Raw genomic sequence first — 144,179 nt, forward strand, 5'->3', positions numbered from 1 at the left:
ACTGTCAAAGCATATGTCAAGCCCTTGGTCCTTTCTGGAAAGAGATGGTGGAGTGCTAGGCAGAAATTAGTGTACAATATTGGATTCAGTTATTTCTGAGCACCTAACTGTGCATGATTCCTGGGAAGAATCAAGCCAAATCAAGTTTTTGTGCACAGAACAGGCAATATTTTTAAAGTGCTTTGCAAGGATATAGAAAGATATATTGCTCACCAAAATCCCTCTTTAAAATCAGATTATGGAGATTATTTTTACAATTTTAAAGAAATTATTGAATAGCAACAAGCAAAATCCACAGAAGAAAACTTCAAAAATAAGTATTAAGATAGAGGTAGGAGAATATATTAAGAATGAAGTTTAGTAAGTAATAAAAGCTTCAAAACAACTTCGGATTACTAACTTTTATTTTTTCTAACAAAATCCTTTTAGGGTAAAAAAGTAATGTTTAGAAAAGATTGCTTTAGTATATGAATATACTTTTTGCTTCAAGTATAATAGATATAATAGAATGGAATACAATAGACCTTTAGAATAAAAAAGAACCTTATAGTTCTTTTATTCCATCTCCATTTGAAAACTTCAGCATATTTTGTGTTTTGCTATTTTAACAAATTAAACCACTATTTAAAGTCAATTGTAGATAAGAAATCTGAGATCAGAAGGTTAAGGTAACAGAGCTAGGAATTGATAATTAAAGAATTTGGATTTGTTTTTAGAAATATGGAATGAGGGAATTTAGGGTTAGTCAATTGCTAAAATGGTTAATCTACACATAAAGTTGTTACCTCCTTATATGTATCCTAATATGTACCTCCTTGATTATCATATTCATATATATGAATATATATATACACACACACATGTTTATATATGTGGGTATATATCAAGAGAAGATTATATACATACGTGTATATGTTGTTGTTCAGTCATTTCAGTTATGTCCAATTCTTTGTGGCCCCATTTAGCATTTTCTTGGCAATGATATCATAATGGTTAGCCATTTCCTTCTCTGACTCTTTTTATAGTTGAGAAAGTTGAGTCAAACAGGGTTAAGTGGCTTGCCTAGGGTCACACAGCTAGTAAGTCTATGAGGCCATATTTGAACTCAGAAAGATCAGTCTTCCTAACTCCAGCCTAGGCACTCTATCTATTGCTCTACCTAATTTGCCATTGGGATGCTCCTCACCACCCAATAAAGCATGTCCCCTCAAAAGACAATATCACAATAAGAGAAAATGCCAATCAAGCCATTGGAACTACAGAGACTGGGGTTGGATATATAAATTGTAGAGTCATTTATACTATAAAAATGACAGTTGAAACCATGACAGTGGGTGAGATTGCAGAAGTAAAAAATGAAGAGAAAGAATAGGAAAGGACATCAAGAACTTTAGGCCATTCAAACTTAGCTGGCAGGATTAGGAGGATAAAATAATGAAAATCAAGAAGGTGGATGGTTAGAGATACAGGAGAGAAAATCATTATGGAAAACAAGAATATCTAGGAGGAGAGATACTCATAAGTGTCATAAGCTACCAAAAAAAATTAAAAAGCCAGGAAGTGTGAGGACTGAAAGGAAAAAAAAAATCAGTGAATTTAGTGGATTGCAAGATAACAAATTTAGAGTTGAAAGGATCTTAGGTGTAATCAAGGGATTAAGATTAGTGGGCAAAATATGGAAAAGTAATCAGGGGCATAAGGAAATGGCCATAAAATATAAAAGTGGTAATATTATTTAAGGGTCCCAAAATAATGGCAATTGTCTCCCTAACCACAACTTTATTTTATTTATTTATTTGTTTGTTTTGGTGAGGCAATTGGGGTTAAGTCACTTGCCCAGGGCCACACAGCTAGTAAGTGTCAAGTGTCTGAGGCCGGATTTGAACTCAGGTCCTCCTCAATCCAGGGCTGGTGCTTTATCCACTGCACCACCTAGCTACCCCCCTAATCAAAATTTTAAAAATTGTGTCCAAGGTAGGGGGGAAAAAGGAAAGAAAGCTAGGTGGCCCAGTGGATAGAGCACTGATCCTGGAGTTAGGAAGACCTGATTTTAAATCCAGCTTCAGACACTCCCTGGCTGTGTGACCCTGGGCAAGTTGCTTAACCCTGTTTTTACTTTAGTTTCCTTATCTATAAAGTGAGCTGGAAAAGGAAATGGCAAAGCCCTCCAGAATCTTTGCCAAGAAAATTCCAAAAATGGGGTCATCAAAAGTCACACATGAGTGAAATAACACAACAATAGAGGGGAAAAGATTAACATCACAATCATCTAAGGCATCAAGGAAGATAAAAACACTTTGAAAATCTTTGATCAAGGTTCTATACTGTTAACATGCCATAGGATCTACTGAATATGTTGTATTATATAAATTTACTGTTCCGTGGAAACTGAGCTACTGTTCCCAGAAATAGGTTTCAAAAGGTAATCATTCAGTTGTTCAATTGATTTAGAAAAATACTCCAAGTGCAAATGTTTACTTACTCAGTGTATCAATGTCCTTGATAAAGCTAAGTGTAGTTGTTGCAGATAATACAAATAGAGTATCCCTTTTCATCTTATTTAAGCTGTTCCATTGTGAATGGAAAGATAAATGGATTTTCCATGCTCTGAAAGATAATGGCAAAGGCTGCCTGAATGCATAAGCAGTTCGAAAGGACACTTATAGGTGTAACCATTGATGGGGCAGCTGTTCGAACAGAAGGACATTAATATAGTAACCATTCCAAGATAAAAAGAGAACAAATTCATTAACCTAATGAATATATTTGAGAAGGGAAAATGCTAGACAGTAGTAGTAGTGGAACAAGGCACCACATATTTAAAAGAAATATAATTATTGAGTGGTTTTATGTCTGTGAAACATTAAAAAAAAATTTTTACACTTATGCAAAGGCAATGAAAACATCCTAGTGGATAGAAGAAGGATGTGGTACATTACACACAAGGATTTAAAAAGGAGGCATAGTATAAAGTATATCATAAAAGAAACATCTTAATCAAAAGATTAGCTGATCACATGGTGAGAGTAACAGATAACAGATGAATAGCCTATATGCTTTATTGGTATGCTTAGGATGTTAAGAGAAAGAAAAGAAAGCCCCAGCTCAGAGACTGAATCTCCTGTAGTAAATTTATAGAAGAATTGTAATAAATCAGCAGAATGGAAAAGCAAAGAATATTTATTATTGTTGTTGTTTTTGTTATTATTAAGAATTACTACTACTACCACTACCACCACCACTACTACTACTACATTGGTGAAAACAATGTCTGCATTGATGAAATGACAAATGATGTTTTGGGTTATTAGAAAGTGGTAATATCGTGGTAGCAAGGAATTGGAAGTTGAGGGGGTGCCCATCAATTGCGGAATGGCTGGACAAGTTGTGGTATATGAATACAATGGAATACTATTGTGCTGTACGAAATGATGAGCAGGAAGAGTTCAGAGAAACCTGGAGGGTCTTACGTAAGCTGATGATGAGTGAGATGAGCAGAACCAGAAGAGCATTGTACACAGTATCATCAACATTGAGTGTTGACCTACTGTGATGGACTAGATTCTTCTCACCAATGCAATGGTACAGAAGAGTTCCAGGTAACTCATGATAGAAGAGGATCTCCAAATCCAAGAAAAAAAAAGAAAGAAAGAACTGTGGAGTATAGATGCTGATTGAACCATATTATTTCTTTTGTTTTGGGTGCTGTTGTTTTTTTTTTTCTTTCTATTTTGAGGTTTTGCATCACTGCTCTGATTCTTTCTCTTGTAACAGGATTAATGCAGAATAGGATTAATGTTATTATGTGTATATATATGTGTGTGTGTGTGTATATATATATCTATATGTATATGTATAGAGATATATAGATATAACCTATATCAGATTACCTGCTGTCTAGGGGAGGGGGGGAGGGAGGGGTGGGAGGGACAAAAATCTGAAATTGTAAAGCATGTATAAACAAAAGTTGAGAACTATCTTTACATGTAATGGAAAAAATAAAATACCTCATACATTAAAAAAAAAAAGTTAAAAAAAAAAGTGGTAATATTCCCGTTGTTTTGTAACCCACCTGGACAAGCTCAGAAGTGTTTGAGGGAAGGTTGCCTGAACCAGCAGTCTGGCAAAAGATGGTGAAAGTTGAAAAAAAGGGCCCTTGGAGAGGGACAGTTTGGAGCTAGTACACATTATTGCTTATGTTTGAACACAAGCAAAAATGGGTATATAGGCAAGATATGGATATGGTTCTAATGGTTGTAGCTTGTCAGTAGTAATATTAATGACTACTAAGTGTTCTTCCTTAAAGATATATATTTAAACCCCAGAAGTAATATGTACTAGCAGAGTAATTAGGCTATACTCCCTAACTCCATAACTAGAAGACTGCTTTTCCTTCATTAGTGTGGTGTTAAATATATGAACACTAAATTTGAAGGAACAACAGATTTTACTTAGTACCTTGACTTCATGAGACCCAGTTTCCTTGCAGGTAGAACTGAGAGAATTAGAATAGGTGCTTTCTAAGGTCATTGAATTTTAGAAGTGGAAAGGTTCTCAATGGCCAACTAATTCAGCATATAATGAAAAGGAGTCTAGTTGTGTTTAGGGTTTTCTTGAAGGGCTTCAAGTAAGAAAAAATTGCCACCGCACAAAGCAATCTAGTCTATTTTTTTTTTGATAATTCTCATTGTTAGGAAGTTTTTTTTTTCTTGACATAAAACCTAAATTTACCTCTTTGCTATTTCAATTCATTGCTCCTAGTTCTGTGGTGACCTTGGGCTCTATTCTGTTTACCACACAGAAACTCATCAAAAATGTATATACAGTTATCACGTTCCCTTGAGTTTTCTTTCCTCCAACAAATTACCTCCCAGTTTCTTCAACCTGTACTTATTTGACATGAACTTAAGACCCTTTACCATATTGGTTGCCTTCATTGGGACACTGTCCAGCTTATAAATACCTTTCCTCAAGTGGCTCAGTGGATAGAGTTCTGGGCCTGGAATGAGGAAGACAATTCAAATGTGGCCTCAAGAAACTAGCTGTATGATCCTGGGCAAGATACTTAAACTCTGTCTGCTTATTTCCTCAACTCTAAAAAAGGAGTAATGATAGAATCTATCATCTAGGGTTGTTGTGAAGATTAAATATCATATTTGTAAAGTAATTATCACATTATATAACATAGTGTAGGCTCCTAATAAATAATTGTTCCCTTCATTTATCTCCTTCTTAACATTCTGATAAGCCAGTTCCTTTCTGCCTCTAAATTTTATGGTGCTAAGAAATAGTATTGAAATCTAAAATTATCTTGGTAAGCCATTTTATTTTTATGCATTATTAAATAGTTGTAATTCAATCTATCATTTTATAATGCGTATTAAATACATTTTTTCAGATAATTGTCCAAATATCCAATAACTTTTTATCACTTAAGAATGAAAACTAGCTACATAAATTATATTAAAGTTGTATTTCATGGTGTACAGAGAAAGCATTCTAAAAACTGAACTATTACTGTAACATTTTGGTCCAAAGCAAATATTCATAAATTAAATTCACACCTTAGGGAATGGCTTAGAATACCTCTTATAAGTGTTTGACATAGCTTAACAAACTATTATAAAACTTGGTGGTTTTTTATAATAAGTTCCTGTTCCAAAAAGAGGAAAATGCCTTCATCAAATAGAATGTCTTGAAACATAAAAGGCTCTGTTTGTCATATAATGGGCTCAGAGAAACAAGACTTAAACTGAGTGATTGGCAGAATGATTAATGAATTTGCATCCTGCCTTGGGGCATGATATAGAGAAAAGTATATCTAGCTTACTATATATGTAGCCAAGGAAATCTATTGATTTTATTTGTCAGAACTAGGTTCTGGGAAATTGAAAGTATCTGTATCTTTTAGGGGCCCAGGGGTCTACTGCAGCCAGCTTGAATACATATCTTCCTTGAGGCACTAACTTGCAAGTAACTGCCTCAAGATAGAGCAGATATATTATAGGCAAAACAGAAATGCATTTCCTGAAATCTATAAAGGAAAATTCAGGATTAAAACATGAATCCTTGTTTGACAGTCATAGACCTGGAATTTTTTCTTCTAAACAATTTTGGAAGACTGGAAGAATAGCAAAACTAGATCTTTAGGGTTGGTTTCTGTTCAAATTTTTTAAATTGTTAAAACAAAAAAGAAATACAATGATTATTGCCTTGTGTCATTACTTCACATTCAATTCTGAAAAAATAGAAATCCTCCCTACTTCAAAATGGAATGCATTTTTGTAAAAAAAAGAATGTTTAAGCAATAATATTCAGTAAATTGACCATATCTTTTAAAATAGGAAACATTATACACTAATTGCCCCCTTGCTTAGCTGGGAGGAAGGACATGTTGATTTTTCCCCTTTTTTCTGAGATTACATTTTTTTCTCAATAGTATAGAGTTTATTTGATTTTCTTTTAAATTATATTTTCATTACAATACCATAATTATTTTGCGTGCTAATCTTTTGGTTCTGTTTATTTTACTTTCTCTTCTACAATAACTATTCCATGTTTCTCAAAGTTCTTATATGTGTCATTTTTTACTGCACAAAAATGTTTTAATACATTTATTTAACACCTTTTTTGAGTCATTTTTGAATCAATGGCTCGCCCATTTTTTTCCAGTTCCTTGCTACTAAAAAAAGTTAGTATGAATGTTGATATGTATATTAGTACATTTAAAAAATGTACTAATCTGGAAATCTGGTAGGTACTAGGGATAAAAAGACAATATCTTCTCCAATAGTTCTTGTCAAACTGATTTTTTTCTACAAGATTTTTATGTTTTAAAACTAGTAGAAAACCAGATTGTTGAGTTCAATTTTGTCTGATTCATTTTTACCTTGTCTGTTCCATTGATCTACCTATTGTATTTTTAAATTGTGTTGAATAATTTCAATGATTATATTACTTTGTAGCATAATTTGAAGTAAATTTTTCATTATTTCTCCCAAGATCCAATATTTTGGTTCCTTCTATCATTCTTTCCTAGGATTATAGAGCAGTTCATTGACAATTTGAGATATCACTAAAGTTGTAGAATAATATCACTGATATCACAATGTTTATTACATTTGTGTGACCTAGTCAAGAGTACAGGATGGTTCTCCCATTAAATTAGTTGTTCTTTTTTTTGTAAGAAGTTCATGCTTTGTAATTTTATCTGTATAGGTATTGAATACGGCGTGGTAGATTAAGTCCCAAGTATTTTAAGAATTTTGTTATTATATTGAATGGGACTTCTGTTTCTAATATTTGCTTTTTGAACTTATTAGTGCTGTTTAGAATTGTTATTGATTTTCTGGATTTATAGTATATCATGTTACTTACTAGAGTTACTAATTGTTTTAGTTTCTTCATGGATTCTCCAGGAATTTCTTTATAAACTATTGTATCATGAGTGCATACTCCTGCAGCAGCTAGGTGGTGTAGTGGATAAGGCACTGGGCCTAGAGTCAAGAAGACTTGAGTTTTAATCTGGCCTTTGACTACTTTCTAGTTATGTGACTCTCTATACTGAACCTCAGTTTCTTTTTTTATAAAATGGGGATAACGTAAACACCTACCTAACAGGGTTGTTGTGAGATAAATTAATAAATGTAAAGAGATTAGCCCAGAGTCCTTTTATGTCAAGGCTTTGCTTTTTTTTTTTTAACTATAAATGAGGATTTTCCTTTGTCAAAGGTTTCACATGTATCTAGTGATAAGCTATGATTTTGGAGGTTTTTTGTTTTTAATATAATGTTTTATTATGTCAGTTACTTTTCTAATGTTGAAGCATCCCTGCTGCAAATCCAACTTGATCATAATGAATAATTTTCTATATTCTCCCATTAACTTTTAATTGCTACCTATAAGTATGGAAAGGAATTCAATATGTTTTTTGTTTTTTTCTTGTGTACATTAATATATATGCTGTTGGTGTCATGGTTGTTTGTCTTTAGTTCTCAAAGAGGACCATGACATCAGGAGGTGATGTTATAACTTGCAATGAACTGGATTTAAGTGAGGAAGGGCTGTCCAAAATCACCAGCCTCACTCTTTCTTCCAGAGCCATCCAGTTTCAGTGGCAAGATATACATCGAGATGACAGGAAATGGCCACAGATATTTGAGGGAATCAGGATTAAGTGACTTGTCCAGGGTCACACATTAAGTGTATGAGGCTGGATTTGACTTCAAGCCCTCCTGATTACAAGGCCAGAGCTCTATCCACCATTCCATCTAGCTGCCCCTCACTTAAATCTAATACACTGAAAGTCATGAATTACCCTGATGTCATGATCCTCTTCAAGAATGAAAGACACAAACCACCACCACCACCACCACCATAACAACAACAAAATGCATGAATATGATTAAATTAAGAAATCCCTAAGAACATTTAAAATAGAACCTATAAAATTGAGAACTTCTGAATTTTTTTTAGGAAAACTTCTCTAAGGGGATAATATTTTTATATTATGTTTAAAACTATATGGCACTGGGGGCAGAGCCAAGATGGAGGAGAGAAGCCAGGAAGTTGCCTGAGCTTCCCATGTTTCCCTCAAAAACATTAAATCAGACCTCTAAATAGATTCTAGAACTACAGAACCTACAAAAAGACAGAGAGACACAATCTTCCTACCTGAGATAATTTAGAAGATTTCAGGAAAGGTCTGTCTCACCTAGGGAAACAGGGAGGGCAACTCAGCCCAACTCGATACAGCAGGCAGCTCGATACCGTGGACAGTTGGACACAGCTGAGATTAGCATAGCTGAGAATAGCAAGAAGCTTGCAACAGTGACTCCTGTGCCCCAGGAGCAGACTTCAAATTTATAAGTTTAAATAGAGCCTACAATATGCATAAGAAACAAAAAAGGACCCTTAACATTGACAGCTTCTATGGTGAAAGGGAAGACCAAAACTCAAACTCAAATGAGTTCATCAAAATGCCTGTAAGTGAAGACTCAAATGAGAAGATAATCTTGTCTCAACACCAAAAAGCCCTCTTTGAAGAGCTCAAAAAGGCTTTTAAAAATCAAATGAAAGAGGTAGAAGAAAAAATGGAAAAAGAAATGAGAGTAATGAGAGTAATGAGAGTGACTCTGGGAAAAGAAGCACAAAAATTGACTAAAGAAAACAATTCCTTAAAAAATACAATTGGCCAAATGGGAGAAAAAATTGGCCAAATGGAAAAGGAGATGCAAACGCTTACTGAGGAAAATGCCTTAAAAATTAAAATTGGGCAGATGAAAGTTAAACAAAACTATATACAGCTTGAAGGGGGTATGTAAATGCAAATATGTTAAGATATTTTTCCTTCTACTGATGGTATGCTACAGTGCTTACTTTTCTAGGTGAATTAGCAAGTAATTGGAATTATATTCAGAAAACTGTGCTTCTGTCCTTGGTTTGTAATAGCAATGAGAATTAAATGGTTCAAGTGCATTTTAATTAGCCTTTTAAGTCTTCTGTAGTACAGACTTCTAGGAATGGTATGGGTTTTATTTACTATTAATTAACTATAACATTCATAAAGCACCTATTGTGTGTTGACCACTGTTCCAGATGCTTGGAGAAATATAATTGAGGGATAAGAAACATAAAAACAACTTAAATAACACTTTATACCTGTCATTTAAAAAACTACATTATCTTCTTGGAGATTTTCATAGAATTTATAGAAGGAAGGAACATATCATATCTTATTTTACAGTAAACTACATCCCAGGGATGTTGTTGTTTAGTTTTTAGATAGATAGATAGATACATACATACATACATACATACATGCATACACACATATACAGTCTCACACATGTATACATATATACATGTGTACATATATTGTATACACACAGATATATGTATATGACTGTATATGTACATATATGTGTATGTGTGCATATGTATATATAAATATATGTGTGTGTATTTTTTGTAGGGTGTTATTTTATTCAGTATTTTTGTGCCCCTTTATCAATCTGTTAATTGTCTTTTTGTAATATTCTTCCCTTGATCTCATGTATTTATCCAAGGTTTCCATCTACCATTCTGATTTTGAAAATCATTTTTTAGTTCTTCTAGGAATTCTTGTTGGGCTTGCGTCCCATTTGTGTTTTGATCTTCCCCATTACCATAATAGGTTTATGGCCAGTTTTTTTTGTTGTTGTTGTTATTGTTGTTTGCTCATTTTTTTCATCCCAGCGAGCCTCCACCCCTGTGTTATAGATCTCTATTTCTTACCTTCTAAATCATCTTGGGCTAGAAGAGTTTGTTACCCTGCTTGTTTGCTCTGCTGCTCCAACATTTGATTTGAGGTACTATTTTAAAATTGTTTGGAAGCAAATTTTAGGAGAGCTTGGTTACAGTGCTAATGCCATTCCCCAATCTTGAGTATGCCCCCAAGAAGTCCTATGTGAAACTATTACTGGGTATATTGAGAAAATTTAAAGATTTCCATAGATGCATTCATGAAAGTTCTAATGTTCTTCTGCTAGATTTCCTTAAAATTAAGTAGGTTTTGTTGTTGTTGTTTGTTGTTGTTGTTGGTTTAGGAGACATTTCAAATATTTGGCTGTCATTAAAAATAAAGAACACTAAAAAATATTAAGACATTTCACTGAGAAGAAATGAAATATTAGCCTATTTGGATTACCTTAAATAATGGCATCCTCAGGAATGGAGACTTTCTCATAAATGTTCAAATCCAATCAGAATTTTAGACTTTCTCTTTCTCTCTCTTCCTTTCTTTCTCTTTCTCTCTTTTCCTTCCTTCCTTCCTTCCTTCCCTCCTTCCTTCCTTCCCTTCTTCCTTCGTCTGCCTCCCTGCCTCTCTCCTCGCTTGCTTGACTGTCTGCCTTCCTTCCTGAATTTTCTTTCCTGTGATTTCCCTGTAATGGGGGATTTATTTGGAATCTCCTTCAACCTTGCAGATCAACAACTTATAAGGTTAGAAAGTCTTCCACATCACTGAGAGTTGAAGTGATTTGCCAATGAACCCACAGCCATACTATTACTACTACTGCTGCTGCTGCTGCTACCACTACCACTACCACTACTACTACCACTACCACCACTACCACCACTACCACCACTACTACCACTACTACCACTACTATGACAACTACTACTACTACCACCACCACCATCACCACTATTACTAGTACTACTAATACTACTGTATATCCTGGCACATCTTAAACTCAATGTATCCAAACCTTAACTTATTAACTTTCTCCCCAAAATCTCCCCTCTTTTAGACTTCTTTATTTTTGTTGAAGGCACCATTATATTTCCAATTTCCTAGGTTTTTAACTGGCATTATCCTCAATACCTTATTCCCCTTCACCTATTATATCTAATCAGTTGCCAAATCTTGCCATTTCACCTGCATTATATCTCTTACATGTATCACTTTTTCTCTACTCACTCAGCTACCACATTAATTCAGCTAGGTCCTAATAACCTCACACTCTAGATAATTGCAGCAGTCTCCTATTTCCCCTGATTCAATTCTTTCACCACTTCAATCCATCTAAACACTATTGCCTAAGTAATCTTCCTTAAACACAGATATATGTGACCTCTTCTCCTTCCTCAATCAACTTCAGTACTTTCTTATTGCCTCTAGAATAACATAAAAACTCAGATTAACATATTTGTTGACTTGACTTTCTTCAGCTTTCAAAACACTTCACAACCTGGTTGCAAACTATTTTTCTAGCCTCTAGCCTTTTCTACCACCCCACCTCTTCTACACTCTGAAATCCAGCAAAACTGACCTTTTTTCTATTTCCCAATCATGGTACTCCATCTCCCATCTCTGTACTTTTTTGCACTTTCTCACATCCTTAAAACATTCTCACCTTATAACGTTCCTTTCTTTTAAGATGTATCTCAGAGATTTCATCTGCACGAAATCTTTCCTGATTCCTCAACAGCTTGAGCCTTGCCTCCCAAATTACCATGTATATAATTAATTTGCATATATTTGAATGTTTAATTTTGTATTTAAGCTATTTACATTTTACATGCACTGAGTATCTCTTCTATTAGAATGTGAGATGCTTGTGAGGAGAGATCATTTTAGTCTTTGTACTTTTATCTCCGGTGTCTACTAGTGTGTACCTAATAAGACAGTTGGCCCAGAGGTTATAGAGTACTGGAACTATTATCAAAGAGACCTGAACTCAAATCCAACCTCATTCACTTAATACCTGTGTGAGCCAGGGAAAGTCACCTAACCTCTGTTTGCCTTATTATTTCAACTGAAAAAAGGGGATAGTAATATTACTTACCTCCCAGGCTTCTTTTGTTTTGTTTTTGTTTGTTTGTTTGTTTGTTTTGGGGGGCAACAGAGGTTAAGGGGATTAAAACTAAATAAGATAGGAAAATAGAGTTAGAGCTAAAATTATGCGGGATTTAAAAATATTAAATGTGTTTTTGTTTTATCCTAGAGGCAATATCAAACCAATGGGTATTCTTGAGCAGAGGAGTGGCATGGTCAAAACTTCTATTTCAGGAAAATAATTTTGATTTTGATCTGAAAGATGTGTGCAGGATACCTTGCATAGGGGAGAGACTTGAGTTAGGAAAACTCATAAGGGAGCTACTCCAATAGTCCAGATGACAATTGATGAAGTCCTGTTGTCTAATAAATAGGTTTACCATATACAATACAATAATGCCCAAATTCTGGTATCATTCACATTAGCTATTTGTTTAACTTTCAGGACATCACTGATCTATTCATTTAATTAGAATATATTCCATATATTAAGTAAAACATTATTACTTAACTTCTCTGACTTCTATGGGTTTCATTCTTCATACATCAGTATTTTTAGAGGAAGTTTCCCGTTCTTTCAGATCTGCAAATTTTCCTACTCTTATAGTATTCAATGCAACAAATATTCATTGCTTAGAAAGAGTCATATAGACTGGGATAGGGATTCAATGTGCATTATTGAAGGGAATACAAGCAATGTGAACCTAGATCAATTGAACTTTTGGCATATGTTTCAGGCACTGAGCTAGATACTAGCAATACAAAACAGCAATGATATAGGTCATGCCCTCAAAGAGCTTACATTATTTTGGAAGAAATGTTTATGCTTATCATGAGCACTGAAAGATAATATAATCCTGTTTCTCAAGATGTGATTTATTGTTTGGGGATTAATGATGAAACCAATTCTACCATATTATTTTTGGAGGGGAGAAGTGGTTCATTTATCTTTCAAATCATAACAGAATGTCTCATTAAAAGAGCTATTGTCTTTACAATTTTAATACAAACAAATATTTACAATTCTGTTAAATAGAATTTAAGCAAAAATTTCATATTTTTAAGCAAATATTAGTTCATACTATATGTTTTCCTTTTCCCTATTAAAATATATTTATGAAATATGTTCTTATAAGTGGTTTTTATTTTAAGGAAAAATATATTAATCCAAAATGAAGATTATATCCTTGATATTAACACTTTGTGACACAGGTCCAAACCTGTGTTTTTTTAGTAAAAAGACAAATACAGATCACCCACCCATCTTTAATTTTAAATGTTAGAGATTTACTTGGGGAATTGAAGGGTTAAATGAATTGTTCACGTCTTCTTTGATGAAAGGGAAGACAAAAACAAACTCAGAGGAGTTTGTCAAAATGTCTACAAGTAAAGACTCAAATGGGAAGAGGATACTATCTCAAGACCAAAAAGCCTTCTTTGAAGAGCTCAGAAAGGCTTTTAAAAACCAAATGAGAGAGGTAGAACAAAAAATGGAAAAAAGAAATGAGAGTTATGCTCCCAAAAGAAGCACAAAAATTGGCTGAGGAAAACAACTCCTTAAAAAATACAATTGGCCAAATAAGAGGAAAAAAATGATCAAATGGGAGAAAAAAAATTGGTCAAATGGAAAAGGAAGGGCAAAAGGTTACTGTGGAAAATAAGCCCTTAAAAATTAAAATTGATTAGATGGGTGCAGTAGATAGAGCACCAGCCCTGGAGTCAGGAGTACCTGAGTTCAAATCCGGCCTCAGACCTTAACACTTACTAGGTGTGTTACCCTGGGCAAGTCACTTAACCCCAATTGCCTCACTAAAAAAAAAAAAAAAAGATTTTGATTAGATGGAACCTGATAACTCCATGAGGCACCAAGAATCTGCTGAGCAGAATCAAAAGCCTGGAAAAAAAAGAAGAAAATATGAAATACCTCACTGGAAAAACAACTGACCTGTAAAATAGATCTAGGAGAGATAATCTGAAAATTATTGGACTACCTGAAAGTCATGATCAAGAAAAGAGTCTAGACACCATATTCCAGAAAATTATCAAGGAGAACTGCCCTAAAATTGTAGAATCAGAGGATAAAATCATCATTGAAAGAATTCACAGATCACCTCCTGAAAGAGATCCCAAAAGGAACACTTCAAGGAATATTGTAGCCAAACTCCAGAATTATCAGGTGAAAGCAAAAATACTCCAAGCAGCCAGAAAGAAACCATAGAAATATCATGGAGCCACAGGACCTAGCAGCTTCAACATTAAAGGACAGCAGGGCTTGGAATATGCTATTCCAGGAAGGCAAAGGAGCTTGGATTACAACCCATGATCAACTACCCAGAAAAACTGATCATTCTCTTTCAGAGGAAAAGGTGGACATTCAATGAATTAGGGGACTTCCAAAGCTTCCTGAGAAAAAGACAAGAACTGAACAGAAAATTTGATGTCCAAATACAAGACTATAGAGAAATATAAAGAGGTAAACAAGGGGCGGGGAAGGGGGTGGGGGGAGTCGTTCAATGATGTTAAACTGCTTCCTTCCCTATGAGGGGGGTTGATAATTATAACTGTTGAGATCTGTATCTCTGTTAAGGTATTGTTATTAAATCAAATTTGAAGTGATAATATCAAGAAACTTTAGGGGCAGAATAAAAGAAAACTGGGGGGGAGAGGAAGGGGGAGGTGGAATGGGGTCAATTACATAATAGGAAGAGACACAAAAAGAACCCATTACAATAGAGGGAAAGAAGGGAGGGGTGGGCATTGTTGCAACCTTACTCTCAACAGATTTGGTTCAGGGAGGAAATAAAATACACTCCCATTTATATAAAGAAACTGATCTAACTCTTTAGGGAAACAAAAGAAGAAGGGGAAAGGGGATGGTATTGATATAAGGGAGGGCACAAGTGGGGGGAATAGGGGCAAGAAAAAGAAGGGCAATTGATAAAAGGGAGGGCACATCAAAGGAGGCAATTTATGAAATTCTGTGCCACACTTTGATGGAAGCTGACACATGATATAATGAAAACATCCAAAATGTGTGTGTATGTGTGTTTTATCAATAAGAAGCAATACAAAATGAGAAAAAAAATACAGATGATATATTAAGAATTTGGACTTAATTCAGTAAGAAGTGGGAGATCATTACAGGATTTGGGGATGAGAAATACTCATGGTTTATGGTGACTAAAGTCTCATTCATGTGTTTGGCTGTATGATCCAAAATAACTGAATGATGATTTTCTTTTTCAGCTACACCCTTTTTCTTTATTTCTATCGGATGTGGGGGGGGGTGTGTGGGGGGGGAGAGGAACATGATTTTGACTCCATTTGAAGAATGCTTTCATTTTAGAGTTGCCCGCTAGTGAAAGGGGCATCCTTAGAAAATAATGCATAATTCTCAGATCTATGAAGAGGAAAATGATTTATGTCCAAACAAGAGATAGAGAATATTATGAAATGCAAGATGGAAGACTTTGATTACATTAAATTAAAAAGTCTTTGTACAAACAGCAGCAATGCATCCAAAATTATAAGGAAGGCAGAAAATTGGGAAACAATTTTTACAGCCAGCATTTCTGATAAAGGCCTCATTTCTAAAATATAATGGGAACTAAATTAAATTTATAAGAAACCATGTCATTCCCCAATTCATAAATAGTCAAAGGATATGAACAGGCAGTTTTCTGATGAAGAAGTCAAAGCTATCTATTGCCATATGAAAAAATACTCTAAATCACTATTGATCAGAGAAATGGAAATAAAAACAACTTTGAGGTACCACATCACACCTATCAGATTGGATAATATGACAGATAAGGTAAATAATAAATGTTGAAGAAGCTGTGGAAAAATTGGAACCCTAATGTATTGCTGGTTGAGCTGTTAAGTGATCCAAGCATTCTGGAGAGCAACTAGGAACTATGCCCAAAGGGCTATGGGGACTGTTTATACCCTTTGACCCAGTGGTACCACTGCTAGGTCTGTATCCCAAAGAGTTCATAGAAAAGGGAAAGGGACCTACATGTACAAAATTATTTATAGCAGCTGCCTTTGTGGTGGCAAAGAATTGGAAATTGAGGGAATGCCCATCAATTGGGCAATGGCTAAACAAGTTGTGGTATATGAACGTAATGGAATACTATCGTACTCTAAGGAATGATGAGCAGGAGGAGTTCAGAGAAACTTGGCAGGACTTATATGAAATGATGCTGACTGAGAGGAGCAGAACCAGGAGAATATTGTACACAGAAACAGCAACATTGTATGATGAACAATGGGGATAGACTTGGCTCTTCTCAGCAGTTCAAAGATCCAAAACAGTTTCAAAGAACTCATGATAGAAAATGCTCTCAACATTCAGAAAAAGAACTGTCAATTATGAATACAGATTGAACCATACTTTTTCTACTTTTGGACTGTTTTTTTTCCTTCTTGTTTGAGGTTTTTCCCTTGTGCTATGATTCTTCTTTCACAAGATAACTAATGTAGAAATATGTTTGATGTGATTGTACATATACAACCTATATCTGACTGCTTTCTGTCTTGGGGAGGTGGGAGGGAAAGGAGGCAGGAAGAAAAAAAATTAGGATTAAAAATGCAGTGGAAACAAATTTTGAAAACTAACCTTATATGTAATATGTAACTGAAAAATAATAAAATAAAATTTTAAAAAGACACCTTTTAAGGAAAAAATTTGAATCAGCACCATCAAAAACTGAAGTTTCCTAGTCTTTATACATGTGTATATATATATATATATATATATATATATATATATATATATATATATATATATATATATATATATATATACACATACACACACACACATATATATATATACACACACACACATATATATATGCATACATGCACATATATTTAAATCATATATAGTCAATTGACCAATATGAATTGTTTTTTGTCTTTCACTCTCTAAGAGGATAATGATATCACAGTGATTCCATGACTTGCACTGAATTGGATTTAAATGAGAGAGGGCTGTGCAATGTCATCAACTTCACTTCCTCCAGAACCATCTGGATCCAATGGCAAGGCATATATCAGGATGACTGGAGATGGCTCTGGATAATTAAGACAATTGGGGTTAAGTGACTTGCCCAGCGTCACACAGCTAGTAAGTATCTGAAGTGAGATTTAAATTCATGTCCTCCCAACTTCAGGGCCAGTGACCTATCCACTGTGCCACCTAGATGCCCTCAATTTGAATTAAGTATGTAAGTATCAGGTATTGTGCTAAGTCCTAGGAAACATAGGAAAAAAAATTATAATCCCTGCTCTCAAGGAGCTTACATTCTAAGAGAGGAGACCACATGTAAATAAATAAATCCTTTAATATATTCAAAACAGATGAAAAATATCAATGGAAAATACACTAGTAAGCTTAAAAAAGGGGAAATGCCTCTCAAAGGTTTCCTTTTCTGTTTTCACCTTAATTTAAGGAATGCTCTCAATGTCTTCTTCAAAGTGCCATTTTCTCAGATACATGTTCTCTCACTGAGAATTTCCTTTCTCTTACTGAGAATATTAAATACCAATGGAGAAAAAGGAAAGGGGACATCTACTTCTCTTCCTCTTTCCTTCCTTCATACTGTTTTTCATCTAGAGATCCTTTCCACTTCATATACCACAATCCTTTGCAAATTTTCTGAAAATAGTTACGGGTATATGTGTATATGTGCACTTGCTATTACAGTGAATATAGGGGCTCTATTGAAATATCAAATATTTTAAGATTCTTAGGAAATATTTCCATATTATAGATGAATCTTCTCTGAAACATCCCTTGAATTTAGATTTAGAATTCCAGAAATATTGAAGAAGAAAAAAAGAGTACATCCAAGGATATATTTTTAAAATTGATTTGTGAAAAGCAATGGAAATGATTCAAAGAACAGCTCCAACAAAGCCTAGAATTTAGTAAGAATATATGAATGAAATCAACAGGTAAGAAAAAGTATTATACATATCCTTAGAGTCTATAGATACTGAATTTTACTATAATCCTATTCAATCTGACTTCTCTCCATTCACTCCCACAACTGCCAATATGAATTCCCAAATTTCTGCCAGATGTCTATGTTTGCATTGCTGTTGATCTGATGTATGTATCTAGGGGGTGGTAATGAGTAAAGGTGAAGTAGGAATGAATTCAGTGGTATCCCATTATGTTGATTAAATATGACAATTTGTACACTATCTTTTCATTGTTTGGTCACTATTTCTGTGCTATTTCCCCCCATATGTTGTTAAGGTGACTGCTTTTGTAATTATCTATTTTTTAGCAGGAGATCATTTAGAATTCTGATATTAAGTGATGATATAAGTGATGACTAGCTATCAGATGAAAAGAAGCATCATAATTTTTCCTCTAAATTGAGAGCTGAGAGTACTCTTACTTAATAAGCAGAAAATACATATCCTTACTTGCATTGTCTTTACTATTGTCATAACGATACTTAATTATCAAAACCCATGCCACAGATCTATGAATGGATAGTGTGGCAAAATCAAAAGTACACAGGGTATGAAATTAGAAAAACTGTTTCCAATGATCTCAGCTGTGCCACTCACTGACTGAACAACCTTCAGTAAGTCAATGAAGCTTTCTGGCAATTTTTTTTTCATTTGTAAAATAAAGAAGTTAGATCTCTAGGATTCTTTCCAATGTTAAAATCCTCTGACTTTATTAAGGTAACTATCAGAAGTTCTTCCCCATTCTGAGAATTTGTATGACATATAACTTTGATGGATATTTAAAAGGAGAAGAGCACTTTGCTTTTACATCCACATTTTATTTCTTGAAGGTCTTAGAACAATCTTTAATATGTGGTATCTAGTTTCTAGTTTCACTGCATTCGGTTGCAGACATTTAACCTTCTCCTTATTGTAACTGGGTGCCCCTGGGGGAAAATAAGCAGTTTTCATGAAGGATAAATTTCCCCCTCCGGTTTGCAGCTTTTAATTCTTATTTATAGTCTTTGATTTATCATCTAAAAGTGTATTATCCTACCATATAACCCAAACTGTCAATATGGAAATAAAAAATTACTAAAAGTATTTACTGGGATTTTTGTTAAATGCTTTGTTGCATTTGATAGAAATAAAAAAAAACCTCCTCTAAATAACAAGTTCATAATTTTATGTAAAATCCTCTTCTTTAATTGTTATTGGTATATTGAAATCTGTTTGTGTTCATTAATGATTAAATTCACAATAAAAAATTATTTTAAAGGTATATGACCTTCAGATAGTTTGCCATATTTCTCCATCATCTCGCTTCTGTACTCTTGGATCATTCAAAAAATAATTTTTGTCAGCCTTTAAGATGCAATATTGGGCACATTGTCATATTGTTTATCCCTGATGCAAATCTGAAGAGAGTTTCAGCATTTGATTCAGAACTATTTCTATCAATCTATTTGTTGAAACTAATTTTTAATTAAAATTTTTTTAATAGTCAACTTATTTTAAAAGAACAAACTTATATTTTGATAATATTTTTTTACCATACAAAACTGAAAAGTATATTGTCTATAGACACTGACTCTGAAAAGAGTGAAGAGTTTTTAAAGACATTTAATATTGAGTAAATATTATTTGTCTTGTCTCTGGCTCATACTACTGACCATAGAAGTTGAGTGAGACATTTAATATCTGTATCTTCATGTAAGTCTCCAATACGAGTTGTAGAGTAGTACTGATTATAATTGGCAGAGTGTTTCAGTGACAGTTTCTTAAACCAATAAAATCATAGATCTGGGCTTAGAAATAAAAATACATTTCCAACCTTACAGGACTATTCTCTTTGTTGTTGTTCAGTCATATTTGACTCTTGTTTGCGGGACAATGGGGGTTAAGTGACTTGCCCAGGGTGACACAGCTAGTAAGTGTCAAGTGTCTAAGGCTGGATTTGAACTCAGATACTTCTGAATCCAGGGCCAGTGCTTTATCCACTGCACCACCTAGCCGCCCCCTATATTTGACTCTTTATGATGCCATTTGGGGTTTTCTTGGCAAAGATTCTGGAGTGGTTTGACATTTCCTTCTCCAGCTCATTTTACAGATAAAGAAACTGAGGTAAACAGGATTAAGTGATTTTCCCAGGGTCACAGATTTAGTGAATGTCTAAGGCTGGATTTCAACTCAGAAAGGTGAGTCTTCCAGCCCAGTACTCTACCCACTTCACCACCTAGCTGACTCTACAGGACTATGTCAAAACACAAATTGAATAAGAGTTTGACAGTACTTTGGAAACTATCACTGTTAAAACACTGTATAAGTACTTCAACAGAGGTGTGATCTTAAAGACAAGGTCTCCCCCTTATGCATATGTAGCCAAACCCTTCCATACTTTCTCATTTTTTCCTATTACTTCATGTGTGAGATATTAGTATTATAATAAGTGATAATAATATCAATTTATTATTATTATAATCCCTTCAAATGTAGCTAATATTACATATCATGGGGGGACAGGGGCCATGACAAGGTAAAGTGATGCCAGGCCTGGGATCTTAGGGACTTAATATTCCCTAAGACTGGTACAGTAACCATGAAGTCATATAAGGAACCCATGGGTCTTGGAAAATCAAGTTCTGGAGTCACCACTGGTTAGAATGTACCCAAATAAATGTGATTCAACTGATCTCAAGAATAAAAAATAGATGGGACTGGGATGAATAAAACTAAATGTGTGGTTGCCTTAAATTAGAAGCTTTAAACACTAGTCTTTGGGCATTAAGCATTTATTAAAGCATAGTAAAGAGAGAACATGTGGAGTTCAGAATGTTTAAGAAGATGTCTATCTACCCTAGGTTTCAGCCTGGCCTCCTTTTTCTCCTTTACTTCTGCCACCACAAGTTTCCAGAAATGGAAAAAAGACAGAGCCAGGGATCCAGACTTACTTCCTATTTCTTGTTTACCCTCCCTGAAAGAGGCCAACTTTCAAGCTGTGAGGGCCAAATTTAATATATGGAGAGTTAATTGAGTGGCTCACCATAGTATTGGGGTCCCAGAAATAATTAGGGACCTCTAGTTCCAAAGCTCCCTCCCCTCCAAAACTGCCTTTTTAGATATTTCTCCCAGGCCAATAAGAAAGGAGTCTTACAGCCTCTTTTCCACAAACGGATCAGATTTTATTATTTGGGAATAAAATAAACAGCAAAGGTGAAATTAATAAAAATAAAAGATAAGGGAATGGGGAAAAAGGAAATATGGATAATTCTCCTAGCTCTAACCTAAGTCTATACAATCCCCAACTTGCTTCTAATTCAGCTTATTCAAAAAAAAGCAGGGCTTTTATGTTAACTCACCACCTGGGACATCTGCTTCTGCTTCTCTCACCACTGGAGAGAAACTCTGGAAGAGATTGAGACTCTCCTCAGTGAGCATTTAATCTTCCTCCCCCAAAAGGGGAGGTCCTTCAAAACTGCCTGTGGAGAGTGGTTTCTCCTTACATCAGTAGCATATGTCACTTCAGGGCAGGCCAGGTGTGGGCCCTCCCAATGAGTCAGCCAAATTCCAATAATCTTACCACAAAGCTGATTGTTTAGATTGGTTCACTGGACTTTAGGGTAGTCTCATTGTTGAGTTCAAAGTCCTTAACTTCTGAGAACAATACCCCATTTAGGGCTCACCAGGTGTGGTTTTGATTTAATTAACTTTAAGTAGGATCTCAGTCAGTCTCTCAGTGAATCTCACTTAATTCGACCAATTCTGAATCAGTCTCCAGGTGGGGCCTTTGGGTGTTGACTAAAAGACCATTATATCTTACAGGACATAACAGGTCTACATTCAACTAAAATATAATTATGGTAATTAGCTTGGCATAGAAGATAGCAGAGTGAGTGTTATTCCGAAATGTTCCAGTGCCATGGGAAAGCAAGATACAATGGACAAATTCAGAAAGACCAAAATCCTACCTGCTGAAAATGCTTGAGTGCAGATGGCATTGACCACTAAAGTTGACAAACCACAAAGATATAAATGCTTTCATTATGTATTCAAATTATAGCACAATGACAAAAAAAGTCAAAATAGATCTTACCAGTGATGAACAAGACTTTCTTACTGCTATTTAACAATGGCAACTTAGCCTCAGCTTGCATTATAGTGTATTGTTGACCAATGAAGGGAAACTATGAGATGTAATTCATCTCTAAATTTGGATTAGATGAAGTAAGAGTTGAAATAAAGAATATGTTAAAATCTGAAGAGGGAAGAGTTAAAGAATATGTGGTCACAGAAAATATTCACTTAATGTAAACTACAGAAATCATACCTAAACATTATAATGGTGATAGGAATAGAATATTTTTGAGCTTTATGTCATTAATTGAACAAATTAATTATACCAAAACAGAGTAATTTTTTTAAATTGAATTTTCTATAAAACTATCATGAACTAATACATACTCTTACAATATTTAACAAAAAAACACATTTCAATAAAGTTTAAAAAAACCACAACAGTACATACAGCAGCCCTTGCCATGGTAACAAGCAAAGAATACAGAGCCATCAGGGAAGCAACAACATCATGATAGGCAGATGCATCTTGAAAGAACTATTAAGGAACTGCAGCAAAACAAAAGAAGATTACAACCACAACAAGCTATTACAGTAGCAAACTGGAATTCAATATCACCTCATTGAAAGCCACAAAAAAGGAACATACAGAATGGAATAAGGAGAACTTCTACAAAATTCAGAAATTTTAAATGATCTCAATTAACAATTTAAAGCAAAATTCAAAAGGTTATGGAAATACAAGTAAAAGTGGCATGAAGAACAAAGTAAACCATTAAATGTCCATCAAAAATGTTATTGAAGAGATGTGAGAAACAAAGAAATAAAGGAAGAGAACCCCTGATTATTGAGGATGTAGAAATTTCCTACTTGTCTATATAGTTTCACAGAATCCAATTCAACAACTATAAAAGGGACATAAAAAAATCAACAAAAATTTTAATTTTAAGCACTATAATTACGAGAAAATTAGATCAAAACAATTTATTAAAATTCTAGCTCCTCTGCGAAGCTATAGAGCAGTTGGCCCAGATGAGATCCTTGAGTATTGGCTAGCGTTTACCAATCATGTATTACCTGAAAGTCACCTTACAAGTTTTTAGATGCAAATTTGATAAATACTACATTTATTAAGTGCCTACTATGTGCTAAGCATTCTATCAAATGCTGAAATACAAAGAAAGGCAAAAACAGTTCCCACAATGAAGGAGCTCATAATCTAAATGGGGAAACGACATTTAACAACTGTGTTTAAACAAGATAGATGAAGGGTAATTTAGCGCTATCCAATAGAGGGAAGACACTAGCATTAAGGGAAAGGCTATTTGAAGAAAGTAGGATTTCAGCAGAGCCCTGAAGAAATCCAAAGAAGCCAGAGGGTGGTTATAACATGATGAAGTGAGTTCTCAGTCAGTGAAAATGCCAAGAGTGGGGAAATAGAATAGAGCAGCAAAGAAAAAAAATGCTCCAAGAAGAGAGCACTTGCTCATGTGTAAGGTGTAAATATAATAGAATGGTGATAAGAAGTAGGTTTATAAAGGGCTTTTAAAGCTAAACAAAAGATGTTGTATTTGATCCTAAATGTAAAAAGAAAGCAATAGACTTTATTAAATAAGTGAGGTGACATGGTCAGACGTGCATTTTAGGAAGATCAGTTTGACGGCTGAGTAGAGGATGGATGAGAGCAAAGCTTCTTAAGCTGTGGGTCCCAACCCCATATGAAGTCATATAACTAAATGTCTGGATGATTAAAAAATTGGCAGCAAATGTTTGATTTGTATACCTACTTTATATACCTATGTATCCACGGTCATATAAACATTGTTCAGATGAAAAGAGGTCATGAGTGGAAAAAGTTTAAGATTCCATGGACTGAAGTAAGGAGAGATGAAGCAAAACTCTCCACATATATATCATCAAAAGATGAGAAAAACAGGTACCATCCAAATCTAAGTCACTTAAGTATTTATGTACTTTCACATTTTCTACCACTCCTAAAAGAATCAGTAGATGAAATGAGAAAGGAAAAAAAAAGTGTGCCAACAAATTCCAGAGATGCAAAAAACTTACTGATATTTTAATTTTTGAAGAAGCTACTCCAAAGTGACATAATTATATATGACACATGATTATCACAAAGCCAAAAGTCGAAAAGTCAGTTCCACACTCATGACTTAATCATTTAACTTAATCATTTACTGCATATATACAAAATAGAACCACATCTTCACTGGAATATTTGATGTCCACATGGGAAAATGTACTTTTTTATAACCTGCTACCAACAACATTAATATCAAGAACAAGTGTTATAAAAAGTGGCATTTTCCAGGGAGAGAGGTTAAGTCCATTATGGCTCTGTTCAAATGTTCAAACTCCAATATTGGCATCTCCAAAAAGGGTGACTAGGAAGATAAGAAAACATTATACGTGTGCGCGCACACACACACACACACACACACACATATATATATATATATATATTGAGTGAATATACATATATATTCAATCAATTGATTTTTTTGTTAATTTTTTTCCCCTCTGGCTTTTGCTCTTGTTGCAAAATAGTAGAACACCAAAAATCTCAGTTAAAGGGGAAAGATGATTTTTCCCATGACAAGATCTCAAAAATATACATCATCTTATTTGATTGTCACAATGTCCATAGGATGTACATACAACATTATGGCACTGTTTCTTCAAACTAGGCCAAGATAGATTTAAGTTCTCATTTTTTACAGTCACACATTTATTTTTCTATAAAGTACCATGGAGGGAACCTTTAAAGGAGAAACTAAGAAGTTCTCCTTCTGTCATTTGATAACATATTCTGTTGGCTGAATTTATTATACATTGAAAAAAAAGCATCCAGTTTATTTTCTTAAAACCCAACACAGCTTTGGAGGCCATCTGCAGTTGGTAACAAATTTATAAAGTTTAGTAACTGAAATTGGTGGCAAACTGAGCCACTGACAGACGTGTTTTCCCAAATAGATAATCTGAGCATCCTGCCGCCAATTTATTTAGCATAAAATCTCATCTGACTTTAAGGAGAAGGAGATTGTATATTTCTGGAGGCAAAATCCTTTTCCATCACACATAAGTATAACATTTCAGAAGAACTTAAAAATACACAAATTAATTCATTCTCATTTCTCTAGAAGACTTCTACACTCTTTTGAAATGCTAAAATGACTCATTTTTGTTGTTGAAATCTGGCAGTCCTGATGAATTAATCCCTGAGGAAATTCTGGTCACTATTGGCCACAGAAGAAATAAAGCAAAATATCAGTTTAACATAATATTCACCTTAATTTCCATAAATCTACTACATTTGTCAAGGGAGGATGCTGACATAAGAATGATTTCAAATCAGTTGAGTAGATATAAATTAGGTGCCTACAATATGCAAGGAATAAGATTAACAGTGACAGAAGAAATGCTCCGAAGATAAAGCAATGAATTAAACAACTTGTCAGACAGCCCCAAAATGTGAGTGAAACAGTTCAGGAATATTTAATGTTTCAACAAAATCCATTAATAGGGTAGGTGATGAACTTTTCAAGAAGATTTTAGCAATAATATGTTAAAACAGGAATACTAAACAAATATTTTGCTAATTGATTTTAATAATGTCAACAAAAAAGTTAAATAATACTAAATGAATTAATATTAGCATTATTGGAGAAGCTAGGGACAAAATGTTCAAAGAAACCATTATTTTGACTAAAATATATCCAAGAGGAAATGATATGCTTCATGGAGGAAAATAGTCACAATTTCCTCAAAATTTTGGTGGTTATTCAGTCTTTCTGAATCTGCATGCATTGATGAGCACAAACAGCAGCTAGCAAAATGATTCCTATTTTATTTATTTCAGATGTGTATTTTAATGGTTGTGTTCTAAGTGACAATGCTTTATGGGTACAAAAAAAAGTTTTGACTCCTAATTTCCTTTTTTTTTTTTGAACTGGTTAGTGTCACTGGTGTATCTAGGTTTAGATGTCCAGAACTAGTACTTTTTGTGGAATTTGAAATTCTTTTATTTTGGAATCTTTGCTTCTTTGGGGTAATTTGCAAGCTACTCCCTTAAGTTCTTTATAATTATCACTTTAATGATGGATTTTATTTGTATGCATTTTAATAGAATAGGTCCATCTTTCTAACTCTTCAAGTGCCATTGCATTTTAGTAATCTTGATGTTGAGATACTGGCAACTAGCTATAATTGCTCTTCTCCAATCACCTCCACTCCTTTTAATCTCTATTCCATCCATACATACAAATTCTGTCATATCTCCCATAAATCTCCCACAGAAGGTACCTTTAATGTGCTAGAGTTTTTCCCCTTGATATGTAATTGCATTGATGCCAAAGAAGCATTTACTGTTAAGTGGTAATTTCTCACTTTTAATAGAGAGGCAGCTTGTTTGTTTGTTTGTTGTTGTTGTTTCTTTGTTTTTTGTTTTTTAATGATCATACGTTGCTCTGATGATGTTTTTTACAATACCTACCCCACAAAAATTCCTGCCCCCACTGACAATATTCTTCATTGTCCTTTAAGTAATCTTTATTTTCAATTTGTCAGGATTTATATAGTGTTCTAGGATTCACCAATATACAGCATGACTGGGACAATATTATTCTTTTAAACGGCTTTTGTTTTAGGGACAAGATTGGGGGTTATTGAATTGCAATTACTATGTAGAAAAACAATTTAGTATTGAAGTCACACAAATTCTTAAACAATTTGAGGTTACCTTAATTTGAAGATGAATTTTGACTGGATAAATGACATTGCAAGCCATATTCAAAGCTTTGGTCATTTATTTAGCAAATGATTTGGATTTATCTTTAAGGAAGGAAAGTTAAGAATACTTTTATTTGGATGCATCTGGTTTGATTCATTAAAATTTAATTCAGTAATAAGTTACAAATTTGATCAAGAAATAAAATGCATATGTTCCCTGACCTAAGAAAACCTAGGACATATAAATTAATACTCTCAAACTGATAAATTAGTGGTTGATTTTTCATAATAAAATGTGATTCTTAACTTTAAACACTTATCCACAAAATTTTTCCTTTAAATTTCCAGCTTCTCTAAGAACAATGTAAACCCTGTTTCTGTCATAAAGTTCTTGAAAGGCTTAAATAAGTCAAAAAAGTACTGTGTAAATAGTAAAGCTCTATAAAGTATGATGTTTATTTATATTTAGTTCTAGACCAATGATTTCATCAGTGTTGCTTGATCCCCAATGTGGAAATTCCCATGGATTAATGAAGATTTGAAATTCTTCACAGCTTCTTTTCTTACATAGTCACCTGTGTTACTGGGCAACTTCAACTAGTAACTTGTCTGGGGTTACATGGCTAATCATGTGATAGAGGCAGGTCATCATTCTAATTCTGATGTCACAACACTACCTGTCATCATTATCGTTATAAAAATTGATATGTACATATTAATTTTTAGGGGATATATTTAATGAATAGGTGAGTCATGTGAATAATAGATATAAAGTCATCTCAGCACTTCAAAGAGCTCCAAATTGAAATTGGCTGCACAGTTAGAAGGACACTTTGCTCCTTTCAGATCCACTTTAGCCATAAATGCTAATGGTAATGATATGCTGATAGACAATACCTGAAGGATGATAAGAGTTGTGACCTACATAGAAGAACAGTAACTAACTAAAATACCCAAATACAGACAGGATATACCAATAAATGGAGCCATATGGAATATATTTTTTAAAAATTGATAATTTTGACATTCTCTTGAAATTTCATTATGACAACATGACATCGTCATTATAGGGTTGGTCTTGGTGTCAGGAATTAATCAAATGATCACCAAGAATTTCCCAAGGACCTATAATAATCTAGACATAAACCTGAGCACTTCAGATAAAGAAAGGCAAAAACGCAAAAACAGTCCCTATCTTGAAGGAGCACATATATTAATAGGAGAGACAACATGTGTATATTTGTGTGCATGTGCATGTGTATTTATATATGTATGTGTGTATGTATATATAAAGATAAACCTATGTGTGTATATACAGAAATATATGTGTATATACATATATACATATACATGCACATGCATATACATATATACATACACACGTGTGTGTATTTAAGTAGGAAAGTGTGATGACAGTAATAATCTAACCTCTACCATGTCCATTTTATGTGGATTGGTTTAGTTTTATTTTTCCCATTAAAAGATATTCCTTGGGGCAGCTAGGTGGCACAGTGGATAGAGCACCGGCCCTGGAATCAGGAGGACCTGAGTTCAAATCTGGCCTCAGACACTTCTTAACACTTACTAGCTGTGTGACCCTGGGCAAGTCACTTAACCCCAATTGCCTCAAGGAAAAGAAAAAAAGACATTCCTTGACTGTGTCTTGAACAACAAACTAGAGCTTGATATTTGGGAACCATAAACATGAAAATTATAATTATGCCTATAGGAGCTGATGAAATCATAAAGTGTGATAGTATAAAAGAAAAAAAAAAGAGAGGCTAGGACACCCTGGGGGACACATATTTAGAGGGGTTTACAAGGATAATGTTTCAACCAAAGAGATTGAGGAGTAATTAGGAGGAGAAATTAGAGAAAGCATTATTATGAAAATCCAAAGAAGAAAGTGTAGCCAGGAAAAAAATGATCAACAGGTGCTCCAGAGAGATCCAGAATGATGAGAAATAAGAAATCTTTTGATTTGGTAATTAAGAGATTGTTTGAGGAGAGCAGTTTAAATTGAATAATCAGGCCAGATTGCATAGGGTTTAAAAGAGGAGGCAGTGAGGTAAGATGGTGGATAGAATAACACATTTGAAGTCAGGAAGTCCTGATTTCAAATCCTGTCTCAGATACTTATTAACTGTGTGACCCTGGAAAAGTCATTTGATATCTGCCTGCTTCAGTTTCTTCATCTTCTATATACAAACAAGTTACATATAAAACAAACAGGCAATAACAGAGGGAAGTCACTAGAATTAAGAAGCTGTAACCATTTAGACAGGGCAGCTAGGTGGCACAGTAAATAGAGTTATCAGGCCTAGAGTCAGAAAAACTCATCTTTGTGAATTTAAATCTGGCCTCAGATATTTAATAGCTGTATGACCCTGGGCAAGTCATTTAACCCTGTTTGCCTCAGTTTCCTCATCTGTAAAATGAGCTGGAGAAGGAAATGGCAAACTACTCCAGTATCTTTACCAAGAAATCCTCAAATAAGGTCATAAAGAGTCAGACATGGCTGAAAAACAACTGAACAAATCCAATTAGACAGCTACTCTATAGCCTGGGTTGCCTATTTTTTCCTAGTATATATGAAAGTTTTGAATTAAAGTTTAATTTTGACTTTTTGTTGTATGATTTGGTTGAATAAGTTACCTGTAGTCCAGGAAGTATTATTGTCAGAACTCTATGATATTGTCAACTAAAGGAAAAGGATGCTTTAAAAATGATTCTTAAAGAGAATCAACTATGAAATTACTTTAATAAATTTGGTGCTATATGATTTGTAGTTGTTTTCAATTCATTTCAGAAATTTATAGGAGAATCCTTTACCTAGAATGCATTGGAATTGTTATGGGCCCAAGATACTTCAGAAGTTTTCTGGGGTAAATCAAAGAACCTTCTCCTTGAGAAACTAAACCAAAGGACAGACACACCTAAAGAGATAAGTGGTACTTGATCTGGACTGAATTTGCTCCAGGACCACCACCCTTCATTCCATTCTCCCCCACCCCTTGGGGAGATAAGATTAGGTGTGACTGATGCCTTTGTGGCATGAGGGGGAGAAAGATGGCTTGAGAGATCCAGAGCCACCCCTCACTCAACTTCCCCCAATCACCACCAGTGGAGAATGGTCCTCCCTTAATAAGGGAACTTTCCATAGTCAGATGATCCCCTCATCAGACCACCATTGGATTTCTATAAAAGTATCTGCCTGTCTCCTACTCAAGCAGGTATCTCAGAGAACCATGTCTCTGTGCCATGCCTTCTCCCCATGAGAAGTCCATTTCTTCTCTCTTGGTTTCCTTTCCCTAGCACCTAAATAAATTATTATTTTACTCTAATTGGATTTATGGGCAAGGGGCTGATATGGTGGGAAATGGGGTATGGGTTAGATCAGGGGTTGGGGTTCTTAGGAATTCCTCTTTAAAGAATTACACCCTCTTGCACACAAAAGTAGTTAGAATAAGGTGGTAGTTTATTTAGGAGCAAGGGAAGGGAAGGGTGGGGGGGAGGGAAACCATGAAAGAAATCCTTGGACTTTTCATGGGGACATTGGCATAAAGCACATGGCTCAGAGGTACCAAATCTCCTCGAACAGGAGACTGGAAGGTACTTTTATAGAGGACTGATGGGGGTGACCATCTGCCTGTGGAAAGTTCCTTTAGTGAGGGTGGACCATCCCCCACTGGTGGTAGCTGGGGGAATTGGGTGAGGGGTGGCTATGGATCCCTCTTCAGAACACAAAGGCCGCAGCCACACCCAAATTTATCTCCCCAGGGTAAGGGAGACCAGAATGAAGGGTAGGAATCCGAAGCTAGCTCAGTCTGATTTGGTTCAGTTTATCTCTCTAGGCTTTATCTGTCCTCTGGTTTAGTTTCTCAAGGAGAAGGTTCCTTGATGTGCCCCAGAGAACTTCTGGTGTGCTCTGCACCCCATAACAAGGCTGTATTTCTTTAAAGAGGAATTGCTAAAAACTCCCACCTTAAACCCCCATCATTTCCCCCATAACTGGATCAAGCTCTGTGTTTTGTTTTGTTTGTTTGTTTGTTTGTTTTAATTATTGCCTACCCTGTAGTTTAGGGCATCCTTTAGAAGAGGTCTTCTATAATGCTTATTAACTGACAATTAAGTGACAATATTTTCATATCACCAAAATATTTTATCCTGCCATTCTTTTCATCATCAATGTTGTACACACTCAAGTATTTTTCATTTGCCTACTTTGTGCTATGTGCTGTCAGACACTGGTTACATAAAGACAAAAAGTAACACCTTTGTCATAATGAAGCATACATTCTTATCATCAAAAATGTCCATGTACACAGGTAGGTAAATAAAAAAATATATATAAAAACAAGAATAATTTTGAAGGTGGGGTCAGGGGAAGCATTAACTAAGGGAGTCTAGAAAGGGGGTTTTCAGATGATACTGTATATCTACAATGATGAAATAACATTTTAGACAAATTAAAATTTTGTTTCCTCAAATGTCAAGTGACGTGGTTATCAGCAGGTTATAATACAATGTTAGAAACAAATATTTGTGCAAGACAGATTGTGTAAAATATGTTATTAAAGATATAGATGACTTGGTAAAAGGGAAAATAAGCATTTATTAAGCATCTATATGCACAAAGCACTATGTTAAGCTACACCCTTTCCAAATACTATCTCATTTCATCCTCATAACAAGTCTGGGAGGTAGGTGCTATAATTTTTCAGTTTACAGTTTACAGTTTACAGTTTACAGTTGAAGATACCGAGGCAGAAAGAGGTTAAATGATTTTCCCAGAGTCACAGCTAATAAGTCTCTGAGGTGGGGTTTGAACAGGGGCTGTGCTTAGTGTCAGGAATATAAATAGAAGTAGAAGGGAAGATAGACTCTATTCCCCATTTATATTCTAATTCTCCTAAAAAGTGAAATTATGAGAGGAAAAAGTCAACTGGAAAATGAGATCTCATAAAGAAGGGTATTTCTGATGGGAGAAGTCATGGGGTAGTAGCAAAATAGAGTTGTCCAGAGCCTTAACTAGGGTAAAGTGACTGGGACTTTGCTCCAGGGCACCTAAATTTAGATATCTACCAGATGCTACTCTTCTAATAGTTTCTTATCCTAAGTAAGTTCCTTCATGGCTCAACTAAGTCCTACCTGATCACTCTATACCCATTCTACAATGTCCTCTCCAAAATATTTTGCCATAGTGGTTGAGTGTCTCTGGACCCTAGGTCTGGTGTCCTAAAGTTTCATTCTCTCTCCTGGAGATAGCTATCCTAAAAAGTTGATTCAAATTTATATGTCATTCTGTTTTCCCCAAAGTATGAATTATTGTCCTAGCCCTGAGTGGTACAATTAGCAGTTATCACTCAACTGTTTCACCTCAGATGAATTTAAACAAAAGGCATAAGGTACAATCTGGAAGGTAAATCAGAATATGAAGAGAAATTAAATAGTCAAAACTGTAAATAGAAAAATGTCAGGATATAAGAGACAATCAAACAAATTCCTGTAGATCAGACAGCAAAGAAGGAGCTATTCTATATATCTTTTATGTTCTTAACCTGGAAATTAATGAAACAATCAATATAGAAGAAAATAGGGTCTTTAATTGGGGCAGAGGAACTATAGCTTGTGGTGGTATCATGGTATCCTGGTATCTCAAAGCAAGATGCTAGCAATATCTAAAGTTGGGAACCAAGGACAGGGTTCATATGGGGTAACAGAACAAAGGAAACTAAAAGACTGCTCTTGAGTCACTTAGAGAAACTATTTACCTCTCAACAGAAACTACTTAATGTAAATGGATCCTTTTACATAATAACATAAAGTCCACAGAGTAAGGTAGAGAATCATTGGGAGGGGATAGTTTGCTTGGGGGAAGGTCCATAAATCAATCAAGAGTCTGGAATTGACAAAGATGTTTTAGGGCCAGGCAATTCATTTGCCTGGGAAGGGGAATGGGTGGGGATCAGTCACTTTTCAGTAAATTTGTGGTTCTCAATGTTAGTGATGAAAACAAAGTTTTTGCCATGAAGGACTTTTCTAATACACGCATAAAGGATTAGAGGACATTTTAGAAAATAAAAGAATCTCAGAGCTACTGCAAGTTAGATATTTCTCAACAATCTACCTCTGATGCTGTAATGAGGTTTCTAGTATTTCTGTTGTTTTCAGTAATGATGAATTAGGCCTGGATGAATACCAGGCCTATTTAGATATTGAACAGAAGACTACATAAATCTAAGAGGTTTACAAAACTTTTCCATTTGTATTCTTGTTAGGAGATTTATGATGCTAGATAATTGCTTTCTTTTGGTTGAGGGATCTGTTTATGCATATTATTCCACTTCAGTCCCATTCAAAACAGAAATATGTGAGTGATTGTAAGACTGAAAATAAACTATATTTTGTAAGATCTTTAAAATACAAGGTCTGCCTCCTTTTGATTTAAATATTGGGGGGAAATTCTGGATCATATTCCATTTAAAAGGAATAATTTTTTATAGATACACAATAAGGATAATTCATACCAAATGTACAGCTGGGATCCTGTTGGACACATTTAAGACATTCAAAAGTAAAAGCATGATTAAGTAAGTCATGGGATATAAATGCAATAAAATGTCATAACATAATTTAGATCAATTAGTATAAGGAATACAAAGAAATATGGAAAGACCTTTATAAAATAATGCTAAGAAAAAAAGCAGGATAATGGACTATATGTTAATGAAGACTAGAGAATGAGACTGAATGGACAAAGACTCCTAATGGGAGCTAAGAGGAATGGGCTGAAAAATAATTGTGATACATAATGTTCTGAAATGATCAAATAAAACAATAGTTACTAAGCAAGTTTTTCAGGTTTTAATGGTATTAAGTGTTATATCTTATATATAACAGTTTTTTTAAAATTATATTCCCTAAAGCAAGAAGTCATATTTCTTTGCCCATCAGGTGGTGGGTTTTTTTTAAGTCTGAGGCCATATGTTTTCTTGATTTAGGATGTTCCAAGCACAGTGTTGTATAGTTTGATGAAAAAAATGAGGATGGCGATGATGAAGATGAAGATGATAATGATGGTAATGTTCATCCTTTATGATTAGAGAAAGTCTCAGTTTGTGTCTCCATAACATAAAACAGCAAGTTGAGAAGTGGAAAAATCCAATGAATTGGTCAAAGTGTATATTGTCTTCATACCCACACTGAGGCTATTGTGTGATTTTAGCCTTGACCAATCTGCCTTTTCCCTTTTCCATTGAGACTAGTTGATTCCAAGCCCATTAAGGCAGCTGCACTCATTTGACTTCATTTTCTTTCATAACAGCTTCCATTCTTACTATCAAATGGAATTGGGACTTTTGCTGATTGACAAATGCAGCTGCTGTTGTTGATTTCTAATTTAGTGACCCAAGCTGCCCATGGAGGATCTCAGACTGCTGTGTTTAATTTCAGACCAACTAGATCAATCTCTGAAAGTCTAGCTGAATCCAGTTTTAGATATTGTAAGTCTGAATTCTCAGGAAGATGGGAAGTGAGGGCCACATACCCAGGTAGAAATTGCAAATGGGAGTTTAAAACTCAAAGGAAGGATCAGGTTATGATAAATATTTAGATTTGGGAGTCATTTTCATAGGAGTCAAGGGTATCAAGGATGAGGGAATGGCCAACAGTGATATATTGCAGACAGCTCAAATGGAAGTACAGCAGGAAAAAAAAAGTTCTTTATACTTGGTACTTTATTAGTTACTGCTGAGCTTATACTCTTTTCAGTAGACTATGGAAATAGAAGGAAGATTGAAGACATTGAAGAGTAAATGAATGGTGATACAATGAAGACAAGAATAAGTATATACTGCTACCTCTGGAAGTTTGGCATTGAGATAGAGAGGAGGTGTGGTAACAGTTCTGGGATTGTGTTGTCATTGAAATTATTTTGAACCCTAGAGAACACTTGATTGTGTTTGAAGTCAAAAAACAAGAATCCAGTAGAAAATCAAGGAAGTAAAAGCAGAGGGAAAGGATACACATACATATGCAAACACACATACATATAACTATGCATATACATATCTATTTTCTTTTTTACTTATACATGATTATAGAAATTGTAAGGATAATTTGTATCAAATGTAAAATTGTGTCAGTGAAAAATAATTGTGATACATAATGTTCTGAAATGATCAAATAAAACAATAGTTACTAAGCAAGTTTTTCAGGTTTTAATGGTATTAAGTGTTATATCTTATATATAACAGTTTTTTTTAAATTATATTCCCTAAAGCAAGAAGTCATATTTCTTTGCCCATCAGGCAACATTCAAGTAAAGGAACCATTAAATAATGCATGGTACATTAATGCCATAGAATCCTGTGATGCTTTGTGTGGGTGTGCATATGTGTGTGTACCCTTCTTGGTTGAATTCCTTGTTGTAGTAAAGGAGCTTGCATAGCTCAACGAAACAATGATCTATGATGCATACAGTGTTACCAAGATATAAAGGTCTTAGTAGAGGGTCCTGACAAAAGATAATCCACTGGAGAAGGAAATGGCAAAATACTCCAGTACCTTTGCAAAGAAAACCTAATAGACAGCATTAAAATTTTAAAAGAGATGACACCAGAAGATGAGCTCCTCAGGTCAGAAGGTGCCCAACAAGCTACTTGGGAAGAGCAGAGGACAAGAAGAAGAAGGTCCAGAACTAATGAAGTGGGTGAGACAAAGCCAAAAGGAAACTCAGCTGCAGGGAAGAGAGGAAAAGGAAATGCCATAATGATTGATATTGCATAGGGACCAGGGATGTAACGTCTATAAGCAAAGATAAGCTGGATGTGGTCAAATATGAGATGGAAAGATAAAAAATCAACATCTGCGGTGTCAGGGGACTCAAATGGAAGGAAATGGGTAAATTTAATTCAGGTAATCTCTACATATACTACTGTAGACAAGACGCCTTTAGAAGAAATGGAGCAACACTCACAATAGTCAATAAAAGAGTGAGAAAAGCTTAGTAAGGGAGTATAACCTCAAAAAGGATAGAATTAGAGCTATTCAAACCCAAGGTAAAATATTCAAAAGAAATAAAAAGATAATTGGAATAACAGGCAAATCTGGCCTTGGAGTACAAAATAAAGCAGGGCAGAGACTAAGTGTTTTGTCAAGATAACTCACTGGTCATAGCAAACACTATTTTAAAAATAATCCCTCAGTGACTCTACACATGGACATCAATAGATAGTCAATATTAAAATCAGATTGATTATGTACTTTGCAGACAAATGTTGAGAAGTTTGATAGTTAAAACAAAACCTGGAGTTGGCTGTTGCTCAAATCATGAGATTCCTATCGTAAAATTCAGAATTATTGAAGAAAGTAGGAAGACCCATTAGACCATATAGAAGTATTAATAGATTTAAGAGATTAGATCTAGGGGCACCTAGGCGGCACAGTGGATAAAGCACTGGCCCTGGAATCAGGAGGACCTGAGTTCAAATCCGGCCTCAGACACTTAAAACTCACTAGCTGTGTGACCCTAGGCCAGTCACTTAACCCCAATTGCCTTACCAAAAAAAATAAATAAATAAAACAAAACAAAAACAAACAAAAAAAGTGATTAGATCTAGGAAATAATGCCTGAAGAACTATATACAGAGGTTCCCAGTATTGTACAGGAGGCAGCAACAAAAACATTTCAAAGAAAAAAAAAAGGAGCAAGAAAGCAAAGTGGCTGTCTGATGAGACCTTGCAAATAGCCAAAGAAAGAAGAAACAGAAACAAAAAGGAGAAAGGGGAATGTGTACTCAATGGAATGCAAAATTCCAGAGAATATAAAGGAGATCTAAGGTTTTCTTAAATGAGAAATGCAAAGAAATAGAAGAAAACATTAGAATGGGAAAGGCAAGTGTTCTTTAAAAAATAGAGATATCAGTAGAGTATTTCATGAAAAAATGGATAGGGAAAAAAGCCCAAAATGGCAGGAACTTAACAAAACTAGAAGTTATTAAGAAGAGGCGACAAGAATACACAGAACTATGCAAGAAAGATCTTAAACACACTGATAACCATGATGTTATAGCTGCTGTTCTAGAGCCTTACATCCTAGAGAATGAAATTAAGTGAGCCTTTGGAAGCATTGATAACTATAAGGCTAATGGAGGTGACAGTATTCCTGCTAAGCTATTTAAAATTCTTAAAATTTTAAAAGAGATGACACCAGAAGATGAGCTCCTCAGGTCAGAAGGTGCCCAACAAGCTACTTGGGAAGAGCAGAGGACAAGAAGAAGTAGGTCCAGAACTTAAAGTGCTGCACTTAATATGCCAGCAAGTTTGAAAAACTCGACAGTGGTCACTAGATTGGAAAAGATCAATTTACATCTCAAACCTAAAGAAGGGCAATGCCAAAGCATGTTCAAATTACCAAACAATTATAGTAATTTCACATGCCAACAAAGTCATGATTAAGATTCAGCAAGCTAGGGTTCAGCTTTATGTGAATAGAGAATTACTGGAAGCACAGGCTGGTTTTTAACAAGGAAGAAAAACTAGAGAGCAACATTCACTGGATTATAAAGAAAGAAAGAGAATTCCAGAGAAAACATCTACTTCTGCTTCACTGACTAGACTAAAGCCTTTTACTATGTAAATCTCAACAAAATGTGGCAAATCTTCAAAGAGAAGAGGATACTAGATCATCTTTCTTTTCTCCCGAGGAACTCGTATGTGGTTCAAGATGCACCAGAACCAAATATCAAACAACTCATTGATTTAAGATTGGAAAATGAGTATAACAAGACTGTATCATGTCACCTTATTTATTTAATTTATATGCAAAGTATATGATATAAAATGCCAGGCTGTATGAATCACAACCCAAAATTAAGGTTGTTAGGAGAAATATCAACACACTCAGTTATGAAGATGATACCACTTTGATGGCAGAAAGTGAAGAATAATTAAGAAGCCTCTGGATGAAGGTGAAAGAGCAGAAAGTAAAAACTGTCTTGAAACTTAACATTAAAAAAAAAGCTAAGATCATGGCAACTGGTCTCATCACTTCCTGGCAAATAAAAGGAAAAGAAATGGAAGCATTGTCAGATTTTTTATTTTGGGGCTCAAAGATCATTGCAGATGGTGACTACAGCCATTAGATTAAAATCTCCTTGGGCAGAAAGCTATAGCAAATCTGGACAACATACTAAAAAGCAGATAAATCACCTTGACAACAAAGTCCATATAGTCAAAGCTATGGTTTTTCCAGTAGCAATGTATGGCAGTGAGAATTGGACTCCAGGGAAAGCTGAGCACTGCGGAATTGATACTTTTGAATTGTGGTGCCAGAGAACAAATTTAAAAGTCTCCTGGACAGAAAGGAAATCAAAATCAGTCAATACTTAAAGAAATCATTCACTAGAATGCCAAATATTGAAACTAAAGCAGGGCAGAGCTAAGATGGCGGAGGAGGGGCTGTGCTGGATTTCATATGGAGGGATGAAGAGGGAGGGAAGAAGAAAATTTAGAACACAAAGTTTTAAAAAATCAATGTGAAAAGTAAGGATGATCAGGGGGAGTTCAGAAAGACCTGCAAGGACTTACATGAACTGATGCTGACTGAGAAGAGCAGAACCAGGAGAACATTGTGCACAGTAACAGCAACATTGTGTGATGAACAATGGTGACAGACTTGGCTCTTTTTAGCAATGCAACGGTTCAAAACAATTTCAAAGAACTTCATAACAGAAAATGTTCTCAACATCCAGAAAAAAAGAACTGTGGTTTAGAAATCCAGATTGATCCATACTGTTTCTACTATTGGGCTGATATTTTATTTTATTTTATTCTTTTTTGAGGTATTTCCCTCGTGCTCTGACTCTTCTGTTACAATATGACTAATACAGAATTATGTTTAATGTGACTGCACATATATAACCTATATTAAATTGCTTTCTGTCCTGGGGAGGAGGGAGGTAAGGGAGGGTGGGAGAAAAATTTGGAACTGAAAATCCTATGAAAATAGATGTTGAGAACTATCCTTATATGTAACTGGAAAATAACAAAATAATGAACAACAACAAAAAAGAAACTAAAATTTAAATACTTTGGCCATATAATGAGAAGACAGGACTCATTGGAAAACAAACAAACAACCTAATGTTGGGAAAGACTGAAAGCAAAAGGCAAAAGGAGAAGGGGATTGTAGAGGATGAGATGGATAGACAGCAGCATGGAAACAACGATCATGAACTTGGACAGACATCAAGAGATATTGGAGAATAGAAGGGCTTAGCATGCTAATGTGCCTGGCATCATGGAGACTCACACATAACTGAATAAACAACAATAACAATGACAACAGAAGTGAATATATACATTTATTCACACACATGCATGACTACATATGCATGTGTAATAATGTGTGGTTTCTATATATACACACATGCATGCACATATATGTAACATGTATGTGTATATCAAATTATTTTTCATGTGTATACAATTACATATATACATATAGTTTGTATATTAATGCATTTTTTGTTACAGCAAAGACCTGTAAAAATGGGTAATAATTAGACAAGGAATGAACAAATTACAATATATTAATGCAATGTTACTATATCATATGAAGTGAGGAATTTGATGGATTTAGTCATACCTAGGAAGGCTTGAATGAAATGGTGCAGGTTGAAGTGATTATAATGAGGAGAATACTTAACTAATGATCACAGTAATGTGAAGGAAATCAACTCTGAAAGACTTCAAAATTCTTTTAATGTAGTGACCATTCATACCTCCAGAAGAGTGATGATGAAGTGTACTTTCCACTTCTTGACAAGAGAAGTCATGAACCAGAGGTGCAAAATTTAGCATGTATTTATTGACATAGTCAAGGGATTGACTTATTTTGCTTTATTACACTTATTAGTTATGAGAAGGTTTCTATTTACAAGGAGGCTGGAAAAGTTAGTGGATAGAGACAATGTTGTCAAACAATGAAGAAAAGAGTTTCCTTGAACATTTTCAAGAGAATAGAAAAAAGTAGATTGAAATTTGGTAGGGGAAATAGGCAAGCAAGCATAGTTTTATTAACATTAAAATAAATACATTTTAAAGAAAATTGTACACAACAGGACAATTTCATATACAAGCCTCTTTTCTGGTTTTTTTTTTTTTGAATATTGAAAAGTTCATCTTTGATGTTTCAGTTCATAATAAAAAAGAAAATTAAAAAGAAAAGAACAGAATCTAATAGAAAAGATTGAACTATGATAAAAAGTGGATGATTTATGGAAGAGAGTTCTGAGACTGGGATTGTCATATTAAGGGCACAGGTAGAGAAATGAGAAGAAATAGACCACATGGAAAGGATAAGACAGTGAACAGTTTTAAGGTTAAGGAAAGCTGAAGTAGTTCATTTCAGATAGCCTGGTCTTTTCAATAACATATGAGAGTTCACCTCTGACCTAGTCAGAAAAAGACATGAAATTGGTAGTGTAATGAGAGAAGACAAGGTCATCTCAGGGTCCTCTTAGTCAGGATTATGAAATGCGACAGAAAATCAGTAAGAATTAAGTGAAAAGATTGTTGAGCAGTAACAAGGGTCTCACAGCAGTTATCTCGCATAAAACTATAATGTCCCAATCCACAGCTTTGTGATGATTTTTCATTCAGTAGTCCTGGGGAAGATTTTTGGGAGTTATTGGGATTTAGAATTGACAGGACAAAGATCAGAATGTCAAAGGTGTTAATATTTCTAGAGTGACAGTGGCCACATTATTATAATAGCTAACTATAGATGGGGTCCAGGTTGACCCTTTTCAACTGAGATATGGAAAAAAATACAAACATTTTTAGACATACTTTTTGTATGCAACACATATATACACATATATACATGTGTGTGTGCATATGTGTATGTGTGTAGTCTTTCCAAATTTTCTTTCCTTGAAATCCAGTTTGGGCTAAAATTACTTTTAATTAAAGTATTACTTTAGATTTGATTTATAGCTTACCATTCTCTCTTTTTCTTATTGTTCCTAGGATTTTTCAAATGGGTAGTTAATAATTTTTTTCCTTATTATCTTTTACTTTTTACTAATGGAGATAAACTCCATTCTTTCATGCTGGCTTCTCCATGAGGAGCCATGTCTTTCTCCATATAATTGACTCCAGGCTTATTACAAAGCATAATCTCAAGACAGTTTCTTTGCATTGCCCTATGGCCTCCTCACCTTCTATTACTAATTGAAACCATCATATCCTGCTTCCTGGGGCTCCTTGTGCCCCTTGCTTGGTTTATTCACTCTAAAGTTTGGCTTTTCTTATTCCCTTTCTCTACTATGTGAGCATAGGATGATGGCCTTACAAAGTATATTTCTTGTGTGGGTTACATTTGTCTGCAAACCCGAGTTTTCTGCAAGAGAAATAAAACAAACTTGCAAACTGAGAAACCAGAAGGTCCATAACTTTGTGAAATATGGCAATCTAAGGAAGAAAAGAAAAAGATGAGGCAAACTCTTGCTTGGACATTTGTGAAAATAGGGGATACCTATACCGGCAAAAATTAAAGGTTTTTTTGTTTGTTTGTTTTGTTTTTGTGAAAGAAGATGTAATGGAGCCATATCCAAACCTAGGGAATGCAGTACTCATACATGTACACATGCAAACTGCATGTTAGCTCTCATTGTATTTTCTGATTTTCTTTAATTCATAGAGAGATGATAGATTGACAAGTTGATAGAGCTTAGAGGTCATCTAGTCCAATATCCTCATTTTAGAGATGAGAAAACTGAGGCCCAGAAAAGTTTTGGTGATTTTTCCAAAGTCACACAGATGAGAAGTGAACTCAGGTGCATGATATCAAGTTAGCAACATTTCTACTGCACTATCATATTTCTGGTTTAATGTAGAATTATATACCTGAAGACACACCTCCTTGATATATGGAATAAAATAAAAATAAAAGACTAAAAGTGAAAATATAGTCAATTATTCAGGGTTTTTTGCATCCTTTGTCTATATATGTGGAAAATTTTAGGGAGACAGTGTGGTATAGAAGAAAGCATGCTAAATATGGAGTCACAGGTCCTGAGTTCAAATCTCTGCTCTTTCACTTACTACATGTGTGACCTTGTATATGTTATCTAGCTTCTCTGGATCTCATCTTCTCATTTATATAATGAAGGTTTTAGAATAAATAAATTCCAAGATCTCACCCAGCTCTTAATATTTGGTACTCTGATCTCAAATCCTAAGTATTTTCTAAGTATACTTAGTCCAACTGCTACCAAACAAAGTGATTTTCTAGCCTCTACCAGAAGATTTCACATGACAATTAAGACTCTTCACAATCTACCTTTACAGTATTATTTGCAAATGCTCCACTCTAGTGAAACTGTTTCACTCACATTTATTAAACAAAATTCTATCCACCATTCATGGTGAAAGAGTTGACAGGCTTGTTTAAAAATGTATGCCTTAAAGAAAACTTGGCATAATGAGTAGTATTGTCCTTGGAGAGAGAAGACCTAGGTTCCAGTCTTGACTTTGAGAACGTATTCATTGTGTGACTAATGAAATCATTTAAATAATCTCAGTTCCTCAATCAGTTCTCTAAGATTATAAATTGTGAATCATTTGCTGGTAGATAGAAGGAGTTTCTTTATTGGGAGTTCCTTACATATATTAAATAAGAGGTCCTTCTTCCCTTCTCCTCCAAACTATACAATCATATAATTTCCAAATTGGTAGAGACCTCAGAGGTCAACTAATTCAAGCATATGAGTAAGTAAATTTACCCATCACTTCACTTAATGTAGATTAGAGAAAGCCTAGGAACCTTGATTGACTCTATCAACAAAAGGCATAATTTTAAGTTTGAACTAACTCACACCTTCTTAAACAATTTTAAAGAATAAAAGTACTTTTTGAACTATTGTATGAAAGTCAGATAAAAACACAGGAAGCATTCTGTGATTGGTTGAGAAGATCAAGTCATGCCTTTTAGGTCACATATAAAAACATAAAGCTAATTGGGAGTTAGTTTAGTGAGAAAGGAAACAGGATCCTAAATTCCTGAGGGAATTATACTTGGGCAGGTATGGGAGAGAAGAAGGCTCTTCTATTTCTTTCTTTTCTCTTCCTAATTGGTCATGTTGGCAGAGAGATTAGACTAGTGAGAAGTGTATCTAGATTGGAGAAGAGAGAGACATACCATGGGCAAACAAAAAGTTTCCCACAAAAAGGCAACCAAACAAGAGATGAAACTGGTGGTTATGACTTCAAAAGATCTCAAAGACCTGAAGGTCACAAGGAAGTGTGCAGCTGTGTCACTCAAAACTGATAGGTAGCAAGAGTAGCTAATGTCATGATGGGATTTAGTGTCTTCATTGGGAAATGAAAGACAAACTGAGGAAAGACAGCTTGAGAATTTTAAAGGGCAGCAACATTCAGAGTCTAAAAGAAAAAAATACACCGAGGACAAATTTCATAAGAATTTCATAAAAGGAGAAATGAACTTCTCATAAATAGTAGCTGTGAATTACCCCTTTACAACATAAATTCTATACATGGTTTCTCACTACTATTTCACTATTAGTTGGAACCTACTCCCCTTTCACTTTTGTGTGCAAGTGGAGTGTGCTTCTTTTTGGGAGGACTGTTTCTATAACAACCGTCCTTTATATAACTACTTAGCATTGCCATTTCTAAAAGACTATTGAGGCTACTAGCTGATAATCAGTAGGAAACACACTGGGATATAAAAATCCCAACTTCTCAGGGTTACCCCTAAATCTCTGAGGGAGATTAGTAGTAGCATCTATGTTCTGGCAATCTGACTTTGCAATGGGAGGAGGAGTTAAGAAAATTGTCCTGAAATGGGAACTACAAAAGTCTGACCTGAATCATCAATGCCCTTTGCTGAATCCCAATCCCAGACAAGTGATTATCCATCATTTTCTTTTTTTCTCCCATTCTCCCTTCCCTCCCTCCTCACCAAGATGGAAAGCAGTCTGATATAGGTTGTATATAAACAATCACATTAAACATATTTCTAAATTAGACATCTTGTGAAAGAAGAATCAGAGCATAAGGGAAAAACCTCAAAAAAGAAGGAAAAAAAAACAGTCCAAAAGTAGAAAAAGTATGGTTCAATCTGCATTCATAATTGACACTTCTTTTTCTGGATGTTGAGAGCATTTTCTATCAAGAGTTCTTTGAAACTGTTTTGGATTGTTGCACTGCTGAGAAGAGCCAAGTCTATCCCCATTGTTCATCATACAATGTTGCTGTTTCTGTGTATGATGTTCTCCTGGTTCTACTCCTCTCAGTCAGCATCATTTCATATAAGTCCTTCTAGGTTTCTCTGAACTCCTCCTGATCATCATTTCTTACAGTATAATTGTATTCCATTAAATTCATATAACGCAACTTGTTTAGCCATTGCCCAACTGATGGGCATTCTCTCGATTTCCAATTCTTTGCCACCACAAAGGCAGCTGCTATAAATAATTTTGTACATGTAGGTCCCTTTCCCTCTTCTATGAACTCTTTGGGATACAGACCTAGCAGTGGTACTACTGGGTCAAAGGGTATAAACAGTCCCCATAGCCCTTTGGGCATAGTTCCTAGTTGCTCTCCAGAATGCTTGGACCACTTAAGAGCTCAACCAACAATACATTAGGGTTCCAATTTTTCCACAGCTTCTCCAACATTTATTATTTTCCTTTTCTCACATATTAGCCAATCTGATAGGTGGGAAGTGATACCTCAAAGTTGTTTTAATTTCCATTTCTCTGATCAATAGTGATTTAGAGTATTTTTTCATATGGCAATAGATAGCTTTGACTTCTTCATCAGAAAACTGCCTGTTGATATCCTTTGACCATTTCTCAGTTGGCGAATGACATGGTTTCTTAGAAATTTGATTTAGTTCCCGTTATATTTTAGAAATGAGGCCTTTATCAGAAATGCTGGCTGTAAAAATTATTTCCCAGTTTTCTACCTCCCTTCTAATTTTGGATGCATTGCTGCTATTTGTACAAAAACTTTTAATTTAATATAATCAAAGTCTTCCATCTTGCATTTCATAATATTCTCCATCTCTTGTTTGGACATAAATTGTTTTCATCTCCATAGATCTGAGAATTATCCATTATTTTCTAAGGATGCCCCTTCCACTAGCGGGCAACTCTAAAATGAAAATATTCTTCAAATGGAGTCAAAATCATGTTTCTCAAACCTCCCCCTGCATCCGATAGAAATAAAGAAAAAGGGTGAAGCTGAAAAAGAAAATCATCATTCAGTTATTTTGGATCATATAGCCAAACACATGAATGAGACTTTAGTTACCATAAACCATGAGTATTTCTTATCCCCAAATGCTGCAATGATCTCCCACTCCTTACTGAATTAAGTCCAAATTCCTTAATATATCATCTGTATTTTTTTCTCATTTTTTATTGCTTCTTCTTTTTTTTTTTTTTAGTGAGGAATTTGGGGTTAAGTGACTTGCCCAGGGTCACACAGCTAGTAAGTGTTAAGTGTTTGAGGCCAGATTTGAACTCAGGTACTCCTGACTCCAGGGCTGGTGCTCTATTCACTGTGCCACCTAGCTGCCCCTGTATTGCTTCTTATTGATAATACACACACACACACTTTGGATATTTTCATTATATCATGTATCAGCTTCCATCAAAGTGTGGCACAGAATTTCATAAATTGTCTTTTACTTTTGTTTTATTTTTATTTTTTTTTCCTGTGAGGCAATGAGAGTTAAGTGACTTGCCCAGGGTCATACAGGTAGTAAGTGTCAAGTGTCTGAGGCCAGATTTGAACTCAGGTCCTTCTGAATCTAGGGATGGTGCTTTATCCACTGTGCCACCTCAGAGCCCTTGATTGCTTTTTATTTCTTAATAGCTTTAGCTTTACTGAGTTCAAATCCTGCCTCAGACAATTAACACTTACTAGCTGTGTGACCCTGGCCAAGTCACTTAACCCCAATTGCCTCACAAAAAAAGAAAGAAAAGAATAGCTTTAGCTTTATACCTATCAAAATTTGGTTTTACAATTGGTCTAGAGCAGACCTGGCTAGACTGGGACACAGAGATGAGATGGGCCTACAGGTAGATAAGAAACTGGTGTCAGAAGATCCTCAGACCAGGCAGGTAGTGGACACTATGGAAACCTATCATCTGGTTGTTCCTGTGGGAAGAGCTTTTACAGCAGAAGGTGACTAACAGGGCAGCAGGAGAGGACCAAGGCAAAACTCATACTTCATTCAAAAGTAGAGAATAGGCAGAAAGGTGGGCATGAGGGAGAGATTAGATAAGAATTCTGTTATTATGACCAGGTTCAGTCACAAGGAGCAAGGCCATATCCTAGTTATAATAAAGTGGGAACAAAGTCAGAGTGGTAAGAATTAGATCTACAACAAATCTAAGTTGATGTTTTGACTTCTTAGCATTAAATCCCTGACCAGGAACAGATTTGATTCTTTCCTGACCTTAGGGGTCAAGTTTAGAGAGATTAAGGGACAAAACTCCCTGGAGATATTTCATTCTCCATTTTACTTGAGAAGTTCTTGAAAGCCCCTATATTCATAAATACCCACCCTACTACACCTATACACTGTTCTTATTCTTCCATCTACCTTTCATTTGAAAATCATTTAAATGTATTATTAAGCTCATGTCATAAAATTTTCCAGTTGTATGAAACTTTATAATAGCATGCCCATGTTCAAGAAATAATGCAATATAAAAACAACTTCAAGACTCTTTCCTTTTAATTTAGAATTTAGCCTGTGGTAGGTTGGTACAGTAGCCCTTTCTGAATATCTTGTCTCCTCCAAAAGAACATAAGCACCTTGAGAGACCTTTGTATCCCAAGTGCCTAACTTAACTATTTGTTGATGGAACAAGTGTGTTTGTGCAAGAAATTAGGAACTAAGGTCAACTTGAGGAATGTGAAATATGACTTCTTCCTTTTCTCAGGTAAAAAAAAAAAAATATATATATATATATATATATATATATATATATATATATATATATTATATATTTTCCATTCAGGCATTTCTTTACTGTGTGTGTGTGTGTGTGTGTGTGTATGTGTGTGTGTTTAATCCTCCTGTGTATATTTTAGTCTATGAGAGTTGCCTGGGGCAATGAAAAGTGGAGTGATTTTTCCTGATCACACAGCTAATCTATGTCGGAGGCAAGAACTCAAGCCCTGACTCCACAGTCAGCTCCGCATCTATTATGCCACATCAACTCCTTTATGTGTCATTGCTAATAGAAAAATCAAAAGCAATGATTAGGGGATTTTAGCAGGAAGGCTCCTCTTTGACTTCCAAGTATCACCAGAGAGGTGAAATGGTGTCTAATATTTTCTATTATCTTCATACGATATGTGCACATCCATACAGCCTTCTTCTTTTGGTAATGTTATCTCCACTTTCATCCAAACATCTCCAGGATCGAGGACACAGAAAATCCTCTTTAGTCATGATTGGCAGTCAGTGATTATTTCCCTGGAACATATCTTGCCTAGTCCCTGTAGCCAGCCCCCTTCATTTCTTAGAACTACTTATGCCTCTCTTGCTGTATCAGATTCTGGCCCCAAAGCCCTTCATGTGAACTATAAAAGACCAACAGAGGTCTGTAGGCCACACACTGAACAGAGGAAATTCCATTACATGTAGCAAAGTATCCTTACAGGCCGAGCTATGTTTGCTTCAGAAAATGTCAGTAAACATCACACTGGCTGGCATAATTATCACAACTATTAGATGTGTAATATTTCCAGGTTTTTTTCAACATGACTTTAAAAAACAGAAAGAAGAGACCAGTTGACTACATTTAAGCTGACATTACTGACTTCCTTGGGCAATCATCATCATAAAGTGCTTTTACAGGAGAAGGGGATATTTTTCAACAATGCATGAGAAATGATAGTACTGAGTTCATGGGACATGAAACTTAATGGAACCTCTAACTGGGTATTAAATTTGAAGTCATACTTGCAGTGGTTAAAATTAAAATATTCTCATCCAATCATAAAGTGGACAACATTTGTTTCATCTGGGAGTGGGGGTAGGGTGGATTGGATCAGTAAGGGATAGTTATTGCTTACTCCTTTCTTAACTTGAAATACAACTGAATTTTTAAAATAAAATTCTTCCTTAAAGAATATAATTGTTTTTTTTTTTACAGAATATTTACAGAATGAGGTTGGTGTTAAAGAGTGAGCTTTCACCTTGGGATATCAAGTGTACTTTTCCTTATTTACTTTGGCAGAAATAAATAGTATCATAAGTTTAACACACTGGAACCTGAGTTGTTCATACAGAAAATCTGATTGGAATATGTCAGGTCACCCTTTGCTACCCCTCCCTGCAAAAAACATTATTCTTGAGGTTAGCAAATAATCGATCTATAGTTACAATGCTATCATAATTTCCTTTAGCTTTTATCCAAGTGCTTAAGGAGGGGTGAGTGATCAATACTCAGCCTTAGTGGAATGCTAAGCTGTCCTCCACATCCTACTCTACTCCACTCACTGAGAATTTCTCTGGCTAGAATGTTAGCACAACTTGGTTCTGTTTCTCCTCACCTTTGATATGCTTCTGGGTAGTTAAGGTTATGACTTTCTCCATGTTCTTTTGTGGCTAAGAATTATGAAGACTCCCCACAGTGGCATGTACAGAAATTTGATCAAGTATACTGAGTGAAAAAATCTGTAGTGTGTGAATGAAGATTTAGTGTTTCAACATTAATTTGTTTCCTTTTGTGTTACAAAGGTCTTTTTTTTCTTTTTCATTGTACAATTGGGAGTAAGGAGAAAGAGGGAATGAAAATAAATGCTTGTAAATTGGGGAAAATTAAATTTTTAAAAACTGGAAATTGGGGAAACCAGGAAAAAGTATAATTAATTCTTCAGTTCCAAAAAGTTAAAAATATATCCATAAGTCATTGGTGGTAAGGTATCTTCCATGCATAAGAGTTCTTGTACATTCCTTAAAGGTATCTGCATTTCTCTCATTTCTGACTTCCTCCATTTCCACTTTCATGCCATTATCTATTAAGATTGGAGAGTAAGTTCCCTTAGTGATTTTATTTTATTACAAAAGATAGTCAATTTATGTGCAGATTGAATACATGGGAAAGTTTATGACTATAATATATTCAACATGACTGAGTAAAACGTTTTCGACATATTTATTAGTCACTGTCCCTATAGTTTGAAAAGGAAAGACATGTAAGACCGTTCTAGTTTTCTCCTTTGCCATTACATCTTCATAGACTGAGTTAGACTTTTATACGCGATAAATCGCTACCAAAATTATCTGAAATAGATGTGCTGGTTGGAATGGTTAGTAATTAATTCTTATGGGATCCTGTTAAAATAACAGGATGAGACAGTTTGAAATGAAAGTCTTTTAAGAATGTGATACCCTAGCCTGCAGATGCAAGACTCAATGTTAAATTTTCTTTTCCTAACAGAATTTGCTTCTGTTTATTTCTGCATGTGCTTATCCAAATTCTAAAATCACAAATTCCAGGCTATGACAAATATTCTTCATTATATAATACAGAGAACCATTGCATTTCTGATTTCTAAATATGATATGAGTCATAGAAATAGGAAGTGAGAACTAGGAGACACCTTTGAGACCATCGAGTATGACTTTATCATTTTACAGAAGAAACTAAGCAAAATAGAAGTTAGATTTCTTGTCCAAGGTCATTCAAGTAGTAAATAGAAGAGTTGGGATAAAAATTTAGGACTTTGGGGCAGCTAGGTGGCACAGTGGATAGAGCACCGGCCCTGGAGTCAGGAGTACCTGAGTTCAAATCCGGCCTCAGATACTTAACATTTACTAGCTGTGTGACCCTGGGCAAGTCACTTTACCCCCATTGCCTTACTAAAAAAAAAAAAAAAGCAGGACTTTGTACTACAAATTCAATGTTCATCTCAACAAATCATAATTACTATTCCCAAACACATTTAAAGAACAGTTTTGGAATTGGAACCTGCATTCTACACAGAAGCATGATTTCTTTTCTTTTTCTTTCTTTTTTTTTTTTTTTTTGGTGAGGCAATTGGGGTTAAGTGACTTGCCCAGGATTGCACAGCTAGTAAGTGTTAAGTGTCTGAGTTTAGATTTGAACTCAGGTACTCCTGAATCCAGGGCTGGTGCTCTATCCACTGCGCCATCTAGCTGCCACCAGAAGCATGATTTCTTAACACTGGCAAGTATCATGGATACATGAATAAGATGCTGGCCATATTGGCTCAAAGCAGTTAGAGCTTTCCTTTAAGTTCTAAACAAAGTAAGATCTCATGATTTTGTCTCACAAATGTTTTTTTCTTAAATGATTTACATTTTTTTCATCACCTACATTTCCTGTAATGTTCTTCCTTTTGACCTTAATGGGAAAAAATCCTTTTGGAAAAATAAAGAAAAAAACAAAAGAACCAGAGCTCAGAAAATCCATGAAAGCTATGAGAACATTTCTTTCTCTTATTTGCAAAGGGATGGGAGGTGGGAATGAACTATGGTTAAGAAACATCAGTTCTAACATAATATGTAGTGTTTCACAAACATAGTTTTTGCAGGTGGGTGGCGCTATGCTTAGACTACTAGGCTTGAAGTAAGGAAGACTCATCTTCCTGACTTAAAATCTAGCATCAGATGTTTATTAGTTGTGTGACCCTGGCCAAGTCACTTAGCTCTGTTTGCCTCAGTTTCTTCACCTATAAAATGAGCTGGAGAAGGAAATGACAAACTATTTTAGTATCTTGGTAAACTTCCAGTATCTTTGCCAAGAAAATCCCAAATCGGGTCACAAAGAGTTGGACATAACTGAAAAATAACTGATTAAAACAACTATAGTTCACCCCTACTCTTCACCTCTTAGCAAAGAAGGGAGAAAGATACATATGTACTCGGCTCTCCTTGCAGATAAGCCTGGTAATGCAAACAAAACTTAAAAGTGTATAATTTGCACATCAAACGTGCAATTTGTTCATATAAAATGGAAAGCATAGCTTTCTAATCATCAGAATATTTATGTCCACTATCCATGGCATCTTATTCTGGCTGTCAAGGTCTCTGAGAAACTAAATAGTAAGAAAGAAGTTTGGTGAACATGGGACCAAAGAAAAAAGGAGATAGGTTATCTTAAGGAAATTGTCATTTAACCTATATTGGACCTTAGAGAATTATCCATCCTCCAGCATGAATTAGTTACCACTTCTTAATGACTGAGACAATTCCTTTATGCTAAGCGGAGTGTCTCAAGTAGCTAGTACTAGATAAATTCCAAGAAATTCTTACTGTCCATTCAAGTATTCTGTATTAGTTGCCTAAAATATTTGTCTTTACCATATTTCCTCAGGATAGCCTTTAACATTTCCAAGAACACTTTTTATGTTACATTTTAAATAGATGCCTTCTTCCTCAACTGAATCCTTTTGATAGCAGGTCAATGTCAACCACTTTATTTTTATTCTAATGTACCTCTACATCAGGGTATTCTATTTACTAATATTGTCTCCAAATATGTGACATGCACCTGTTTAGGACCAACAAAGTAATGCTCACTATCTTATTTATCTTTGTAATTTGCCCTCAACTAGAGTTTTTTGTTTTTGGTTTTTTTTTTTTTTAGTGAGGCAATTGGGGTTAAGTGACTTGCCCAGGGTCACATGGCTAGTAAGTGTTATGTGTCCGAGGCCAGATTTGAACTCAGGTACTCCTGAATCCAGGGCCAGTGCTTTATCCACTTCAACTAGAGTTCATACGTTAATTATCTTACTTCTTCAATCCATAATTTTATACTGTTTTGATATACATTCAGTTTTTGTGGTAAGAAATTCTCAATTGCCGTGAGCTAGCTTAAAAAAATGGTCCCAGATGTCAATAAATTTAGAAGAATAAATTGGGGAAGTTTGACATCATCTAGCTCCCATCATATCATTCCATGAAGCAGAATTTGGTTTCCAGGAAGAAAAACGGCATCATATCCTGAGATTTTAGTAGTAATAGAAATAATGTTTTTTTTCCTGAAAAGCATGAGGAAATTTGTTATAAAATGAGCTTTGGAGATAAGAATTCATTCAGCTTGAGGAATTGTTTTCACAAGGACCATTGATTTTAGCTGTAAGTGCTTAAAAGATTGTTGTGTGTTTTCCTTATTTGAGTTTACAGCAGAGTTTCCATAGTACTAGAATTTTGTAAATTAAAGTGATGCTTGCCAAAACTTTTTAAATGATGTTATTTTTCAAATGCAAAGTTAAGTGTTGAACAAGTGGACACTGAGTCTGTCCCCTGGTCATTAAAACAATACGGACAACCTTAGGTTGTCATTGTCACTATGATCCTCTAGCCAAATAATGATGATAATAATAACATATTGGGGTTGTACCTGGGATCCATTTAGTGAGTTAACAGATCATGAGCTTACATCCCAATACTCTAATTCAACTACAAAAAGGAGTCCTTATGTCTAACTATATACTAATGCATTGATTTTTCAAGAAAAAGAGACATTGTCAGAGGGCAGCTAGGTGGCACAATGGATAAAGCACTGGCCCTGGATTCAGGAGGATCTGAGTTCAAATCTGGCCTCAGATACTTGATGCTTACTAGCTGTGTGACCCTGGGCAAGTCACTTAACCCTCATTGCCCTGCAAAAAAAAGAAAAAGAAAAAAGAAAAAAAAGATATTGTCCAATTTTTTTTTCTACTTGAACTCCATAGGAAAAAAGTGAGACTTGTTTAATAATAATAATTAATAATAATAAATAGTCAACATTTATATAGTAATTCAAGGTTTAAAAATTGTTTTATAAATGACACGGTTGATGATCAGAAAGCCCAGTATCACCCAGTCAGTTCTTCACTCTTGAAGAGGACCATGACATTGGGGTGATGTACAAAATAGTTTCATTGGTGGGCTATCACCAGCTACTAAAGGAATTAGAGTTGACTTCATATAGGAAATGAGGTTCTTAGCTGAGGATCTAGAAAGAAAGCTAGGAACTTAATGGCAAAGGACAGGGGGAGTCCATTCCAGACATGAGGATGTACAGGTGTTCCATGGCTGTCCAAAGGCGGCAGTGATTAGGCCAGTTTCATTGAAAAGTAGAATTAGGGAAGGATAGCAACGTGAAATAAACCTAGGAGAGCCAGGACAGAGCCAGCTTGTAAAGGGATTTAAATGTCAAACTGATGAATTCGCATTTTTTTCTTGATCTAGGAGGAAGTTGCCAAAGCTTCTTGAGCAAAGGAGTGAAATGATCAGATCTGTGCTTCAGAAATATGAATGTGACAACTGTGTGGGTTGACGACAGGAGCTGCTATTGGCAGAAAGGCTATTTTTAAAAATTAGTCCAGGTGAAAGGTCATAGGAGCTTGAATTAAATTGGGGCTCATGTCAGTGGAGAGAAGGAAATATATTTAAGAGCTATTTTGGAAGTATGACTGACAAGATTTCACATTTCCCATTTCACAAATTGATAGAGGGTGCAAGGGATTAGAAAAAGTCAATGATAACTCTCAAGTTGAAAATCTGTATAACTGAACTGATGATAATGCCCTCTATACAAATATGAAATTAACTAGAGGGGAGGAAATATAATGGGGGGAAAATAATGAGTGCTTTTGACTCTATTGATTTTGAGTTAAGTGGAAAGAACACCAGCTCTGGAGTCAGTAGACCTAGCTTTGGGTCCTATCTCTGATTTTTCTTACCTTTGTGACTTTGGGAAAATTACTTAATTTCCTTGGGCTTTAATTTTCTCATTGACAAAATGAAGTGATTGGAGTAGATGGGCTTTGGTGTCTCTTCCAGCTCTAAACTCAGAGCTTCCAATTGAAAATGTGGTCACTTGTAAATTGTAAATTCAGAGAACCCATTTGAAAATGTCCAAGTGCTTTAAGATTTGAAAGTACTTTCCATAGTTTGTCCCCACAGTAACCCTGTGAATGGATTGCTATCTCCATTTCACAAATAAGAGAATTCTTAACTCAGAAAGGTCACAAACTGGCCCAGGATCCCATAGATAAACATCCAAAGAGAAACTCGAACCCAATCTCATCTCCAAATTCAGCTTTCAATCAGCACTGCTGACCTTCCTTAGAAAACAAACTCTCATTTAGAAATGTCTGGTTTCTGAAGTGTGTTTCATGAAGAAACTAAAACAGTTGGCATTTGTCATAAACTTATGATTCATCCATGAGTAGTTAAAGTAATTAGTGGTAGGTTTGCATTCCCTAGTTCTTTCCATTCTGGTGAGAGCAGATTGTGTAATTGAGGTAGCAAATCAAAGTTTTCCAGTTGTCTCATGATACATTTCTGAAAAGTAACATGTAAGATATTCAGGTTATATTGCTTTAGCCTTTGTTTCTCTGTTGGTCATCACTGATCACATGCCCCCAATTATCTATGATTCACTGATATGAGTGTCCTTCTTGTATCTGTATTGTGATGTGTTTGTCTATTAAGTCTGTGAGAGCAATGACAACCAAGACCAGGTGAATGTTCACACTCTGTGGCCTTCTGATTCTCAGAAACTGTACTAGGGACAGAAAAGACATGAAAAGGATAATGTATGGCAATTGGAGAAGGCCATAGAGTCTAGACTCTATGTGCCTGACAGTCACTATTATTATTATTATTATTATTATTATTATTATTATTATTATTATTATTATTATTAGTGGGACAATTAGGGTTAAGTGACTTGCCCAAGATCACACAGCTAGTGTCATGTGTCTGAGGCCAGATGTGAATCCAGGTCTTCCTGAAACCAGGGCCAGTGCTTTATCCACTGCACCACCTAGCTGCCCCACACAATCTATTATTTTATGAGCAAGATATGCACGCTATTCAAGTTGGCTTTGTGGTGGTCACCCACAGGTCCTTAACTACCTATTAATAAAGAATTGATCTTTATTCTTTGACCATGTTGGCTTATAGAGTTGTTAGCCAGAAATGGAAATACTAGAGGGTACTGAAAGAAAAAAGACAAAATTGAGCTCCCTTTGAAAAGCACACATAATTAAAGCAATTGAAGCAAATCTAACATTTATATCATTTCCACCAATGTAAGATAGCTATCATACTACCACACCACCACCAATGTTACCCCTTCCTTATTAAGCATAGAGAAGTGGATCAAGAAAGCTTAGTATCAGGGAACTTGTATTCAGATCCCAGCTTTGATACTTATTAGTTGTGACCCTGCACCAGTCATTTAACTCTTGTTTGCCATGGTTAACTTTCTGGAACTAAACCACTACCTTAGAGACAAGCTATTATGAACTCAGCTGGTAGTAATAATAGCTGACTTACAGATGGTGTTTTAGTGTTTGCAAAACACTTTACATATATTATCTTATTTTATGTTTATAATAACTTTGTGAGAGAAATGATATTATTTCCATTTTACAGAAGAGCTATCAGAGGCTCAGAGTCATACACCATTTCTACATTCAGTACAATGTTCAATATACTATGAGAGAGGAGAGACAGAGACAGAGACAGAGACAGAGACAGAGAGAGAGAGAGAGAGAAAGAGAGAGAGAGAATGTTTTCTCTATTCTGAACTCTGCAGGATATATTTACGTGCACCACGGGGTCAGGAGAGGCTCCAGCAGAGAATGAACCAGCAGTGTTCCCAAAGAAATCAAGTGTCTCCTTTTGGGGAAATACTTCTCAAGAAGTAGCAATGTCTATTGGTGCTTGAAAAATAGGAAGCTGTCTCACTCCAGTCATTTATGATCCATTAGGACAGAAACAGTTCTTGGATCTCAGAACTGGAGGTGGAGGAGATAGGAAGAAGGGGTAACTGGTGCAGTTGATTTCATGAACAGAAAAATAAAATAAAGTAATCCCGTAGGACATCTAAGACATACAAAATGAAAAAAAAATCACTTGAATTATGATTTTCAAAGTAGAACTAGTGGTAGGAACAACAAAACAAGTTAAATGTGTTTTAGCTGATATTAATTTTACACAGCTGAAGATACAAATGGCAAAGATCTACATGAGTAATGTGAGGGAATTCAAGTACAGAGAAATAAAGGATGAAAATGAGCAAAGAATGTCACTATGCAATCATGAAGGGGAATTCTGCATTCTAATAAGCCCTGAACATATTCTCAGAGGTAGAGGTAGAAATCCTATCCCTTTAATTATTTTAATTGGATAAAATATAAGATAAGCTGCTATGGATGGTATATACTGCAAATAGCAAATGATGAGATTTACACTAATTTCAAATTTTCATCTCTCCATCCAGTTGGTCTTTTTGTTTCAGTGGAAATGCATCAAAGTTACATTAAAGAGACATATATAGATAAAATCTCAGGATCCTATTTTCTGTGTTGACAAAGGGTAGTTTAAAAAATACCCTTGGCAGAGCAAGATGTGCAGAGTTTTCATCAAAATTCAATGTGCATCTGTTAGTGTAAAATTATTAATAGACTTTGTTATTATCTGTGATTCTCAGTGGAACGTCACTGATAGGTAGTAGATATTTATGGACAAATATAGTTTTATCATAAGTGTTTTCTCAGAGCAGTAGCTCACCTTTCCTATGAGTGGCACTGCTTGCCTATGTTGCTTAGCAACATGATTTTATCAGCAAAGACCTGATAGTGATTTGAATTGGGAAAGGATGAAGTTGGAAATGGAAGGTACAGGGGCTGTTTGTTCTGATTAAGAGATTGGACTGATTTCCTATTGGTAGTAGTGGAAACTGCAGGTCTTGATGAGAAGTATCTTTCCTGGCTAATAATTCCACTAACATTCTAGTAGCAAAATATCAGTAATATCTAATTTGCATTTATTTCGACTCTGTCAGTTCCCTTGGCAAGCTAGGGAGGATCTTAAGAAGGTTTTAGAGAGCTGCTTAGGGAACCACACCTACACAATCCCTTCAGAGAGTCAGATAAACTCCTTTAGAGTAGACACAGGGCAGGGATTCAAAAAGCCATTTTGCTGTGTAAGACTCCAGGGAGCCACGTTTCCAATGAACTCTTCTAACCTAATAGATTTTAGTACTTTTTCAAAGGCCTCTCATTGCCCATGATTCACCCAAAAATATTTGGTTTGGGGATAGCTATGAGATGGATCATGCTATTCATGCTGCAACTCCCAGACCCATTACTATTTCCTGCATGTTTCCTGAACTAGGCAATTCAAAGATAATTTCTTATAGATCTCCTGTGTGAAGAACATGGTGATAATGGCTGCAGTAGATCCAAAGTTTAGTTAAGATATGGTTCCCTGGTTTTGACCAGATGAACCTGAGATTCCCCTCTGTGATCCTATGATTTTCCCAAGGAGGAAGAAGGAACCGCAGAGAAGGAAAAGGACTTGCCCAAAGTCTTACAATCAGTTGAAGGGGGACGAGCATGAAATTCTCCTTGAGTCACATCTCCTACATTACCATGCCCACTTTGGATAATTGAAACATAATCCTAGCCACTGAGTGTGGTTTTTCACAGGGTCATAGGAAGTAGAGCTGGAAGAGACTTCGGAAGTCAATGAATTTAGGGAAGAGCGAAGATGGCAGAGGAAACACTCTTGAACTCTTGACAAGATCACTCCAAAAACCATCCAAATAATGCCATAGGACAATGCCTGGAGCAGCAAAAGATATGGTCCCCTCCCTCATGAAGCTTAGTCAGTCATCAATAAACAGCTTTCTAGCACCTACTATATGCCAGATACTGTGCTAAGCATGGGCAGTATGAAGAAAAGTGAAAGTCTTTGCTCTTAAAGGAGTTCACAGTCTAATAGAGGAGATGACACACAAGCAACTATATACAAACAAGCTATAAATAGGATAAATTGGAAATAATTAACATAGGAATGGCACTAGAATTAAGTAGGATCAGGAAAGTCTTCCTGCAGAAATTTTAGCTGGTCCTTGAAGAAAGATGGAGAAGCCTGGAGACAGACATGAGGAGGAACTACTTGCATTTTAGCAAGGGCTTAGACACATGCATAAGTGATAGTATAAAAAAAAAAAACAGCTGAATTCATATCAGAAATACATGACAGGGGCAGCTAGGTGGCTCAGTGGATAGAGCACTGGCCCTGGAGTCAGGAGTACCTGAGTTCAAACCCAGCCTCGGACACTTAACACCTACTAGCTGTGTGACCCTGGGCAAGTCACTTAACCCCAATTGCCTCACTGAAAAAAAAAAAGAAAAAAAAAGAAATACATGATATTTATATCAATAAAATAAGTGTATAAGAAAAAAGCAACATAAGTGCTATGTGAATCAAGCAGAAAAGGTAATTACTAATGGAAGAGATTGAAGAAGGCTTCATTGGTCAGGTGCATTTGAATTGGAATTTAAATAATGAATACAAATCCAAGAATTTAACAAGGGGAAGGAGGGTAGTGAAAGCATAGAAAATATATGTACATGTATTTGAGCACATGTGTTTTTATATAGTTCAGTTCAGTAATTCAATACTATATCTCAGGTTTAGTAAAGGTGCCTTGGTTACTCTCCCAGAGCTAGGCTGCCTTACTGGCTCCCTATGGGTTCTAGGGTACTCTGAGGGATGGGGGGAGGGGATATCTTATTTACTGTCAACAGCTCAAGATCCCTCCAGCTCTGGTCTCCCCACTCTTAATTGCTAGTGACTAGCTATATGTAGTCACTTTATATTAATCAGCTTTTGAAAAGTGATTTTTAATTAAAAAATAGAACAAGGACAAACATACACACATACTCCACAACTTATATCTTGGGGACCTATTCTCCCTATACTTCCTAAGTGTCTGGGAGAGTAAGCTCAAAATTTAGTTCTGTTTCCCACTCAATTCTTTCCCTGATGTAGCATAACTCCAAGATAAGTCTCTCATTTTATCTTCCACTGTCCTGTGTCCAAAAGGTCACTCCAGAAATTTCTCCTTGCTCCTCAGGGCATTGATCCTGTGCTGGATTCAGTCTTAGACTCTGGAACAGTGAGATGCTGAGATACACTCTGCACCTTTCAAGCTCACAGACTCAAAGGCTTTACTCTCTTCTAAAATGGAAAAGATCAGATAGATAAGTTTATAGGGTGTTAAGGGAAAGTAACATGAAATTGGTCTAGAAGATGAGTCATGGTCAAATTTTGACAGGATTTCAATCCCAAAAAGAGTTTTACTTCGTCCTATAGGTAAAAGTGAACTACTGAAACTGCTTAGGCAGGGAAGTAGCACATGATTTAGGAATCTCAATTTGACAGCTTTGTAGAGGAAAGATTGTAGAGAGGCAAGATTAGAGATAGGTAGAAGGGTTGATATATGATGGTGGCTATGTGAGTAGAGAATGGGGGTGTATACAAGAGAAATCATTAAAATCAAATGAATATAACTCGGCAGCTGATATGATATGAATGAATGAATTAAAAAATATAAAACTCTTATTAAGTACTATGTACTAAATGCTGTGTTGAGCTCTGAAGATACTAATACAAAAGCAATTTCTGTCATCAAGGAACAATGGAAGATTTGATTGGATCAAGGAAAATGTTTCCATAATTGGGGCAAGGGGAAACACATGAGAGGGAAGTGTACCTGTGAAGAAGCAAGGTGGTTGACAAGGAGATGGAGATGCCTGGAGAACAAAAACTGAAGTAAAACATGGTGGCCTGAGAAACAACAACAAAAACCCATAGTGGCCTGAAACAGTTGAGCAGGACAGGCCATTTTCAATCACCAGAATTCAACCACAAGACAGGAGTTTCTCCCAGGTAGCAAGTCAATTGCCAGGAGAAGATGACAAAGATATGAGTGGAAGGAGGGTGAAGGAGATTGAATAGTTAGAAATGGCTCTGAGATTATGAACCTGGGAAACTGTAAGAATCAGTGCCTTCAATATAAACAGGGATGTTAGGAAGAAAGGTAGGTTTGAGGAGAGAAATTGAGAGTTCCATTTTAGACATGCTGAATCTGAGATGTCAATGACACATCTACATGGCAAAATCCTGAAGGAAGTTGGTGATTCAGAACTAGAATTCAGGAGAAACATGAGATGGATATGTAGATTTGGGATGATACACATAACAAAGGCAATCGAGCTCATTGAGACTGGATGAGATCACTGAGAGAAGTTTATGGCATAAGACAGAGCCCTGGGGTATGATCAGTGTCTAAATGTTCTGCTTTATAAACTTATTTCATGGAACTCTGGAATGTTAAGAGCTGAAAGGGACCTTGGAGATCATGTATTTTAACCAACTCATTTTACAAATGAGGAAACCAAGGCCCATATTTTCACACAAATGTATCCTTAAATTAATGTAATCCACATGCTTGTAGTTTCTCACAGTTATACAGTATTCAATTTTGTTAGAATTATGATATGCTTAACTGTTCCCAATACTTTTAAGCATTTAAACTGCTTCCAATTTTTTTTACTGCCTTTTTTTTTAACCAATTTGTTCTCCTACATGATGAACATGATAAGGGGTTCATTGTATTTTTGTTTGTTTTTTGCAGGGCAATTGGGGTTAAGTGACTTGCCCAGGATCACACAGCTAGTAAGTATCAAGTGTCTGAGGCCGGATTTGAACTCAGGTCCTCCTGAATCTAGGATGGGTGCTATATCCACTGCACCACTTAGCTGCCCCCATGAGTTCATTGTATTTTAACGTTCATTGGTTGTGTCATTTTAAGATAACATGCTGCCATCAAGAAAGACATACTGGTATGCCATTTCAGGAACCTAAGTTCAAGTGGGGTCTGTTGAAATGCAAGTGTTTTTATCACATCGTTTGCTAATCACTCACCTACCCATCTAACCTCTAAACAATCTGTCTTCCAAGCATCCATCTACCAATCCTCTGCTACCCACCTGTATGATTTTCTTTTGCTCAATTTTTACATCATCTCCATATCTCTTACTTTTATTACTGTAGAGTATGCATATTTTCCTTTCCCTGCTTACCTATCAATTGGTGTGCTACTGCCAGTTTTCTGACCTTGCCCTGCACTCTCCTACTTTGAGACACTCATGCAACTGTCTCCCATGCCTGGAATGTAATCCCTCTTGATGTCTATGTGCTGAGAGCCTTCTCTTCCTTTTTTTTCAAGGTCGAATTAAGGTGGTCCCTCTTCCATGAACCCTTTTTTAATTCTTTCAGAAGAAAGTGTTTTCTTCTATCCCAAATTTTCCCAGCAAACTTGTATAGATATCTCATTTACCCTTATGCAATCCTCCTGGTATAATATATGTTTTTGTGTATCTTTTATACCCCACTCCCCATATGTTCTAACCTTGTTGAGGACAAGTATTATTTAAATTTTACATTTCTATATCTTTAGGAACTGCCGTAATACTTTATATATTGCAGATGCAATATGTAAATATTCGTTGCACTGATTCAAATATGCACATAGCTTTTTCAGCAATATAACTACTTAGCAATAACATGGCTAAAAATGCTCTTTGGTTTGTGTTTTCCTCCCTTAAAAATGGACTTTCCCTGAGTGGCAAAAGTTTTCTGCATGCTAAAACCATCTTTTGGATCTTATTGTTACTTCAAAACTGACTTATACTCATATCTCAAAATTATACTGAATAAGCTGTGTCCATATAGTCATGTTCATCTTCTATACTTCCTTTCATCCATCTACTGGTTAGAGTATCCACTGAGAAATATGATATGCCATTGGTTAAGCCGTCCAAAAATCTATATTTTCCTCTTCTATATTCTAGCTCTTGGTGGTCAAATGGGGCTCTGAAACCAAGATGCCAATAGAAGACATAAACCTTTTTTCTATCCTCCTAAAACTCATATGATCCTACAAGTATGTTTCACTTAAAATCCTGAGACCTGTAAATCTGCTGCTGCTCTTGCTGCTACTACTGTTTGCATGTGTATGTGTAAAATAATGGATTTATACAACTCTCAGAGTTTTTAATGCTTTTTTTTGCTGATAAATAGAAAATCTTTTGGATTCTTCTTTTAAAGATAATTCTTAGCATTTATATAGTGTTTGCTAAGCACTTTATAGGCATTCAATCACTGGAGCTTTAGGGTAAAAGGTACTATTATTATTACCATTTTAGAGATAAGGAAACTAAGTCTCAGAGGTTAACTGGCTTGCCCAAGATCACTCAGCTGATAAATAGCTGAAGCAAGGTATGAACTCAGTTCTACTGAGTTCTCAATCCAGCTTTCTTTGCATGATGCTACCCACCTGCCTCTTTTCATGTAGCTAGGTATGGTCACTCAGTATGGGGAAGGAAAAGATGCCTGGACTTGTCAGTCAGTCATTCACTTAGCATTTATTAAGTATCTGCTTTGGTCCATTTATTGCTGTAAGTGATGGCTAAAAACAAATAAACAAAAACCTGGGTTCAAGTCACAACTCTGTCCATTACTAGCTGTGTCACTTTGGGCAACTTAACCTCTTGTAGTCTTAATATCTTCATTGTTAGAATGAGAAAAAATACCTACCCTATGTAACTCACAAGGTTTTCATCCTGATCAAATAAGAAAATATGTATATAATCACAATGTCAACACTGCAGAAATGCAAAGTGGTATCATCTTTCCTCAATGAATACATCTACTCATCTTTATAAGGCATGAGAATGGACAAGGATAGACCAGAAGGAATATAGTGGTTGTAATTTGTACTGTGGACAAGACTATCAATGAGATCACAGATCTATTGTTATATTAAAGAATTTCTGTTGTATTCATGACTTTTTTCAAGTGTGGCTACTCAGTGCCAGGCACTATGCTAAGTATTGGAAATACAAAGAAATACCAAATAGAGTCTCTACTTTCAAGGAGTTCACGGTCTGATGGGGGAGACAACACATAAACAAATAATTATGTACCAAAATATATGTTCAGGGTTAAAGGGGACCGGATAAGTCTTGTTATAGAAGATGGCACTTAAGGTAAGTCTTAAAGAAATCCAGGGAAGCCAGGAGACAGAAATAAGGAGGGAAAGCATTCCAGAAATTGGGGCTTTCCATTGATTTTTAATAAATTAGGTGTTAATGACAAGATCATATTATAGTCATATTGTTTTCCAGCTTCTCCTTTGTTGGGCATTAATTCATATGAATATTCCTATGTGGTTTTTTCTGATTTCTATGACCTATTTGCCATTTAAAAAAATACAGTTCTAGTCTAGAGACTACTTAGCTGGGGCTCAAATGCTTATCTTTCCCATTCCTTCTTGCTTCATTCATTGTGGCTTTTGAACCAACTTTGATACTGGACTCTAGGAAGAGGGGATTCTCTTTGTTTCACACTTGTTGACTAATTAATAAACCTCCCATTCCAACATTATGTGGACAGTAATAATGACAATAAAAATTATGGCTGCTAACCAAGTATTCCTTTGAAAGGAGTAAAAGGGGAATGCAATGCCTGATATGAATTGGGCACAGAACAGGAAATGTATTGCTACTTACAAAAAGAATGCTAAGTATGAAAAAAATTATAAGCCACAACAGTCCAAAAATTACAGCAGAATTCAGTACCTTAATTTGGAACTATGCTTCTAATTGGTTGAAAGGCTAATTCTTTCTCCTTAAAAAAGCATAAAGCAGTTGTACAAGACTGCTAAACAGACATTATATATTTCATCTCAGCACTACATTGTCCAAACAACTTCATAACTTGTCTAATCCTTTATTCAGTGGCCAGTTTGTCCAGTGCAGAAGTTCACTTTGAAAACAGTTGTTGCTGCTCTGGAAACACAACTCCAGGTAAATTTGAAGCCTATTAGGTTCTTTGAACTTTTCAGAAATCTGTAGGTCACCACTATTCCTGGACACATTCACCTTAACACACTCATTTGTCTTTTAGGAAAGAACAAAGACAGAAGAGGAAAAGTTAGACTTGTAGTCATGGCTACTTGAAGGCCAACTGAGAAAAGGGGCAATCATCTTTTCCCTCACCTGTCTCTCTAAATGTGGCTCAACAAAGTCTTGTTACTTCTCAGTCAAAAAGGAAGAGAGCAACAGAAAGGCTAGACAATCCATTTATATATCCCTTGAGTCATTTGAACTTTCCACTCAGTAGCCAATTAAATCAATGTCTCATTGCAAGCCTCTCTGAGGTCTTCCCCATTATAACTTGTTTGTAGAGCCCTGAAATTAGACAGAAAGTCTCTGCATATCCTGTATTAGTGATGTTGCACAATGATGTTCAATGATATTTGTATTCTATATATGGTGCAGCCATAGTTGCCATTGACTACCTAATTTGCTTCCAGTAATTTTGCTACCATAAAGTATGCTTTATACTATAAATTACATATATGTATATATTCACATACATATGTAAAGATATATATGCACATATATAAATAATTTAGTTAAAATATATATGGATATATAATTAAATAATGTTATGTGTGGCAGCTAGGTGATGCAGTAAATGCAGTTATTGATCCTAGAGACAAGAAGGTATTTTCCTGAGGTCAAATCTGGCCTCAGAACCTTATGTGTTACCCTGTGGAAATCACTTAACCTTGTATGTCTCACTTTCCTTATCTGTAAAATGATTTGGAGAAGGAAATAACAAACCACTCTAGTATATTTGTCAAGAAAGCCCCAAATGGGGGTACAAAAAGTTGGGCACAACTGAAAAGCAATTAAACAACAACATATAATATGTGTTTATATATATATATATATGTATGTATGTATGTATGTATGTATGTATGTATGCATGTATGTATATGTATATGTATACCTTAAAGCATATATTGTAAAAACTAAAATATATAGTGTATATATATATGTATGTGTGTGTGTGTTTATACACATACTTATGTACTCATATATACACACATATGCATACACTTTATGATAGTGTGAGGGCCAAAATTTAATATACGGAGTGTTATTTGGGTGACTTGCCTTAATACTGGGGTCCCGGAAATATGAGGGACATTTTAGGTTTAACCCTCCCCTCTGAACTGCCCTTTTTAGATATTTTTCCAAGGCCAATAAGAAAGGAGCCTCTAAGCTTTAGTTCACAAAAGGATCAGCTTTTATTACTTGGGAAGTAATTAAACAACAAAGGTGAAACTAATAAAAATCAAAGATAAGGAAATAGGAAAATAGAAATATGGAAAAATAATCTTAACCTATTCAAAACCCAGGCCTTTTCTAATTTATCTAGTTCAAAGGAATTTAGGGTTTTCCGTAATTAAACCCGCAAAACACCTGAACAGCCTGCCCGACCAAGAACCAGCTCGTGGCACCAGGTCAGCAGTTGCCACACCGAGAGGGTTAACTAGCATTCCGGAAGTCACTCTAGAGCCAGCGTTCCGGAAGTGCCTTGAGAGCTAGCATTCTGGAAGTGCCCTCTATCCTCCCTTCAGGGAGCATTCAATCTTTTCTCCCCCAAAAAGGGGAGGTCCATCAAAAGCTGCCTATACCACAAATAATTTTTACCACAGTAGCAATGCATATGTTACATATGATTTACATATCTCTGCATCTATCATCCCTGTGAACAACATCATGCCCTCATAAGATTACTGATACTTACAGATTCCCAGTATGCTGGTAATATTTTGTTAGTCCTTTGGCCTTTCTTTCTGGCATATTTCTGAGTTCATCTCTTGTCTCTTTATTAGTAGTTCATTTTTAAATATAAAACTTTGAATTCACTTGCATTTGAATAATTTTCACAAAATCTGCTAAAAGTTTCAACTTCCAGCATTTTCATATCTAGAATCATTGACATAATGTTTGAATGACTCTTAGAAAGATTTTATTCTAATCCCCTCCTTTTATAGATAAGGAAATAAGATGTAGGGTTATTAAGTGCTGCCTAAGGTCACTGAGTCAGTGTTATTTCTACTGTACTCATTAGTAAATGAAATTATTTGGAAGGGAATATGATTTCATATATGTGCATTATACATATATGTGAAATGTGTAACATATATATGACATATATACATATATGTCATCAGTCTTAGTAACATAAGAGTCTCATCAGAGCAGTCATGTCACTATTAGTGTAACTGTGACAAACCAGTTACATAACTGGTCTAATTATGATGTAAAAGTTCTATCACTGTCATATCAGAATCCTTCTTTGAAATCATCCTTCCTTTTGATAAAATAGGAATAAACTTCAGCACATTCTATGGAGAAAAATAAATAATTATCACTAGAAATAAAAATGCATGTATTGCTATGGAACATACCCTCTCTAGCTGTTTGTGTCAACTATCTATATCTATCTCTCTCATTTATCTATCTATCTACTTATATAAAAGAGAGGGTGTTTAGCAGTTAAGATTTATACTATGAGATATTATTTTCCTAAAATAACCAGCTTCATACTGGTTTTATTCCATTTACCAAAATTTCCCAGGCTTGAATGTATTTGAAGATATTTCTGAGATTTAGAGACATTACAATTTCACTGATATCCTCTTTTGTTGGCTCCCATTCTCATTAGAGGCCAAATTCACCAGATATGACTTTTCTCATCTGCTAAATCACAGGGATTATATTATAATATCTCTGAGGTCTCTGATAGCTTTCACTTTAAAAAATTTAGATCAAACTGGTTGTATTTTATGATTTCTATCAATTAATCAACACTAATTTACATGTGCTTACTATGTACCAGGAATACCATCACCTAACTTTCATCTGCCTCAATAACAGAAAACAGAACTTAGGTTAGAGGATGATGGGCAGACCATGGAAATGTTTGTGTCCCTTTTATCCCCTCAGCTGGATATGTTGGCCTAGACTAGATGGGATGTTTCTGTGATTTAACATCTGCATTGGAGTACTGGGAGTTCACATATAAGCATTTCCAGCCTGAGTAGCCAGAGAGTATGATCTTGCCCCTGGGACTAGAAGTGAAAAGCTGGACAGCTGTGGGGAAAAACCTGAGCAAAGAAATAGTAAGAGACAACATCCAGACTTGTTAATGCACAGAATCTTGTTCACTGCAAACTTGGCAGTTTCCTGTACAGGAAGAGAAGTTCTAAATAGAACAAGACACTTCCTCTTCTCAAAACAGATATTTTCTCACAAGTGCTACAAGGGAAATATATTTAAATTTCCATATTGTTTGGAATATTAAAGAGTACTAAGCTCTTATGCCTGGCCTTTAATACATTATTTCTCTTTTGGGGGGCCAAAGGCATTCTAGAATAATGACAGAAATATAACTCATACAGTTTTCCATCCTTTTTTTGTTCTCCATATATCAACAGTTAAGGAGCCTGGGGGAGGAGAAAGGGAAGTTCCAAAGGGGAAAATCTAAGTGATTAGGATAACAAGTAAGTATTTGGTTATGACCGGTAGCAAAAATTCAAATACATAAATAAATCTTGTAGTATAATTGTATATTTTTCTGTGTCTGTACATTATGCAAATTTTGGCATTTGGTTAAAAGTGCACAAGCAAATCATGATTAAAAATATGACTATATGTCCTAATTTCATTTCTACTAATGTAACAAGGGAATAAGAAAGACTTTTTAACATTCTCTCTGATACAGACTGAAAAGACTAGGTGTTAAGGTGAAAATAGGATGTCTGGGTTGTCTGGGAGGCTGAAGGGAGGATTAACTCTTGAAGAGGAAAGTAGATCACAGAGCCATGAGAGAGACGGGATTCAGCCATCTTTTAAAAAATAATCAGGGACTAGTAATTCAATTTCTAGATTATAAGGCACTTTTGCTTTTTGCTTTTTCTTCTCTACTTTTTTGTATCCAAGACTTTTAAGCTCTATCTATGTGTGCAATTTTAGAAACATTCCAAGATGATTCCAGTGGAATTCTTTTACCTAAAACTATGAGAATAATAAAAATTCTTTTTTTCTTTTTTCTCTTTTAAATTTTCTTTTAAAAATGTTGAATTGAAACACAGAAAGACTACTTCCATGGACACAGGATAACACAAAAAAGAAGACTAAACAGGAAACCATGAATCCATATTTCAAAGGCTTAAGCATTCTCAATTCCTATGTCTTCTTGTGATAAAATAGAAATTGGGGGTTTTCCCATATTAATCAAAATAGGTAGGTGAGCCTATTATTAAAGATTATATCTACAAAGTGGAATATACTCCATCTGATATCATTATTCATTGTTTCCTCACTCCTCATGTTAACTTCAAAACTGATAGCTATGGTACCTGACATTGGAAGCTCCTCCAACATTATATATTGATACTGTATCATTAACAGTTGCTGTTAAATCCTAAAAAGGATAAACAGAAAACATAGTCCCTGACTCCAAGGAATTTATAATCTAAGTGAGACAAGTAACATATTCTACAGTATTTAAAAGTAGAAAGGAATTTATAGAACAACTAGCCCATCAAAATCATCAAAATCTAACAATAATAAAAAAAAAACCAAACATCTGGCAAGATGTATGGGAACAGAAAACCAGTTCCCATGTACCCACCCTAGGAAAAACAAAACAAAACAAAAGCTAAAAATCAAAACAAACTGAACAATGATGAAGAAAGCCAATGAAAAACCATAGTAAATTGTTTCTTTTACCCCAGAAATACACAGTTTCAGTGGATGGCCAGTGGAATAGTTTGACTGAAATGTAAAGTTGGTGAAGAGTAACTTGAAATCAGATGGAAAAGGTAAAATGAAGCCAGATTCTTAATACCTTCAAATGTTAAGATGAAGAGTTTTTTATTTTGTCCTAAAGAAAATGAGAACTGATGAAGGTACTTGATCAGGGGAATGGAAAGGGCAAACCCATGTTTCAGAAAAATGATTTCAACAACTTGTTGAGGATGGAGTGGAGAAGGAAGAAACTGGAAGCAGTGAGATGATTTAGGAGACTATTCCACTAATCCAGACCAGAGGTGTTCTGAGCCTGGATTAGGGTGCTTAGAATAGTTGTTCTTGATCCTTCGTTTTCAAAAAGGATCAGTGAGATTACAGATGATATTTTGATTTCCACGTGAATTGGATTCAATTGGAGGTCTAAAATAAAGGGGGATAGATGTGAGAAATGTTGTGGAAGTAAACTTGAAAAAATGAGACAATTGATTGGGTGTGGTCATTAAGGTAGTGTTAAGAGTTGAAGACAATTCTGAGGTTGTAAATTTTAATATCTGGAAGAATAGCGGTACTGTGTCCATCTGATATTTTTCTTCTTTGTATGACAGTTGATCTCACTGAGGAGGTGTTAGATTATTCTGGGGCTCAACATCTTCAGTTATGTGTCATCTCTGAACAGAATATTCTAAACAAGCTCACCATCTTCATATGTTGAAGTAATTTCATTTCCATTGATATTTCCCACAGGAATGTCTCAGTGACAGTGGTATCTTTAATGAACAAGTGTTTTATGTTTTGCATAATCTTCATGGTCAAAGGATCAGTCAATAAAGTTAACAATGAAGTTGCTTCTTTCAGAGATCATAGAATTATATGTTTGGAGTTGATAATGATGTAATAGTATCTATTCCAACCCTCTCCTTTTATAGATGGAGAACTGAAATACAGAAGGGTCAAGGAACTTGCCCCAGATCATACAGTCTGGTCTTCTGATTCCAAAACTAGCATTTTCCTCATTAGGCCTGCTGCCTCCCATATTTTTTTATGAACTTAAATGTTCTTGAGAGGGCCCTTGTAGGATCAAATCCTTTAAGGTCATATTTTACTCAACTGAATTGTTTTTATTTTCCTTTGAAAACAACAAAAACAAATGTAGCTGGATCTTATGTTCTCTATGCCTCTCATTAAATATTTTTTAGCTGTAATAACATGGTTTGCTATAGAAAGTCATCTGTGAAAGACTGCCTGTTTATATAATTTACAAAAATGAAAACTTATAAACAAATTCTTCTTAATAACCAGGAAGTAGATAAATATTTTGTTGTATATAGATATTGGGATATATCGCACTGTAAATAACTAATATAAAGAATCCAAGGAAATGTGGGAAGTATTGAATGAAATCATATAGGGTAAAAAAAAAGTGGAACAAAAGTAACACATTCCCTGACTACAGTAGAGTCAGGGGCAGTTAGGTGGCACAGTAGATAAGGTGGAGTCAGGAGGACCTGAGTTAAAATCCAGTCTCAGACACTTACACAGATGTGACTGCTGGTGAACACTTAACCCTGTTTGCTTCATTTTCCTCATCTGCAATATGAGCTGGAAAAAAGGAAATGGCAAACCATTCTAGTATCTTTGCCTCAAAAAACCTAAATGGGGCCACAGAGTCAGACACAAGTAATCAAACAAAAAAAGCAAATAAAATAGCTTTAAATGGCAGCAAAACTCGGATATAAAATTGTCATTAAAGCATAGTCTTCTTTACCTTAATTTTACTTAATTTATATATACATATATGTATATATATATATATATATTTTTTTTTTTTTTGGCAAGGCAATGAAGGTTAACTGACTTGCCCAGGGCCACACAGCCAGTAAGTGTTAAGTGTCTGAGGCTGGGTTTGACCTCAGGTCCTCCTGAATCCAGGGCCGGTGCTTTATCTACTGCACCACCTAGTTGCCCCCTATTGATTTATATTTTATGATTTTTTTAATATATCCCATGTAACACAGACAGAGAGAGGGGGGAGGGGAATACCACCAACAAAGCAGTTTGAACTAACGCATGAAATGAATCTGACAGAAAATACATCATTCTACATCCATAGTCCCTCACCTCTGTAGATAAGTACATTTTCTTCTCTCTTTTTTGGGAGAAGCTTAGTCATTATAATTATAATTTGTTCAGTTTCATTTCTTTTTGTATATTTGGAGTCATAATATATTTACATATATGTGTGCATATATAAATAATTTCCTTGGTTCCATTTACTTCATTCCGCATTAATTCATATAATTCTTCCTATTCTGAGAATTCTTCATATTCATTGTGTCATCACATGGGAAGATTCCATTTATCTATCACATTTTGTTCAGTCATTCTGAAATTGACAGAATGTATGTTGTTTTTGTTGTTATTTTTTTCCTTTTCTTAGCTCTTTGGTGCTGCAGATAGTGCTATTGTAAATAGTTTGGTGTTCTGTCCTAAGCATTGTTCTTGAATATGCACAGGAGTGGGATCTCTGGATAAAAGGTTATGATACATTATGGTCGTTTTCTTAGAAAAAATTCAAATTTCCTCACAGAATAATTAGACCAATTTAAAGGTCACCTCAATTCACCAAACTGTGGTTGTCTTTCCATAATTTCTCCAACTCTGACTATTCATTATATATATAATTATTTACAATATAAATATATATAATGTATATGTATATGTATATAATATTTAAACTTAATAAATATTTTAATAAAAATGTGTCATTTTGGCCAGTTTTCTGGGTGTGAGATAAAATCTTGGAGTTCTTATTAGTCATTTGGGAAAATATTTCATATTATTTGTCATAGCTTGCTGTTCTCCTCATTAATTATCAGCTTATAACCTCTGACCATTGAGAAATGGCCATTACTGATACTTTTATATTAATTCTATATCTTGAATCTCATACTTGGAGGTATTTGATGAAATTATTTTTGCCCTCAATCAGGAACTTCCTTTTCTATCCTGGGTGCATTGGGTTTTGTTTGTGTGGATGTATATGTGTATATATATGTATACATATATATATATAATTTATATTTCATAAAATCACTAGCTTCTATTTGTTTAATCCTAATTTTTAGGCAATTATTTTCTTCAGAGTTCTTTTCCATTTGGCTTTTCAAGATGTTTCCTTTTTTCTCATCACTGTCCTGCATCACTCTCATTTCTCTTTCCCTTTTCCCCTCTACCTCTCTTACTTTATCTTCAAAGTCCTTTTTGAGTGCCTCTTTGGCCTGAGGCCAATTCATATTTTTCTTGGAAGCTTTAGATATAGGGGCCCTGACGTTGCTATCCTATTCTGAGGGTGCACCTCAATCTTCCTTCTTAAAGTGGAGTCCTGCTTCCAGGCTGCACTGTTCCAAGCTTCAGAGGGTCCCAGTTAGTACAATTTAAGGATGGGAAGGTTCTTCATTTGCCTGGCCTATGCTTTGGTCTGTAAATAACCCCAGGCCAACTTGCTAATTATCCAGGCAACAAAATTTTGTTTGCTGTGGTTGTTAGCTCTGATGAGCCTGCACTCCTTCCCCACCAGGGCCACTCGAGATATCTTCCTGGTTCCCTGCTGGGGTAGAACAAACAAATTCCACCTCAGCTCTTGCAGAACCACCTATAGTCTTTCCCCCTGCTCAACCACTCAGCCCTCTCACCAGACCATGAGCTTAGTTCCCGAAGATGACCATACTGCATCTGATTCAGAGGCTCAGGGATAATTTTCTCTGGTGCAGCCTGCCTGGGCTGGCTATGTGTTGGCACAACCACAGGGTTGGGTCCACTCCCACCCTAGCACAGCAGCCCCCTCCTGCTGAACCTCTAAGCCATCTTTGGCTGGAAAATAATTTCGTCTGTCTTTTTGTGGGTTCTAATACTCCAGGAGTTGTCTTATGGCTGTGTTTGGAGATTTTTGGAGTAAATGTTTCAGGAAAGGTGCTTACTGCCTTTCCTATGCCATCTTGGCTCCCCATTCATTTTCTCTATCTATATAATTTATATTTTTTACAATTAAAATCACCTTCTTTTATGATTTCCTCTATCTATCCCTTGTTTGGTGAAGAATTTACCCTCTAACTTTAGCTATGATACATACCTGATATAGTTTGGGGTTGGAGGGTGGCACAGTGCACACTGGCATAGGTCTATGTTATGATGACTGGTTATGGTGGATAATGTAAGAAGACAGGGATCACATTGGGGAAAAAGCATACTTCTCTGGATACTGCTGTCGAAGGACAAACTTCTTGTCTCCTTACACTAGGTATAACTCTACTTAGGATGAACATGTTAGCAGTCTTGAGGTATTTAAGAAACAGTTGTGTGGATGAGGAATTATACTCATTCTGTTTGATCACAGAGATCTGGGATACTGTGCCTGCCACAACCAACAGATTCATAGTGTAGATCATTTGTGGCTTCTGCATTTAGCTTGGCTATTCTTATAGAGCAAATATAGATGACTTCCAACTTCATCACTGAAGTTTTTTCAGTTTGGAAGAGCCTTTTCAAATTAGTGTTCCACTGGCATAAGTTTCAAGAATCTAGAGCAACCTGTATACTTGAATAAGATATCAGAGGATAACTTTTATTCAGATACAAAGTGGTATTTGTTTGTAATTTACACTACCTTTAATATACGAGGAGTAGAAGGTAGTGAAGAAAAAATAAGATTCTGGGTCAGGAATACTTGTATTCAATTCCCAACTCTGGCTGTGTGACCCTGGGCAAGTCACTTAACATCTCAAAGTTTCCTTTTTTGAGATACCTAAATCAATGAAATATCTAGTCCAGAAAAAGAAAGTATTAACTATTCACTTATATTAATATGTTTTAAACACATCTTAAATTAAATGAATGGCAAACATTTATGGACCATCTAAACCTGACCTCTAGTAAATCTTATAATAAGACATCTCAGCATTTATCTTAATAGGTGGAGATCAGAAATCAGTTAGTAGTTGTAATGCAAATTAAAAAAAAAAAACAGCTAGTTTTCTATGTGACCTTGGGGAAGTCACTTAACCTCCATTGCCTCCCAAAACACAAGACAAAACAAGACAAAAAACCCAGCTAGTTTCAACAATTTTTCAGAAATTTAAACTAGATGATGTAGAATTGAATTTCTGAATGCCATATTTTCATAGTTATCGACTGCATTTTGAAATGCATTTTAATGGCAAATAAAAAGCATCATGATAGCAAAAAGGCATTTATGCAGAATATGCCAAAAGTCTTCATGAAGTTTTAAGCTCCATTTTAAGGAGTAGAATATACACCTGATTTTCCCTGGTCTTTTTCTAAAATTCCCCAGAAACATCTTTATCCTGGAAGTATACTTCCCTGGGATTCATACATTCAAAGAATTCCTTCAACCTTTCCTTCTAATTGGATGGCTCCTTCTAGAAACTTCTATTTCAGTAGGAAGGCACCCAAGTAGGGCTAGTCTAATTCCTTTCTAGGCAGCATTCTGGATTCTATCATCCATCCATCCATCTATCTATCTATCTATCTATCTATCTATCTATCTATCTATCTATCTATCTATCTATCTATCTATCTATCTATCTATCTATCTATCTATCCACCATGCCTCAGAAACCTCTTTATCCTGGAAACTCACTCAACCCTGGACTTAACACATTGGAAATTCCCTCCTTCCCCTCTGATTGGTTAATTTCTCCCATAACCTCTATCTTAAGGATGAGGCCCTGACTGACTTCATTCCTCTCTAGGCTAGACTCCTTACTCTCTTCTGGGATTTTTTCTACAATGCTCCTACACCAGGTACCTTCATCCTCACCTCCTTTTCCAACTTCCTTTTTTGTGTCGTCTTCTACTAGAATCTCTGAGGGCAGTATTTATCTTTCTTTCTACTTATATTTCTATTTCTAGTCCTTATCACATTTCCTGGTACATAATAAGCACCTAATAAATACTTATCGACTTGACAGCAGGATTTTTGGAGCACTGCATTGCTCCTTACGGCTTGAAAAGTGCTCTCACATAAATATTATTTAATGTTTACAAAATCCTCATAAGGTAGGTCCTATAGGTAATATCATCCCCTTTTTTACACATCAGTGAACTGAGACGAAGAATGTCCTTGACTCTCCCAGGGTCACATCACTATTAAATGTTAAAGGAAGGATTGAAATTCAGATCTGTCGTACATTTGAAGATGGGATCTCTCAGTAGCATTATTTTTTCTTCCATATGCAATAAATATTCTGGCTCATTCAGTTTTATTTATTATTTAGGAATTGATATAAACAAGTTTTTATCTTGTCAGTCTATAAGTGTTGATCTCACTGTTAGGCTAACCTCACTGATGAGCGATATGGAGGCTTTGATATTCTGTTTCAACCCTGGTTTGGTTCAACCCTCCTTAGGCAGCCAGTATTTGGAGGATGGTTTCACCATCCTGCCAAAAGACTGCATGATACACATGCAAAAAAAGGTTAAGAACACCTGCTTTAAAGTTATAGTTGAAGACTATGCATAAGCAGTTGACAATTCAAATGAAGTGTTCACTTTGAAGGACTTGTGAAATTTTCTTCATGAATTGAGATTTTTACAACATTCATTAGTAACTGTTCCACCACCATGTACCCTATAGCTGCATAGTCTAGCCATTTCAGGGCTACTGACATAGAATCCTGGATGAAAATGGCAAATTCAAGGGAAACTCCCCAAATTCTCCTAAGGAATTTCATAGATCAAATTAAACCTTCACAATTGTTCTCTTATCTCCCTAGACAACACCCTGGAATGCAATCTTGATTGAATTTGACATCGAATTTTTAAATCTAAAAAACAAAAACAAAAACAAAACTAAGATGATAGTATATGCTTAGATTTTCATGACTTGAAACAGTCTTGAATCAAAGGGATTTATACTTCAAGCAAATACAGAGATTGTTTAGTGTAATATAATTTTTCAGATGAGAAAACTGAGGCCAGAAAAGTCAGATGATTTGCATATCTAATATTTTGCAGAGAAAGTAATTTTTTTAAAAATCTGCCACTTAAAATATAATTATTTTTCCCTTGCTTATAGCAATAGGTTTTTAAAATAGGGGTCAATAACCTATGGCCACACAGAAAAAGATAAGATTTGATGCTGAAAGGGAATATTAGAGTCCATTCAATGAAGCCCTTCATTTTACAGAAGAGCAAATTTTGTCCCAGAAAAGTCTTGCCCAGGGTCACCCAGAGAATATGTACTTGATTCTGGATTTGAGCTCAGATTCACTGATGCAGAATTCTTTTCATCAGTTTAGTGGTTAATACTATGGTATTTTGCAGATGGTGTCTCTTCCTATAGACCCATACATCTTAAGAGGTTATGGAGACTGCAGAGAAACTTCCAGGCAACTGCTAGCCATCTCTCTCTCATTTTTTCTTTTCCCTACTTGCAAAGAAAAACTGCCATCTGTTCTCCTATTTCCTTCTCCTTATCTCCCTCTCCAGCCTGTGATTCTCCAGGGAGTGAATATATGAAGACTTGACCAATCACCTCTTTGAGGTTATTGACCCATGCTCCAAACCATCTGGCATATTGACTTAAATATACAGTATTAAGAGATGTTGTATGGCTATATTCATGGAATAGTTCTGTCTCGAAAGATTTACAGTGCAAGTTCACTCAAAGGGCAATGGAGGGGCTCATGTTAGGCATGGGTAGCTTATATCATATTAATGATAAAGGAAGTAAAAAGGATATCACAGAAATGTATAGGCAGAGACAATAGTGGCATGTATATGTTTTTATAAGTATATATGTGTGTGTATATATATTTGTGCATGTATACACATTAATATGGATATATATAATGTATGTATACACACATAAACATACATGTTGTTGTTCCAAGATAAAAGTCAATTTGCAACATGTGGACTACACTATCCATGGGGTTTTCTTGGAAAAGACATTGATGTGGTTTTCCATATTCTTCAGTGGATTAAGACAAACAATGGTTAAGTCACTTGTGCAGGGTCACACAGCTAATAAGTGTCTGAGGTCAAATTTGAACTCAGTTCTTCCTGACTCTGGGCTTAATGCTCTATCAGCTACATAGCTGACCCAAAAATGCATTTCCACATATGTAGATTTAGATATATCCAATCACCTATAGCTATACACACATATAAAAATATGCATATGCACTCATACATATATGTGTCTATGTGAGTATGTATGTTACACACATCCAAATACATCACAAGTCTATTGTTTAGACCACCACAGAAAAGTTTTATGATAATCATAGTTAATAATAGTATGAAATGAGAAGAAATGTAATAGTTGTGACTGACTGTATTACTAAAGAAAATGACCACATCTGTGAGCTTGCAGATGCATAGAGGTATACTAGTCAGTGACTTCTCATCACACTGCAGGGTTAGGAAGCCTGCAGGTACTCTAGAAGTTCAGTCATGGCAAGTTATTAGATGTTAACAACCCCTGGGATCACTTTGAAGATTTAGTTACCCTTAATGTTTGCTTCATGGGTGACTAGGTGGTATAGTGGATAGAGTGGTGACCCTGGAGTCAGGGGGATCTGAATTCAAATCCAGCCTCTGACACTTAGAAGTTTCATGATACTGGGCAAGTCATTTAACCCTGTTTGCCTCAGTTTCTTCATCTCTAAAATGAGCTGGAAAAGGAAATAGCAAACCACTACAGTATCTTTGCTAAGATAATCACAAATGAGGTCATTGGCAAATATGACTAGACACACACAAAAAAAAAGTTTGATTCAAGCCTGGCTAATCATATAAATCTAGGTAATAGGTTACCAGGGAATAAAATTATTCTCCAATATCCTTTGATATTATAAATAGACTTCCAAAGAAGGTAGGAATTCCTGAAAGGAGCTCTAGAAGTAATCCTTTTTTTAAAAAAAAAAATCTAGATTAAGACTGATTAATATGTAATCTAGCCAACTAGATCACAGAAGCAAAGGTTTAGAGTTGGAATTACTTTGGAAGTCCTTCAATCCAATCCTCTCATTTTGCATATGGAAAAACAAAAATCAGACCCAGAGAGCTTAAGGGAACTGCCTTGGATCACACAGTTATTAAGATTGGGGGTAATAATTCAGTCTCAGGTATTCCTAATTCCAAGGAAAGCACTGTATCCACTACACCACACATGTCCTCTAAACTTGTCTTAGTTCAAATTCAAATCCCAAAACAATTTCAGAAATGGGGGTTCATCCAGAGCCAATAAGTTCTGAGATGCTAAGCAAGTCCTGGTCACACCACAATCCAGTTTTACTGTTAATAACAGAAAGTATTTGCATCATAGATAATTCCAAAGAGCTTTGTATTCATTGCTTCCTTTGATCTTCTGCACCATCTTGGGAGTAGAAAGAGTAAATATTATGTCAATTTTAAAATTCCACCTTCTGAATGAATCATTTCATGATCCCTTTTAATGCAAGAACCTAGAGATTACCTCCAATTTATCTTGTACATATTTTGTTTGTATAATGTTGTTTACACGTTGTCTCCCCCATTAGACTATGTTCTTCTTAAGAGCAGGGACTGCCCTGCATCTCTCTCTGTACACGTATGTATATATATATACATATACATATATGCACATTTACATTCACATAGGCACATGTCCATATATAGGCATAAATATGGATATGCATATATGTATTGCTTAATACATGCATGCACACATAAATACATATTAGCACTTAGCATAGTGCCAAGCACATAGTAGGCACTTAACACATGCTTGTTGACTTGAAACCAGGTCTCCCAATTATCAAACACTCATCTTACCATACCATTATGCTTCTCACTAATGGAATTGGCATCAAGCTGCCAGGGGTATCTCATGACCATGTCAAAATTTAATGGGTTCCACATCACAATTAAAGAGCACTGAGACATTTCAGCTTTGCCTGGAGGACACCCAAAGCTTGGACTGCAGAAACACAGACCTTGGATTCAGTTTCTATGTCCTGGCTCCAATCCTTGGTTACAGACAGAATAATCAGCTTCTTTCCACTGTGGGAAACTCATTTGAGGAAGGGGAAAAAATGGAAAAATTTAAATTTCTCCTCCTTCCTTTCCCCGCAAGGACTTCCTCTTCCTCTCTCTCTTCCAAATAACAGAAAACAATCTTTATCTTGCCATGATACACTTTGGAGAAAATTGGCTTTTCCTTCCCTTTGCCCTGTTGTTCTCATGTGTTAGAGGTTCTGTACCTCCCATTTGAGAAGGTATTTTTTTTACTGTAATATTTTTTTCCAGTTTTCCAGGCAGGGGTTCTTTTTTGTATTTATGGACTTCTTTGGTAGTCCAGTAAAGCCTAAAGTCAGGGAAACCTGAATTCACATCCATTCTTGCTCATCCCTGAAAGTCCCTCAACTTCCATTTGCCTTTGTTTCCTCAACTGTAAAATGGGGATAATAATAGGACCTATAATTATTGTGAAGATCAAATGAGATAGTATTTGTAAAAAAAAGTGCTTAGTACCATTTCTGGTACATTATACAGGATATATAAATGTTTATTCCTAAATGTATAAAATAAAATGCATAGGATTTCCAAGGAAATCAGTTACACTGAAATGCAGTTTTCAATAAAAATAACAACAACAACAACAAATAAAATCTACAGACTTCAGGTTAAGCATGCATGATTAAGGTGTTTCTGTGCTACTGAAATAATAGATTCAGTCCCTATCACTGTCCCAAAGGGACTCCTCTACTATCCAATCCTGTGATTGATACAGACATGTTCATATTGCTATCTTTCCTATTTAATATTCCAATAGGTCCCAGATAAAGTGTTGAAAAATAAAGTATTATTTCACTCTGGTGTTGACATTTATAGATTCTTAAAAGTGTATGTATATATACACATGTGTATGTATACGTGTGTGTATATGTTATATAAGTGTGTATGTATATGTGTATATATAGGGGTGTATATATGCATGTGTGTGTATATATATGTGTGTGTGTATGTATATATATGCGTGTGTGTGTGTGTGTGTGTGTGTGTGTGTGTGTAAAATGAGATAATTATTTGTAAAGCTATAATTTGTAAAGCTATTTGTAAAGGTATGATGCCTGGTATATCATAGGTGTTATAAAAATGCTTCTTTCCCCTTTGACCCAGCAATATTACTACTAGGTCTACATCCCAAAGAGATCATAAAAGAGGGGAAAAGACCCATGTACACAAAAATATTTCTAGCAGCTTCCTTTGTGGTGGCAAAGAACTGGAAATTGAGGGGAGCCCATCAATTGGGGAATGGCTGGACAAGTAGTGGTATATGAATGTAATGGAATACTATTGTGCTGTAAGAAATGATGAGCAAGCAGATTTCAGAAAAACCTGGAAAGACTTACATGAATTGATGCTGTTTGAAGTGAGCAGAACCAAGAGAACATTGTACTCAGTAACAGAAACATTGTATGATGATCAACTGTGATACACTTAGCTCTTCTCAGCAATACAATGATCCAAGACAATTCCAAAAGCCTCAATGATGGAAAATACTCTCCATATCCAGAAAAAAGATCTATGGAGTCCGGATGCAGAAAAAACATAATAATTTTACTTTTTTTGTTTGTTTCTTCTTTCTTATGTTTTTTTCTTTTCTTCTGTTTTTTGTTTGTTTATTTTGTGAGGCAATGAGGGTTAAGTGATTTGCCCAGGGTGACCCAGCTAGTAAGTATCAAGTATCTGAGGCTGGATTTGAAATCAGGTCCTCCTGAATCTAGGGCCAGTGCTTTATCCACTGTGCCACCTAGTTGCCCCCTTTTCTTCTGTTTTTTTCTTTCACAACATGAATAATGTGAAAATTTGTTTAACATGATTATAATATGCAACCCATATTAGATAGTTTGCTGGCTTCAGGAGAGGAGAGGGGAGAGAGGGAGGGAGAAAAATTTGGAAGTCAAAATCATACAAAAATGAATATTGAAAATCATCTTCACACATAATTGTGGAAAAATAAAATAAAATAAAACACAATTAAGTGCTTCTTCCCTTCATAGATAGATATAGATATAGTCCTATAGAGATGCAAAGAGATAATATTTGTGAAGCCCTTAGCATGGTGCTAAGAACATCATAAATGCATAAAACTGCTTCTGTCCTTCCTAGATAGATAGATGGCTGATAGATAGATGACAAACATAGAAATGTAAATATATATATATATATATATATACACATTATTTATGTATGTATTTACATATATATATGTATATATATTCTTTTTAAAATGAGGACAACTTATGTTAATTGAATAGTTTCCTCTTTGATGTTAGAAACTACTCTCACTGATCTGCTATGCTCTTTATGGCATAAGTAAAGAAATCAAACATTAAAAAGGAATAGTAGGGTACGGCTAGGTGGTGCAGGAGATAGAGCACTGGCCCTGGATTCACTATGACCTGAGTTCAAAATGGGCCTCAGACACTTAACACTTATTAGCTGTAAGACCCTAGGCAAGTTACTTAACCCTCATTGCCTTGCAAAACAAACAAACAAATATACAAAAAAAGGAATAGTGGATGAGATTGGATTTAGTACAGGAAATCCCAGTAAGGATCTGCTACTGATATCAGTGAGAGCTTCTAAATTTGGGTCCATGAATTTGTTTTGTTTTTAATACTTTGATAACTATATATTACTGATTTTGCTTATATTCCTATATATTTTTTTTCTATTTAAAACTATTACATAGTCTGAGGAGATCATAGCTTTCAATGGACTACTAAAGGAATCCATGACACAAAGAAAATTAGGAAATACACTATTTATAGTGTTGTTCGGAAAGATAGGTGGTTAAGTGAATTGAACAGGGTCACATCATCAGTATAGACCAGAGATAGTTTTTTTTTTTTTTTTTAGGGCAACAAGGGTCACACAGAAAGTAAGTGTCAAGTGTCTGAGGGAGGATTTGAACTCATGTCCTGCTTAATCCAGGACCAGTGCTTTATCCACTTTGCCACCTAACTGCCCCCAAGAGATAGAATTTAAATCTGTGTCCCCCTGACTCAGAGGCCAGCTGTTTGTGACTCTGAAACTTCTTAAAAATAGGATTTTTAAGGGATCCAAGATGGCAGAGAGGAGTCAGCAAGTTGCCTGAGCTCTCCTTCTGTTCCCTCAAAAAGAACATTAAATCAAGCTTCTGGATGGATTCTGAAACTACAGAATCTGCAAAGAGACAGAGAGACACAGTCTTCCAACCAGAGATAATTTAGAAGACTTCAGGAAAGGTCAGTCTGACTCAGGAAAAAGGGAGGAACAGTGCAGAGCAGCACCACAGCACTGCGGGGTCGGGCAAGTCAGCAGGAAGCTGTGGGCCACAGCCAAGCAACTGGGGTCCCTGAATCCTGGCTCAAAAAATCTGTTGGCACAGCATCTGCACCAGCTGGAGAGCCTCACACAGGACAGGCATGACCAGGCCTACTAATCCCAGCATACTCTGACAGGAAGTCCAGGGCAGGGGAGAAATCCACAAGCCATAGAGGCCTCGGTATAGAAAGCCAGTGACACAGTCCCTATACCCCAGCAGAAGAAGCTTGAAACAGGGACCCTGGTGCCCCCAGAGCCGACCTCAACTTAAAAATAAATAAATAAATAAATAAAATGCAGTATGAATAAGAAACAAAAGAGAGCTCTCACCATTGAGAGCTTCTGTATCAACAGGGAAGAGGCAAACACAAACTCAGTTGAGGACAATACTCTCAAATTACCTACATGTGAAGCCTCAAGAGGGAAGATGAATTGGTCTCAAGAACAAAAAGCCTTCTTGGAAGAGCTCAAAAAGGATTTCTAAAGTCAATTGAGAGAGGTAGAAGGAAAAATGGGGAGAGAAATGAAAGCAAAACAAGAAAATTATGAAAAAAGAATCAGCAGCTTGGAAAAGGCAGCACAAAGATTGACTGAAGAAAACAATTCCTTAAAAAAGTCATCTGGCCAAATGGAGAAAAAGGTGCATAATCTCACTGAAGAAAACAATGCCTTAAAAATTAAAATTGGACAGTTGAAAGATAATGTCTATGTGAAACACCAAGAATCAGTCAAACAGAATAAAAAAAAATGAAAAAAATAGAAGAAAATGTGAAATACTTCATTGGAAAGACAACCGACCTGGAAAACAGATGCAGGAGAGATAATTTGAAAATTATTGGACTGCCTGAAAGCCATGATCAGAAAAAGAGTCTAGACACCATATTCCAGAAAATTATTAAGGAAAACTGTCTTGATATTATAGAATCAGAGGATAAAATTGTCATTGAAAGAATCCACTGATCACTTCCTGAACGGGACCCCAAAAGGAAAATTCCAAGGACTATTGTAGCCAAATTCCAGAATTATCAGGTGAAGGAGAAAATACTCCAAGCAGCCAGAAAGAATCAATTTAAATGTCATGGAGTCACGCTCTGGTTTGCTCAGGACCTGATAGCTTCAACATTAAAGGATCGCAAGGCTTGGAATATGATATTTGGAAAGGTAAAGGAGCTTGGATTGCAGCCAAGAATCTATTACTGAACAAAACTGAGCATTCTCTTTCAGGGGAAAAGATAACTTGGGAGGACCTGAGTTCAAATTTGGCCTCAGATACTTGATACTTACTAGCTGGATCACCCTGGGCAAGTCACTTAATCCTCATTCCCTCACAAAACAATGACATTGGGGATTTTCAAGGTTTCATGATAAAAAGACCAGAACTCAATAGAAAATTTGATCTTAACATATAAGACTCAAGAGAAGTTTAAAAAGGTAAACAGGGGGAAAAAGTTACTCAATTAGGTTAAACTTACACCTTATACTAAAATAAGGTCAAAATGGGTACATGATTTAGATATAAGAAGTGATACCATAGGTAAATTAGGAGAGGAAGTAATAGTCTACCTTTCAGATCTTTGGAAAAGAGAACAGTTTATGACCAAACAAGAGATAGAGAATATTATGAAATGCAAAATGGGTGGTTTTGATTACATTAAAATTAAAAAGTTTTTGTAAACAGAAGCAATGCATCCAAAATTAGAAGGGATGCAGAAAGCTGGGAAACAATTTTTACGGCCAGTACTTCTGATAAAAGCCTCATTTCTAAAATATATCAGGAACTATATCAAATTTATAAGAATCCAAGTCATTCCCCAATTTAGAAATGGTCAAAGGATATGAACAGGGAGTTTTCTGATGAAGAAATCAAACTCCCATATGAAACAATGCTCTAAATCACTAATGATTAGAGAGATGCAAATTAAATCAACTTTGAGGTACCACCTGACACCTATCAGATTGGCTAATATGAAAAAAAAGGAAAATAATAAATGTTAGAGAAGCTGTGGAAAAATTGGAACACGAATGTATTGTTGGTGGAGCTGTGAACTGAACCAGCCATTCTGGAGAGCAATTTGGAATTATGCCCAAAGGGCTATAAAGCTGTGCATACCCTTTGACCCAGCAATATCAGATTTTGGCCTTTTTCCCAAGGAGATCATAGAAAAGGGAAAAGGAGCCACATATACAAAAATATTTATAGCTGCTCTTTTTATGGTGGAAAGGAATTGGAAATTCAGGGGTTGCCCATCAGTTGGGGAATGGCTGAACAAGTTATGGTATATGAATGTAATGGAATTCTATTGTGCTATAAGAAACAATGAGCAGGAGTTCAGAGAAACCTGGAAGGACTTGCATGAACTGATGATGAACATTATACACAGTATCATCAACATTATGTGTTGATCAACTGTGATAGACTGGATTCTTCTCACCAATGCAATGGTAAAAGAAAGTTCCAGGGGACTCATGATGGAAAATGCTCTCTAAATCCAGAAAAAAAAAAAAAGAATTATGGAATATGGATGCTGATTGAACCGTATTATTTCTTTTGTTTTTGGTGCTGTTGTTTTTCTATTTTGAGGTTCTTCCTTATTGCTCTGATTCTTCTCTTATAGCATTACTGATGCACAAATATGTTTAATGTTGTTATGTGTATATATATATATGTATATATTTATATGTGTGTGTATATAACCTATATCGAATTGCCTGCTGTCTAGAGGAGGGGGGGAGGGAGGGAGAAAAATTTGAAATTGGAAATCTTATATAAACAAATGCGGGAAAACTATCTCTACATGTAACTGGAAAATAATAAAATACTTTTATTTAAAAAAATAAAAAAATAGGATTTTAAAAAATTAACCAATAGGCTGAATAAAGGAAAATGGAAGCGTCAGAAATGTGATAGACTTTTCATTAAAATCTACTTCAGAGTATGACGCTGGCGTTCGAGGCCTCCGCCCTCCACGCAGGGTGGAGGAGTTGCAGGTGTGGAGGGCTCCTGGCCTGTGGGCTCAGCTGGTATAGCCAGACCTAGGAGTCACCTGCCTACCCTGGAGTCCACGGCAGAGTACGAATTTGTGGAGCGCCTCATCCCCCCTGACACCATGCCAGACCCCGCCCCTCCCCCCCCCCCCACAGCAGAGTTACCCCACACCGAGCCCTGGCAGCCTCCGACACACCCACCGCCGAAACTCCCCTACTTCATTCATCGTTCCGGTATAGACAACATCCCTGTCTACACTGAGCTTACGCATGGCAACCGTCAGATGGCTCTCATCTGAAAGGTGGAGGGGGATATCTGGACCCTGCAGAAAGATATGAAAGCATTCCTGACCTCACTGTTGGGGAAGGCGCCTATGATAGAGGTCAATGAGGTGACCACGACCCTGTGTATCAAGGGTTATTTTGACTAACAGCTAAAGGCCTGGCTCCTGCAGAAGGGCTTCTGAGGATGAGCAGGGCCTGTAGGCTTGCCCTGTCCCAGCAGTGGCACTAAGGCAGACCTCTCCGATTCTGCTCCCCGTTGTGGGCCGGGAGTTTCTGGACTCTAGACAGAAGGAGTTTTTCAAAATGACCCCATTAATTCACTCACTCGCCACTCGGGAACCTTTTAGGGAAATTTCTGGGAAATGAAAATCATTCATCACTTGGCTTGGGTAAGAGATAGCAGAGGCCCCAGCCAAGGTGGTAGCTTAGGAAGACTAGGCCGGCACAGTGCAAAGAAGACAACAGGTCACTAATTCCCAGGGTGAGGGGCACCACGGAACAACCTGGCAACAATTTTAATGCAAGTTTTAATCTTGGCCGTATATACAATTGAAGCTATTAAAATTTGTACAATATTTACAAATAAGAAAAAAAAAAGCTATTTCAGAATGTCTGACTAGAATATTCATCACACTAGATAGTACAGTATTATGAAAGATGAAGAACAGGGAGAGAAATGAAGAGGTATAAACTAGGATCACTTTATCCAAATAAACTATTTGTGAATAGCCTGCTTTCTATAGAAATTTTCTTTTCTTTTCTTTTTTTTTTTTAGGCAATGGGGGTTAAGTGACTTGCCCACGGTCATACAGCTAGTAAGTGTCAAGTGTCTGAGTTCGGATTTGAACTCAGGTACTCCTGAATCCAGGCACGGTGCTTTAACCACTGCGCCATCTAGCTGCCCCAGAAATTTTCAAAGGTAAAAAAGGAAAGCATTGAAAAATGTTATTAAATCTAAGACAAATATATAGTGCATTTGATCAAGTGATTTTTCCCATTGTGTTTTAGAGGCAGCTAGGTGGCATAGAGTACTGGACCAGGAGTCAAGAAGACCTAAGTTCAAATCCATCCTAAGACGCTTACTAATTGAGCAAATAACTTGTCTCCTTTCTATCTCATTTTCCTCAACCATAAAATGGGGATCATAGCACCTTTATCCTAGAATCATTGTGAGGATAAAATTAGATAAGATTTTAAAAGTATTTTGTAAATCTTAAAGTGCTATATAAATACCATCTCTCATTTTCTCTTGTTGATATCTCTCTGAATATATCTGTGAAGCAAATCTTTCTTTTACTCAAATTCTGTTAAAGCTTTAAGCTTTATTGTATATGCGATATAATAGACATTTTAAGTGTTTGAAAGGCTGTTATGGGAGAGAGGAATTAGACTTACTCAGCTTGGATCCAGACAGGAAAACAAAAACAAACAAAGAAACGAACAAAACAAAACAAACAAAAAAACCAGAAAAAAATGATAGAAATGGCAGAGTAAAAAGATAGACTTCATTTAAGGAAATTTTTTCAGCAAAATAATTATCTAAAAGCAGAATGAGTACCCTTGGGGTCGGTGAGTTTCCTTTAACCACAGGTGTCCAAGTAGAGGCTAAATAACCACTTATTGAGTGTTTTGGAGAGAGGATGCATATTTAGATTGTTTAAATGGTCTCTGAGATCTTTCAATGCTGAAATTCTACTGGTCAAGGAGTTTCTATTGTTAACCCTGAGATAATAGAAACATTGTCTTTAATTTCAAGAGATTAAAAAAACCAAATTAATCTTTAAATAGTCTCTCTTCTAGACCTTGTTTTTGCATTCCTTTTATGTTTTTCATGCCTATTCTTCACTAAGTATGGACAACATTTTGCATAATGTTCTATGTTCTGTGCTTTCCACTTGCACAATTAGTTAATATTCAGTAGCTGTGGATGGTGGGCTTGGTCTGGCCAGAAATAGAACAATCTAACAGGAAAATTCCACATCCCTTTAAGGTCTCCAAGCTGTCTCATTTGAAAACCCAGCAAGCATGGAAATATAAGGATATAATTAAGTTTGCAAATGAGCAACCAGCTCATGGCAGAAGCTGCCATGATCCAGGGAGTTTATGCCTGGCTAGGTGCTGAATGAAACGAGTCAGGGCTGAAGGCACAGCTGGGAAGGGTTAGGTTTGGCTACAGAAAGTCTACTCCATGTAAGCAGAGCCCTGACAGCCAACAGGACTGATGGAAGCAAGTCACTGGTCATAGATGCCACACATAAAATACAAAGAGCTGCAATAACAGATAATACAGAAGAGAAAATCAATGTGAAGAAGGACAACCCTATTTTCTCTAGTCTGTCTAATTTCTTTTCTTTCTTTTTTTTTTTTTTTGGACAGAGGGGCAAGAAAAAATGACAAGAAGTTGGTGAATCACTGCTTATACCTATCCGCTAATGGGAGAAAGTTTTGAAGGGATTTATGGTCTCTAATCCCATTAACATGGCTACAGAAGAGATACATGTATTCCTAACACTCCAAATGGAAACCAGGAAAGGCTTGGCCCATAGATTCATTATTCTGTAACCTGGATGATGTGATTAGTATTGTGCTAGACTGCAGTTTTCGCTCAGTAGGTTTTGGTGAACTGGCCTGGGAACCTACTATTTCTACTGTTTTTATGGGGAAATGAATTCGAAGTTGCAAACAAGTAACTTACTTACAAACATACTTTTGAAATGTAACACTTTCACAAGTTGGCAAGAGCCTTGCATATAATTTATATACAATATATACAATTTATAAAGTATGTAATTTAATTTTCCTAAATATCTCCTTGAAATATTTCCCCTACTGAAAAAAGCAATTTGCTGAATTTTTATGTCTTTAGTCTATTTACAACACTTGCCAGTCTCCTGTTCACTAAGTATTAATTAATGGCTTCCTATTGCCTCTATGATCAAATATAGCCTATCCTAAATTTCTTCATGCAGGTTTCAATGTATTTAAGCTTAAAACTGAACTAAGCTTTTTGTTATCTCCTGTTTAGGTTCCCCTGTTTACCTTTGCAAGCCCTAAATGACCTGATTCTAAATTACCTTTCTAGCTTTATTATACATGTCTCCCTTTCCTGAACTTTACAGTCTATCCAAGCTGTCTTTCTTACCGTTGTTCATACATGACACTCCATTTCCCATTTCTATGCCTTTTGAGGGTTTTCCCTCATTCATAGAATGTGCTCTCAATTCACTTTCCCCTCTCTGCATTCCTCTTCTGATTATACCTAGAGTCCAATACCTACTGCCCACCAAAAGTTTACTTTGATTTTATTTTGAATATGTTTATTTATGTACATATTTCTTCTATATAAGTTCCTTGAGAGAAGAGAAAATTTCATTTTTGTCTAGGGCTTTGCATATACCTGACACATGTTCTGTGCTTAATAAAGTAATCTATGCTTGGATGATTTATCTCGCTCTCTTCCCCACCCAACTTCCAAAACACTTAAGAAGTTATTACCTGAGATTTTACTAAGACAACTTAAAATGAAAATTTTTTTTTTGTTTCTACACAACATAGTAACACAGGTAAAAGACTTGTTTTCATCTAAATATTTTCTTTCCCCACTACTTCCATCTTCTGATTAGCTCCCTTCTCATGACAAACCATCTCTGACTTCCCTGTTTAGTACTTACTAATTGCACTTTCATTCATTCCTCTTGACCCACTGGTCAAAGTAGGGAAGTTGGGATACTCTTTGCTCCCCATTGCCATTTCCAAGTTTTTCCTCTATCTCTGTCCCTCAATAACTCTACCTTTGAGATTCACTCAATCTTTGTTTCCACAATCCAAGATTCTGGATAGTTCTTATCTATGAATGCCCAGGATATTCCTTTATTTTTCTTCAGTTGGGTTTAGTACATGGCTCTGCTCATAGTTTTTTTTTTCTTCTCTCCAAAGTCAAACATTGAAACTATTCCCTTTTTCATTTCCCATAGTATTCCACAATAGTATTCCCACAATACTATTCTATCTCATTTTTGTACCACTGCTTTTTCAGCCATTTCTTAATTCTTGGACATTACCTCAGATTCTCATTCTATGACACCTCAAAAATAGCTGTAAATATTTTCTACATCCTTAGAGTTTATTTTGCTTAGGACTAATATCTCCCTTAAGCTATTCTCCCTCAAATTTCTCCTTACTTCCTTTCTTCATTTATTTCCTTTTCCTTTCCTTTATTGAGTGAGATATATTTTTTACCCAACTATGAGAGTGCATTCTTCCTTCCTTTGACTTCTTCAGATGAGAGTAAGGTTTAAGTGTCAGCCACTCCTGATACTGCTTCCTCCTTGCTAGTATAAATGTCTACTTGTGCATCCTGATTCTATATTGTATAGATATCTAATTGTGAACTTTCATCAAAAGCTAGAGGCAGCACTATAGTATAACTTCAAAGGATGAAGCCATGTGAAAATGTAAGAAATAGGCCTCGGCATCTTTGATACATGATGTTCATTGAGCCCTAATAGGAAAAGTTAGCAAATATGTGTATGATTTGGAATCAGTGCTTTCAGAAGTTGCCTTCCTTATATGTGGAGGAGGGTAGTTGTTTTTTTTTATTTTTTTGGTGAGGCAATTGGAATTAAGTGACTTGTCTAGGGTCACACAGCTAGTAAGTGTTAAGTGTCTGAGGATGGATTTGAACTCATGTCCTCCTGACTCCAGGGCCAGTACTCTATCCACTGTGTCAACAGCTTCTTCCCAGGGGGATAATTTAGAAATTATCATCAAAGTGTACTCTTTGTCACTGGATCATAAATTAATATCATGTTCTACAAAAACATGAAATATTATAGAAATACTTATGTATGAACTCTGATATTCATCCAGAACAATTAAAAAAAATAAATTTTCTATAGTTGTTTAAAAAAAAGAAATGGGCTTCAGTCCTTAGCCTTTTCATTTTTTTTTTTTTGGTTGTTGTTGTTGTTCTAGGTGAAGGAAGAAGAGTTTCTGGACTTACAGAAATTAAATGATCATCATGGGAGAACTCTAGCATTCCAGAGCCTAGAATCTATACCAGTTATTGTGGCAGTCATGCATTGATATCTCAGGAAACTTCCTGGAACTAATACTATATAGGAATTGAACTATATTTGGGCTACTCCCTGAGAGACAAATGTGGTATATGGAAAAGTATGCACTGGAGGTAGTGAGGAAAATGTTTTATATGTTTCTTCTTGCTATGTCTGTGAAGAAAATATCCTTTTGTAAAAGCTACTTAATGTAAAGTGGTTAAGTGGGCATGAAAAGCTAGTTACAGGCCCCTAATGATGGGAGGAACATTAACTGTTGGGGCTTTGAGCCAAAGAAAGTAAAGAAACACCCCAAACCCTCAGAGTTACCTCCTAGGACAATGAGCTGCAGATGTAGCACCCTGGCTCAGAGAGAGAGAGAGAGAGAGAGAGAGAGAGAGAGAGAGAGAGAGAGAGAGAGAGAGAGACTACAATTCATTTTACAAATGGTGAAATTGAGTTTCAGAGACATAAAAGGACTTATCTGTCGTAGCATAGTTAGTAAGTGTAAACTCCATATCTTGAACTGAGATCTTGATTCCAATATCAGTGTTCTCTAATTTATATACTATGTTGCCTTAAGCACTATTATATATGTATATATTATTGAGTGCAAATTATAAATGATGAGACATTTGGATGAAAATGGTATATTTCTCTTTAAAGTAAAAGGGAAAACTTTAAATGAATAAATTCATATTTGTAATTCTACTTTAGTCATTTGGCAACTTTTTTTTTTTTTAGCATTGACCTTTTCTTCATCATTATGTTCAGAACTATACTGGGAACAAAAGAACTATCAAGTGTGGCCTCTGCTATCAGGGAGTTGAAGATTTAGTTTGGGAGAAAAGACTAATCCACATGAAATGACAAGAAAAAGGACAAAGTAATGGAATCACTGAAGCATATATTTTAAAATATATAGTTTAGAGATATCTTAGAGATAATCTAATCTAACCCCTTTTTTATAATATGTAATTAAGTACTGTAGTGTAATGCAAACATCATTTTGTAATACAAAAAATAGTTAAATCACTATATAATGGATCTAATTTTATGGTGTATGTAAATTTATGGCAAGGCAATAAAAGTCTCTCTCTCTATACACACACACACACACACACACACACACACACACACACACACACAATTCTACAATGTCATGAAGTATCCCTTTACTCCAGTTGACTAGGCTTCTACAGATCCATATTCATTATGAAGTTATCAAGTGACAAAAAGATACCTGGATTGTCAATGTAAATAGCAGAGGAATTCTTAGGAGAGCTGGTAAATTCCCCATTAAAATGAATTTCTTTTAGATTAGTGGAGAACCCTGTTGTAAGTTCTCTCTTCTTTGGCCATAACTAACATAATAAAGGAATTAATAATGAATTGTATATGTGTGTTTTTCCCAGAGAGCATTCCACTCAAACTAACAAGCTGTATTTTGAACTAAAAAATCACAAGGAAAAATGACCATTACTTAGGTAAAATTCTTTCATTTCCACTAATAAAGTTTGATCACATAATTCCATTTTTGAGGGTGGCTGAATAAGCATTTCTGTTCTTTGTGGTAAAACACAGTCCTACTTTATTTTTTCCTTTTTTTTTCTTTTTAGGCATAACAGTGAGTTTCCAACCATTTGGAATTTGTTAGCCTTAATCTGTAGCAGACTATTATGGTATTTGTAACTCTACCTTTGACATTGTCTCATTACAAGTTAATGTAATACATACCTCAGTAGAATGAGGATACATAAAGCAATTTTTTCTACTTAAACCAAGTTAGCAGTTTTTAGTTGAAGAAAAGTGATCTCTTAAAAACTAAGGTATATCTTTATTTATGTGGGTTAGCAAAGTACAATTTAGTTTCAACTACATAAAGCTCTGTCTTTAAGGGTATTGCCATTTCTTTTTATTTTCTCTAAATATCTTTTAATTTGGCCAAAGGACAAATTTAGACTATAGTCAGTGTTTCTTGTTTTTGTTTGTCTGTTTGTTTGTTCATTTTAATTTGCTTGCCCTCTGGAAAAATACAAAGGGATCAAAAGATGTAATACAGTTTGGAAAAATGAATGTCATAAACAATACTTTAATGAATATTCCTAAAATACCTGGCATCCTTTGAAAACCTTATCAATCAGATGGCTTATGCTTGAATAAAAAGTACAGCTTTGATGGCTAGAACAATGACTCAAATGCACTTATCCTATAATATTGTGAATTATAATTATCTTTGTTTCTGTCTTAGTTTCCTTAGTGGGCTATAAACACCATATTGTATCTAAATATTGTCCTCCCTCACCTATGTATAGTATATTGCTCTATATAAAGTGAAGTACCATCTCCTACAGGAGACCTTTCCTGATTACCCATTGTTAAAACTACTCCCATTCTAAAAACACTTGTCATTGTATAGATTTTTGTTTTTTACTAATTGATCTGTGTACATATAACTAAAGAAGGAACTCATAAAAAGAGTAAAAGAGGTCATCAAAGAATTTTGTTTGTTTGTTTATTTATTTTGTGGGGCAATTGGGGTTAAGTGACTTTCCCAGGGTCACACAGCTAGTAAGAGTCAAGTGTCTGAGGCTAGATTTGAACTCAGGTCCTCTTGAATCCAGGGCCAGTACTCTATCCACTGCACCACCTAGCTGCCCCTCAAAGAATTTTATGATAACAAGGGAAGATGGATTATTCACGTGATAAAGTCAGGTGATGGCAGGTAGAAGGCCTGAGTATTCCACTGGTACTCATAGGATGCCAGAAGAAATTAAGAAAAGTGGATTATATTTTAAGTAACTGTAGGGGAAGGCTAAATTCTTTCTAACTAGGAATTTTCCTCATTAAAGAGCTGAAAGAACAGCAGACAATCAACAATTTCTTCAATATTCCAAAGGATTTGTGATTTCTATCTTTCCATACATTAGTAAATGATTTTATGAGTTAAAATGCCCTACTCCTTCCAACCAAAAAATAAAAATCAATATATGACCAACCTACTAATAATGAGCCTCTCTCAACTAAGGTAAGCTGGACCATTAATAATGGATCATTGAGGAGAGAGTCACAGAACACCACTGCTTCCAAACATGAAGCTTTACAAGCTCTGTAGAATTTACTATCATGTACTTAGATATGGAAAAAAAAAAACCTCACAAATAATCTAATTCAACCCTTCATTTTTATTTATTTATTTATTTATTTTTAGTAAGCCAATTGGGGTTAAGTGACTTGCCCAGGGTCACAAAGATAGTAAGTGTTAAGTGTCTGAGGCTGGATTTAAACTCAGGTACTCCTGACTCCAGGGCCAGTGCTCTATCGGATGCACCACCTAGCTGCCCCTCAACCCTTCAATTTACAAATAAAGTAAAAGGTTCAGAGTGATTAAACATTTTGCCTGAAGTAAAGGTGTCGGCAAATCTAGATTTGCATCTAAGTCTAACTCCAAGTTGAAAGCTTCATCCTTTGTACCATGATTTTACCAGAACTTGTGTCATATATATATAGACTTTTAGTTCCTTTCTATGACAAAATGAATTATAAGACTGGGGAGGGAAAGGGAACTAATTTCCCTTGAAATCCTCTATATCTTATTTTATGCATTTAAAAATAATCTGAGTAGGGATCCATATACTTCACTGGAAAGGGATACATGACACCAAAAAAAGGTTAAGAATCCCTATGACTAGAGCTTAATTGAAGAATTCTATGAATAAATGAACATGCTGAAATAACACTTTCCTGTTGTTAACATGTTTTTACTTGTATCTTTAATATCATTTGCATAAATATATTATTTTGGTTCCATGTACATAATTCCCACGTCCCAGCCAGTTATATATAAAAAAAGTTCTGGCCAAATATATAAAAATACTTTGTACAGCTTTTATATCTGTAGACAATTGGTCTGTTTGACTGAATTAACATTTCATGTTAGACCTGATTGCTTGATGTTGTGGAGATCCAGACATATCTTTGTTATTAATCCAAACAATTCATCTTTCTGCTTTCTCCCAGAACACATAAGCTACTACAAATTCTCATAACTTTTGCTAACTATGTTTGGTGAAGTTTTTGAGCAGCAATCATAACAATATCTCCCCTGGGAAAAATTTCTGAGTTTGGGATGAAACTGGTAGAATTTTGAAAAGAACATGGATCTTTGTGACTTGCATTCACTGAAAGTCAGATCTCATTTCTGAAAAGGTAGATGTGTTTTCCACTTAGATAGAGTATGTCGGCAGCAATGCTGGTTCTTCTGAGTTTAAAAACAACTCCTTTTAAAATGCTTTCATCTGACCAGAAGTTCTAAGAAATGGCTTACTGTAAATTTTGAATTTTATATTCTAGTGGCTCACTTTATTTGGTAAAGGTTTGTATCCTCATATCTTTTTTGAAATTTAATTTCTCTCCTTAAAGGCTATTAATATAATTTTAAAGATATACCTCTGTTACAGAGGGGGAAAAGGCATTTAAACAAAAGTTTTGTTTGCATACTTTGCATCTTGAGTCACTTGAATAAAAATGTGGAGGGGGTAAAAGCCCATTAAGTTAGGGCCCTAATTAGAAGAGTACCAAAAAGGAGAGTAGCAAGAAAGACTTGAGTGCATTCTGTGCAAGACATGGTTTTCCCCACCTTCCCATGTTACTCAGTTCCTCATTCTTCTGTGAATGTCTAATTAGGAAATAAAGGTATTTTCTTATAACCAAAGTAAGGATTTGCTACACAGATTCTCACTTCCATAACTTTACTCCTCCAGAAAACTATTTTTCAGATTACTTTTCTGAATGCATTCTTCTCTAAGCCCAAATTTGCTCTCTAAGTTTCTTTAAAGGGCACTAATCAAGATTAAGTTTTAGAATTAAGATTTTTTTAAAAGAGGGGAAAATCACTATTAGTAAAATCCTTTCCATAAACAACTTTTAAGGAATCTGGTACATGGTGTTATATTTCTGATCCATGAAGTTTTCAATCTTGAGAACTTTTAAAAGTATATATAACTTTCTGGAATAAAGAGACCAAAATAATGAAATAATATTTTACCATGATCTCATGCTCACCTTTGATGTCAAGTCTTACCAATGAAAACAAAGAGAGAATAACTGATTGGGAATATAAATAGAAAGAAGTAACTGACAAAGTATAACATGAAAAGCATAAAACAATAAAGTTAAAAGAAACCATGATCTCTGTCCAGACAAAATATTTTTATATCAAAGACAATATGTGTAAAGACAAATTATGATCTCCCAGAAGTACATGACAATTAAAAAACATATATCATAATGGATGAAATAATATAAGAAATGTGATCAATAGTTCCAAACAGCAAACAATCAACAGAACACCCCCAAAAGGAAATTCTATACTGCAAACTGTAAGACACATAATGGTAAAGTTAATAATTCCACAAATTAAAAAAAATACATGTGCAACCAGGAAAAATATCTTTAAATAAATTGAATATCGAAAAGGAAATTAAAATGTAATCTCTGTCCCAAAGCTCATTTTATGTGACTCTCTTTTTTGGTGGAAATTCTTGCTTGGCCCTGCATAAGGGGACAAGAGAGCTGCAGTTTTGGCCAATCTTCCTCCATGACTCTTGAGGGCCCCTTTGGGAACTCATCAAGCTTTAAGTCTTTGATACAAATTACACAAAACTATTCTGCATCCAGAAACTGCAGGAGGGAATGGAATAATATATTCTGAAAAGCAAAGGAGCTCAAAATGTAACTGCTTTCAATAATGGCTAGACTCATGTCTGTGGGGGGAAACTAAAACAAAATGATAAAACCTAAGCCAATATAATGTAAAGAAAACAACCTAAAAATCAAACCAACAGAATATCAAATGAACAAGGTGAAATCACAACAAAACTCAAAGAAATAAAAAAAGAGTTATCATAACTTATTATATATAATAATAATGCTAACAAAACTGAACAAAAAAGAAATAGAAAAATACTGCCCAAACCATAAAATATCCAAAGTAACAAAACTTCATGGTGATATTAAATAATCTAATCCCAGGAAAGGAAATAAAACTAGCTGTAAAGGAAATGCAATATATATATATATATATATATATATATATATATATACAATTATATATGCAATATATAATTATATATGTGATATATAATTATATATGCAATATATATAATTATATATGCAATATATATATATATGTAATTATAGCCTTAGAGTATTCATAGGAAAATTCTGTCAAACCTTTTAAGAACTATTGGTACCAATACCACATAATTTTATTTCTCAAAAATTAAAAAAGAAAGAACCTTACCCAATTTCTTTTGTGAGACGAATATCCTTATTCCTAAGACCTAAACCAGAAAAGGATAAAACACAGAATCATAAACCAATATCATTAATTAATATTGAGTAAAATTTTAAAAAATACAATCCAATAAAAAGATGATAGTGATTCATTGAAGCAATAATTCACTATAACTAAATTGATTGTGTATCAGGGATACAAGAATATTTCATCATTAGGAAAGCAACATATGATGGTAAAAATATCAATTCCAACTATTATCATGATAAAACAAATCCCCAAAATACATGAATATTTCAATAGATCACTTTGACAAAGTACAACATTTATTCATACTAAAAACCACAGAAAGTATAGGCAAAGAAGGATGTTTTCAATATTATGACTATATCTAAAATCAAAAGCAAGTAGCATATTAAATGGTGATGGACTAGAAGCTTTCCCAGTACACACAGGAATAAAGCAAGGATTACAATTCTCCACACTATTATTTGACAGAGTTTTAGAAATGCTAACAATAACAATAAGACAATGGAAATATAGGAGTAAAGAGAAGTAAGGATATAAATGGATTCTTATTTATTGATAAGAGTGATTACTTAGCACATTCTAGAGAATCAGCAAAGACAGTGACATGATAGTTTTAGGAAAGTTGCAGGTCACAATACCCCCTTCCCAAAGAAAATAAATTTCATTTCTATATAATAATAACAACAATATTCTAGAAGTAATGTAAAGGAAATGCTATTCTAAACAACTACATTATGCAAATATACCTGAGGGTCAATTTACCAAAGCACACAAAATACTTGTATTAATACAATTATGAAGTATTTTTAAAGTAATATGGGACAATTTACAGAATGCAAGGAATATTCGGTGCTTATTTCTAGGCATTGCCGAAATAATAAAAATAACAATACTACCAAAGTTAATTTACAGTGTTGATTCTCAAAAATTAAATTGCCAGAGGAATACTTTAAGTGACTCAATGAAATTATGTCATTTGGAAAAATAAGATATCTAGAATATTACGGGAAATGATGAAAAGAAGCAGGGATGAAGGGGGCATAGTACTCCCAAACCTCAAGTTATAATATAAACATGTAATTCATAAAAGGCATATAGCAAGGGTTAAAAATAGAGATCAATGGAGCATAGTAGACAAGGCATAATCAGAAATCATGGAACTCAATATCCTGGCATTTGATTAACTAGAAAACATAATTTGTTTAAGAAAGAAAATCCTTTAAATTTTTTGTTCAATATTTTATTATTTTCCAGTTATATAAAAGGATCATTTTCAACATTTGTTTTCATAGGATTTTTAGTACCCAATTTTTCTCCCACCTTCCTTTTCCTCCCTCTGCTCCAAGACAGAAAGCAATCTAATATAGGTTATATATGTGCAATCACATTAAACATAATTCTGCATTAGTCATATTGTGAAAGAAGAGTCAGAGCAAAAGGGAAAAATCTGAGAAAAGAAGAGGAAAAAAAAGCCCCAAAGTAGAAACAGTATGGTTCAATCTGCATTCATAAACCACAGTTCTTTTTTTTTCTCTTTTTGGTGAGGCAATTGGCATTTAGTGACTTGCCCAGGGTCACACAGCTATTAAGTGTTAAGTGTCTGAGGCCAGATTTGAACTCAGGTCCTCCTGAATCCAGGGCTGGTGCTCTATCCACCACAGTTCTTTTTTCTGGAAGTTGAGAACATTTTCTATCATGAAGTTCTTTGAAATTGTTTTGGACCATTGCATTGCTAAAAAGAGCCAAGTCAATCACCATTGTTCAACATACATTGTTGCTGTTACTGTGCACAATGTTCTCCTGTTTCTGCTCCTCTCAGTCAGCATCAGTTTATATAAGTCTTTCCAAGTTTCTCTAAACTCTTCTTGCTCATCATTACTTTTCACATTGATTTTTTAAAACTTTGTGTTCTAAATTTTCTTCTTCCCTCACTCCTCCTCCCTCCCTATGAAATCCAGTGATTCAATATAAGTCATATATGTGCAGTTATGCAAAACATCTTCTCATTAGTCAGGTTGTGAAAGAAAATAGACAAAATACCTTTAGAAAGAGGAGCTAACAAATAAAATTATATTTCAACTTGTATTCAGATACCATTAGATACTGCTGAACCCCCTCACTAGTCCCCAAGCCTGAGCATCAGAAGAAGGTGCTGAAGACTCAGAGGTGCTGGAGGTGTGTTCTGTTCCTGGCTAGTCCAGACTGCATTGAGGTTCTCACTCAGCCTGATTAGCAGTTGGTCCTAATTCCCATATTTGGTTGCAAAACAGTCTCACTCTGTTCTTATGTGATTTAGGCTGCTCTGGGTTTTTTTATGGCATTATTTGAGAGTGAGTGGATGGGTTTATTGGGAGCTTGCAGGAATCACAGCCTCTCCTCCACCCTCTTGGCTCCACCCCTCAACGCTTTTACATTTTAAAGAAAATTTCTGTATAAAGTAAAAAAGTCTGGCAGAAATTAGGCTTAGACCAACATTTTATACCATATTGTACAATACATTATAAATCAGATGTTGGCAGGCTTCTGACTACAGGACAAAACATATCCAAGGCTTCTTTTTGTACAGCCTATTGAGTAAGATTTTTTTTTACATCTTAAAATTGTTTTATTACATATAAAAATGCAAAAAATACACTCTTAGATCATGGGTCATGCAAAAACAAATAGGAATATTTAGCTCTTCAGCCATAGTTTTCTTATCCATATTTAAAATGGAAGCATGACCATAATGATAAAATCATAATATGAAAAAATTAATTACAAATAGAACATAGCTACAGGCAAGAAGAGATGTATTCTTCTTCTTTTTTTTTTTAGGGCAATGGGGGTTAAGTGACTTTCCTGAGGTCACACAGCTAGTAAGTGTCAAGTGTCTGAGTACATATTTGAACTCAGGTTCTCCTGAATCCAGGGCCAATGCTTTATCCACCGTGACACCTAGCTGCCCCAGAAGAGATGTATTCTTAATAAAACAAGAGATAGAAGCAATTACAAAAAATAAACAACTAACTATATGATACTAAATAGCTTCTGAGCAAACAAAATTAATACTTGGTATAAAAAGGGAAGTGATTGATGTAGGAGGATAATCTTTGTATCAAATTTTTCTGATTAGGGTTTGGAATCCAGGTTATATAAAAATAAACCATTCTCCAATATATGTGATCAAAGAATATGAAGAAACATTTCTGAAAATAGAAATTATAAACTTAACAACCATATGAAAGCACGATCCAAATCAACTAATTATAAGAGAAATACAAATTAAAAAAAAAAACCTTGCAGTTTCACCTGACTTATTAAATTGGCAAATATAATAATCAAAATGTTCATAGTCATTGTTGAATGGGTTGTAGTAAGATAGACACCTTGGTGCATTGTGGATGAATCTGAAAAACAGTACAACCATTTTAGAAAACAATTTGGAATCATATGAATAATGTAACTAAAATGTCCATATGCATTGACCCAGGGATCTTGTTACAAGGTTTATATTGCACAGAGAACACTTATAAGAAGCAAATCTCCATATATACCAAATTATTTATAGCAGAACTTTTTTTTTTTTTTAGTGAGGCAATTGGGGTTAAGTGACTTGCCCAGTGTCACACAGCTAGCATGTGTTAAATGTCTGAGGCCGGATTTGAACTCAAGTACTCCTGAATCCAGGGCCAGTGCTCTATCCACTGCACCACCTAGCTGCCCCAGAACTTTTTCTGATAGCAAATAATTAGAAACAAATTAGATAGTCATTGAATGCAGAATAACAAAATCAATCATTAGAAATGAATGCCTTTGACATTGTAAATATAAAGAACAAATAAAAAATTGAACGTTGCAAAAATATAAAGAATAAGCATCACTTAAAAGAAGAGACATGAGAAGACACTCCTACCCTACCACTATCCAAATGTGAGAGGTCCACAAATATTGTACCTTTCACACATTTTTAGATGTTTTGGTTGTATTGACCAGTTATGCTGATTAAGATAATCATTTAGACAGGCAACTCATTGGCAGGAAAGAAAGCATAACACAGTCATCTGGGGAAGTTGGGGGGAAGCACCACAGTTGGAAGAGGAGCTGGATTTGCCTAGAACTAGATAAGAGATTAGCATGCTAGATTGTATTTGGAAAATGTTGTTATCACATTCAATGATAACAAAGGACATACTACCCCATCCCACCCCCCAAAACCTGATAATTTTAAAAGAAAAATCTTTCCCGTAATATCACATGGTTGAAAATCACAAAACATTATGAAGAATTACAATCACAGGTGGCCTCTTGGGCAATGGAAAGACAAAGTGAATATAACCACCAGTCTGCAACACATTATCAATGAGGGTTCATAAACCAGAAGAGGCATTTAAAAATATAAATGTCCAGAAATGAAACTGTGACAGTCAGGTAATAGGAACATAGATAATAGAGAATACAGGAGTCATTTTGATATGCCCTCTCTAAAGAATCAAAGGAAGTCTACTAAAAATTATCAAATATTTCACAAAATTCTAGATCATGAATGGCATGGAATGTGATCAGTACAAAAGATGGGAGAATTCATTCTGATGAGATGGTGGGTCTCCTGGAGCATCATTTTTTTGTGTCCAATTAACAAACAAAACCAAAGTTGTATATTAAAACTTGCATGATCTTACATGATCTTCCCAACATCTTCATTATATTCATTTTACAGTTACAGAAATTGCAACAGAGAGGTTTTAAGCGAAGTCAAATGCTGACAAGGTCAAGTGATAGGACTCAAACTAGAACCTAGTTTTTCTAAGTCCCAGATCCATGGATTCTCTTTACATTGGACATATATCATGATGTAAAGTTATATATCAATTAAAATATTGAAAGAATCATAAAACTAGAACTGGAAGGGACTTTAGGAATCATCTAGTCTAACTCATTCATTTTACAGAGTTGAGACTCAGGGAAGTTGTTTCTTGTCCAAGGTTATCTGTGTAGCAAGATTTGGATGCTGTATTTGAGTGCAGGTTCCCTTAACCAAAAGCCAATTTTCTTTCCATCATACCACACTACTTCCATGGATAACACTAAAGTCTACTAATACTTTGTGACAAATACAGCTAAATCACTTTTTCTCCCACATCCTAATCACTGGGAATAATAGCTAGGATCCTGGGAAATATATAATGTAATGGTTTTTATTCTCATTTTATACCACAGAACTGTGGCTTAGAACAGTTAGATTGTTGTTGTTGTTTGTACTTGCAGTGAATTTTATTTAAGTGAGGGAGGGCTGTGTAAAGTCACCAGCCTCACTCTCTTCTCCAGAGCCATCTGTGTCCAGTGGCAAGTTATATATCAGGAAAACTGGAGATGGTCCTGGACATTTAAGGCAATTTGTGTTAAATGACTTTGCCTAGGGTCACACAGCTAGTAAGTTTCTGAGATGAGATTTGAACTCAGGTCCTCCCAACTTCAGGGGCAGTGCTCTATATACTGCACCATCTAGCTGCCCCACCATTCAATAGGAAAGAAGGAAGAAAGGAAAAAAAGGAAGGAAAACAAGGAAAGAAAGAAGGAAGGAAGGAAAGAAAGAAGGAAAGAAGGAGGGAAGGAAGGACAGGCACTGTACTAAATGTTTTGCAAATATTATCTCATTTGAATCTCACAACAACCCTGTGGGGTAGCATTAATTATTATCCTCATTTTACAGCTGAGGAAATAGAGGCAAATAGAGGTTAAGTGAATTAACCAGGGTCACATAATTAGTGTCTGAAGTTGCATTTGAATTTAGTTCTTCCTGAATCCACACTAAATGTACTATCCATTGGACCACCTAGTTATCTGTGATTTAGGTTATTTGCCCATGTCAAATACCTCTTAATCAAAATCAGTATACCTTTATTAAGTAAAAAAAAAATATTTTCCCAGGGAAATATTTGGCACTGGTATAGATATATGGATTCAAACTCTGGTATTCTCACTCTAAGTTCATTACTTTTTCTACTCCATCAGACTGTTTTACCAGAATGACAAGAGATCACAAAGACATAGAAAATTACTGCATGTTCCAAATGAGATTTTTCTTCTCTGGAATTGAAAAGGTTCCATAAAGCCAACTGGGAACATTTCCATAATACCAGGCTAATGGATAGGACTTCCAGGGCTGGCAGTCACCAGGGATTCCTTTCACCTTCCTCTAACCTGAGTAATATACCCTCAAGTACAATTTGGTTATCTATTTTTCCACCTTCAACTAAAATATTGCACTCCAGATTGGTGGTAGGAAAGGACAGTGTACTTGTTTTAAAATTTAAATTCCACTCTTCCCTTTGAAAGCTTTTATGAAGGCCCTTACCTGCTATAGTGCCATCTTTCAAGCCACTGATGTATAGCCAAACTGATGGGGTGGAAGTGTTAATGCCATTCTTTCTCTCTTTCCACATAGGAATAGCTACATGACTTTTCACTGATAATTTCCTTTAGACTTCTGACATTTTGCAAAATTAATGATTTTATGTCTTAAAATATTCAAATCTCTACCAGTTCTATACATATTAAATGGCTGTGCCCACAGTGTGCTAGGGTATAAGGACTAAAAAAGATCAACTGACAAAAATACAATGCAGATTCATATCTATGTGTATATTTTCTGTGCTTCTATTTAGATACACAGACGAACATACCCTCTCCCCCTGACATACAAACAAATAGATCCATGCCAGGTTAAGAGTAGTTTTCAAAAATCCTTTATCAGGAATTCACTTCATAAAGATTGCTTCAGGGACCACTAGTGGTTCTAGGGGAAAGGACTTTCTGGTTGAAGTTTAATAATGAGAATGAGTTTAAAAGCATCTCTCCTTTACTATCCTATCCAATTATCCTCATGTATCCATACATTAGGAAAAATATAACAATAGTCATTTTCCCAATAAAATCCTCTTCTAGTGATTCAATTTGGTTACCTTGCATCCTTGAAAGCGACATCATTTGGACAGAATAGCTAGAAGATTCTAATCCTCTGGAAGAATTTTGAGTGTGGTCTTTTCATTAATTAATTTAATTAAGCATTGAGTGCCACCTGAAGACCTGGGTAGCTGAGTTTCTAGGAGGCTCTTCATTAGACAGTGGTAAACTAGAAAGTAATGATTATTCGTTGCAATTCATTAAATCAAAGAGAGAGTTGCAAAGATAGATTGGAGTAAGTACATCTGGTGAAATCATGGATCCAAGAAGTATGGAAGTAATAAGGACTTACTCTTTCTATGGTATTTAAATGAATGCATATTGCAAATCACCTTTAGATTACTAGATAGGTCATAGCAAGGTGCTTAAAAGCCAGAGAGGTTGCAACTTGTGCAGTGGTGTTCTGGGGTTAGCTTGAACTGACTCTCAGAGCCAATTGTTAAATTTTCAGTGTGAACATTTACAAGTCAGGAAATTCTATAAATCAGGGCTTAATTTGTTCACTTATTGACTGCCTAGAAATGAAAGTGAGGGAAACAATATTAATAATGCAGATTAAAAATAATTTTGAGAGAGCTGGTCATTAAACATCTACCAGGGGGGCAGCTAGATGGCGCAGTGGATAGAGCACCGGTCCTGGAGTCAGGAGTACCTGAGTTCGAATCCGGCCTCAGACACTTGACACCTTCTGGCTGTGTGACCCTGGGCAAGTCACTTAACCCCCATTGCCCCACAAAAAAAAAAAAAAAAACAAACAAAAAAACATCTACCAGTACCATCACTACACTTGCCCATTAATACACAACGAATGTGTCAGAGGTGAGATTTGAATCCAAGTCTTTCAGCCTCCATATGAGTACCTCTATCCACTAAACTATGTGAATGCCCCTTAATAGTAGTAGCAGCAGAAGTAGCAATTGTAGCAGTAAATCAAACATCCCAAAATGCAAGTACTGAGCCTGGAAGAAAGAACCATTTCCTCAATTAGGAAAGAATCATCCAACTATGTTAGAAGCGTGTTATTTTGCCAAATATATGACAACGAGAAATTATCTGATGAGTTAGAAGCTTGATTGGTTCATTATTCTTTAGGATCACTAAAGATTAAAATCTATACAACAGCAACACTTTAACAATTTTAAAAATGGAAATAATAGGTTTCTTCAATAACCACTATGGGTTTACCAACTTTACTACATTTTGTTTCATGCCTTTTAAGTTCAATGTCCATGTTTGCCTTCCATCTCCACTAATATCCATCCTATCTCTGCCACTTTTAGTGTTACCCACACAATTTTTGTTGTTTCTTTTGTTGCCTATACTTGTCAAGTGCTGTTATGTCCAGGAATTTGCCAATAATTTAGACAAGGCAGGCAGATGGGGTTAATTGGAACTTTCAGTTGAGTCAGGCAAGGAAGAAGAACCCAGGTGTTAGCAACTGTTAATACAACCCTATAGGCTGAGATGTGTGACAGATAACACAGTATATGTTAATATATTCCAGAACCCTGAAGGGATAAGCATATGAAAGGAGAATCAGACTAATATCAGGAATTTAAGCTGATAGGCCAGGGATAAGAGTTTAAGTGATTAGAACAAGTAGAGCCATACATAATAAAGTAAGTCTAAGCAAGCATACCATGTTAGCTCTGGGAGAAGGAAAGCCATAATGAGAAATTGAGGTCAGGTACTCAGGCCAAGGGCATAGGAGAGAAAGCATACGAACATGTAGATAGTCTCACAAAACAAAAAGAATAGGTAATCAGGGTCAGAAGACAGAGGCAAACTCAGTCCCAGAGGCCAGAGCTAAGAAACAGGGATGTGAGATAAGAGGTTTCACACAGAGGAAAAATACCAGTGGATAATTCTCCATGGTTATGCTGTCATCAACTCATTCTCAGATAATCTGGACAATAAACATTAAATAGACAACCTAAATGGTTACAGATTTTTTTCCGTTTCAGTTATGTGTTGATATTTCATATAAACACAGCCTAAGTGAAAATAATTATTATAGCAATAATATAGTATAATGTAATATAACAAACTACATAAATATAACATATATATATATATATATAATAAGATGTAAAAAAATCAAAGACAGCTAATAATAATAATTGAGGAAGCTAGGTGGAATAGTGAATAGACATCTCATACCTGGAGTCAGTAATACCTGAGATCAAATCTAGCCTCAGACCTTTACCAGCTAGCTGTATGATCTTGAGCAAATTATTTAACCTTTGCAGACCTCAGTTTTTTAACTGTGAAATGGAGATAATAATAGCACCTACTTCCCAAGATGTTTGGGGGGGGATCGAATGAGATAAAATAAAAAGCATTTAGTACAGTACCCGGGATAAATGTTAAATGTTTGTTGCTGTGATTATTGATAATAAGGTTTGCAAAAAATCTTTACAAATATGTTTCAGGTTATCTTCACAACAACTCTAGGGAGTAGGTGATATTTTAACTTCATTTTACAAATGAGGAAACTGAAGCAGACAGAGATCAAATAACTGATTTACTCAGGGTCACACAGCTAGTGTCTGATTCTGTATTTGAACTTAGATATTCTTGCCTCCAGGTCCAGTGATCTACCGAGTCACCTAGTTGCTTCACAGTTCTCTTGGATCTTTATCAAATAATTTTCTAGATTGAAATGAAGCATTCTGAAAATTTATTTTCAAATTGACTCCATTTTCTTATACACATACCCATACATACATACATATATATGTATGTATATATGTATAGATACACACACACAGGCTCAATGCCCAAGAATGGTCAACTTGGGGGCTTTCCTAACTAAAAATAAGGCACATACTTTTCCCCATTCCCCCCTTCCTTCCAGAAATAGTATAATAAATGATATGAACTTTTTGAAGAGAGCCATGTTGAACAATTCCTTATTCTTAGTGTCTGTTTTAGCATTTATTCCATAGTGTCTTACAAGTAATTTAATTGGTGTGGACATTCCTTCCATAATATAATTACATAGATAGATAGATAGACAGATAGACAGAGATAGATAGATAGCATTTATTTATCTGTTTACTTCACTGCCACCCTCCAGTAGAATGTAATTTTTTTGAGGTCAGGAATGGTTTTCATATTTCCATTATATTTCTTCTTTAAAGGAATGTTTTGAATAAAAAATCAGGCAAAGAACAGGTAAGAGTTTGCTTTTAACTTTCAAAAAATTGCATGAAATCAACAATTACTTTGTGAAAGGCAAGAAACATTTACAACGATAACTGTTTCAACAATTTATATTGCCTTAAAATTCACAGTTCAATCATTTCATCAAAAGGGTACAAAGCACAATTATATGTATTTATATTGTAAAGTCTAGAAGTTCAATATAAATGTTGTTGCAGACACTTTTAAAAGTATTTAGTTCCTCTAACTTCAATATTTTAGTTTTGTAATGTATGAAAATCCTAATGATGCCAAAGTTCAGGTTTCATTGTAATGTCCCTGAGGAACTTGCCAAAAAGGCATTTTTTCTTTGAAGAATATACTGTTATAGAGGGTAGTAATAATGCTCTACCATGATGATTAAATACATAGGCATCTCAGGCTTTTGAAGTACTTTTTGAGCTCTTGCTTACACTGGTCAGTTTTCCAGTGGTCAGTTCCTACATGCTCTCAGGTTTTAAGGGTTAAATCTGAGCAATGGAGAGTATCTTTCTAGTACTATTACATTTTTTTTTTTTTGGTGAGACAATTGGGATTAAGTGACTTGCCCAGGGTCACACAGCTAGTAAGTGTTAAGTGTCTAAGGCTGGATTTGAACTCAGGTCCTCCTAACTCCAGGGCCAGTGCTCTATTAACTGTGCTACCTAGCTGCCCCGCTATTACTAATTAACACCCATTTGTAGTCTTTGAAACATGAATATTAATTACTATCAGTTGTGTTCAGTCATGCCTGACTCTTTGTAAATCCATTTGGGGTTTTCTTGGCAAAGATACTTCAGTGGTTTGCCATTTCCTTCTCCAGCTCCTTTTACAGTTGAGGAAACTGAGGCAAATAGGGTTAAGTTTCTTTTCCAGGGTCACACAGGTTGTAAGAGTCTGAGGCTAGATTTGAACTTAGGAAGATGAGTCTTCCTGACTCCATGCCCAGCATTCTATCTACTGTGCCACCTACTTATTCTATGTCAATCAGATCAATTAGTTGTTTAGAATCAAGTATTTGTTGCAGTAGCATATTTGGTAAAAAATATTCCCTAAATGGTTTTTGACTAACTCTCTTACAGAGTCCTGGTGAACTTGGGCTCAATCTTAGAGAGATTATAAAGCCAAGGGAATTCACGTCTTGCAAAAGTCCTTTTCTACAATCTTTAGGTTGGAAGGCATAGTTTTTCTATTGGGCTTCTTGTTTAGCCTTGAGTCTACGAGTTCTTACCACATCCAGTTTATCCCTAGGTCTTCATGCAGATGTTGTCATGAGCCACTGCTCCCCCAGGGACACTTCTAGGAAACTGATAAAAAATATAAATCTTCTGAAGTCAAAAAGTTTTTCTGAGCAAAGATTGAGACTGAGCCCAAGGCTGGATGCTCTTCTTTTTTCTGTCCACTTCCCTTCAAAAGTTTTCTCAGGGACTTGACTGCAAGGTCTCTACTTTAAGTTACCAGGTGCTCAGGTCCTCAGTTCTAATTAGCTTCTTGCTTTTGTAAAGCCCCACAGGGCATGAACTGTTAAGGCTAAAATTCTAGCTAGTCTGTCTAAAATATCTAATGAGTGGTCGCCAATAAATTATAAGCTTTAGCAAGAGTTAGACTTTTAAGCATTTAAGGAGAATAAGAGTTTGGTAAAGAGAGAAGAAAAGGCCTAGATTCCTATCTATTAAAGGGAGAGCACATTTCTAGCTCTGCTCTCCACCAGAGTCCAAAGGAAAGAGAGCGAGTCAGAGCGCCCAGCTCTTCCTTCTTCCTCCCACTAGCAAACATCACTTCCTGATGCCAAAGAAAAGACCCATGTTCTTGCCCTCAAAGACCTTCCTTTCATGGTGGAACTTTTCTACAGTAAATCTCCAGCAGGTGGCATCATTCCAATCATTACAGAACAAGTTCTTCAACCAATTGCCAGATCTTGTTCACACTTCTGACTGAATGATCCCATTAATATGGAATACCTGATAAAGCTATTGAGACTAAATTGGGTGGGGTGTTTTTTGGCTCAGTCAAGCACAAAGATCAATGGTTCTTTAATGTGATATATGTATGTGTGTGTATATATATGTGTGTGTGTGTATGTATATGTGTATGTGTATGTGTATGCATATATGTACATATGTGTATGTATAAATATGTGTGTATGTATGTGTATGTGTGAACATATCTCTTTCTATATCTAATCTAAATCATCTTTATCTATGTCATTTCTCTATCATCTCTCTATCTATAGTTCTGAAGCAGTATCAGTGTTTTTAAACTCCTTTGCCAGACCAGAAGTATGATACTATAACAAGTAACTGCAAAGGCCATGAGCATTTGAGGAACTCAGCTTACGAGGAAAGGGAAGACACTTACTAGCTGTGTGACCCTGGACAAGTCATTTTATTCTGTTTGCATAAGGTTCCTCATCTATAAAATAAATTAGAGAAGGAAATGTCAAATTACTCTGTTATCTTTGCAAGGGAACCCCAAATAGGGGTCACAAAGAGCTGGAGACAGCTGAAAAAAGACTGCACAACATAAACAATCTATGAGAAGACTTAAGTTTAAAACCATTAAGCATTAAAATGATGTTGCACAGCAGAGAAGGTGACTTGTCCCTGGCTAAAGGGGTCCAGTCACACCACCCCCTCCCAGAATAAGAACTCCATAATTCTAGTAGAACATAAGTGAGCTAATTTTTCATTTTATCTTTGTAACCTGATTCTCTAGCACAATTTTTAAGCTCACAGAAAAATGCCTAAAATATTTATTGAGTGAAATACACCTTAATATATGGTTTAATAAGTTGCTATGGATAGAAATATTCATTGGTTAGTGGTCACCGCTCTGGTAATAAGCCTTTCCCAACTTGTACATAGCAAACAATTAAATATTTATTTCACTTAATCCAATAGGACTAGGAGATAGATGAGGAAGAGAGGATGAGGCAAATTCTAATTCATTTGTTCCTGCTTAATAGGGCAGTATAAGAGAAGAAAACACTCACAGTGCCTCTAAACCCATAGTATTAGCCCTGTGGCCACATGCTGCTACTTGTTAAACTTTACAAATTTAATGAAATATTAGAAATATTAGAAAGTTTACTAATTTAATCAAATATTATTTTAATGAAAAATTTAATGAAAAATTAATATTATATTAATGAAATATTATCTATATTTCTGGTCATTAAATTCAAAGGATATATGCAATAAAATTTTTGCTATTTCAGGAACCAAGATTTAACAACATATTTTTATGTTAAAAATAACTTAGTAAGATTTTTCTCCCATTGTTTTAAAGTTAGACTTTGTGCATCTCTTTTTTCCTAGCCATGTTGAAATACTTACAAAAAACCTGTTTTGGGCACTGTTTCCACCCAGCCAGATGCAGGAAATACTGGAAATCTTTCAACAAAACCTCTTCTCTAGAGATTTCCTCCTGAATTTTACAGACTTACGTAGTTCACATAGCCTTTTTAGGTATAACACATGTACCATCCTTGAGATTTTTCAGAGTAGAAATCACTTAAAACTGTCTTGTGAGATCTTTGTATTGATGGGGGAAGAATGTGCTTCCTTAGATTTAAATAGAAAACTTTGTGTTAAGTATTTTATCAATTAATCTTGAAACTTCTGAATGTCAAAAGTTCATTTAGTGCTGGTAAATTATACCTTTACAAATATAAATTAGGATTATAGGGTAATGAGAAATCACACCAGAAAAATGTAATTATTCTATAGCTATACCTTGTAGTTGAAAAAGTTAAAAGTCCTTCTAGATCGCATAATTCTTATAATCTTCCATTCAACTGAAGTCATCCAAATGTACTTGCAACTGGGCAAAAACACAAATTAAGACAACCAATTCTGCATAGATCTTATTCAAACAGCTCTGCAAACATGAGCCATGTTGATTTTTTTCTAGAAATGTACAAGTGAGCAGTGATATCCACACCCAACATGGCTGAGAAAAGTGAAGTTATGTTAGCCCAAGACCATGCCTCCAACTCTGAACAGGTCAAAGATGGAGAAGGCATTCACCAAAGCATTGAAGAGCTTGGTTAATTAAAAGAAATATAAGTGTATGTACTCCCTATATATTTCCTTATTACCCACTGCCATTTGTGATGGCATGAATCTCCACTTCTATATCTGGCTTCCTTCTCTCAGTACGATTCATTTTGATACTTCAGAGAAGTTCAAATTCCCAAACCAGTCTTATTTTTGGTTTCTTGTACACTTATTTAGATCTTGATTGAGACTCAAACACCTTTCCTCCAGGAGAGGATTTGTCGCCATCTTCCCCAATGCTTAGATACTAAAATAATTCATAGCATTATATCAGCTATCAACTTGTGATATACCATAAATGAGAACTTCACTAAAGGCAGATCATATTGGTGGTCCACTTGAGACCGCTGTTTCCTCCAAGAATTAAGGTGTCAGCTGTGACAGAATTGCTATTAATCCAGGGGAAACTGGCTGGCAAGGCCAGCCCAATCTTTAAGCCAGCCATAAAAACATACACACACCTGCAAAAAGCCAAGTGTTATGAAATGTGGTGGATTCTGTACAGACTCAAGACCTCCTCAGTTCTTTTCGCATTGGGCATTTCTGCATTAGACCAAAACCGCTTCTTTTGCCTCAAATTTGAATGATCGCAGTTATCATGTAAGCCTCATCTCCTGTATAGCTCTAGAGAATATTACCCTGTCCACTCATAAATAACTCCTGTCTCTGAACAATCAAACTATTGGTTATGACATGTCCCTGGTGAGTACCTTGTGGCTGTCATTTTTACTCCTTTTGACAGCTTCAGGTACAGGCAAAAAGTCTTTAGCCCCAGCATTAGGACCTCGAGGGTAGGGTTGGTAAGAATAGCACAGGAAAAACTAATAAATTCATAGTATTCTATTTAAAATTCATGCATTTGAGTGTCTTTAGCCATGTTATTTTATTCATTTTGTATATATGTAGTATTTATTTATCTATATACATATTATTTCATCTGTTCCCACAATAAATAAAATGGAAGCACCTTGAAGGAAGGGACTATTTTTTTTTTTTTTTGGTCTTTGAATAATCAGCATTTAGCACAGGGCCCAGAACACAATAGTTGCTTTAAGAATGCATGTTAAACATATGTGTGTTAGATGAACTAGCTTATTGCAAATGAAGAAATGCAATGTAACCCTCTAAACGAAATCAGTCTTCTTGATGTCATAACATTTCATTGCATACAAATGGTGGAACTATAATGTGTTTTCAAATTCAAAATGGATTCACTTGAATTTATAGGTTATATTGCTTTAAAAATGGTAAAGGGTCGGGGCAGCTAAGTGATGCAGTGGATAGAGCACTGGCCCTGGAGTCAGGAGGACCTGAGTTCAAATCTGGCCTCAGACACTTGACACTTACTAGCTGTGTGACCCTGGGCAGGTCACTTAACCCCAATTGCCTCACCAAACAATCAAATAAATTGATAAATGAATGAATGAGTGGATAGATAGATGATAGATGAAATGAAATGAAATAAAGTAAAATTGACATACATGTCTTTGTAAAAATTTATTTTGAAAATGGTAAGGGGCCAAGCAAGGATAGTTTTCAGGGAATTACATGTTCATTTGGTCAATTAATTATGTTTGGCTCTTTCTGAAACCAGATTTTGAAAATACAAAACTTTAGCTATGTTTAAAATATTGCTAAACAGTGTTCTATCTATTCATTCGATTCAAATATATCACAGATAAAATCTGTGCATGGTGAAGGATAGTAGCACATGCCTGTCACCCCTACTTAGCAGGGAGGCTAAAGCTAATGTATCACTTGAGCTCAGGGTTTCTGAGGGCAAAAGCTAATCCAATTTCTTCACTAAGTCTTGCTCCAATATGGTCAAATTCTGGAACTCCAGGCTGCTTACAGAGGAGTAAACCAGTACAAGTCAGAAATGGAACAGGCCACTTCTGTGCAAACCAATATTGGGATTTGGTTCATCAGTGGCTGCTATACTTCCCCTCTGGATAAAATAAGGAGACTCAGTTAAAAAAATAATCAACTATGATTTGTGCATCTTTAAATAAAATAACAGAAAAAGGAACTGTTTTTTTTAACTCTATCCTTTTTCTTTATAGCTACTCCTCACACATACTTATACCATCTGCTTGACATTTCTTTTTAACCTAGCATTCCCGTTGGAGTTCCAATTAGTAATTTCCGAAATTTCACAAGGGCACAGTTTTAGTCAATTACTTTTTTATTAGTATTAGTAGTAGATTTTTTCCATTTAAATGAAAATGCAAACAGAAAGGAACAAATTTAATTAATATCCTTCACAGCTGTATTGTTTCTGTTCATTGGGATTAAGTTGACTATATGCCTTGATATATTTATGATAGAAGACACTATTTTTATTCTCCCTGCCCCATCATTTAGAGAAAAGTCTTGTGTAATGGATGAATAAAAGAAGACAGCTGAGTGAATATTCTGTTTGGAGGGAAGTTGGGTTTTATTTGCTATAATATTAAACTCTTAGGAAGGTTTTCAGATAATAAAAAATACAAATGAACAAGTAAACCTCTAATAAGTCAATCACCATCCAAAGGTCACTAATCAAACTGGTACTTCTTAGTCTTCAGATGAGAAAACTTTCCCCCCCCTTTTTTTTTTCTAGAAGACTCAGCCAGTCTCTTGTACTGCAGATATTGTGATAGATTTTCTCTATCTAAGATAGAGAAAACATTCCAAATATAAATTATAATTGATCATCTTAATAGGACTTATACAAATTAATATTAATCTCCCCCAATAAAATACATACATTTCAAATTTATCTGTGAATTTGGGCACATAAGCAGATGATTTTTATGTGTCCAAAAGCCACTTAAGCAATCCAGTAATGGAACCAAGAGTAATATATTTAGTAAAGTATTCTAAAGAGACATAGATTATAGTAGAAGAGCAAAGTATTAGGGTTCAGAAGACCTGGGTTCAAGTCCAGATCTGATACTTATTCATTTAAATTCTCTGCATCTCTTTTCCCATTTATATACTGGAACAAAGTATTTGTATTATCTTTTTGAAAGTATTCTTCTGAGAAAAGCACGTAGCTGTAAAGTGCCCTAAAAGTATAAGATGATATGTATATATGTAAATATACATGTATATATCCATGTATATATATGTGATGTATATATAGATATATTATATTAACATGTAGTATGCATGGGATATATCAAGGGTAATTTTCCTCCTCAAATGCTATGACTAAACTCATATATAATCTGCTTTTGTGTAGTAGCAGGGCCATTGTAAGCAAGTCTACATTTCAGAAAGAGTATCATCACAGAAGTTTAGAGCATTAAGTAGGACATAATTAGAAGAGGAATTCAAAGTGTCTTTAAGGGTGGAGTCCTTGTGATCCAATAATAGCTTAATTCTCATATTTTGAAAGTAGGAGAGGGATGGATTAGATGAAGCACTGATATGGTGTGGCCAATTTAAAGCCCAGACTTGACAACATGTGGTAATTCACTTTGGAGCATCCCAAAGGATAGTTCCAACTACCACTAACAAATAGCTAAAAATATCTATCAGAAATCACTTCTAAGATTTGGCTTGTTTTGTTCAACTATGTTCAACTCTCCATGATTATTTACCCTTCAAAAATGTTCATGTAAGTCTACAATCAGTGCCTCCACCTCTCAGCCTTCAGTGCCTCCACACTCTCTTCTAAACTATTTTCAGTCTGGCTTCCAACGTTGTCATTCCACTGAAATTGCTCTCTCCTATGTTAATAATGATCTCTTAATTTCCAAATCTAAAACTGTCTTCCTCCTTCACCCAACCTCTTTGAAACCCTGGGGACTGTTGATTACCCTTTTCTCATTGCTGCTTTCTTCTTTCTAGTTTTGTGCATCTCTCTCTCTCTCTCTCTCTCTCTCTCTCTCTCTCTCTCTCTCTCTCTCTCTCTCTCTCTCTCTCTCTTTCATTCAATATCTCTGGATGAAATCTTCTTCCAGGCCATGCCTGTTAACTGTGAGTGTCCCCAAAGATTCTGTCCTGAGTGCTATTCTCTTCTCCCTCTCTGCTATCTTGCAATTAGCTGACACAGTGAATAGAGCACTCAACCTGAAGTCAGTCAGTCATTAATATTTATAAAATACCTAAGATGTTTCTTATGCTATGTTAAATAATAGGGATACCAAAAGAGACAAAAGAAAGCCCCTGGCACTCTGTTTGGGCCCTCCCTACTTGTCTATTCTTCTTATACTGTACTCCCTTCTATGTATTCTACAATGCAGCAAGACTGTCATCCTTTCTATTTCTCTCATAGACCAATGTGCCACTGCACCTATTACTTACTAGGTACTTATTGCATCCTTGATGAATTGACCTAACTTGATGTGTCAATTACATTTAAGTTTTAGTTATCCATTAAAGGACATTTGTGAGGACATCTTCCTAAAATCAGAGATATAATTAGGGCAACATGATTAAGGTTTTGTCCAATGCTCTAAATCACTATTGATTAGAAAAATGCAAATTATAACAACTCTCAGTAATTACCTCACACCTATTAGATTGGCTAACTAAAGAAAATTGATAAATGATGGAGGAGATGTGGGAAAAGAGGGACACATGCAGTCTTGGTGGAGTTGTGAATTGGTCTTGATCATGCTGGAGAACAATTTGGACTTATGGCAAAAGGGTTATAAAACTACATTCTCCTTGACACTGCATTACTACTACTTGGTCTCTATCCCAAAGAGATCAAAGAATAGGGAAAAGGACCTATTTATACAATTTTATTTACAGCAGTTCTTTTTTTGTGGTGGCAAAAAATTGGAAATTGAGGGGATTCCTATCAATGGGGAAATGAATGAACAAGTTGAGGTGTATAATCATAATGAAATGCTATTGTGATATAAGAAATGATGAGCAGGATGGTTTCAGAAAAACATAGGGAATTTTATATGAATTTATTCAAAATGAAGTGAGTAGAACCAGGGGAACACTTTACATAGTAACAGCGACATTTTAATAATGATCAAATGTGAAAGACAACTACTCTGATCGAGACAATGATCCAGTTCCAGAGGATCCATGAAGAAAAATGCTATCCACCTCCAGAGAGAATTGATGAACTCTGATTGCAAATTGAGGTATAATTAATTTTTAAATGTTTCTTGCTTTTTATTGTGTTTTTTCCTATAACATGGTTAACATAGACATATGTTTTGCATGACTTCATGTGTATAATTGATATATTGCTTGCCTACTTAATGTGTGAGAGACAGGAAGAAGAGAAGAGAATTTGGACCTCCATTTTTAATTTAATGTTTTAAAAAATAAAATGAACATATAAAATAAATAAAGAAAAAGAAGTGTAAAACATGAACCTGATTGAAGGCTGCACTCATTTTGTTTGATTTATTAAGTTTAGAATAAAAAATAAAGCATGAAAAAAATAAGTTGCCTGGAGGTACTGAGAGATTAGATGACTTTCCTTGAATCCTACAGTCAGTATGCATCATAGATGAGATTTGAATTATTTTTCTATCCATGACATCACAGCGACTCACATGACACAATTTTCAAAAATAAATATGCCATGAAAGAAAAAGTGGTAGCTCCAATAAGTCATTTCAGTTTTCCCTAACTCCGGACAAATCTGAGGCAGTCCCAGTCACTGGGAACCAATAAGAATGTTTTTTACTCCATGTAAGTACTCTTTAGACAAAGTTCCATATAATCCCATCAACTTAATGAGGTCTACTTGTCAAATTTATCAGAAATGGCCCACATCAACTTTCTTTTTTCCCTGGAAGATAATTCCCTGATTAAAAACAGCTTAGTATATTAAAAGAAAAAAAAATAAATGTTCCTTTGATGAGAGAAGCTGGCTTCCCTAGGCAGGGTCTTGTAGTATCCTGGGGTGTTTATTTCCTTAAATAGGGTGGTATTTGCCTTAAATAGAGTAAGCTTTTTTTGCTATATGCCTCTTGCGGTTTGCAATGCTGACACCCCCCCCCCCCAAGGCTTACATTCCTACCTTCAGGTCTTGTTTTTTAGAATGTTATTTTACAAATATGATTGAGTTAGATAATTTTCATTCCAGAAAACAGGCTCATACATCAAAAATCTGACAATTTTAATTTAATAAAAATCATCTTTAACAAAAATAAAATTATGAATTTGTACGATTATTTTTTCCTGACGTGGTCATCAGCCAGTGACAAAAAAAAGTGCTACTAATAAGAATTGGTCTTCAGCAATAGAATATTCAGAGGCCTTGCCTATAATATTTTAACTTATAAATATCAAATATTGCCTTCTTTTTAAATCTAGACTTCCATTGAATTGATTTATAATAAATAGAAGTGTTATTTCATTAAGTTTATGAGTATTTCTAATCCATGAAGGCTACTTACAAGCAGTGTAATTTAATTGTGTTAAAATGTCATTTTAGGTGCCATTTTGAGGATTATTATATCTTTATAATAACTATACAAGGCTTGGCCATATGACGATGCTTTTAATTAATTTTGTCATATAGTACCATTATGGGATTCCTCATGTTTTCTCCTTTAGCTCTGGCCTATTTCTGGACTCCATTCTCTTTTCAGACTAGCAGAGAATACTAGATGGTTTTGTGGATAGCATGGTGGTCCTGGAGTCAGAAAGACCTGAGTTCCAATCTAGCCTTATACACTTATTAGCTGTGTGACCCTGGGTAAGTTATTTGACCTCTGTTTGCCTTAATCCCTGGGAGAAAATGGCAAACTATTTCATTGTTTTTGCCAAGAAAATTCAATGGACAGCACGGGTGTTCTATGATCCATGGGGCAATGAAGAGACTGGCATGACTGAAAGATTGAACAACATGTCAGGAGCTGTGATAGACATTCAAGATACAAAGACAAAACAAATGAAATAATCCCTTTGTTCATTCACTTTATATAACAACTCATAGAACTAACAGTTATTTAATGGACTATATTATGTTACCACATTGATTTAGATATATACCAGTATATCAAAAAATCTCAAATCAAAGATCTCATAAAAGACCTCACAGAACATTTAGTCTACTTCCTTCTTTACATAGACTATACACTCCATGAAGGCAAGATCTAATTTTTACTTCACCATTTTCTCCTTACTCAGCATATCACAGTGTTGCCACTTGATAATAATGTTGGTTGAAAGGAATTACATGGACTCCAGTTAAATTTTTACTGAGAAATCAAAAGACCACAGAAGTTAAGTAACTTGTCCAAGGTCATCTGACCAGTGACCAAAATAATTAATGCAGAAAAGCCATTACATGTCACAGTCCCAATCTATCCCCTGAGAACAAGCATTGCAAAACAATTTCTCTGTACTATATTATAAAATGTGTTAGTTTCAGTCACTTTCAATTATAGTGGTTTGGCAGGATATGGTATTAAAGATTAAATTGAAAATGTTCCAATATTGTAGATTATTGTTGCAGTCAGTAACATGATTCTAAAGTCCATAAGTTAATTTAATTCATGATTAAAATAATAATTTATCTTCAGATTTGTGCAAGAATATAAACAGAATGTGTATATGCAGATGTGGTGAATAAAGACCTGAATCTGGAGTCAGAAAAATATTGGTTCAAATTTGGCCTCAGATTCTTATGACCCTAGAAAAGTCACTTAACCTCTCTCTAACTCAGTTTCCTCATCTAAAAACTAAGGATAATAAGAGCAACTCCTTTCCTGAGTAGGTATGAGGATAAAATGATTTAATATTCATAAAGTGCTGAGCCAACATTAAAGCTCTATGTAAATGCAAACTATTATTAGTTTGTTCCCACAACATCTCTCAAATCCATCCCTATATCTCTACTCAATCAGCCACCATGATTCAGGCCTACATCACTTCCCACCTACGCTTTTGCCTTAATCTCCTAATTCATATCCCTGATTCAAGAGTCTCTAATCTATTCCTCACACAATTGGCAAAGTGATATTACAAAAGCATAGCTTTTCTCCTAAATAAATTCTAGCAGTCTACTTATTAGGCTAGGTGGCATAGTGGGTAGAGCTCTGGACCTGGAGTCAAAAAGACAAGAGTTTGAATTTGACCTCAGAAATTTACTAGCTGTGTGACCCTAGACAAGTCACTTAATCCCAATTACCTTAAATAACCAGATTACTTAATCCCAATTGCCAAGTCAACAAAGCTATATTAATTGCCTTCTGTATGCAAAAGAAGGTGCTAGACAAAGAAAAAAAAAACAAAAGGAAACAGTAAGTCTGACCTTCAGATAGCTTACTTGGGGCAATAAAGCAAATACACAGATAAGAAAATGAAGAAAATTTGAATGAGAAAGGAAGAGGGAATTTTTTTTTAAAAAGCAGGGAGGTGGTACTGAGCTGAACTTAGAAAGCTAAAGCTTCTAAGAGAAAGCAGGAGAGGGAGGAAGGCAGAAGATACTATGTTAAATTGTTGGGAAGAATAATCAATAGACTTAGACACATGAGATACACTTGGCTATTGCTTCCCTATAGCATGAACTTTCTCATGAATAAGCACTTATCTGTTCTATGTCCTGAGTCCTAATATTTTCTCTGGTTGTTGCAAATGCCTAGAATTCTGTCTCCTCACTCCTGGCTTTCTCAAGTCTCAGAAAAATCCCACTTTTTATAAGACCATTTGCCAATGCCATTTATTTATTTTCATTCTGTAATGATTAGAATGATGCCACCTACTGGAGACTTACTGTACTAAAGCTCTGCTGTAAGGAGAAGGCCTCTGAGGGCAAGCCATGTGGTCAAGGTATGGCCAAGGGAACAACTTTTGACAAATGTTGAGGTTGGTTTCTCTTGGTTTAATTTTTCCCCACAATATTATACAGATGGCTACAAGTTTTCATCCTACCCATCTCATTCTATACCTGGCTTCTGTGTGCAAGTCAAGCACACAATCCACTATCCAACGATGCCCTTCACGCACTGGTTCTATATGGCCCTTCTATATGGCTAATGCCATGGACATCTCAATCCCATGCATCTGATTAAATCTGACTCAGTTTCCTCCAATATGTTCAGTGGCATGGACGTATATCCCATCCACCTATATTAAGCCTGGCATACTGCATGGGCAGTATATATTGCTCAAGTGTGGGAATGCTCATATCCCATCATTTCTCTGTTCTTTTATGGTAACTCCCATAATTATCTCAGATGTCATGATAAATACAGTGTTGAATTTTGCATTGACACCTGTTACCAATTATATTAGATTTTTAAATTTCTCATAATGGCATGAGGATAATTAGGTAGATGATGCAAAAAGTGATGAAACAAAGAAAATATTATTTTTTAAAATTAATATCACAGCAATTGTCTTCTCAATGTACCTTCTATAAGGAGGGATGGTAGTAATATTAAGTTTTAGAGAATGTTTCAATTTTGATTTATTATATGTTTCATGTATAATAACTAAGATTTTGAGTAGTACAAAGATTCTCAATATGAATGCCCTGGTAGTTGGCTGAATTAGGTCAAAATTTGAGGTCTGAGAAGTTGAAGAATTCAAGACATTGTGAAGATAGGGTTTTAGTGGGAACATAATATTAATAATTGGGGTCTCAATATGGATGTCTCCAATGTTTATGGACAGAGGAAAACTATGAGTAAAGTACCAAAATTATAGAAAAATCTGGGAGAGTGACCAACAAGTAGGTAGGTCAAAAAAGGATGTACAGAGAGGGGTATAGTTAGACAACACCAATGTGAAAGGAAAAGCCTTTGAGTGAAATAGTAGAACAAGGATCTGAAAGTGACAATGGGAAATAATAAGTACGGCAATTCCTTTTCCAAGCACTATGAGCAGCATCAGAAAGTTGAGAAAAGGAGTGGCCAGGTAGAAATTTTGAGTCTTCAGACAATAATACAGGCTTTACTTAATATAATGAATTATATTTGTAGTAGTAAGAGATCTAGGATAAAGAAAAATTTGTTGGCAGAGTCTTGGGCTTCCAAAATGCACAGGGGAGGGGGCAGCTAGGTGGTGCAGTGGATAGAGCACCAGCCCTGGATTCAGGAAGGTCTGAGTTCAAATCCAGCCTCAGACACTTGACACTTACTAGTGACCTGGGAAGTCACTTAAGCCTCATTGCCCTGCAAAAAACAAACAAAAAAAAGAAAACAAAAGAAAATGCACAGGGGAGTAGGCAGCCAGGAATTGATAGTCATAGAGGTGAGCAGAGATGGAATAAATAAGGATGAAAAACAGAAGAAGGATGATATATAAGCTGGTGAGAGTCAATGACAGAGCTTAATGCTCAAGGATATTGGAAGATGAGCTGGTTATCAAACTGTAAAATAGAACTAAGTTGGTCTGTAGACAATAAATATATCATCTATTGACAGGTCTATGGTCAAAGCTTGCCAAAAATGACAGGAACTTCTACAGCTTGTGCTCTCCTTCTATAGCCTTCAAGAGCCTCAGTCATTCCCATGCCATAATGTGACATCAAGAGAAAACTTGAGAGGAGGGTTTTTACATTGTATACATTTGTAAACAGGCCTAGTTTGTTTGTTTGTTTTTTTACTTTTAAAGTATCATATTTTTCTTTTTATTAATGTTGCTTTTTGCTTCAGAAAGGTATCTGTCCTACTCATAGATGCACCAATTCCATAGTATTTCACAGCATCAAACTAAAGAATATTGAAGCTTCTGTCCCAGGGCAAATGTTTTCAGTGGTCAACTACCCATATGTATTCTCATAAAATCCAACTAACAGCCAAAAATAAAGTAAAGACACATCTTAAATTAATTTAAATCTTATACCTTCTGATTTATCTTAAGTATATGTAAGGCTAACTTTTAGTCCTTGGGCATATGCTAATAAATTTCTTCATATTCCATGTTTCAGAAAATGTCCAAGCACCTCTTTATTTTTAAAAGATAGTCTGTAATGTAACTTTCTTTCCTTCCAAAATGTTCTTCACACAGAATCATTACAATCCCAGTGATTTTCCAAATCAGTTCTGGTAATTGTCATCAAACCCTTGCACTGCTTTATGAAGTAAATGTGGTGGAATCTGGGCTTTGTTAAATGCAAACCTCACTCAACCTTAGTTTAAAATTCAAAAGCCACAGAAATCAACTTTTTCTGGGTCAAGTTCTTTTCCAGGCAAAAGAAAATTGTCTTCTTCAAAGTTAAATAAATTTCAATTAACAATGGCTTTGAAAAGGTTTCTCAGAACATCGAGTTGTTTTTACAGAGTGATATTTACATGGGTTAACTGTAAATGACCCAGGAACATATGGCTTGTATTCCATTTGAAATAAACACATTCAGAAATAATTGGGAAAAGTGCTAGGGGAAAATGTTAGTACAGTTTCTCTATAAAGGCATTTCATCATTTTCATTTATGTGTTTCAATAACAACTCAGGCAGAATTCAGTTTAATATAAGGAACATTTTCATCCCAATATTGTAACCTGTCAATATATTTTAATTTTTAAAAAGAATTTTAAAGTGTTTAAATGATTTATTGATGTTATTTTTGGCATCTTTCACTAGTACCAATTAAAACCCCTCACTTATAACAAATAGGTATTGTCAAGCAAAATAAATAAAGACATTGGACATTTCTGAGAACGTATAATAGTTTCTGTAGTCTTAAAGTCTTTACTAAGAGTCTTTCAAAGTTCTCTGCTCCCCACATTTTATTGTGGTTATCAAGAAAATTGTTCTGCTGATTATGTTCACTTAGTTCTGCATTGGTTCATACAATCAATTGCAATAATTCAGATGTGGGGAAGTAAGGGCCTGCACCAGGATGGTACCAGTATCAGAAAAAAGAAGGAGGGCATATACAAAAGATATTGCAAAGTTGAAACCGACAGGCCTTGGCACCTGATTGGATATGGGGTTTAAGAGAAAGGGAGGTATTCAGGATGGCACCTAGATTAGAAGCATGAGGGACTGGGAAGATGGTTTTGACCTCTAAAGGAATAAGGAAGGTAGAAGTGGGGGGGGTAGTTTAGGAGGAAAGATGAATTCCAGTTTGGATGTTTTGAGCTTAAGATGTCTCTAAGACATGCAATTTGAGATGATTGAAAGATAGGTCAAGATGTGAGGTTAGAGGTCAGCAGAGAGTTTGGGAAAGGATAGTAAAAATCATTAGCATAGATATAGTAATCAAATCTATGGGGGCTGATAAAATAATCAAATAGAGTAGTATAGAGGGAGGAAAGAGCCCAGGAAAAAAATCTTGAGGTTTTACTATGGTTAGAGGACACGCATGATCTATAATGGTATCCAGCAAAAAGAGACAGAAAGAGAGGACAGATAGGTAGCAGGAAATCAGCAGAGGGGTGTCCTAAAAACCTGGAAAGAAGAGTATCAAGGAGGAGAGGGTGATTAAGTGTCAAAGGATGAAGAGAGGTCAAAGAGAATGAGGAAGAAAAAAAGGCTTTTGTTTTGGGGCAACCAAGAGATCATTAGAAGCCTACATGTCATTGCATATTTCTCTTAATATTTCACATAACTCATTTTGTTATCTAAAGTTTTGAGTTCCAAATTCTATCCCTCTCTTATTCCCTCCCTCCCTCCCCTCTCCTCTCCCTAAGTTGGTAAGGAATCAGATATACATTATACATATGCAGTTATGTAAAACATTACCATATAAGTCATTTTATATAAAAAAATTTCAAGTAAAAAGAAAAAGAAAACACAAAATACCATGCTTCAGTCTGTGTTCAATCAATAAAAGTTCTTTCTCTGAAGATGGATAGTATGCTTTTTTTTTTTTGAATTGTCTAGGATCATTGTATTGCTGAGAGTAGTTAAATCATTCACAATTGCTCATAGAACAATAATATCACTGTACACAATGTTCTGCTGGTTCTGCTCACTTCACTATACATCAGTTCATATGGGTCTTTCCAGGTTTTTCTGAAATCATCCTGCTTGTCATTTCTTATAGCACACTAATATTCCATTATAATCATATACCACAGCTTGTTCAGCCATCCCTCATTTGATGGACATTCCATCTATTTCCAATTCTTAGCCACCACAAAAAGTTGCTATAAATATTTTTTGTACAATTTTTCACCTTTTCTCTTTTTCAGTTAGTATTGTTAACTGTTTCCCTCCATCTTATTCCCTTCCGCATGATTTTTATTCTATTATCTATCTTCTTTTACCCTATTCCTCTTCAAAGGGGATTTGCTTCTACCCTCTCCATCATTCTGCCCTCCCTTCTTTCACCTCTCCCTCCTTATCCCCTTCCTTTCCTACTTTCCTGTGGAGTTAGATAGATTATTCCACATAATTGAGTGTGTATGTTAATCCCTCCTTGAGTCAATTCTGATGAGATTAAGGTCTTTGAGTCAATTCTGATGAGTGTAAGGTTCATTCAATGCCCCATTCCTACCCTAACTCTTCTTCTATTCCATAAGTCATTTCCTGTTTCTTTCAGGAGGGATTTCATTCCATTATACCTCTCCTCTTCCCCCTAGCTGAGTACATTTTTCTCACCCCTCAATTTTACCCCAAAGATGTCATCACGGGGTAGCTAGGTGTCTGAGTGGACAAAGCACCCACCCGGACCCAGGAGGACCAGAGCACAAATCTGGTCCCAGTCACAAGACACTCACCCACTGCTTGTTCCTGGGCAGGTCACCCAACTCTGACCCCCCCACAAAAAAAGAAAGATAAACAAAAAATAAATGCTTTACAGATATCATCCTTTCATAATCAATTCTCACCTGTGCGCTCTGTCTAAATTGATTTCTATCATCTGCCCTAATATTGAGAAATTTCTTATGAGTTAGACATATCATTTCCCATGTAGGAATGTAAGCAGTTTGACCTTTTAACATCCCTATTGATTTCTTTTCCTGTTTACCTTTTTATGCTTCTCTAGGGTCTTGTATTTGAAAGTCAAATTTTCCATTCAGTTCAGGTCTTTTTATCACAAATACCTGAAAGTCCTCTTTTTCATTGAAGTTCCATTTTTCCCCCTGAAAGATTATACTCAGTTTTGTTAGGTAGATGATTTTTGGTTGTAATGCCAATTCCTTTGCCCTCTAGAATATCACATTCCCTGCCCTCTGATATATATATATATATTGATATATATATATATATATATATATATATATATATATATATATATTTGCAGGGCAATGGGGTTTAAGTGACTTGCCCAAGGTCACACAGCTAATAAGTGTCAAGTGTCTGAGGCCGGATTTGTACTCTGGTACTCCTGAATCCAGAGCTGGTGCTTCATCCACTGTGCCACCTAGCCAGCCCCCCCCCCACCCCTGATATTTTAATGTAGAAGTTGATAGAACTAGTGTTATCCTGACTATGGCCCCACATTATTTGAATTGTTTCTTTTTGGCTACTTGCAACATTTTCTCCTTGATGTGAGAGCTTTGGTATTTGTCTATAATATTCTTGGAGGTTTTCATTTTGGGATCTCTTTCAGGAAGTGATCAGTGAATTCTTTCAATTTCTATTTACATTATGTTTCTAGAATATCAGGGCAATTTTCCCTGACAATCCCTTGGAAGATGATGTCTAAGCTCTTCTTTCCATCATGATTTTCAGGTAGTCCAATAATTTTCAAATTATATCTCCTGGATCTATTTCCCAGGTGAGCAGTTTTTCCAAAAAGATACTTCACCTTGCCCTCTATTTTTTTATTCATTTGGATTTGCTTTATAGGGTCTTGGTTTCTCATAAAGTCACTAGCTTCTAGTTGTTCAATGCTAATTCTCAGGCAATTATTTTCTTCAGAGAGCTTTTGTAGCTCCTTTTGCATTTCTCTTTTCAAGCTGTTGACTTTTTTCTCATAACTTTCCTGCATCACTCTCATTCTTCTTTCCATTTTTCCTCTACTTCTCTTACTTTTCCATGTACCTCTCTTACTTTATCTTCAAAGTCCTTTTTAGGCACTTCTATGGCCTGAGAACAATTCATATTTTTCTTGGAAGCTTTGGATGTAGGAGCCCTGATGTTTGTATCCTTTTCTGAGGGTTTACCTTCATTTTTCTTGTCACTAAAGAAACTTTCTCTGGAATGCATCTTTCTCTGTCTGCTCATCTTGCCCCTCTTTTACTGTACTTTTAACTCCTTCTTAGAGTGGGGCACTACATCCAAGATGTGCTTTCCTAAGCTTCAGGGGTTCTAAAGTGGTATTTTAGGAGGGACAGGTTCTTTACTCACCTGGCCTGTTCTCTGGTCCTTAGATAACCCCAGACCAATGTGCTAATTAACCAGTCAGCAAAACTTTGTGTGCTGTGGTTGTTAGCTCTGAAGAGCCTGATCCCCTCTCCCAACTAGGCCACTGCCACTCAAGCCTAATTCCTGGTTCCCAGCATGGGTGAAACACTCAAGTTAAGCCTCAGTGCCAGCAGAGACCCCTGTAATCTCCCCTTGGCCAACCACTCAGCCATCTCACCAGACCGTGAGCTTAGTTGCATTTGACACTGGCACTTCAGCTGATTCAGAAGCTCTGGGGTTCTCTTTTTCTGGTGAAGCCTGCCTGGGACTGGATCTGTGTCAGTGTGACTGTGCGGTTGGGTTTCGCTTCTACCCCAGCACAGCAGCCCCTTCCTGACTACCTTCTAAGCTGTCTTTGGCTGGAAAATAATCTCAACCCATTCTTTTGTGGGTTCTGCTGCTCCAGGAATTGTCCTATGGCATTACTTGGAGATTTTTTGGAGCAATCATATCATGAGTTCCTGAGAGCTTACTGCCTTTCCTCCACTATCTTGGCTTTGCTACAGAAATCCTTCCCCACATAACTCATTTCTTATAGCATAACAAAATTTCATAGAACTCATGCCATAATTTGTTGTTCCATTCCCCAAATGATGTATAACTATTTTGCTGAACTTCTTGGGGGTACATGCATAATAATAGTATTACTATGGCAAGGGTTTTGTACCCTTTAATTTAGTGGCCTTTTAGATATGATTCTAAATTCCTTTTTACAATGGTTGAGACAATTCCCAGCTTTACTGAAATTGCAAAAATATACCTGTTCTCTCATGCCTTCCACCAAATGGAAATCTACTTTTATCATATTTACCAATATGATGAATGAGTGGTAGAATCCTAGGGATTAATAATTTCTAATAAATTGTAGCATTTTTCCTATTTGGTTTGCATTTCTTTATTTGAGAACTGCTTGTTCATGCCCTTGTCTATTGGTGAAGTGTTCCTATTTTTATATATTTGTGTATTTTTTTCCTTCAATCTTGGACCATTATTATGAAAATTTGCCTTGGAGAAATTTTTCCCTAAATTAACTGTTTCTCTTCTGGTTCTAAATTTCTTTATTTAACTTGTGCCAAAGTTTTTTTGATTTTATGAAAATGTGTTCATTTTATCTTTTATCATAATCTGTTTCTCTTGTTCAGGTAAGAATTCTCCACAGCATAATTTGAAAAATATCACCTTCCTTGTTCACTGAATTTATGATATGATATTTTATATTCAACCCTTGTATCCATCTGGAATTTTTGATGTTGTGTGATCTAATGTATTGGTCTGAATATAATTTCCTCCAGACTGTTTTCTAGGTTTTCCCAGCAATTAAAAAAAACTTTATCAAATAGTTATTTCCCTAATAGGTAGTATACTTGGTTTTATTGAACCTTATACTACCATATACAATTGCTTCTACATCTCATTTATTTTACCATTTTCTTTTATCAACTTTACTATTTTTTAACAAATGACAAAAAAAATCAATAAATTAATAAAAATATACAAAGCACCTACTATGAGCCAGGTACTGTTCTGTGTTATGGGTGCAAAAAGAGGAAAAAGACAGTGTCTGCCCTAAAGAGATTTACAATCTAATTAGTGATCCAGCATGCAATAAAACATATACAAAGCAAGCTGAAGACAGTGTAAAGTTGGGAGGACCTGAATTCAAATCTCACCTCAGATACCTGTGTCTGTAATGATCCTGGGCAAGTCACTTAACTCCAATTTTCTTAAACATCTGCAGCTATCTCCAGCTGTCCTCATGTGTATCTTGCCGCTGGACCGAGATGGCTCTGGGAGAGAGAGTGAGGCTGGTGACTTTGCAAAGTCCAGTCTCACTTAAATCCAATTCACTGCAAGTCATGACATCACCTCCCAGATGTTATGGTCCCCTTACAAAACAATCAACAACAAAAAACAATAACAATAGGGAAAGTATGTTTTGGGGGATAGTTAGTGGAAAAGAGAATGAATTCCATTTTCACATAATATTTTAATGATTACATCTTTATGGTATAATTGGAGATCTGGTAGTACTAAACCCCTTTCCTCACATTTTTCTTTCTATTATTTCCCTTGATATTCTTGATATTTTGTTCCTACACATTATATATCTATGTGTATGCATATAATGTATTCATACACATACAATGTGTATACATATATGTTTATACATGTATGATGTGTGCATGCATGCATGTATACATAATTCACCCAGATCTATAAAGTGACCCATTTGTAATTGAATTTTATAACACAAAATTTTTCAATTAATTTAGGTGATGCAATTTTAATTATTTTGTCATGGACTAAGAATGCATAATTAATATATCTATTAACTTAAGGATTCCTTTATTTCTATAAAATTTATTATATGATTATATTCATATAAGTTTTGGGTATGCTTTAGAAAATGTTCTACCAGTTACATTTTTAGGTAATTTGAACAGAATTTATTATTCTGCTCTTCCTTCTGACTTTTGTCAATAATATACAAAGAAGCTGTTGATTTGTATATATTTATACAGTTACTTTATTGAAGTTATTTATTATTTTAATTAATTTTACTTGACTTGCTAGGATAACTCCAGGCAAACCATCATATAATTTATAAAAAAATACCATGTTCTTTCCTTGTTAAATAATCTTTTTATGGTTTTTTTTTGTTATTTTATTACTATTTGTGACATTTCTAAGTGCATTAAATAAAGTGTTAAGATAGTGGAATGTGGTAGATAAGGGGATTTAGCAGATACTCAAATGCCCTCCTGGAGATTAATCTAAACTGATTGAATTAAGTGAGAGTGATTGACTGCTGATTAGCCTACTTCAGTTAACTAGATTGTAAGCACATCTGGCTAGCCTTTAAGAAGAAAGTATTGTTCTCAGAATCTAAAAACTTTGAACTTAACTTGAGACCTCCTTCAAGTCCAGTGAACCAATGCATCTGAATGATGCTAGCCAATCAGCTTGAAGAACCTCCCATTTCTGGGAGGATAACATGAAGGGGGAAGTTGATTCTAAAAGGGGACTTCTGCCTCTTTTGGTTCAAAACATCGGTTTGGTAGCAGGACTTCAAGTGGGAGGTTTAGGAAGGGTAGGATTTCCATGATGTAAGAAATCTGTTCTCAATCTTTCTCTCTCTTTACTATCTTATATCTTTTAATAAACCCTTAAGAAACTTAAACTCATTTGTCAGTGATTTTAGCCAGCTTCCCCCCAAGACTGGGGTGGGGGGGAGACAGATTAGAACCCACATTTAGATTTTAAACAACACAATAATATTGATGATAATAGACATGGCTGCTTTACTCCTCATCTTATGAGAAAAACCTCTAGTTTTCTTCATTATAAAAAATGCTAGTTATTGGTTTTAATAGAGGATATGATGGATAGTCTGGGACATGGAAGGAAAAAGATGTGGCCCAAGTTCAAATTCTGCCCTAGACCCTCACTAAGTCAATATACTTCTTACCTGTTTAAAAAAAAAATCTCTTCCTAGCAGACTCTTTGTGAAGATTAAATGAGATAACCTATGTAAAACATTTTGCAAATATTAAGGTACTACATCAATGCTAGCTATTTTTATGTTTCTTGCTATGATTATTATGCGCTGCCACTTTAAATAAAGGTTCATTTCATCCTGGCCTTTGCAAAGGTGTGTGTGTGTGTGTGTGTGTGTGTGTGTGTGTGTGTGTGTGTGTGTGTGTGTGTGTGTGGCAATTGGGGTTAAGTGACTTGCCTAGGGTCACACAGCTAGTAAGTGTTAAGTGTCTGAGGCTGGATTTGAACTCATGTCCTCCTGACTCCTGGGCCAGTGCTCTATCCACTGTGTCACTTAGCTGCCCCCCAAAGGTTTTTTTTTTTTTTTAAGCATTAATGGGTATTGAATTTATCAAAACATTTTCTGCATTTATTGACTTAATTGTTTAATATTTTCTTTTGTTTCTTTTTTTTTTTTTGGTGGAGCAATGAGGATTAAGTGACTTGCCCAGGGTCACACAGCTAGTAAGTGTTAAGTGTCTGAGGCCGGATTTGAACTCAGGTTCTCCTGACTCCAAGGCCAGTGCTTTATCCACTATACCACCTAGCTGCCCCCATGCCACCCAGCTGCCACCCCTAGTATGCTTTAATAAATGCTTAATGCCCAAAGACTGGTGCTAAAGCTTCTAATTTAAGGTGACCACCCATTTATATTTTAAACATCACAGTAGACAACAATTTGGAATTCTTTCCAACAGTTATTAAACTGCATGTACCTATTAGTCCAGTAATACCACTGTCATATTGTAATGTTTGGAATGATGCCACCTGCTGGAGACTTACTGTAGCAAAGCTCTGCCATGGGAGAAGGCCTCTGAGGGCAAGCCATGTGGTCAAGGTCCTTAGCATCAGGAAGTGATGTTTGCTAATGGGTACTGTCTATCAAAGCTACCAGCCAATCAACTTGAGGAACTGCCCATTTCTGGGAAGAGGACACGAAATAGGAAGAGGATGCGGGTGAAAGGATGCGGTCACCTTTTGGTTCCTGATCTCAACATGGTGGGTCGGATGATAGGGTGTCTTAGAAATATTTACATTTTTACCTTTCTCTCTGATACTAATGCTCTGTAATAAATACTTAAACACTTAAATACTCTTGCTAAAGCTTATAATTTATTGGAAACCACTCATTAGATTTTAGATATTTTAGCTTGAATTTTAGCCCCTTAAAATATCTATATTTCAAAGAGAATAAGAAAGAGCAAAAAAGCCCATATATAAGCAGATATCAATGACAGCTCTTCTTGTGGTGGCAAAGAATCTGAAATTTGAAGAGATGTTCATCATTCGGTGGATGATGGCATATGAATGTAATTGCATAATATAATGCTATAAGAAATGATGAAAGAATCAATTCCAAAGAAATTTGTGAAGACTTTAATGAGCTGATACAGAGTGAAGTGAGTAGAATTTACATTAACAACAATCTTGTAAAGACAAACAACTTTGAAAGACTTAAGATGTCTGATCAAGGCAAAGATTAACCACAATTCCAGGAGACTCATGAAACATGTTACCTACCTCCTGAAAGAGAGATGATAGACTCAGGGTATAGATAGATAGATAGATAGATAGATAGATAGATAGATAGATAGATAGATAGATAGATAGATAGATAGATTGATTGATAGAATGACAGATACACACACATATATATGTATACATATGCACACACATACATACATACATGTATGTATACATATACATATGTATATGTGTATGCATATGTATGTGTATATATGTATATGCATACGTATACATATATTTGGACATGCAAAGATGGGGATTTGTTTTCTTTTACAATGCATATTTATTGCATAGGTTCTATTTATTTTTTCTTTTTCTGTGGAGGAGTAAGAAGAAGGAGGGAAAGCAGAGTTTTTACTCATTAAAATAGTAATGTTTAAAATAATATTCACTGGGGAGCGGAGCCAAGATGGCAGAGAGGAAGCAGCAAACTGCCTGAGCTCTCCTTCTGTTCCCTCAAAATGAACATTAAATCAAGCCTCTGGATGGATTCTGAAACTACAGAACCTGCAAAGAGACAGAGAGACACAGTCCTCCAACCAGAGATAATTTAGAAGACTTCAGGAAAAGGTCGGTCTGACTCGGGCAAAAGGGAGGCCCAGCGCAGGGCAGCAACCCAGCGCCAAAGGGGTCGGGGCAAGTCAGCAGGAGCTGCGGGCCACAGCCGAACAACTGAGGCTCCCGGAACCTGGTTCAAAAATCTGGTGGCCAAGAAGGACAGTGGAAAAACTTACCTGGCGCCTGGCTGGCCGAACACAATCATACAGGAAGTGCAGGGCGGGGCATCTCCACACACCATAAAGGCCTCAGAGTAAAAGCCCGGTCACACAGCACCTATACACCTGCACAAGAAGCCCAAAACAGGGACCCTGGTGCCCCCAGAGCAGACCTCAACTTAAAGAATAAATAAATAAGCTGCAATAATGAGTAAGAAGCAAAAAAGAGCCCTCTCCATTGAGAGCTTCTGTATCAATAGGGCAGAAGCCAACACAAACTCAGATGAGGACAATAGCCTCAAATTGTCTACATCTGAAGCCTCACAAGGGAAGGTGAATTGGTTGCAAGAACAAAAAGCCTTCCTGGAAGAGCTCAAAAAGGATTTTAAAAATCAATTGCAAGAGGTAGAAGAAAAAATGGGGAGAGAAATGAAAGCAAAACAAAAAAACTATGAAAAAAGAATCAGCAGCTTGGAAAAGGAAGCTGAAGAAAACAAAGCCTTAAAAAATTCATTTGGCCAAATGGAAAAAAAGCTGCATAATCTCACTGAAGAAAACAATACCTTAAAAAATTCACTTAGCCAAATGGAAAAAAAGGTGCATAATCTCACTGAAGAAAACAATGCCTTAAAAATTAAAGTGGGACAGTTGGAAGATAAGGAATCCATGAGACACCAAGAATCAGTCAAGCAGAATAAAAAAAATGAAAAAATAGAAGAAAATGTGAAATACCTCATTGGAAAGACAACTGATCTGGAAAACAGATCGAGGAGAGACAATTTGAGAATTATTGGACTGCCTGAAAGCCATGACCAGAAAAAGAATCTAGATACCATATTCCAGGAAATTATTAAGGAGAACTGCCCTGATATCATAGAATCAGAGGATAAAATCATCATTGAAAGAATCCATCAATCACCTCCTGAAAGAGACCCCAAAAGGAAAACTCCAAGGAATATTGTAGCCAAATTCCAGAATTATCAGGTGAAGGAGAAAATACTCCAAGCAGCCAGAAAGAAACAATTTAAATATCATGGAACCACAGTCAGGATTGCTCAGGACCTGGCAGCTTCAACATTAAAGGACAGCAAGGCTTGGAATATGATACTCCGGAAGGCAAAGGAGCGTGGATTGCAGCCGAGAATCTATTACCCAGCAAAAATGTGCATTTTCTTTCAGGGGAAAAGATGGACATTTAATGACATTGGGAACTTTCAATCTTTCCTGGTGAAAAGACCAGAACTGAATAGAAAATTTGATCTCAACATACAAGACTCAAGAGAAGTTTAAAAAGGTAAACAGAGGGGGGAAAAAAATTACCCTATTAGGTTAAACTGTTTATATCCCTACACAGGAAGATAATACTCATAACTCTTAAGAACTGTAAATGTATTTGGGCAGAGAGAAGGACTTTATATAGAGGCTATAAATATAAATTGTCTTTGATGTGATGATACAAAAGAATTAAGGGGATAAAAAGGGACTCTATGGGGAGGAGAGGAAAGGGGAGGTGGAATGGGATGAATTATATCATATGAAGAGGTGGAAAAAAAACCTATTATAATAGAGGGAAAGAAAGGAGGGGGGAACATGGTTTCAACCCTATTCTCATTAGATTTGACTCAAAGAGGGAATAACATATACGTTCATTGGGATAAAGAAACTTAACTCATTCTTTAGGGAAACAAAAGGGGAAGGGAAAGGGGGGGACTGATAGAAGGGAAGACAAAAGCAAGGGAGAAAAGGGTAAAGAAAAGAGAGGGGGGTAATAAAAAGGGAGGGCAGATCGGGGGAGGCAGGGGTAAGAAGTAAAACGTTGGTGAGGAGGAATAGGGTGAAAGAAGGGGGGAAAAGTACAAAGGGGGTAAATAGAATGGAGGGGAATAGACAGTCAGTAATAATAACTGTGAATGTGAATGGGATGAACTCTGCTATAAAACGGAAGCGAATTGCAGAGTGGATTAAAAACCAGAACCCTACAATATGCTGTTTACAAGAAACACATTTGAAGCAGAGAGATACACACAGAGTAAAGGTAAAAGGCTGGAGCAGAATATATTATGCCTCAGCTAAAGTAAAAAAGGCAGGGGTAGCAATCCTTATCTCAGACAAAGTGCAGGCAAAAATAGATCTCATTAAAAGAGATAAGGAAGGAAATTACATCTTACTTAAAGGTACTATAGATAATGAAGTAATATCAATATTGAATATGTATGCACCAAGTGGTATAGCATCCAAGTTCTTAGAGGAGAAGTTAAATGAGTTACAAGAGGAATTAGATAGTAATACTATACTAGTGGGGGATCTGAATCTCCCCCTCTCAGAATTAGATAAATCTAGCCAAAAAATAAATAAGAAAGAAGTGAAAGAGGTGAATAGATTACTAGAAAAGTTAGACATGATAGATGTCTGGAGAAAATTGAATGGGGATAGAAAGGAATATACCTTTTTCTCAGCAATACATGGCACATTTTCAAAAATTGACCATGTATTAGGGCACAAAAACATCATAGTCAAATGTAGAAAGGCAGAAATAGTAAATGCATCCTTCTCAGATCATGATGCAATAAAAATTACATGTAAGAAAGAGCCAGGGAAAAGTAGAATGAAAATCAATTGGAAACTAAATAATTTCATTCTAAAGAATGAATGGGCCAAACAAGAAATCATAGAAACAATCAATAACTTTATCCAAGAGAATGACAATAATGAGACAACATACCAAAATCTATGGGATGCAGCCAAAGCAGTGCTTAGGGGAAAATTTATAGCTCTAAATGCTTACATGAATAAGAAAGAGAAAGAGGAGATTAATGAATTGGGCATGCAACTTAAAAAGCTAGAAAAAGAACAAATTAGAAATCCCCAATTAGACACTAGAGATCCTGAAAATTAAAGGAGAAATTAATAAGATTGAAAGCAAAAAAACTATAGAATTAATCAATAAAACTAAGAGCTGGTTTTATGAAAAAACCAATAAAATAGATAAAATATTGGTTAATTTGATTAAAAAAAAGAAAGAAGAAAACCAAATTACCAGTATCAAAAATGAAAAGGGTGATGTTACCACCAATGAAGTGGAAATTAAAGCAATAATTAGGAAATATTTTGCCCAACTGTATGCCAATAAATTTGACAATCTAAATGAAATGGATGAATATTTACAAAAATACAATCTGCCCAGGTTAAATGAAGAGGAAATAAAATCCTTAAATAAACCCATATTAGAAAAAGAAATTGAACAAGCTATTAATGAACTCCCTAAGAAAAAATCCCCAGGGCCAGATGGGTTTACGGGTGAATTTTACCAAACATTTAAAGAACAATTAATTCCAATATTATACAAATTATTTGGAAAAATAGGTGAAGAAGGAGTTCTACCAAATTCGTTTTATGACACAAATATGGTGGTGATACCAAAACCAGGCAAAGCAAAAACAGAGAAAGAAAATTATAGACCAATTTCCCTAATGAATATTGATGCTAAAATCTTAAATAAGATATTAGCAAGGAGATTACAGCAAGTGATCACCAGGATAATACACTATGACCAGGTGGGATTTATACCAGGAATGCAGGGCTGGTTCAACATTAGGAAAACTATTAACATAATCAACCACATCAATAAGAAAACCAACCAAAATCATATGATTATCTCAATAGATGCAGAGAAAGCTTTTGACAAAGTACAGCACCCATTCCTAATAAAAACACTAGAGAGTTTAGGAATAGGGGGAGCTTTCCTTAGAATAATAAACAGTATCTACCTAAAGCCATCAGCAAGTATTATATGCAATGGAGATAAATTAGAGGCCTTCCCAATAAGATCAGGGGTGAAACAGGGATGTCCATTATCACCCCTATTATTTAATATTGTCCTAGAAATGTTAGCTTTAGCAATCAGAGAAGAGAAAGGAATTAAAGGAATTAGAATAGGCAAGGAGGAAACAAAACTATCACTCTTTGCAGATGATATGATGGTATACTTAAGGAATCCTCGAGAATCAAGTCAAAAATTACTTGAAACAATTAACAACTTTAGCAAAGTAGCAGGATATAAAATAAATCCACATAAATCATCAGCATTTCTATACATGACCAACAAAGTCCAGCAGCAAGAGATAGAAAGAGAAATTCCATTTAAAGTAACGGTAGGTAATATAAAATACTTGGGAGTCTACTTGCCAAGACAAACCCAGGAACTCTATGAACACAACTACCAAACACTCTTCACACAAATCAAATCAGATCTAAATAATTGGAAAGATATCAATTGCTCATGGATAGGCAGAGCTAATATAGTAAAAATGACAATACTGCCTAAATTAATTTACTTATTCAGTGCCATACCAATCAGGCTACCTAAAAATTATTTTATACAGCTAGAAAAAATAATAACAAAATTCATCTGGAAAAACAAAAAATCAAGAATATCCAGGGAAATAATGAAAAAAAATTCACAGGAAGGTGGGTTAGCGGTACCAAACCTGGAGCTTTACTATAAAGCGGCAGTCATCAAAACTATCTGGTACTGGCTAAAAAAATAGAATGGTAGATCAATGGAATAGGCTAGGCTCAGGAAATGCAGCAGTAAATGACACTAGTAATGTAGTGTTTGATAAACCCAAAGACTCCAGCTTCTGGGATAGGAACTCAGTATTTGACAAAAACTGCTGGGAAAACTGGAAGATAGTATGGCAGAAATTAGGCTTAGACCAACATCTTACACCTTATACTAAAATAAGGTCAAAATGGATACATGATTTAGACATAAGAGGTGATACCATAGGTAAATTAGGAGAGAAAGGAATAGTGTACCTATCAGATCTTTGGAAAGGAAAACAGTTTTTGACCAAACATGAGATAGAGTATATTATAAAATGCAAAGTGGATGATTTTGATTATATTAAATTAAAAAATTTTTGTACAAACAGAAGCAATGCATCCAAAATTGGAAGGGAGGCAGAAAGCTGGGAAACAATTTTTGAGGCCAGTGCTTCTGATAAAGGCCTCATCTCTAAAATATATAGGGAATTAAATCAAATTTATAAGAATCCAAGTCATTCCCCAATTGAGAAATGGTCAAAGGATATGAACAGGCAGTTTTCTGATGAAGAAACCAAAGCTATCTATTCCCATATGAAAAAATGCTCTAAATCTCTAATGATTAGAGAGATGCAAATTAAAACAACTCTGAGGTACCACCTGACACCTATCAGATTGGCTAAAATGACAAAAAAGGAAGATAATAAATGTTGGAGAGGCTGTGGGAAAATTGGAACACTAATGCATTGTTGGTGGAGCTGTGAGCTGATCCAACCATTCTGGAGAGCAATTTGGAATTATGCCCAAAGGGCGATAAAGCTGTGCATACCCTTTGACCCAGCAATCCCACTTTTAGGTCTTTTGCCCAAAGAAATCATGGAAGGGGGAAAGGGACCCACATGTACAAAAATATTTATAGCTGCTCTTTACGTGGTAGCAAGGAATTGGAAATTGAGGGGGTGCCCATCAATTGGGGAATGGCTGGACAAGTTGTGGTATATGAATACAATGGAATACTATTGTGCTGTAAGAAATGATGAGCAGGAAGAGTTCAGAGAAACCTGGAGGGTCTTATGTGAGTTGATGATGAGTGAGATGAGCAGAACCAGAAGAACATTGTACACAGTATCATCAACATTGAGTGTTGACCTACTGTGATGGACTATATTCTTCTCACCAATGCACTGGTACAGAACAGATCCAGGGAACTCATGATAGAAGAGGATCTCCAAATCCAAGAAAAAAAAAAGAAAGAAAGAACTGTGGAGTATAGATGCTGATTGAACCATATTATTTCTTTTGTTTTGGGTGCTGTTGTTTTTTTGTTTTTTTTTTCTATTTTGAGGTTTTGCATCACTGCTCTGATTCTTTCTCTTGTAACAGGATTAATGCAGAATTAGGATTAATGTTATTATGTGTATATATATGTGTGTGTATATGTATATATATCTATATGTATATGTATATAGATATATAGATATAACCTATATCAGATTACCTGCTGTCTAGGGGAGGGGGGAGGGAGGGGAGGGAGGGAGAAAAATCTGAAATTGTAAAGCATGTATAAACAAAAGTTGAGAACTATCTTTACATGTAATGGAAAAAATAAAATATCTCATAAAAAGAAAATAATATTCATATTTTTAGGAGAAACTTAGTGTCATTGAAATGTTCTTAAATTTTGCCAATACAATCAAGGTTGCTTTCTTCCTTTAAATAAATTATGGAATATTTAATTATCCAGCTATAGTGAAACTGAGAGATGTGTACTGAAGAACTAGTTTAATAGGCTATTCTTGCAATTTCATATAAATGAAAAAAGAGACATTCTCCATCAGTTACTTTTTCATTTGCATTGTTGTAGTTACTGGTTTTCTTTTTTCTGCCCATTTTGCATTGAATTTTTTTTCTTTTTTTCTTTTCTTTTCTCTTCTTTCTTTTTCTTTATTTCTTCTTTCTTTCTTTCTTTCTTTCTTTCTTTCTTTCTTTCTTTCTTTCTTTCTTTCTTTCTTTCTTTCTTTCTTTCTTTCTTTCTTTCTTTCTTTCTTTCTTTCTTTCTTAGGACAATGAGGGTTAAATGACTTACCCAGAATCACACAGCTAGTAAGTGTCTGAGGCCGGATTTGAAATCAGATCCTCCTGAACCCAGGGCTGATGCTTTATCCACTGTGCCACCTATCTGCCCCCAGATATTTTCAAATCTTCCCAGATTTCTCTGAATTCTTCATATTAACTATTTCTTGTTATGCAATATTTAACTATATACATATGGCATAGTTTTTTCCAGCCATTCCTACATCAATAGGTGCCCCCTTTGTTTCTGTTTATTTTCTAGTACAAAGGGTACTACTATGAATATTAGGATGTATATTAATTCTTTCTTCCTATCCTTACCTTCCTAGGAGTTTATTCCCAATCATAGGATTGTGGGGCCAAGGGGTTTGTATAGTTTCTACTTTCTTCCATAATTCCAAGTTAAAATCTTGAACACATGGTGGAGTGATAACTCTACCAGCCTACTGTTGCACTTATATAAATTAGATTAATTCACAAACCAACCCAAACATTTTCTGCTAAAGAAATTATTCATAAAGTGTTACATCTAGTAGTCAGGTTATCTACCAGGAAACAGTATTGAACGTGATCATTCTCTATTTTCACAATGGAACAATGTGTCTATGAGTCACAGAATACCAGGTCTCTGAAGACCCAAAGTTACAGGTGAATTAAAACACAGTAAAAGAATGCATGGTGAATATCAATAGGCCATACAGTATTGCCAGTTATGTTTTTCATAGAAGCAGTATTGTAAACACATCACCCACACACCATTGATGATGACTAGGAAAAGGTAGATAGTCATATCAGTTTATAAAAACTTGGGCTATTAGATAGTATGAGTTATCTTGTGTGATGGAAGCAATATACTCATATCCACACCTCCCCATACAGCTGTTAGTTTTTCTTAAAAAGGTATTGAAAAATCTACTTAAGTTTTTTTCCCATTTATTTTTCTCTCTTCCATCCTCCCTCTGGGAGGGGAGGTAGTAACCAATATAAAACCATATCAATTTATGAGCCTAGTCAAGGAAAAATAATTACCTACATTGGCATATCCAAAAATATGTGTCATTCTATTTATTGAGGACTCTCATAAATTGATGACATAAGATGGGCAACATTTTTTATCTTCAGTCCTCTCAAATCATTCTTGGTTATTCTGTTGAATCACTGATCGGTGTGTCTTAAGTTGAATCACTGGTCATTATATCATTGTGTCACAAGGTCAGAATTGTTCATGTTTACAATATCTATGATATAGTATAAATTATTCGGGTTCTGCTAATATCATTGCATCAGTTAATGTGAGTCATGCCAGGTATCTCTGAAATAATCTCATTTCTAAAAGCACAATAATCATTTGTTCCATTCATATGCCATCAGTTGTTCAGCCATCTCCCAATAATAAACACCCACTTAGTTTCCTTTTTTGACACTACAAAATAAACTTCTATAACTAATTGTTTGTAGAAACAGAACCTTTTATTCTTTCTTTGATCACTTTGGGGCATAGACTTAGAAGTCATATTCTGGGTCAAAGGACAGGAACAATTTAATATACATTTAGACATAATTCCAAATAGCTTTCCAGAATAACTGGACTAATTCACAGCTCTTATACCAATTAAGCAATATGCCTGTTTTCCCACGTCCCCTTCAGCATTTGTCATTTCCTATTTTTGTTAGTTTTGTCAATTTGGTATATGTAAAGCAGAACCTTGGAGTTGCTTTAATTTTCAGTTCCATGACTATTAATGATTTGTAGCATTCTTTTCTTATGGCCATATATAGATTGGGTTTCTTACTACAGAACAGTATTTTTTCCATATCCTTAGACAATTCATCAATCAGAAAATATTTATTTTTCTTATAAAATTGAATCGATTCCTTATATAATTTGGAAATGGGCACTTTATCAGGGGAATGTGCTATACAGGTTCCTTTTCTAGGTTAACTATTCCATTTCCAAACAAGTTTATTAGCTTGGTTCATTATTTTTATATAACCCAAATTATTCACATTATCTTCTGGGATTGTTTCTATACCTTGTTTTGTTAAAAAAAAAAAAAAGCTAAGCAAAACAAAACAAAGCAATAAAACCACAACTCTATTTTTTACCCTTAAGATTTGATAATTTTATTGCCTCTGGGGAGTATGAGGCTATTGGTGTAAATTCTTTGTCACATGGGCACAAACCAGCCAGGAAATGAAAAGCTGGAATCTCTCCCTGAATTTCCAAACCATTTTACAGCAACATGAGCAAACCTTGAAATCTGTCAACTGAATCAATGTTATATCCACAATGAAGTTCTCTTCCCTGCTCTGAATATCTTTCCTTTACTAGGGCTAAATAAACCTCTCCTTGTTAATTATTAGAAAGTAGTATTACATTTCATTCCAAATTCACACTTATATTTTTATGGGATTTGCCTAAATCAGTTCCAATCCATTGATACTTCATAAAACCCATTAAATAGTATAAGACATAGGGGAAGGCCTTTAACACTTTGGGTAATTTTTCTATTGAGGAGATCTAGCAAGATATTAATGGAAATCACACAAAAATAGAAAGTATATGTAGGATGGGATATGCATCTATTTTAGTAATGATGTCTTAAACATAACATCAAATAGTCCTTCAAGTTTTGCTGATTATTGTAGCTACAATGCATGCTATGTTCTTCATCTTTTGAGGTTATTCTTAGCAGAAAAAACATAGATATGAAGCCAAGGGAGAGAGAAAATCATTATAGTAATTTATGGTCCAATGAAGAAAATCAAAACAGCACTATTTGCATTTTATTACCTATTTATTTGGTTTCTATTCTTAAGTATGCAGATATTCAAGAAAGACCCATTCTTTACAAGATTTGTTATGTATTCTAAAAGTACTTAATATACTTCTAAATCTGTCAATGAGCATGGTGATTGTTCCAGGTAGCAAATAGATTTTTTCATTATATATTTGGCTCCAAAAGACCACCCTGGAGGAAATTAATGGATATTTGGGTATTGGATGCTTATTAAGTATATACAATGGGTAGGCTGGGCCTTACTACTTAGAGAAACTGGTCTCCTAAGAATATCAAATCAATGATTCTTGAAAGATTTAATCCTATTGTAATGGGAGCTTAGTGCATTCTTAGGTCATCTAAGAAGAGAGTATATCTATGTAGAAGATGCATCTGGTAGACTGGAAGACTGCAATATGAATGAGCATTGTGTGTTGGCATAATAAATGATTGGCAGAATCTTCTTTCCTGTGTTTGGTTAGCTAAAACTATCAACATCTTCAAAGGACCTGAAATACAATACTGTCATCTTAAGGAACATGGTGACTCCTTCACTCATACCTGGTGAGACCATCTGATAAAAGGGGAGCTTCCTTGTACTTCCTCCCCCATCCTCTTAGAGGAAGGTCATGTGACTTCTGAGAAATGGGCCTGGGTCTTTATCATTTTCATTTGCTAAGTTGTGAGCCTAACCACCTCTCCCCTCCCCAGACCAAGGAAGTATAAGGTAGTGGGAGAAATGGTTGCACATATATTTTTGCTCTGTCTTTGAAGTAAATATCCTTTCATAAAGATTAATCCAATGTTAAGTGATTAGCTGGAACTTGGGTGCAAGTCACTGATCCCCTAAAATGAGAAATATATAGCCAGTGGGATCTTGAGTTAATCAAATAGAAAAGAGACAACTCTAAAGCTTTCAGTACTCTTGGGAGTGGGGCATAAGAATATAAGAAGCCTGGTCCTAAGAGATTGGGACCAAGGCAATCTTATTATACTAGTATCTAATATTACGTTCCTCCCAAAGCCTTTTTTATATAGGGCAGAAATTGGACTTGTTAGCTCACTCCACTCCGAATCTGTTAATCTGCCTAATTTCAACTCCATAAAACAAGATGCCTCACTCCACTCTATATTTTCCTGCATTTTAATGTGTTGCCACCCTTCCCATTATATTATCAACTGCTTGAGGGCAAGAACTGTCACTTTTTTATCAAGAGATACCAAGCACTTAGCATAGTGTATGCACATAGTAGGTGCTTAACAAATGTTTATCAAATTACTGTATTGGATATGAGCATCGAAAAAATTATTGGAGACTTTCTTTCTTTGCCATTAAAATGAACTAGCTACATTAACATCTTGCTTGGGTTAATACATGAGAGAAAAAGCTAATTAAAATAGGTGGCTGTATGAATAGAGATGAATGTATTCAATCCTGACAGGCACTTAACAAGCATTGTCAAGAAAGTGCAAGAAGGGGGTAGCTAGGTGGCACAGTAGATAGAACACCAGCCCTGGAGTACCTGAGTTCAAATCTGGCCTCAGACACTTAACACTTACTAGCTGTGTGACCTTGGGCAAGTCACTTAACCCCAATTGCCCCCCCCAAAAAAAACAAATTAAAAAAAAAGAGTGCAAGAAACAGAAGAGAAAAAGATATGACCATGTTTGTTTCAATGAATACTGATCCGGGGTTGGAACATTGTGCAGCCCAGACATATCTGTCCTGATAAAAAGAATGATTGAAAATTTATAGGCCCAACTCTCCCCCAAAAGTAATGTGAAGAACTAGAGAGAAAGCCAGGAAGATATTGGTCCAGCTTCTGCCTCTGATATTTACTGCCTGTGAGATATTGGGCAAATTATTCAACCTCTAAAGGCTCCTGGCAGCTCTCTAAAACTATAAAGAGCTAACTTATGTCTGAATGGGTTGGGGAGGGAATATGAATTAATAAAGAGCCTACTATGTATCAGGAACTGTACTAATATAGATAAGGAGCACTTTTCCAAATATCATCTCATTTCATCAGTAGAATGAGTTTCCTAATACAATACTTCCCATATCTATGAACTCATAAATCTCTATTCCTTAATTCTCTTCCTTCTAGGCAAAAGGAGTAAAAATTAAATACATTTTGCATATTATGGAAAAAACTAAATAACAACTCTCTACAACTATATAAAACCCCTTCTTCACCTCTCCCCCCAAAAAGAAAAATCCTTTTCTCCAACTCTAATGTCTAGGCAAAGCATGAGCCTATTCAGAGCCACAACATATCTAGGTCTCTTCTCTTGTGCCAACTTGATAAGGGGATAGTAGCAGAACTGAGAGATAATGTAAACCATATTGGCAAGTTTAAAACCTTAGGGGATTTTTCTCTGCAGTTATAGTCCTACCAAATGAAATCATGTTCCACTGAGCTTGGAATGTTGTTAGTGTAATTTTAAGAAAACAGAGAAAATGGAGAAAGATAAATGATACCCCATGCAGTTCTTTAATCAGCAAACTTTGCAGCCTTTGGACAATTCCTATGGTGGACCTAATGTCAATTTTTCACTTGGGACACTGCCAAATTGAAAGCAAACATGAAGTATCTGAATTAGATCCATGACTATTTCATTAGTGAATAGGTAACGTAGCTCAGAGACAGTCACTGTCTTAACCGGTGCTGCTTTTGAGAACAATCAAAATGTATAAGGCTATTTCAGGATTTCTTGAATTTTACTTGAAAATAGTTTAACCTCAGAGAATGAGGCAAATATGTTCATACTTCTGGCAAGAGCTTGTGAACAAAAAGTATTCTAAGTATTTTTAAAGAAAGATTCTGAGAGTAAATAATCACTTACCAAGAAGGACAATATAATTATAAAGTAGATTCTGATGATCCCTGG

Source organism: Dromiciops gliroides, chromosome 4, assembly GCF_019393635.1.
Source record: "Dromiciops gliroides isolate mDroGli1 chromosome 4, mDroGli1.pri, whole genome shotgun sequence".
In the NCBI taxonomy this organism is placed as follows: domain Eukaryota; kingdom Metazoa; phylum Chordata; class Mammalia; order Microbiotheria; family Microbiotheriidae; genus Dromiciops; species Dromiciops gliroides.